The sequence below is a fragment of the Bufo bufo genome, chromosome 1, assembly GCF_905171765.1.
Source record: "Bufo bufo chromosome 1, aBufBuf1.1, whole genome shotgun sequence".
In the NCBI taxonomy this organism is placed as follows: domain Eukaryota; kingdom Metazoa; phylum Chordata; class Amphibia; order Anura; family Bufonidae; genus Bufo; species Bufo bufo.
In genome coordinates, this window is record NC_053389.1 from 491650188 (window position 1) to 491794366 (window position 144179).

Consider the following 144179-nt stretch of genomic DNA (forward strand, 5'->3'; position numbering starts at 1 on the left):
GAACACATCAAGGCTCAGGGAGCCAAGAAAGATGATTATAAGAGACTCTGGGAGTCCATATCACTAGAGATAAATATAGTGCACTATGAAGAAATCCTGTTCAGGGAACAGAAGGTTACAAGCTTGGATTAACTCATATATATATATATATATATATATATATATATATATAGTATAAGTATCTTAGAAGTGATAAGATTATCTGTTTGTGTGAGAAACTGATCGGGTGGTAAGTGTACGGTCACATCCCACTGTTATTGTTAAATTAATGTATTTTGGGTAAACTACTGGCTGGCAATAGGGATGAAAATCTGCAAGAATCTGTGAAGTTAGAATTTACAGACTGTGTACGTCAGAACTCCTTTGATGGTGAAGGGGGGGATCTGGTGAGTGAGAAAACAGAGCAGTGTCAGGAAGTTAATTGATGGCACTAGCAAGTAAGAAAGTGCCCCAGTGTCTGCAATCAGAAAGGGCTTGTGTTAAATGTTCAGAAATGAACTGGTTAAGTTTTGTTGCCCTAATGATATGTGTGTGTTTAAATAGGGACGATCCATAGCCCTAGCATTAGAAATTAGAGCAGTAAAAGATGGTCAGTTAATGGATAAGTATTGTTTGGTGCAGTATCTGTAATAGTTTGAGGAATATTTAGGACGGTTGAATATCCTGTGATGGATTGCTTTACTTCCCCTACTTTAACATTCCTAAGATAGAAAAAAAGCAGGAAAAGGGGGAGGGAATCATGTAGAATAAATGATGTTATATGTGTAACAATCCAGCTTTTAACAAAAATAATTATTATATATGTGCAAACACTAACTAAGACCACCTGGCATATAAGATGATAAGGGTTTAACAAAATTACTGTATGATTATAACATGTATATTGTCTTCTTATAAGAGTTGATTATTCACAAAGTGAAGACCAGAAGACATTGGAAAAAGCAGCACAATAGTGACAGACCATTGGCAATTCTGAGTGTATTGTGGCTATCTGTTTCCAGGAAAGCTGTGTTTGTCTGTGCTGCAAGTTTTGAAATGAAACAAAGAAATTGTGTGACTGGGTTGAAAGATACATGATTCAGTAGAATGTGAATGGGTGTGGCTTTGAGTTGTAGTGGAGTTGAAAATGTGTGAAGACTGAGAGATGTTTTTAGCAGAACTGTGTATGCAATTCAGTTTTATGTATGAGGGCGTGGTTATGAGCTGTTTGTGAAAATGAGTACATGAAAATGTGAATGTGTATGGACTACGGTATTTGTTTTCATATAATATGCGCATTGAGAATTTTATTTTATTTTTCTTGGAAGTTTTTGGTTTTTATTGGTGCCAACAGCATTGATCAAGCTGTACATTTATTTCAATACTTATTGAAGTCAATGAAAAGTTTTTATGGGCCCTTTCTGTGTTCATGTCTGTATTGTCAGATCTGTTTGTTTCAATGTTTGAAGTTACGTGTTACATGTTAAGTGTTGTGCTTAGCATCAGAGCTCTGTTCTTATGGGCAGCTGGGACTCTAATGACGGACAGAAGGAGGACCACAGAGTCCGGCTAAAAGGGGTGGACTTAGATGACTCAGAGTGGGAGGAAGGAAGTGTGAGCCTTCTATGTGAATTAATGGGGTTTTGACAAAACCTTTCAAAACTGACTCACTACCACTCAAGACTATGGACAGGGAATACATCACAGATCATTTATTTAGCATTATACTAGATTGCCCAGTCAGCTTGTTAGGGATAGATTTGTTCATTAAGCTTGACTTGCAGGTATCAGCAAAGAATCAGGGCATAAGAGTACACTCAGATCTCATTCCAAACTCTACACCAGTACCACTGATTCTTGCAAACATACAGGACCACCCAGAACTTAACAACATTAACCCTGCATTATGGTCTTCACATGAATATGACACGGGGCTCATAGATTGCACACCTTACAAAGCTACTGTGAAACCAGGTGTCATCTCAGTGTTCCAGAAACAATACCCGTTGTGAAGAGAGAAATGTGATGGACTTAGGCCAATGATAGGAAAATTCCAACAAAAGGGAATCCTGGAAGAGGTGATTTCACCCTACAGCACGCCCATAAATCTAGTGACAAAGGCAGATGGTACTACCCGCTTTGTACAGGATTTAAGGGCAATAAACAATATCATTGTGCCCATTGCTCCTATTGTCCCAGATGTCACCTCACTTCTTTCTGCAATTCCTGCAGACGCTGTATATTTCAGTGTGATAGATCTGAAGAATGCTTTCTTCTCTATCCCAGTTGATAAGGCAACCAGACTACTTTTTGCTTTTTCCTTTGACGGACGTCAACTGACCTGGTGCAGACTGCCCCAGGGATATGCTGATTCACCTGTAGTGTATAGCATAGTCCTCCAAGCCACGTTAAAACCATGGTACCCCCCCCCCCCAAGGTTCTGTGCTGCTGCAATATGTCAATGATTTGTTAATGTGTAGCATGTCAGCGGAGGCCAGCATTCAGGATGGTTTATCACTGTTAAAATGGTTGTCAGGATGTGGACACAAAGTGGCACTTAAGAAAATGCAATGGTGTAAAATGCAGGTTGAATACTTGGGCTTTGTCCCCACAAAAGGTGAAAGGAGAATCAGCGCAGAAAGAGTCCAGTCTATTGCGGGTTTGGTCCCCCCGCACACCAAGAAAGAAATGTTATCTTTTCTTGGTATGATAAACTACTGTAGACAATGGATTCCTGATTGCTCCTACTATGACAATGTTTTGAGGCAAGTCACTCTGGATGAAAATCCAGATTTGATTAAATGGTCTTCTGAAATGTACAATGCATTTGATTATCTGAAATGTTCACTCATGTTGAGTCCAGGGCTGGGCCTCCCTGACTATAATATGCCCTTCCACATGTTTGCACGCCAAAATTGTAAAACCATAGCGGGGGTACTGACACAAGAACACGGAGGCAAGTTGCGTCCTTGTGCGTTTTTCTCAAAGGTAATGCCCACCTCTGTTCAGGGGATGCCGGCATGTCTGCGTTCCCTTGCAGCCTGTGCAATGATGGTAGAATTAGCAACCACTTTCACTCTGGGACATTTAACCTTTTGCACACCACCCATGATGTTGTAGGCCTACTGAAGGGCATCCACACTCAACACAGCAGGTAGCTGAGATCATTGCACTCACTAGAGCATGTATTCTACATGCTGACAGACCTGTCACCATCTATATTGAGAGTAGGTACCCACATGGGGTAGTGTGGGACCATGGTATGATTTAGCAGAGGAGAGGATTCACGGCAGCAGATGGTAAGGATCATGTCTCATAGGGCAATGCGCTGGCAGATAAGGTGGTGAAACGAGTAGCCAAATGCAACCCCACAGGTCCGTGTAACCATTGGTAGATGCCATGTCTGGCACCTCCAACCCCTGAGATGTCACAAATGCTTACTGATCTTCAAAGGTATACCACTAAACAGGAACAGCAAGACTGGTGTTATCCAGTATTGCAGAAAAATCCTAAGACAGGATTAGTCTGCGAAGAGGGGAAGCTATGCATTCCCCAGCATAGTGCATCCATCTTCATTGCAAATTTTCACGGGGTAGGACACAACAGCATACAAACTACCCACATGTTGTTGAGCCAAAGTTTTTACATCACTGATAGCAAACAGCTAGTCACAGACTACATACACAGATGTATTACGTGCTTGAGAAACAACCCTAACAACCCACTGAAAATACCTCACCAACACCTTGACTACCCCACTACACCATTTACCCACTTGCAGGTGGATTACACGCACGTACCTAAAGCAAAAGGGAAACAAGAGTATGCATTAGTGATAGTGGACATGCTCTCAAGGTGGCCAGTAGTCTTTCCTACAAAGGCAGAAGATGCTAAAACTACAGCTAAAATCCTGACTCAGCAAAAAATCCCAAGGTGGGGCTGTCCTCTGGTTATTGAGTCAGACCAGGGACCAGCCTTCACCTCAAAACTTAACAAGGAGGTAGCCAGACTGTTACAGGTGGAATGGAAATTTCATATTCCATACCACCCACAAAGCTCAGGCATTGTGGAAAGAATAAATAGGACAGTTAAAGACAAACTCAGGAAGGCGATTGCTGGTACATTTGAAAAATGGAAACAAATCCTACCCATAATACTTGCAGAAATTAGAATGATGCCTAATAAGAAGTTAGGGATGTCACCATTTGAAATTCTAATGGGTAGGCCTTTCCCCACACCATGGGCAAAATGCCCCCTGGTAGTTTCAGGAAGGGGACTTGGACCTGATCAGAGAGGAGTATGTTACTAATCTGATCAAGGTCCTCAGTAAAACTGAAGAAAAAGTTGCTTTTAAGTCTCCTTCTCTTTCACAGGAACCAACCCATCCATTCCGGGTAGGCGACCAGGTGATGATCAAGATCTTAAAGAAGGTAAAGGAACCAGGAAGCTTCACCTATGGACCACCCAGTGAGGTAGTCGCGATCACCAGAACAGCAGTCCTCACTGAACAGTCACCTACGTGGATCCACGACACAAGGATTAAGTTGGTGAAGAAAAGAGAGGTACTAACGGAGGCAGACAGCCTTGACCCCCAACGAGATGACGCAGTCGGGAAATTCCTCGAGATGGCTGAGATGCAGTGCCCTAATAATTGCAATTTTGTGTCTCCTACTTACTGTCCCACGGCTGTGGAATAGACAGACATACCTGAAAACGGAATGCAGGGGGGAAGACAATCTGTGGAAGACAAAGGAGAACTTATGGCTGTACCTGGCCAAAACTCTGAACTTAACTGATTTCTGTCTCTGAACCACTTTATCTGCATCTAACATTTTGGAGACATGTCTGGTAGCAGTCCCCACCCCAGTAGATGTATGGACGGGGCTCCTACGTTCCCAATGGAATGACACAGATTTGGAGGATCATGATGTTAAATATGGATATGTAAATCCTTATTATGCTTGTTATAACTGTCCTACATTTGAGACTCTGCAAAGTAATATGATAGAAATAATTACAGGTCTTGTTACAGCAGCAGAAATATGTTATAATTTCACCTGTGATGAGAAACTATTGCCTCCCTGCATACAAGCAAAAATGCAGAACAAGACTAAGCCAAATATTTGCGATAGAGATCTAGGTAGCTGTAAAAAGATAGTATCAGGAAAGAATATGCAATGTAATATTACAAAAACAGTACCATCCCTAGACAAACATGTACCTCTACCAACAGGATGGGTATTGGCCTGTGGAAATACTAGTCACACATATATACTAGCCAATATTACAGAGGGACCCTGTACAATAGCTAGGTTGACATTAGCAATGATACCACTATTCTCAGCAATGCAGACACGACACACGAGAGACACTTCCCTACAGCTACCAGAAAATTGTGACTATAATGTGAATCTCCTCTCTAGATCAGAATACATGAGTTTAGGGATGTCTTTGATGGGGTACCAGGGTTGGCCATTTATAACCACAGGACAATATCAAAACTTGCCTGTTTTATGGTAAAACAAATAAATGTCACTAGTGCAATTCTGCAAGATATGCTGCTGGATATACAATCATATAAAAAGTCTATCTTGCAGAATAGGGCAACTATTGACTATTTATTGCTCCAACATGGTATAGGATGCTCAGCGTTCGCAGGGATGTGTTGTTTCAATTTATCAGACCACTCCCGTGGAATAAAAGATAAAATAGACCAACTAGAAGAGATGATAAAACATATAAAACAAGATGTTGACCAAGGATGGTGGGACTGGCTTTTTGACTGCATACCTGACTTTGGTCAAATAAGGTATGTTTTAGGAGTGGCACTCGCCGTGGTCGCTGCAATAGTGTGCCTCGGCTGTTGTCTACAGTGTGTGCCATCCCTTCTTGCCATATGTAAAAATGTGGCCGAAAGAGGGGTACACTCAACGTTCCTTTATACTCCGGTAGAAGTAGAAGAGGTAAACACAACCTCAACAAAGCCTGAGGATTATACTCCTGAAGGGTATATGGAATATCTAAAGGCTTACAAGCAAACTAAGGGAGAACAGAGAAAGAACCATATAGTATAGGATATATATATATATATATATTGTAGGAGAGTACCTGGGGTGGTGGTAAACGGGAGGTACGTGCCACCGGGGGTCCTAGCCCCGGTGGAGTAAGAGCCGGAAAAGTGCATTTTGCAGCGGTTACGCTGTTAACAGCGGATCCGGGCCGGCTCTTATTGGGAGCAGGCAGATATGCGGGCGGGTGCCTGTCTCCCCACGGTCCAGGCCAGGTTTTGCAGGGAAGGGTTAAAACCCGACCAGCACAAGGGTGTGGTGCACAGTGTGGAGCTTCTGGGTTCTCTGGCTGTGAGAGTAAGGAGTGGAGGTGAGCTGGGCTGTGTGCTGAGGCCTGTAAAGGAGTGGGCAGGGACCCGCAGCTGAATCCAGGAGGCATCCGTGTCCTGTGGCTAGAAGCAGGACCCATGGACTTACTTCACCAAGGAGAAAAGGTGACATTACTCCTGGCTTTAAATAGACTTTGCTTTATGTGACTGAAGCAGGCCTCAAGTAGCCTGCAGCAGGGAATTGCTGTGTTTGAACTATTATTTTTGCTGTGTGTGACCACCCTCCCTATGAACTGCACCATCTTTCACAAATATGCACCGTGTGAATAAACAAAGCATTGTGTTTTACACCAAGACCAGTCTGTGTTGCCTCTATACTGCACTCGCTACCACTGCCTACCAGAGCGGATCCCCACAATTGGTGGCTTCAGCGGGCAAACAGCAGTGAGGCCGAAAAATTGTGTTGTTTGGACTGTATGTCATATATTAAGCCGGCAAGTTTTTGTGGCTCCAGATAAGATGGAGGAGGCCATTAAAAACTTGGTGCAAAGTAATGAGGAGGCTACTCGGAGACATGAGGAAGCCCTGAGAGACCAGCGGCAGTTGAATAGTCTACTGGCCCAGCAACTGGCGACTATGCAGGAGTCCATGCGTGTGTTACAACAACAAACCGTCCCAAGGGGAACCGCAGTCCTACCTGCTGCCCGGGATAAGGTGCGCTCAGCGTTAAGAAAGATGGGCCCCGAGGATGATATCGAGGCGTTCCTGATGGTCTTCGAACGCACTGCGGAACAGGAAAGGTTACCTGCAGAACAGTGGGCCGAAGTAATAGCGCCATTTTTAGTGGGAGACGCACAAAAGGCCTACTTCGACCTCAGTCAGGAGGAAGCCAAGAGCTATAAGAGGCTGAAGGGGGAGGTGTTGGCTCGTCTTGGGGTTAATACCTATGTGCGTGCACATCGAGTCTACCAGTGGGCCTTCTCTGAGTCCCGGCCTGCTCGGTCCCAGGCCTATGACCTGTTACACCTAGTAAAAAAATGGCTGCAGCCTGAGACATTGAGCCCCTCGCAGATGGTGGAACGGGTGGTGGTCGATCGTTTGGTGCGGACACTGCCAAGGGCCATACAGTGCTGGGTTGGTCAGGGAGACCCCGGCAACCTGGATCAGTTAGTAAGCCTAGTCGAGAGGTATGTGGCGACCCAGGACTTGGTGCGGGACTCAACGCAGGCACGGGAATCCCGGCAGGCTCCCTCTCAGGCTAGGGATCCGGAAAAAGGGACCCAACCACAAAGGGGGGGGAAGGTTAGTCCTACTCCAGGGAAGAGAGACCAGGGAGGGACCACGGGGATTCAATGTTGGCACTGCCACGGCCTGGGACATAGGGCAGCGAACTGTCCTCAAACACCTGAACCCATGGACTGCGGGTTCGCTCGCCGGTCCTCTTTCTTTGCCCGGCCTGTATGTACCGCAGATACCTGGCCGGACGCCGATATGCCTCCTCTGTGCCAAGTCTTGGTCGATGGGCATCCGATTAATGCTTTGCTGGACTCTGGGAGCCTGGTAACCATAGTGCATGAGTCCTTAGTGTCTGAGAGACTCCCAGAGAAGCAAACCCTGTCCATTGTCTGTATCCATGGGGATCGCCGGGAGTACCCCACTGCCAGGGTTACCATTAGTGTTGAGCGCGAATATCCGTTTTGCGAATTTTTATTGCGAATATCGTAACTTCGAGAATTCGCGAACAATTAGAATATTTGCCTCTATATTCGTTAAAACGAAATTTCGTTTCCTTTTAAGCTAATAACACAATAGAAATATAATTGATTAGTCCCAATGCATTTAGAACAACTCACATATTTATAAATTCCACACAAGCTGTAAGCAAAAGCAGCTAACTAACAGTAGTTTGGATGAGCCAGCTAACCATTACACGAACAGAATTTTTTTTGCGCATTTAATGTTAGCGAATTTTCGCATAAAATATAAGAAAGTCAAAACCATATGAGTAACTGAACGCTTCTGACATGTCAAGTGAATTCTCGGCACGGTTGCTAGCCTTTGCGAAAAAAAACGTCTTTACAACATGCGATCCGCACACAAGCTTTAAGCATTAGCAATAAGCATAGTAATACTTGACTGATGAAATGACTCGAAATTTTTCTAAAAAAATGCTATATACGAAAATCAAGAATATAGCACTATATTCGAAAAATACGGAATGCCGTATTTTTCGAATATAGTGCTATATTCTTGATTTTCGTATATAGTAATATTTTCGAAAAATTTCGAGTCATTTCATCAGTCAAGGACAAGTATATGCTGCTTATTGCTATGCTAATGCATATATATTATATGCGAAAATATTAATTGCGTAAAAAAATTCTGTTCGTGTAATGGTTAGATGGCTCTTCACAACTTGGAAAGAGCCATCTAACCATTACACGAACAGAATTTTTTTTACGCATTTAATATTTTCGCATATAATATATATGCAATCAATGCATTAGCAGCATAGCAATAAGCATATACTTGACTCATGAAATAACTCGTAAATTTACGAAAATAGTGCTATATACGAAAATCCAGAATATGCCACTATATTTGAAAAATGCGGAATTCCGTAGTTTTCGAATATAGTGCTATATTCTAGATTTTCTTATATAGCACTATTTTCGAAAAATTTCGAGTCATTCCATCAGTCAAGTATTACTATGCTTATTGCTAATGCTTAAAGCTTGTGTGCGGATCGCATGTTCTAAAGACTTTTTTTTTTTCGCAAAGGCTAGGTTATGTTCCATGACTAGCAACCGTGCTGAGAATTCACTTGACAATCATGTCAAAAGCGTTCAGTTACTCATTTAATTTTAACTTTCTTATATTACATGCGAAATTTCGCTAACATTAAATGCGCAAAAAAATTCTGTTCGCGTAATGGTTAGTTACCATTACACGAACCGAATTGTTTTACGCATTTAATGTTAGCGAATTTTCGCATATAATATCCCAACCACTGTTAGCTGTTTTTTCCTTACAGCTTGTATGCGATCCGATCTACTCGCATATTGTAAATACGGTTTTTCGCCAATCCTAAATTATGTTCCATGACAAGCAATCTAGCCCAGAAGTTACTTGACATGTCCAAAACCGTTCAGGATCCTTACTCATTTAATTGTAACACTTTCAATATATTATATTGTATGCGAAAATCCGCTGCCATAACATTCGCAAAAAAATACTTTTCGTGTTATGTTTTTCCCGCCCGCCTAAACTAGTGTTATTGAGTATTTCACATATAGCCTTTATTGAGAGAATAATGGGCACCTAAATATTACCAGACATCCTATCGTGTACTTACTGATTGACCCTTGAAATACCATTTAATGTAGCCTATTTTACAACGGTTCCTGTAATGCGAAAAAAAGCGGACATTTCAAAAATTCGCATAAATCTATTCCTATAAGGCCATTCGACTATGGATTCTGCTTCTGCGAATTGTATATTATTGCGAATTATTCGTGACTGCCTATTCGCATTTTTTTTTCCTTGTTTTCCATGTGAGGTTATTGTTCACCCCTCCCTATTTTTGCTTATAGCCAATGGGAAGGCATTGTCACAGCTTAGCAACATCCCTAGCAACCAATAGGAAAGTAGTCTACCTCTCACTATATAAATCGAGGCACTCCCCGGTATCCATTTTGTGGGTTTAGTTATTGGAGAGATAGGAGCTGCTTGTTTTGTGCTGTGCTATTCTATTGATCCAGAAATTTTGAATTATTCTATCATTTAGCTAGTTAGTGTTAGGTAGTGATTAGGGAATATCTTTTAGGGTCTGAATTATTAGATAGGTTAGATTAGTTAGTTAAAAGATACAAGATACAGTTAGCTGATAGGTTTTAGTGCAGGGATCTGTGTAGGGCATTAGGTATAGGTAGTTAGGGACTTGAAAAGACCTCTAGATATAGATTAATAGTTTAGGTTAGTGTTTAGGGCTATTTAGAACAGATTTTAGGTTAGGTCAGTTAGGGATTTAGTGTAATTTTCTGTCTGTCCGTCCTTGTTTAAACTTCTGTTTGATTGCGTGTTTCTGTGTTATAGTTAATTTAAAACTTCAGTTTTGTTACATCTGTCTTGTCTTTGCGTCTGATTGTCCGCGTTTTTCTGTTTTATAGTTAGAAAAAATAAAAGTTTAGTTTTGTTTTTCGATTTGTTACATCTGTCTTGTCTTTGCGTCTGATTGTCCGCGTTTTTCTGTTTTATAGTTAGAAAAAAAAAAAAAAAAAAAAGTTTAGTTTTGTGTTTCGATTTGTTACATCTGTCTTGTCTTTGCGTCTGATTGTCCGCGTTTTTCTGTTTTATAGTTAGAAAAAAGAAAAAAAAAACAAAAAAAGTTTAGTTTTGTGTTTAGATTTGTTACATCTGTCTTGTCTTTGCGTCTGATTGTCCGCGTTTTTCTGTTTTATAGTTAGAAAAAAGAAAAAAAAAACAAAAAAAGTTTAGTTTTGTGTTTAGATTTGTTACATCTGTCTTGTCTTTGCGTCTGATTGTGTGCGTGTTTTCTGTGTTTCTTATTTTTTCATAAATAAATCAAAAAAAAATTATACTTACTCTAAATTAGTCTCGTTTTGAAGTTAGGCGTTTTATTTATTTTCCGTTTATTACTTTAATTTATTTTTATTATTTTTTTTGGTTTACATTACAAGTTAAATCTATTTTGTTTTTTGACACACGTCCCTACCACAATAAACCTTTGGCCCAATCACTTGTACGTAAATTATGAGTGCACCGGGCCGTGCAGGCAGCCGCGGTCGGGCAAATAGAGGAGTCAGTTCCGTTGCTGGACCGCCGACAGCGCGGGGCCGCTCCTCCAGTCATGTACAGGCAGGTGCCAGTGGCAGTGGTGTCCGCCTGATCCGTGATTTTTTTAATTTTAGCAGCCGTCCAAGGGCCATACTTTCCCAGGACGCCGAGACAGTGATGGCTCTGGTGGCTGACTCGAATGACACGGAGTCCTCAGCCCCAGTTCATAGCAGCAGCAGTAGCGGCAGATCTACGCCTCCTGTACTAGCAACCCCCACTCCCACAGAATTGTCCCCGCTCATGTTTGAAGACGAGGACACAGAGCTGGACATTCTGGGGGAGGCTATTCAGGAGGGTGATTTACAGTTCAGCCCTCAAGATGGGCAGTACTTTTTGGAAGGGATGGGTGATAACGAGGAGGAGGGGGCAACGTCAATAAATACGCCTTTGGAATCCCTTCCAACAGGTGCGGGTGGTTTGAGCCACACAACTCCCGCATCTAGTCAGACCCAGGCGCCAGCAAGGGGACAGCGGAGAACAGTCAGGGGCTCCATGTTAGCTGTTCCCCTCAGTCCACCACAGTTTGGCACCGGGTCTGACGTTGAAAATGAGGAGGAGGGTGATGCCGAATGGGTGCCACCTATTTTGTCAAGTACCAGCAGCACTGAAGTAGGTAGGCACCAGAGGGAAACGGTGCGGCAGGTCTCCAGGGAGCCCATTGGCAGGGGCTCTACTGTCGAGAGGATCAGGCAGCAACAGCAGCAGCATGCTCCGCCTGTGCACACTGAGGCCCAACAGGCGCAAGCCAGCACCATGCCATCGGACAGGAGGTTGGTGCGGAAGTCTCCTGTTTGGGCTTTCTTCACCCTGGCAACAGATGATGTTACTGTTGCTGTTTGTAACCTCTGCCATGCCAGGGTGAGGAGAGGGAGGTTAGTTTCTCAGCTGGGTACCACAGCCCTGAACCAGCACATGAGATTGAACCACTGGCGGGAGTGGGAACACAGTAAGAGTGGTAGTAGCAGCAACGCCAGTGTTCAGGGGACAGCAGCTCCTGCCACTGTACAGCAGCTCCCCCTCTATATTGCCACTACTGTTTCCCACCCACCAGCTTCCTCTAGTAGAGGTATTGGTACCGGCAGCCATCCCTCTGCAACCAGTGCACCCTCCTCTATCTCCTCTGCCGTCCGGCGCCAGCCAACAATTGCTGATGCTTTTGAACGTACCGTGCCCTACGCCCCAGGGGATCGACGTGTGCGTTCACTCAATGGGCTCCTGGCAAGGGTTATTGCCCAACATCTGCTTCCGTACAATCTGGTTGACAGCAACCCATTTAGGCAGATGTTGGAGCAGGCCCAACCCAAATGGCGTGTCCCCAGCCGCCATTACTTTGCCAGGACTGGTGTCCCTGCCCTGCACCAGCACCTTGTGCAGAATGTATGCCTGTCGCTGGATCATGCTGTCAGCGACAGGGTGCATCTCACAATGGATGCTTGGACCAGCAGGCATGGGCAGGGTCGCTACCTAAGTTTCACAGCCCATTGGGTTTCCCTCCGAGGCGCCGGGGAGGGAACGGCGGCATCTGAGTTTGTGGTGCCGCCCCGGGGTGTCCATGGGAGAACTACTCCTCTCCCGCAAGCCACTGTCTCCACGGCTGTTGAGCCCCCAAGCAAGCGTCCCCGTAGCTACGCAAGTGTGGGGCACGTCCGCTGCCAGGCCGTGCTCCAGCTTGTTAGCTTGGGGGAACGGAGACACACTGGACCTCATGTTCTGTCCGCACTACAGGCTCAGGTCCAGAAGTGGCTGACACCCCGAAGGCTCCAGGCAGGTATGGTTGTCTGTGACAACGGCAGCAACCTACTCGCCGCCCTTCAGGCTGGCAGTCTTACACACGTGCCCTGCATGGCACATGTCCTCAACCTTGTGGTGCAGAAATTCCTCCGCACTTACCCAGGGTTGAGTGACATTGTGCAAAGGGTACGTAGGATTGCCGGCCACTTCCGCCGATCCCCAACCGCCACCGCGTCCCTGTCCAAACTGCAGCGGGACAACAGCCTGCCCACCCACAGGCTGATTATGGACAGTGTGACGCGGTGGAACTCCACCCTCAACATGCTGGAGAGGTTGTGGGAGCAGCGACGGGCGGTGAGGGAATACCTGCTGGAGCTAGGCACTGCAGGGCCAACACACTCACTCCCCTACATCACTAATGCGGAGTGGGGGCAGATTCAGCAAGTCTGCCACGTGTTGGCCCCATTCGAGCAGGCGACAAAGATGGTTAGCAGGGAGCATGTCGGCCTCAACGATGTGCTCCCATTAGTGTTCCTGCTGGACAGGACACTAGATCGCCTGCTTGAAGCTGGGGAGAGTGCCTTGGTGGAGCATGAAGAGTCAACCATGCTCCACCTGGACCAGGCCCAGGACGAGGAGGAGGATGAATTAGTGGACATCCATGAGTCTGGGCTTGGTCAGGAGGGAGAGCCGGTGCTGGGGGCACCTATAGTCCGGGGGTGGGGCACCTCCGACCGGGAGCAGCAGCATCGGCAGCAGGAGGACCAAGAGGTCATGGTCTCTGGCAGCTCTGAAGAGTCACAGCGGGCTGTGCTCTTCCCCATGGCTGCCCACATGCTGCGATGCCTCAGGAGGGACCCCCGGATCATCAAAATAAAGGAGAGGGATGAGTTTTGGTTGGCCACCCTATTAGACCCTCGCTGCAAGGGGAAACTGGAGGAGTTTCTACCAGCCAGCCGGAGGCAGGCCCGTATTGAAAAGTTGCGGGCCTGTCTGGTCCACCGGCTGGAGGAGGCAAACCCTATGCCTCACGCTCCAGTTCTCCCCGCCCATCTCACCCAGCAGGTGTCTGGAACCACCAGCACCAGCCGAGCAGGTGACCTTGAGGGTGAGATGAGGCTGTTCTACCAGTCTGCGCGACCCAGTACCAGCAGCAGCAGCATGAGTAACCACCAGCGGCTGGCCCGCATGGTGGCAGACTACATGGGGTCCGTTGGTGCTTCCGACAGCATGAGCACCGACGACCCCATGGAGTACTGGGTTGCCAGGCTGGACACCTGCCGCGAGCTCGCTCAGTATGCGCTGGAGATACTTTCTTGCCCCCCCTCCAGCGTACTGTCTGAGCGGACTTTCAGCGCGGCAGGTGGGGTGGTCACCGACAAGAGGACCCGTCTGTCCACTGACTCTGTGGACAGACTAACATTCATAAAAATGAATGAGTCCTGGATCGGCAGTGACTTCTTGGCCCCCGCTGTCGGTTCAGGGCGCTGAAGGGTCCCTTGTTCATCCCTCTCCTTTGCTCTCCCTCCAATACGTTGTTTTTTAATTGTTTTTAATGTAAAATCCATAATTTTATCAATATTTGTTTAATTATTATCATATTAGTTATTTGGGCCTAGCTATATGTGGGCCTCATTCAATACCATTTTCAAAAAACCTATGGTGGATGATGCAACCTGTCCTGACTCCTGATCTATCCTAGTCATCTAGGGGCATTATAACACTCAATCTACTGCTGCAGCTTCATGTTCTGCTGATTTGGGCCTAGCTATATGTGGGCCTCATTCAATACCATTTTCAAAAAACCTATGGTGGATGATGCAACCTGTCCTGACTACTGATCTATCCTAGTCATCTAGGGGCATTATAACACTCAATCGACTACTGCTGCTTCATGTTCTGCTGATTTGGGCCTAGCTATATGTGGGCCTCATTCAATACCATTTTCAAAAAACCTATGGTGGATGATGCAACCTGTCCTGACTCCTGATCTATCCTAGTCATCTAGGGGCATTATAACACTCAATCTACTGCTGCAGCTTCATGTTCTGCTGATTTGGGCCTAGCTATATGTGGGCCTCATTCAATACCATTTTCAAAAAACCTATGGTGGATGATGCAACCTGTCCTGACTCCTGATCTATCCTAGTCATCTAGGGGCATTATAACACTCAATCTACTGCTGCAGCTTCATGTTCTGCTGATTTGGGCCTAGCTATATGTGGGCCTCATTCAATACCATTTTCAAAAAACCTATGGTGGATGATGCAACCTGTCCTGACTACTGATCTATCCTAGTCATCTAGGGGCATTATAACACTCAATCGACTACTGCTGCTTCATGTTCTGCTGATTTGGGCCTAGCTATATGTGGGCCTCATTCAATACCATTTTGAAAAAACCTATGGTGGATGATGCAACCTGTCCTGACTCCTGATCTATCCTAGTCATCTAGGGGCATTATAACACTCAATCTACTGCTGCTGCTTCATGTTCTGCTTGTGTGGGGCTCATTCAATACCATTTTCAAAAAACCTATGGTGGATGATGCAACCTGTCCTGACTCCTGATCTATCCTAGTCATCTAGGGGCATTATAACACTCAATCTACTGCTGCTGCTTCATGTTCTGCTTGTGTGGGGCTCATTCAATACCATTTTCAAAAAACCTATGGTGGATGATGCAACCTGTCCTGACTCCTGATCTATCCTAGTCATCTAGGGGCATTATAACACTCAATCTACTGCTGCTGCTTCATGTTCTGCTTGTGTGTGGCTCATTCAATACCATTTTCAAAAAACCTATGGTGGATGATGCAACCTGTCCTGACTACTGATCTATCCTAGTCATCTAGGGGCATTATAACACTCAATCGACTACTGCTGCTTCATGTTCTGCTGATTTGGGCCTAGCTATATGTGGGACTCATTCAATACCATTTTCAAAAAACCTATGGTGGATGATGCAACCTGTCCTGACTCCTGATCTATCCTAGTCATCTAGGGGCATTATAACACTCAATCTACTGCTGCTGCTTCATGTTCTGCTTGTGTGGGGCTCATTCAATACCATTTTCAAAAAACCTATGGTGGATGATGCAACCTGTCCTGACTCCTGATCTATCCTAGTCATCTAGGGGCATTATAACACTCAATCTACTGCTGCAGCTTCATGTTCTGCTGATTTGGGCCTAGCTATATGTGGGCCTCATTCAATACCATTTTCAAAAAACCTATGGTGGATGATGCAACCTGTCCTGACTCCTGATCTATCCTAGTCATCTAGGGGCATTATAACACTCAATCTACTGCTGCTGCTTCATGTTCTGCTTGTGTGGGGCTCATTCAATACCATTTTCAAAAAACCTATGGTGGATGATGCAACCTGTCACGACTCCTGATATATCCTAGTCATCTAGGTGGATTAAAACAATGGATCTACTGCTGCTGCTATTGAACATTTTTTGACAATACCCTCATGAAAAAACATATATAATATAGTTTTTATTTTGATATCTAAAAAATGTTCATGCTAAGGAGCTTAAAAATCGTAATCTGGAGCTATGTCAAAATTTTTTGATTTTGAATGATTCAAGATTTAACAGGTTCCCGAGTGATAGGCTCAACCAAAAAAGATGAAGATGAAGTCATTCACCCATTATGACTAGTGTCTACTGTACAAGCCTGTTGGTCCAGTGCTATATTCTGCCTTTGCTAGAGTTGTCCCAGTCTATGTTCATCATTGAGCAACATTATGTTTTTAATGAATCAGTTGAAAAGACTAAATCAACAGATCAACTGACCATGTTAGTAATACATTAATTAATGTTTTCTTCCGTGATGCCATGAACAGTCTAGAATAAGACAATAGCATCATGCATATTGTATCAAATGTGAACTATTTGTTCAGGGAGCATTAAACCTAATTTAAATCCATGTACAAACAAGTTATTTGAGACCTTTAAGACCTTATATATTTTTTTTAAATAACAGTCTACTTAAGCGTTATTTAATTCAATTATTCTGCAGAGTTATGAATCATAACTTTGGAGTCTGCATTTTACTACAGTGTTAACTGTAAAACATGAAGGTTCTTAATCGTGCGTAGGCAACCAGCATGGATCAATTTTTCTACTTTGCACTATAACAAGTCTAGAGTGTAGAATTCTCAAAACTTGTTTTGGATTGTTAATATTCATGCATGTGCTGTGTCACTTATGTATTGTCAATATTTAAAATAAGAAAAAAGTATATCAATAACACAATAAAATAAAAAGTGTTGTTTGGCTTCATTTACAAAATTAAATTATTTAACTTTATTTTATTTTCTTTGGTTTATTTTAAAAAATTGGGTTTGGGGGGCCAATGTTGTGGTTCACGATGTAGCAAGTTGTGGACCGCATGTGGCTTTCCCTTGTCAAAAGGTCTTGTGCAATAAAAATAGTACTCGACTTATTGATGAACCTAATGAAACAATTTTATTTGATTTTATTTAAGTTTATTTTTTCCCTACGGATTAAGGTTCTAACATGGTGGTGTCTGTTGTCCTGGGAGGGGTGGCCGACTTCCGTGTTGACCTATCTACATGGTTGGGTCTGACTGGCGTTAGACTCATCCGTGTGACAATCCGGTTTTGATAATGAAGCCTGAATGACACATGTATATAGGGATATTTACTTTTATCTATTTTTTTAAATATTGACAATAATGTAATGATGATTTGCACATGCTAAATATATATAGACACAGCTTTAAAAAAATTTAATTTAAAAATACGTACTATATAATGTTCCTCAACTGTTGGAGAATTCTTATACTCTGAGTCATGTAAGCACATTTTTTGGTCTGTTTGGCGGAAGCAATGCCAGGACATTTAAATTTTTTTGTAATAAGTGCACTATTACGGATACGTGCTGTTTAGTTTTTACAACATGCCTTTACCATTTTACTTATATCTACTTTTTTTTTTTTTTTTTTTGTGGGGTATACACAATTAGTTCGAAATAAGAGATTAACGGTGGATTATAAGGCCTACAACAACCATAAATGCTCATATTATCCAATTGCTTAATAATTATGTGTAGGCAACATACTCAACGATTATCAAGGACTACTGCTATTATAAATATGCGTTGAACTTCTGGGTGGGACAAAAAATGCCAATTTTATATGTACATTCCGGTTGATGTTTGTCAGTGTACTGATGAGTTTGTGTATAGTATAGGGGCCTCACTGTAAACAAATGTTTTGAAATGAATTGCAAAACTTCAATTAATAAAATAAAAACAAACACACAATATATAGATCAACAAATAAAATAATATTTTTTATAATATTTAAATAACAACAAAAAAAAAGTAAAATTGGCCTTAAGGCAAGGCCTTCAGAACATTAATAATGTTGAGTATCTCCCCAACCGCCTTGTTGTGCTGCTCCTCCACGACAGCCATTTGGTGGGAGTACTGCACCCTTAACTGGCGTAATTTGCGGCAGTGCTGCTCCCGGCACTTCCTCAACAGAGAAACATGGTCCCTCTGAAGGACTTGAACCTTCTCCTTGAGGGATTTAATTACTGTTAAAAAGAAAAAAATATATAATTAAATATATATATATATATATATATATATATATATAATATATATAGTACATTTTAAATATGTATTTATTTGTTTGACATCTCATTAAATGCAATTTAGTGAATATTGTATAAAGTTGTTCACTATTGACTATTGTAGGTGAAAAAAAATATGAAAAATATATTTTTCATTTTAAACGTCTATATAAAATAAAAAAAAATTTTTTTTTAACCTAACATTAGTCCATGAATAGTCTATGTCATTGAGGTCATAATTTACATATGATATTTGATTTGTATAATTAATTTATATTTATTGGTATAAATGATAGGGTTCTTATTATTATTATACTTTTTATAATCAATAGATTTTTGAATAATATTGCAACGACAAGATTGAAAAGTGTGAAAAAGATAAACAAATTTACGTTAATCTGTACGTCGGGAATAAGCACACCTGTTTTGTTTCTGGAGTTTTGTCTTTAATATTGATTTTTGAACGGGGTTAAAATAGTTAACATAGACATTGGGTGGGACATGTCTCATCCGTACTCCATCCTATGTTCTCATAACGGTGCTGTTAAAAAGGATTTTAAGATAAATTGTGGACAGGCCATCCCAACGCAGAACAATCTAAGAAAGGAACCAGAATGGTGACAGACAGTAGTGTGTTTCGATAGTACTGTCTTTTTACCCTGCTTGTAATGAACTGTAAGTTTGGCACTTTATGTTATCCAATATAACTAAACTAATACATGTGTGTGTGAATAAGTTTAAACAACAAAAGCACATGGTGGCAAACTCAGCCACTGTATATTGTCATTCCTGTATGTACGACGTTATTGCATATGTGTATGCCACTTAAAAGAATCAAGCGTATAGATGTTTTGTGTAATATGGTTCGTGTGGGCTGTAAAGTTCCTAGGCTGGCTGCATGAAAACCGCCAGCATTGATGCAATTGTATGTTGTTATGTGAGGGCACCCAGATAGCTATTTGTATTGTATTTGTGTATTCTGAGCGGCATTCACCTAATGATATGCACTCAGACTTCAGCTATCTTGGAATATGTTAAATGTCTGTGTTGCTGGGAGGGTGTGACATTGTGTTTTTGGGTGGGGATTCCTGTTCTGTTGTTCTCACATGTGTATTGCCGATGTCCCTTTGTCCTGAAAGATAATTGGATTACTCCTCTCCCCTCCAGGCCAGAGAGGATGAAACCATGATGCATTGTGGGGATGTGTTGTGTCTGTGTATCCTAAGTTGCTGCATATCTGTCCTGTGTAGCAGTCTTGCTTCTTGTCCACTAGGGGCGTGTCCACCAGATGGGGAGCTGCATAGGGGGGGTAGCCCTCAATAAAGAGTTCCTGTTTTATTCCTTAATGAAGTCTTGGCTCCTGTTTGGGGGATGGAATAACTACACTCTTGGGGATTGCTATATCACAATACTCCCCTGAGTATAAGCTCTTTTAAGAGCTTGCTCCTGTTTCCAGGCTCCCAGCGGAGACCTTGTGGATCGTGCTACCCCTCCACTACACACATATTTACCCTCCTTGTGTGGGGTGGTGACTACCCCGTCATCATCCTCCTCTTCCTGCTCCTCATCCTCAAAAATGTGGGGGGGCAACTCAGGTAGGGCTGCTGGTCCAGCCTCTTCCTCCACCATTGACTCCCCCTCCTGTGGTGGTGGTGGGTCATTTGATGTCCCTGAGGGTCCTGCCTGCTGCTCCTGCTCCCCCTCAGACGCCGACAGCTCCCAGGAATCCCTGCTGGCAGGCCTGTGTTTTACAGACGGAAGGCGAGCCCCTATAATTACAAATTAATACTTATGTAAAAATAAAAATCACAAATAATAAATGTACCTCACCATTACGTTACTTTTGTTTATTTCATCAACACTCAATAATGTTTGTACCTGGACAGTGCTCGTCACGGATCTTGCGGATTCTGGCCATATGTCTCCGCTTCAGGTCCGACCACTTTTTGCAAATGGCCAAGGCTTCATGTTTGCCCTCATGAACCCTCCTCATCTCCTTCCTCAGCTCCCTTACTATGGCGTGTTTTGATTTGTTAGAGCGTAGTTCATCATAACCTTGCTCTAACAGGCGCTGCGTGATTAAGAAAAGAAGCATTTTATAAAAATTATTTAATAAAACTAAGATTAAGGAACTTTAACATTAGCACAAGTGGAGTACGTCAGGCTATTCTAGGAAGTTGAACAAGCGGTCAGATCCTTCCTGCCGCTAGTTCACTTATGCCCCCAGACAGTGGCGTAGTTAGAAATGACTTGGCCCCACAGCAAAATTTTTTTAATGGGGACAACCTACCTACCACCCACAAATTTTCAAAAAGGCATTACTTTCAAGCCACCCACATAACTGTGGCTAGTAAAGATTGCTCTCTCACACCAGTCCCGGCAGCTGTTCCATCCATTTTATACACTGTCTATACTGTCACTGTATATAATTTTATTGTGTAATACTGTTGAGGGGGCCCTGAAAAAATCTTTTAGACCTCCTCCTCCTGGATCTGCCCCTTCTGGGTCAGGGCCCCCAAGCATGCCCTGTAAATACGCCACAGCGACAAGAATGACGATACGTCAACATTTACTATAATAATGGCGGCCAGGGGTGTAACTATCCGGGAAGCAGGAGAAGCGTCTGCTTTGCGGCCCTGACCCAGAAGAGGCCCATCCCACAAAGGAGGACTAAAAGATTTCGTCATGGCCCCCTCGGTAGTATTACACAATGAAATTATGTAACACAGTGACAGTATAGACAGTTAACAAAACGGATGGAACAGCTGCCGGGCCTGCAGCTACACCACTGGTGTCGAGGGAAACGTTCCAGCAGCAGCAAGTCAGCACACGGCCAGAGGCAGTCTAACTAAAAGCTCTGCATGTTGTAGTTTAATTACACGGAACCGCTCGCCGTGCGCTGCCTTGATGCCGCAGTAACTGACCACCAACATGTCATCATTATCTCAAATACCAAACCAAAAATTATTATTATTTGCGAGTCAAATACTACAATTTAACTTAACGTAACCGTATAAAATCTAATTGTGGTGAAATTGTATGTGTGTGGGGTATAAGCTATTAGATATTGTCCATCTGAGGAGAGATGTACCTGTCTAGTGACGGCATAGTTTGGGGTGTAAAGCTGGTCCGCCTCCACGTGGTGCACCCTGGGTAACGCTAAATGAACCAGCAAATATACTGTATAATGTAAAAAATTACTTCTCCTGACCAACAGGACACTTATTTGAATATTTAGACTAGCCGTCCGCACACTGCGGCCCCCCTGCAAACTGCGGCCCTCCGGCTGTGGCAAAAATAAAACTCACATCATTCCATGACAACCTACAGCTATCATCCTATAGAAGGACATAATGGGACGGGAGTTGTAGTTTTAGAACAACTGGAGGACCGCTGTTTGAATAGACTGTGTGTGTGTGTTTGTGTGTTGGGGGAGGTCAGGGGGGGGGGGGGGGGTTTGAGGGGGGGTTTGGTGGTATGCAGTGTGGGTATATTGTCTGAGGCAGGAAATTAGATGTACAATGTGCATCTGATATATATATTTGTATGCATTGCTATCCATACATAATGACACGTCGGCCACATGTATGTATGAATAGCATATAAATATATAGCAGATGCCAGTGAGATACTGCTTTGATGGCAGACCATTAAAACCATTTATGAGATCAAAAATGCTTAACTATTTATTTTAGTAATATAGATAAAATCACATTATATATAGTATGAGTAGATGTTAATGATTATCTGAAAAATATATTACTTTGGAATGTCAACAATACTTGTTTCAAACTATCATTTATATGTAATCAAAGTATGTACTATCCGAATTTTAATGCCATGCGAAAATAGTTTAAACAAATACATCCGAAAAATTCAATTCAATAAACCTACATAGGAATATTACTAAGATATGCGAAACAAGCGTGTATGCGAACAAATGTTCAATTAGATTATACTTACTATGACGATCAGCTCCTCCTCAGCTTTAGTGAACTTGCTGGCCACCATCGTAAAAACTGAGCGCATAAAGTTTTCAACCGCACAAAACTGACGCAAGTTGAATTCTGGTTTAAAACGGCGCTTACTTCCGGTTTTGAACAAATCACGCGCATGCGCAAAATGATACGAAAATGTCAGTGCCGTTTCAGCTATTTGTATGTTAACGAATATTCGATAAAATTAATGATATATCAGGTTTTAGAATATTCGTATCACTCGAAATCTATGATATATTACAATATCTATAATATTCGTAAAAAACAAAGCGGATATAAGGCATTAGTAGTTTCGAAATCTTTCTATTGAAAATGAATAATATTGCCTAGGCTATATTGCAATAACATTGTGTTCTAGTCTGATTTTATATTGCAATATAGAGAATATTCAAAACATTTATTGTATAATTTGAACAGTGAACAGTACACCACTGAACACTAAAGACATTTAGAAATTTGCGAATTCGCATAATATGCGCATATTACGCGTATATAACTATGCGCATATTATGCGCATATTATTAGCTAACGTACGAATATTCGATTTCTGAGGATAGAATACGAATATTCTAACGAATATTCGCGAAATATCGCGAAAACGAATATGGCACCTCAAGCTCATCACTAGTTACCATGTCCGTGTTGGGCAAAGAGGTGCAGCATGTCGTCGGAGTGGGACGCCAAATCCCTTATGCTGCCATACTGGGAAGGGATTTTCCTTTGTTCTGGACTCTATGGAAGAGCGATATGCCTTCCCTTAGGGACAGACGACAATCTGGCCCAGTGCCCGAGGATCCCGATGCGGGGATACCAGCCGTAGGGGTCACCACATCACCTGTAGAGTGTCATCCCGATAGGTTTCCCCTAGAGGTGTTGTCAGGCGAATCCGTGGAAACCCCGTCCATCCCGGGCCTGGAGGTATCCCGTGACACGTTCGGGACCGCCCAGCTCCAGGATCCGACATTATTGCGGGCGAGGGAAGGGGTGACAGTGGTAAATGGGGTGGCTCAGCACCCAGGGGCCGACTCGGTGTTTCCCCATTTGGCCTTTAACCAGGACCTGCTGTATAGGGTGGACAAAGTGCAGCACGAGGTAGTGGAGCAGCTGGTGGTACCCCAACCATACCGCCGTGTGGTACTGGACTTTGCCCACTCCCACGTGCTGGGAGGACATTTGGGCGTAAAAAAAAAACAAGAGCGGATTCTGCAAAGGTTCTATTGGCCCGGGGTTTATGAGGAGGTCAAAAGGTTTTGCCAATCCTGTCCAGTGTGTCAGATGACGAGCCCCCAGCCCCACTATCGCAGTCCCCTAGTACCCATGCCCATCATTGAGGTCCCCTTCGAAAGAATAGGAATGGATCTGGTAGGCCCCATAAACAAGTCGGCCAGAGGGCACCAGCATATCTTGGTGGTCTTAGACTATGCCACCAGATATCCTGAAGCGATCCCACTACGTCATACTTCAGCTAAGCTCATAGCTAAAGAACTCATGGGTATGTTCGCAAGAGTGGGTATTCCAAAAGAGATCCTGACCGACCAGGGGACACCCTTCATGTCTAAGGTGACGAGGGAGCTCTGCAAGCTTTTAGGGGTTAAACGGTTACACACGTCCGTATACCATCCTCAAACCGACGGACTAGTGGAGCGCTTTAACAAAACCCTAAAAACTATGCTTAAAAGAACCGTAGCCAAAGACGGAAAGGATTGGGACTTGTTGCTGCCGTACGTATTGTTCGCAGTGCGAGAAGTGCCCCAGGCCTCTACGGGATTCTCGCCCTTCGAGCTATTGTACGGTCGACGGCCAAGAGGGTTGCTGGACATCGCTAAAGAGGCGTGGGAGCAACAGCCCACCCCACACAAGAGTATTATAGAGCATATAGAAAAGATGCAGGACCGTATCGAGACAGTCCTACCAATCGTCCGGGAACACATGGAGGCCGCCCAACTGGCACAGAGCCGGGTATACAACCGGAGTGCCCAGGTCCGGACATTTAACCCGGGTGACCGGGTACTGGTGCTAGTCCCCACCATTGACAGTAAGTTTTTGGCACGGTGGCAAGGTCCCTACGAGGTGAAAGAGAAGGTAGGGCCAGTGAATTACAAGATATCCCAGCCAGGCCGGCGGAAGCCAGAACAGGTATATCATGTAAATTTACTGAATCCGTGGAGAGATAGGGAGTGTCTCGTTGGGGACGGCCCAAGCACTGTCTTGTCTGCGGGGAAAATCCCAGCTCCACCCGAGGTCCCGGAGGGCACCTCCGCGGTAAAGATAGCGGGTGGTCTGTCGACCAAACAAGCTCAGGAAGCCAAAGAGTTGGTGAGTCGAAATATGTTCTCTGAGCTTCCTGGATGAACTTCGGTAGTCCGACATGACATTGTCACCGAGCCCCACGTCAGGGTACGGTTAAAGCCGTATCGTGTACCGGAGGCCCGGCGACAGGCCATTTCAGAAGAAGTAAGGTCGATGTTGAGGTTAGGGGTGATTGAGGAGTCAAGGAGCGAGTGGGCCAGCCCCATAGTCCTCATCCCAAAACCTGACGGTACTCTGCGCTTCTGCAATGACTTTAGAAAGCTCAACGAAGTGTCGAAATTCGATGCCTACCCCATGCCCTGGGTAGACAAGCTCATAGAACGGCTAGGGAAAGCTCGCTATTTCTCGGTCCTCGACCTCACAAAAGGATATTGGCAGGTGCCTCTCACGGAGGCGGCAAAGGAGAAGACTGCCTTTGTCACCCCCGAGGGGTTATTTCAGTACCAAGTTTTGCCCTTTGGCCTACATGGCGCTCCAGCCACCTTCCAGCGATTGATGGACGTCATCCTACGGCCTCATCGTCCATATGCTTCCGGATATCTGGACGACATCATCGTGTTTAGCCAGGACTGGGAGAGTCACCTGCCCAAGGTACAGGCCATAGTCGATTCACTTAGAAAAGCCGGACTGACGGCCAACCCAAAAAAGTGTTCGATCGGGTTCGAAGAGGTCCGGTACCTGGGATACGTGATTGGGCGGGGAGTTGTCAAACCCCAGGTAGACAAGGTTGAGGCGATCAAGAGCTGGCCCAGACCTCTTACCACCAAGCAAGTACGTTCGTTCCTAGGGATGATAGGATATTACAGGCGCTTTATCCCCAACTTTGCCACAGTGGCGGCCCCATTGACAAGACTTTTAAAGGGGAGGAAGACGGTGATGGTCCGCTGGGATGAGCAGGCGGAAGAGGCGTTCTCCCGTTTGAAGTCGGCTCTGTGTGGGTCCCCGGTTTTGGTGACACCAGACTTCACATGGGAATTTGTCGTTCAGACGGACGCCTCTGGAGTGGGCCTAGGGGCAGTACTCTCTCAGGAAATCAGTGGGGAGGAACACCCTGTTGTCTTCCTGAGTCGCAAACTCACCCCAGCGGAAACCAGGTACAGCGTGGTAGAGAGAGAATGCCTGGCCATAAAGTGGGCCCTCGAGTCCCTTAGGTACTATCTGTTAGGGAGAAGGTTCCGTCTGGTGACCGACCATTCCCCTCTTCAGTGGATGAGCCGGGCCAAGGAGGGGAGTGCCCGGGTCACCAGATGGTTCTTATCCCTCCAGAATTTTAAGTTCAGTGTCGAACACAGGGCAGGCCGCTTACAGGGGAATGCCGATGCCCTGTCCCGGGTACACTGTTGTACGTGTGTCCAACCTCTCAGGATTGAACAGGGTGTGCAACCCTTCAGGGTTGAACAAAGGGGGGGGATATGTAGGAGAGTACCTGGGGTGGTGGTAAACGGGAGGTACGTGCCACCGGGGGTCCCGGCCCCGGTGGAGTAAGAGCCGGAAAAGTGCATTTTGCAGCGGTTACGCTGTTAGCAGCGTATCCGGGCCGGCTCTTATTGGGAGCAGGCAGATATGCGGGCGGGTGCCTGTCTCCCCACGGTCCAGGCCAGGTTTTGCAGGGAAGGGTTAAAACCCGACCAGCACAAGGGTGTGGTGCACAGTGTGGAGCTTCTGGGTTCTCTGGCTGTGAGAGTAAGGAGTGGAGGTGAGCTGGGCTGTGTGCTGAGGCCTGTAAAGGAGTGGGCAGGGACCCGCAGCTGAATCCAGGAGGGATCCGTGTCCTGTGGCTAGAAGCAGGACCCATGGACTTACTTCACCAAGGAGAAAAGGTGACATTACTCCTGGCTTTAAATAGACTTTGCTTTATGTGACTGAAGCAGGCCTCAAGTAGCCTGCAGCAGGGACTTGCTGTGTTTGAACTATTATTTTTGCTGTGTGTGACCACCCTCCCTATGAACTGCACCATCTTTCACAAATATGCACCGTGTGAATAAACAAAGCATTGTGTTTTACACCAAGACCGGTCTGTGTTGCCTCTATACTGCACTCGCTACCACTGCCTACCAGAGCAGATCCCCACAATATATATATATATATATATATATATAAGGTTCTAAGAGGGGATTGATGGGGTATAAGTAACTCCATTTTGTCTGTTTTAGCAATGTGTATTACGATTACATCTGGCCAGTGCACTGTTTCAAGATTCCCTCTTTTGTGGAATGTGAGAAACTTCCTGTGCAGTTTCAAAATACCCATACATTCCTTAGTTTGAACAGTCTAACCTTATAGGGTCATTGTCACTCAATGTATAGTAACCCATATGTGTTTATATCTGATTGGTTAATGCTGTTACTATGAGTCATCTATTATGTTAATGCAGAGCTCATGTGTATTCATGCTATAGGTTAAAACAAATGCTAACATATGATTGGATTTAAAGGAAGCTCAACCCCCCTTTATCAAGTGCTTGCAAGCAGTGAATAAACAGAGTGAATTGGAACAAGACACGTGTTTGGTGTTCAATCTGATTCACCCTCCTGGTACCAGAAAAGACTTAATTCAAGCTTACCACCGAAAGTCTTGTGTCAGGGACACAATAGGCAAAGAGTCTAAATTGCCTAACAGTGTGTCTGGGTCCTCTGCCTCGTCTTTCTCATCGTCCTCCTCTCCTATCACCTGTGTATAAAAAACATCCATTTTGCTACACATTGTTGTGCTTCAATGTCCTCCTCCTCCAGCTCAGTCCACACAGGGCTCATGTGGCCATAAGATCTAGGCGCCACGTCTCTTGTCCCCTGACCAGCCAGATTTACCAGCATCTGTTCCAGGACATGAAGCAGTGGAATGACGTTATTCATCCCATAGTCCTAGCGACTGACAAATAATGTGGCCTCCTCAAAAGGACTGAGCAAACGACAGGTGTCTTGCATGAGCTGCCACTGGCTGACATCGAAGTTACACAGGGGAGTACTCCTGTCCGCTTAGATCATCAAGAAATTGTTTATAGCCTTTCTCTGTTTGTATAATCGGTCCAACATATGGAGGGTGGAATTCCAACGGGTGGAAACATTGCATATCAGCCTTTGTTGTGGGATGCCATTCTGCCGCTGCAGCTCAAAGAGAGTGTGCTTTGCTGTGTACGAGTGGCTGAAGTGCATGCAAAGTTTCCTCGCCATTTTTAAGATGTCTTGCAGATGGGTGGAAGTCTTCAGGAACCTCTTGACAACCAGATTGAACACGTGTGCGATGTAGGGCGCATGGCTCAGCCCTCTTTGATGCAGCATCGACACCATTTTCTTCCCATTGTCGGTCACCATAAATCCAATTTTGAGTTTTCGGGGAGAAAGCCAGGATTCATTTTCTTGATGAAGGACATGGAGCAGTTCCTCCCCTGTGTGACTCTGTTCACCCAGGCAAATGAGGTGCAGAACAGTCTGACACTGCCGTGCCCTGCACATGTTGTATGCTGTAAGGGCACAGTGAATTGTCCCTGCAGTGTAGGCTGAGGACACAGTGGAGGATGAGGAGGCAGAGACGGACATTGTCGCAGGACAAACGGCGTGACAACGTGAAGGCAGAAGCGGCATTACTTGGCCAATTTGCTGGTGTGGCTGTGCAGGAACCACATTCACCCAGTGGGCCGTAAATGACATGTATTGTCCCTGACTGTAGTTATAGCTCCACACGTCGGCGCTGCCGTGCACTTTGGCAGACACCGACAGGCTCAAGGACTGGCCCACCTTCTGTTCTACATGTGTGTGCAGGGCTGGTACGGCCTTTTTTTTTTTTTAAGATTTTCTTTATTAAGTAAATCAGCATACAGGTAAATAGGGAGGATACAACCTCCAGGTGAAATAAACAATAAACAAAGACATCACAATAGAAAGCAGGTCTTAATGCAGAGTTAAATGACTTTCTAATATACACTGCTCAAAAAAATAAAGGGAACACAAAAATAACACATCCTAGATCTGAGTTAATTAAATATTCTTCTGAAATACTTTGTTCTTTATATAGTTGAATGTGCTGACAACAAAATCACACAAAAATAAAAAAATGGAAATCAAATTTTTCAACCCATGGAGGTCTGGATTTGGAGTCACACTTAAAATTAAAGTGGAAAAACACACTACAGGCTGATCCAACTTTGATGTAATGTCCTTAAAACAAGTCAAAATGAGGCTCAGTAGTGTGTGTGGCCTCCACGTGCCTGTATGACCTCCCTACAACGCCTGTGCATGCTCCTGATGAGGTGGCGGACGGTCTCCTGAGAGATCACCTCCCAGACCTGGACTAAAGCATCTGCCAACTCCTGGACAGTCTGTGGTGCAACGTGACGTTGGTGGATAGAGCGAGACATGATGTCCCAGATGTGCTCAATTGGATTCAGGTCTGGGGAACGGGCGGGCCAGTCCATAGCATCAATGCCTTCGTCTTGCAGGAACTGCTGACACACTCCAGCCACATGAGGTCTAGCATTGTCTTGCATTAGGAGGAACCCAGGGCCAACCGCACCAGCATATGGTCTCACAAGGGGTCTGAGGATCTCATCTCGGTACCTAATGGCAGTCAGGCTACCTCTGGCGAGCACATGGAGGGCTGTGCGGCCCTCCAAAGAAATGCCACCCCACACCATTACTGACCCAATGCCAAACCGGTCATTCTGGAGGATGTTGCAGGCAGCAGAACGTTCTCCACGGCGTCTCCAGACTCTGTCACGTCTGTCACATGTGCTCAGTGTGAACCTGCATTCATCTGTGAAGAGCACAGGGCGCCAATGGCGAATTTTCCAATCTTGGTGTTCTCTGGCAAATGCGAAACGTCCTGCACGGTGTTGGGCTGTAAGCACAACCCCCACCTGTGGACGTCGGGCCCTCATATCACCCTCATGGAGTCTGTTTCTGACCGTTTGAGCAGACACATGCACATTTGTGGCCTGCTGGAGGTCATTTTGCAGGGCTCTGGCAGTGCTCCTCCTGTTCCTCCTTGCACAAAGGCGGAGGTAGCGGTCCTGCTGCTGGGTTGTTGCCCTCCTACGGCCTCCTCCACGTCTCCTGATGTACTGGCCTGTCTCCTGGTAGCGCCTCCATGCTCTGGACACTACGCTGACAGACACAGCAAACCTTCTTGCCACAGCTCGCATTGATGTGCCATCCTGGATAAGCTGTACTACCTGAGCTACATGTGTGGGTTGTAGACTCCGTCTCATGCTACCACTAGAGTGAAAGCACCGCCAGCATTCAAAAGTGACCAAAACATCAGCCAGGAAGCATAGGAACTGAGAAGTGGTCTGTGGTCACCACCTGCAGAACCACTCCTTTATTGGGGGTGTCTTGCTAATTGCCTATAATTTCCACCTGTTGTCTATCCCATTTGCACAACAGCATGTGAAATTGATTGTCACTCAGTGTTGCTTCCTAAGTGGACAGTTTGATTTCACAGAAGTGTGATTGACTTGGACTTACATTGTGTTGTTTAAGTGTTCCCTTTTTTTTTTAAACAGTGTATATTGACAGCAGGGGTCAGAACAAAGATAAGGCGGGCTGGATGCAGCAAGTAATCGAAGGAGGAGGGAAAGGAACACTATAAAAGGCTTTATATAGATTGGTGGGAGGCATTCTCCCTCTAGCACTCTATCCCCAGTGAGTTCAGATGTCTAAGCCTCTAAATAGTTTCCAATCAAGCCAGAGTTTGGCGCAGCTCTGGAAACTTCTCATTTCCCAAGATGATAATTCTTCAAATCTATGGATTTGGTCCACTTTGAGGAGCCACTGCTCTAAAGAGGGGATGTCTGAGACAGCCAAAATCTCAGGATGAGGAATCTGGCAGCACAAATAAGGTGTTTGAAGAGGCCCAGATTAGAGGTCTTATGTTTAATCAGATATAGCAGGCATGGACAACCCGCGGCTCTCCAGCTGTTGTAAAACTACAACTCCCACCATGCCCTGCCATAGGCTGATAGCTGTAGGCAGTCTAGGCATGCTGGGAATTGTAGTTTTGCAACAGCTGGAGAGCCTCGGGTTGTCCATCCCTTGGTTTAAGAGCGCTATCTCCGGAGAAGGGAGGAAGTCTGCGCCACACACTTGGTTGCTTATTTGGAAAAATATATCCACCACGAGAGTACTATTGGACAGTCCCACCAAATATGCAGGTAGGAACCTATGTCATCTGAGCATCTCCAACACACGTCAGTCCTAGAATCAGAGTATAGAGAAACAATATCCGGGGTCTTGTACCATCTAGTGATGATTTTGTACCCATTTTCTTGGAGTCTCACACATCTTGACGATTTGTGTGGGGATATTAAGACCGTGTCAATTTCTTTGCAGAAAAAGGTACGTTTCAAGTCTCTCTCAGGTGAAGGGAAGAGAACCATGTATTGTGTGGACTGAAGCTATTTCCAGGCTCCCATAGTGGTTTTAATCAGGGGTTGCGTCAAGAGGCAGAGGGGGAAGGCTCTTATGGCCTAAAAGGAGCGCTCTGAAAGTAGACTTAACTAGAGATTGTTCTATCGGGACCCAGGATTTATGGGGTGGGGCCCTCAACCAATCTACCAGTCTGGAGAGGAGGATGGCTTTGCCGTATAATTCTGGGTCTGGGAGGGCTATCCCTCCTAATGTCTTAGAGCGGCAAAGGGATTTATAGGAGAGGCAAGCTTTTTTCTTGTTCCATATGAAGGAGCTGAATAATGATCTAAGAGAGGCATAGTATGAAGATGGGATTGGAATTGGAAGGACTTGTAGCAAATATGTCAGTTTGGGCAATACCAAGGATGTGAGAATATTTTTCCTACCAAACCAGGAAAGTATCGGGAGGTCGAGGTTTTTGAGGGTATCAGAGATATGTTTCAAAAGAGGGGTGTAGTTTAATGAAAAAAGTTGGGAGGGATCATTGCTTATTTTGATTCCTAGGTATGTTAGGTGGGGAAGAGACCAATTAAAGGGGGAGTTTTGTTCCAAACGGACTTTCTGGGACCTGGATATGCCAGTATGTATAATCAGTGATTTACTGTGATTGATCTTGAAGTTGGAGTACTTGCCAAATATTTCTATGTGTTGGTAGATTTTAGGGAGTGCGGTACTTGGATTGCTAACCATGATTAGTGTTGATCACGAATATTCGAATTGCGAATTTTAATTGCGAATATCAGCACTTCGAGAATTCGCAAATATTTAGAATATCGCTAAATATATTCGTAATCGCGAATATTCGATTTTCTTAAAAATACCAGTTCATTCGAATTTTTATGCGAAAATTTTATGCAAATTTTATGCGAATTTTTGCAATCAAGAAAATAATGCCTGGAAATCATGAATTCGCGAATTTTCGAATATATGGCAAATATTCGCCCAAATATTCGCGAAATATTGCAAATTCGAATGTTGCCCCTGCCGCTCATCACTAATCATGATTAGCAAGTCATCTGCAAAAGCGGCAGTCTTGTGTTCCTGGTCACCTAATTTCACTCCTTTAATTTCATTATTTCTAATCTGATTGTTTGTATGAGGGGTTGCATAATCATAACAAAGAGAAGGGGGGAAAGGGGGCAGCCTTGACGGGTACCGTTTTGTATCTGAAATGGGGATGAAATTGTGTCATTAATAGAGATTGAAGCTGAGGCATTAGAGTACATGGCATCTATCGCAGAGAGGAAGGGATCAGGGAATTTCTGAGATGACAGTACTAATTTCATGAATGACCATTTAACTCTATCAAATGCCTTCTCAGCATCAGTGCTGAGAAGAACTAGGGGCAAGGATTTCTTTTTGACGTAGTGTAAGATGTTGAGAACCCTAGCGGTATTGTCTTTTCCCTCTCTACCCCTAACAAAACCCGTCTGATCTCTATGGATCAGGGAAGGGAGAATAGAGGCCAGGCGGTTAGCCAGCATTTTGGCAAGTAATTTAAGGTCTATGTTAAGGAGAGAGATGGGTCTGTAGTTGGGGCATAATGTGAGGTCTTTACCTTCTTTTGGGATTAAAATGGTATGGGCTTTAGTCATATCAAGGGATTATTCTTCAGGGATAAATTATATATCGGGAGTAAATGTGGTATTAGAGTGTCTTGAAATGTGGAGTAATAAGATATAGGAAGACCATCTGGGCCTGGGCTTTTACCCTTTGGGGAACTGCGGATAACAGCTATAAGTTCGTCTGAGGTAAAAGGGTAGGCCAAAAGTGTCTTATCTTCTTCCGAGAGAGGAGGAAGTTGCAACCTTTCCAAAAAGGAGGAGGGAGTGGACGAGGACCCTGTTACATTATGTATATGGTGATCAGCGTCAAGATTATAAGGGGATTCGTAAAAATCCCTGAATTGTGTAGCAATTTGGTTTGAGTCATATATAGGCGATCCTGAGGGGTTTGTAAGTTTGTGTACATAATTGTTCGACTTTCTCTTTTTAACCCTGTTGTGAATTAAGATAGTACTTTGCTGATTGGGTATTCAGCAGGATTTTGAGAGAGTGTCTGTAGTTATTTAGCTCATCTAAGTGTGATTGTAGTAGGGAGATTTTATTGGTTCTCTCCAAAAGACTGATTTTCTCATGGAGATCATCAATCTGTTGGTTTCTTATTTTCTTGAGGTGAGCACCAATACTGATACATTGGCCTCTCAGGAACGATTTATGGGCATCCCATAGAGTTTGAGGGGAAACTTCAGGAGTCTCGTTTAAGTGGAAATATTCCTCTAGAGTCTTTAATATTTTGGATGTGGCCTCGGGATTACCTAGGAGTTGTTCGTTAAGACGCCATGTGACATAAGAGTGAATTTTCCTCAGTGTGGAAAGGGATAAATATGTTGGGGAGTGGTCAGAGAGGAGGATATTGCCTATGTTCGCCTCTTTGCAGTACTGGAGGTGATCCTTGGAAATGAATAAATAGTCAAGACGCTGGTAGGAACCATGAACTGATGAATAAAATGTGTAGTCCTTAGTGTCAGGGTGCAAAGTCCGCCATACATCAATAAGATGAGCCTTCCACAACTTGGAGGTCAAAGAGCAAAGGGCAGATTGGGATTGGGCAGATTTCCCAGAGGATGAGTCTAGGAGGGGGTTTATTACCAGGTTGAAATCACCACCAAGCACTAGAGTGCCCTCTTTGAAGGAGCTAACTTTATCTAGTATGTTTTTCAGCCAAGGGATTTGCCTATTGTTTGGGACATATACATTTACAAAGGTATATAGGTGTTGAAGGATCTTCCCTTTCAGCATTATATATCTTCCTTCGGGATCAATGCATTGATCTAGCAAATGGAATTGGATTTTCTTTTGCAAACCTATACTAACTCCTCTGGAGTTTGATGAGTGGGAACCGCTATGGTACCATTGTGGAAAATAGGAGTATGTGAGATTAGGATAGTGGCCTGTCTTCAGGTGTGTTTCCTGCAGAAACACCACTGTGGCTCTGTCTCTCCTCAACATCCCAAATACCTGCCTTCTTTTAGAAGGGGAGTTAAAACCTCTTACATTATAAGAGGCAATACGTAAGTAAGCCATCCGGGACATCAGGAGAGGCCGAGCCAGCTAAGGAAAATGTGCGTGAATAAAAAACCTCTGAATTTTGAGAAACATAAACCACCTTCAGTATTATGGGTAGATCTGACCTTAGGATTTCACTGCGATCCGATGCCCGCCTCATAAGACATGTTGGTGACATGATTTCCCAATGAACAATGTAACTAGAGTGAAAAAACAAATAATGTAAGCAGAATAACTGCAACCTCATCAATGGGGGAAAAATTGGGCTAAAAACCCTAAAACGATTGTATCTTTAAAGTAATGTGTAAACAGCAAAAGATCCAAAGCGAAAGACAGACTTAAAAAAAAAAGCCCGCTCCCAACTCTGGAACTTCCGGCATTCTAAAAGGACGAGTGTGCAACAGAAGGAAGAGCCAAGTGCTACTAGGCCAAAAACTGGCACAAAAGGCAAGTTGAACCTTAAACCACTCCTCTCCTGTGCACACACGTAAGAATATCCCTGAGAAGGAAGGGGGGGGAAGGAGGGGGGAGGAAGGGGGGGGGGACAACTGGGAAAGAGGTGGGGGGGAGGGAAAGAAGGAAGGGGGGAAGAACTAAAGTCCTTCAAGGAGAATACTCAGGGGAGCAGAGTATGGATCCATAACTTCTTCCTCTTCATGGGAATAACATCATCAGTTAAGCGGCTGCAAGTGGAGTGGAATTTTCAGAAAGTGTCCCTGGAGAGACGTCTTGGTGTTAAGGAGTTGGCCTTCTTCTTCTGGCGTTGGGCTTTCAGGGTACATCTAGGCTCAAATGGGTTAGGCTTGGGAACTTCTGGAAGGGAGGCGACGTCTTGAATAAAGTCCCAGTTCTCGATTTCCATACTGGGAATCTCTAGGTGTTGGAAAGCTTGCTCGAGGTCGGCGTGATTTCGTATGGTGATCCGAATCCCCTTGAAAAGGAATGAGAGACCAAATGGGAAAACCCAGCGGTATAGGATTTTGTGTTGCATGAGCCACTCCGTTAGGGGCTTGAGAGCTTTACGCTTTCTAAGGGTGATGGGTGCCAAATCTTGAAAGGAAGATTCTTTCATCTCTGAACATCACTTCTTGTGTCTTCCTGGAGCGTTCCAATATAGTTTCTTTATCTTGGAAGTTTAGGAAGCGGCATATTATGTTTCTGGGAGGCTCTGTCGGTTTTGGTTTTGGACGTAGGGCTCTGTGGGCTCTTTCTATGACTGGGGCAGGGTGATCTGGGCCCAGTAGCATCTCACATAAGGCAAGTATTGCATCAGGGAATTCGGAGGTTAAAATGGATTCTGAGAGGCCGCGGAATCTTAAGTTATTCCTCCTACTCCGGTTTTCCTGATCCTCCAGTGCGGTGTGCATTGAGTTGAGATGGCTTTGGATGGAGTGTAGGCTGTTTGAAGCAGACGATTGGAACTCCAGAATGGCGGTATGGGCTGTCTCTAGGTCTTCCACCCTACCCCCCACATGCCTGATGTCTTGACGGAGGGACGACAGTTCACTCACCAGCGGTTCCAGGGCTCTTGTCAGGGCCAACCTCAAGTATCTCCTCGATATCTGGAGTTTCTGGCGGCTTCCTATGTCTTCAGAGTCACTTTCTCCCTCTGCAACGTCATGACCCCCCTCATCAGGTTTGTTCTGTGTGACCAGCGCCATCTTGGTTTCTTTGGCAGCGTGTATGGACGCTGCTTTTTTGATAAATTTATCCATCTCGCAACGTCATGACCCCCCTCATCAGGTTCGTTCTGTGTGACCAGCGCCATCTTGGTTTCTTTGGCAGCGTGTATGGACGCTGCTTTTTTGATAAATTTATCCATCTCGCCGCTGGCCACGGCCGCAACGTCATGACCCCCCTCATCAGGTTTGTTCTGTGTGACCAGCGCCATCTTGGTTTCTTTGGCAGCCTGTATGGACGCTGCTTTTTTGATAAATTTATCCATCTCGCCGCTGGCCACGGAGGTCTTCTGGTGTTGGGGGGATTCCCCTGATCTCGGGTGACCTATTTTCACAATTTCTTCACCGGAAAAGCTAAAGCTAAAGTGAGCTGCTGTAAAGATAAATCTGAAAGACGGAGCTCTGGCACACACAGCCATTCACGTCCGGCGCTAGCTCCGCCCCCGTGGTATGGCCTTTTTGGCAAAGAAATGATGTCTTGGGACTCTTCACCTCGGCACGGCACAAGCAAAGTCCACCACTTGGAAAGGGAGGGACTGCAGCACCAGCAACTTGGGCAGGAGCACGTTCAGCTTCTGTGCCGTTGGATGAGTGCACGCATACTGTTGTCTCTTGGCAATCGCTTCTGTGATCGATTGCTGGCGGCATGACTGACGAGGAGTAGAAGGGCGAGGAACCTTGACTGCCTGAAATCGGCTGCATGCCGCTGGGTGATGCATCGGTTGCTGCGGCAGGCTGGACCACCACATCAGAGACACTGTTTTCCCAGGCCACTTTATGGTGACTCTGCATATGTAGACGCAGGGCTGTGGTGCCAACTTTGACACCCTAGCCATGCTTCACCTTCTGCCCACAGATTCTACATATGGCCATGTTTACCTCCTCCGGCGGCTTAACAAAAAACTGCCACACAGCCGAGTAGGTGATTTTACCACAAACACTACGCACTGACTGACTGCTACCGCCGCTGCCTCCGTGAACCCATGCACTGCTACTTCCCGGGCAGGTAGGCTCCTGCGAAGTGGGTGGTCTACCCTTGGTAGGTTTGGCTCCCGACCTATCACTGCTGCCACCCTGCTCACTCTTGGCCACGCTAGCGACTTGCTGGCTCCGCTGCTGCCTCACGAGCAAGCTGCCACCCTTTTCTCCCGATGATGATGAAGCCCCTTCGTCACCCGGCTCCCAAGTGCAATCAGCTACATCATCATCATCGAGTACTGTCTGCAAGTCACTGATGTCCTCCTCAACCATGTCTGAGTCAGGAGCCTCACCACTCGCAACACCAGCTCCAACGCCACTCTCCTCATCACTACTTGCCCGCCTAGTTTAGAAAGCGGCGGATGTCTCCTCCACATCTTGGCTTGCCAGTAGCTGCTGACTGTCTTCTAGTAGCTCTCTCCTCACTGTATAGTGGAGCTGAGCCCACAGAATATAATACTTCTCTGACTGAGGGAACAGAAAAGGACAAAAGCAGGTTGAGGACAGGTGATGGCACAGGGCCTGCTCCCGGGCCTTGCCAACTAAGGGTTGTGGGGGACGAACCCACTGACTCTTGAATGGGGGTGTCTGATGTCACTTGCGACGAAGTCGAAGATCGAGTCAACCATTCAAGAAACGCTGGGTTGCTAGTCAAGACACGACCGCTAGCTGACACTGGGAGCTCAGGCCTCTCGAAGTGACCCCTGCTGCCACGGCCCCTTACTCTGCTGCCAATGAGAAGGCTGCAATATATTTTTCAGAGCTTAGCAACATCCCTAGCAACAAATAGGAAAGTTGTCCACCCTTCTACTATATAAGAAACTCCCCAGTAGCCATTTTCTTCAGTTTTTTGCAGTTGTGAGAGAGAGAGAGAGAGAGAGAGAGAGAGAGAGAGCAGTGACATTACCGTGCTCTGTTGTTTGCTGAGTCATTTACATTGCTGAGTCAATTACATTAGATAGGTAGTTAGATCATTTATATAATACAGATAGTTAGAGGGAGATAGTCAGTGTAGGTTCGTTAGTGATATAGTGTAGCTGATAGCTTCGATTGCAGGGTGTTAGGTAGTGTGATTGTGTACTGTGATAGCTATTAGTGTCTTTGTCTTTGAAAAAAAAAGTATTTTGCTCTTAGTTTTTCTGTGCTGTGATAGGATTTGGTGTGCTAGTGATTTAGTGTCTTTGTTTTTCATCTTTAAAAAAATAAAAAAAAGTAATCTGCTGTCTGTTTTTCTGTGCTGTGATAGGATTTTCTTTGCTAGTGATTTAGTGTCTTTGTGTTTTGTCTTTAAAAAAAAAGTCATCTGCTGTCTGTTTTTTTGTGCTGTGATAGGATTTGCTATACTAGTGATTTACTGTCTTTGTGTTTCGTCTTTAAAAAAAAATAAGTAAAAAAATGCATCTGCTGTCTGGTTTTCTGTGCTGTGATAGTGATTTAGTGTATTTGTGTTTCGTCTTATAAAAAAAAAAAAGTCATTTGCTGTCTGTTTTTCTGAATCCCTTTTTTATTTTATTTTTGCTTCATTGTTCCAGACCCAATAAAGTCATTCCAAAGTCCCTCTTTATTTTCTTTGTATAGTTTTTTGGCAGTAAATATATATTTTTTGTGATCATGAGATGCAGGGTGGTCGCAGCAGCGTCAGCAAAAGTGCGTAGGGGACAGCAGCTCCTGCCACTGTCCTGCAGTTACCCCACCCCCTACCAACAATGCATTCCCACTCCCCCACTCCCTCTCCTGGAGGTACTGGTACCGGCAGCCAGACCTCTGCCTCCTCTGCACCCTCCTCTGTCACCTCCACTGCCATTGGGCGCCAGCCGTCGCTCGCAGAAGCATTTGAGCGCATCGCGGCCTACGCACCTGGGAACCGCCGGGTGCGTTCACTCAATGGGCTCCTGGTTATCGCCCAACATCTGCTGCCCTTCAATATTGTGGACTACAATCCATTCCGGCAGATGTTGGAGCAGGCCAAACCCAGATGGCGTGTACCCAGCAGCCATTTCTTTGCTAGGACCGGCGTCCCTGCCCTACACCAGCACATTGTGCAGAATGTTACCCTGTAACTGGATAACGCTGTAAGCGATAGGGTGCATCTCACAATGGATGCCTGGACCAGCAGACATGGGCAGGGATGCTATCTCAGCTTCACAGCCCATTGGGTGTCCCTCCGAGGTGCCGGGGAGGGATCAACAGATGTGGTGGCATCTCAGCTTGTGATGCCACTCCGGGGTGTCTGGGGGAAAACTGCTGCTCTCCCTCAAGCCACTGTCTCCACCGCTGCTGAGACCCCCAGCAAGCGTGCCTGCAGCTACACAAGTGTGGGGCACGTCTGCTGCCAGGCCATGCTCCAGCTTGCAAGCTTAGGGGAACGGAGACACACTGGACCTTATGTCTTGGCCTCCCTCCAGGCTCAGGTCCACAAGTGGCTGACACCCCAAAGGCTCCAGGCAGGTACAGTTGTGTGTGACAATGGCAGCAACCTCCTCGCCGCCCTCCATGCTGGCAGTCTCACACATGTGCCCTGCATGGCACATCTCCTCAAACTTGTTGTACAGAAGTTCCTGCGCACATACCCAGAGTTGAGCGACATAGTGCAAAGGGTACAAAGGATTGACAGCCACTTCCAACGCTCCCCAACCGCCACCGTGTCCCTTTCCAATCTGCAGCAGGACAACAGCCTGCCACCTCACAGGCTGATGTTGGACAGTGGGATACGGTGAAACTCCAACCTCCACATGCTGGAGAGGCTGTGGGAGCAGCGACAGGCGGTGAATGGAGTACCTGCTAGACCTAGGCACTCGGGGCCATCATGCCCACTCCCTGTAATCACCAATGAGGAGTGGGGGCAGATATACCAGGTCTTCCACATGTTGGCCCCCTTTAAGCAAGCAACCAAGCTGGTCAGCTGGAAGCACGTCGGCCTCAATATCGTGCTCCCCATAGTGTTCCTGCTGGACAGGACACTAGACAGCCTGCTCAATGCTGGGGAAAGTGCCTTGGTGGAGCAAGAAGATGCAACACTGCTCCACCAAGACCAGGCCCAGGATGAGGAGGAGGAGGAAGAAGTATTTTTTAGGAGGTTGTGGACGTCCAGGAGTCTGGGTCTGGTCAGCAGGAAGAGCCGATGCCAGGGGCACCATTAGTCAGGAGTGGGGTGACTCCCAGAGGCAGCAGCAGCAGTAGGACCAAGACTTTATGGACACGGGCAGCCAAGAAGAGTCACAGAAGGCTGTCCTCTTCCCCATGGTTTCCCACATGCTGCACTGCCTCCAGAGGGACCCCGGATCAGGCAAATGAAGGAGAGGGGTGATTTTTGGGTGGCCACCCTTTTAGACCCTCGCTGCAAGGGGAAACTGGAGCAGTTCCAGCCAGCCAGCCGGTGGGATGCTCGTATGCAACAACTGCGGGCCAGTCTGCTCTGCCGGCTAGAGGAGGTCAACCCTCACTCTCCAGTTCTCCCCGCTCATCTCACCCAGCAGGTGGGTGGCCCCAACAGCTCCAGCTGAGCAGGAGATCTTATGGGTGAGATGAGGCAGTTCTACCAGCCTGCGTGACCCAGTAGCGGCAGCAGCAGTCACCACCATCTGCTGGCCCGCATGGTGGCTGACTACATGGGGTCCGTTGGTGCTTCTGACAGCATGAGCACCGATGACCCCATGGAGTACTGGGTTGCCAGGTTGAACACCTGCCTTGAGCTCTCTCAGTATGTGCTGGAGGTACTTTCTTGCCCCCCCCCTCCAGTATACTATCTGAGCGGACATTCAGAGCGGCAGGTGGGGTTGTCTGTCCAAGCGGACCCATCTGTTCATAGAAATGAATGAGTCCTGTATCGGCGGTGACTTCTTGGCCACAGCTGTCGGTTCAGGGCGCTGAAGTTCAAGGCATTGCCATGTACTTGCTGATTCTGTCCTGTTCCTGCTGAGTTTGGCCGAGCTATGTGTAGGCCTTATACTCCACCATTACCTTAACTTCTGCTGCTGTCTGTCATGATCCTGATGAGTTTTCCCCTGGACTAAAAGGCCCTTACCGCAACCTTATTGGTTAAAATGACACGAAAAAATAACAATAAAAATGGCTTGATGGCTCTAAGGCAACTTTTTAAGTTGGTTATGCAGGTCCGACATCTCCCGTATCCTTTTACGGTGCAGCGCCTCCAACTTCCGCAGCTGCCCCCAGATCTCCTGCATGCCAGCATCGTGCTTATGCTGCAGCTGATACATATTTTTTATTTTTTTATTTAATCAGATAGGATAAAAAAAATATGAAAATTACTTGCAATTCAGATTAAGAGACATGGATACAGATTTATATTTCTGTGTGCACATATTTACCCTCCTGGCGAGTGCTGCAGACATCCTCCTCCTCATCATCAGGAGCTGGGGGGATGGATTCCAGCTGCTGGGAGGGTCGGCCTCTTCCTCCTCCACTTCGCCCACATCAGGTGGGGGTGGCGATTCGTGCTGCTGCTGGGAGAGTCCAACCTGCTCTCCCTTCTTCTCCTCTTTCAATCTCAGTAGGCTGAGGAGTCGGAGGGGGCATGGCCTAACCGGTTCGGGGGCATGTCCTTTTGAGCAGCTCACTCTAAGACAGCAGCACTGTGCTGTCTGAGTGTAAGCTGCAGGGAGAAAGTCACCCTCCCTCCCACCCCTGCAGCTGACAGAAGTTCATTTTTACCTTCATTTTTTCAATCCCTGTCGGCTCAAGAATGGGAGGGTGTGTGGCCTAAGCAGATTAGGGGCGTAGCTTAGCGGGACCTGGGGGTGGGGTTTTAAGTCTTTTGAGGGTGGACACATTGTGGCAGGGGGCATGTCTGGGCTCCTTTCTGCAAGAGTGACGACCCTCTGGGCACCTTACTGGCTCATTTGCATACCAAATAAACTGGATTTTTAGAGGATAAAAACATCTATTGCTGGAACAAAGGCACATCTTGAAAAAAGGTACTAAGTGCTATTAGGCCATGGCTTTACTTCAATAGCGATTATCCTGATGACAGATTTCCTTAAAGCTCTCCTACAGCAGTGAAGATAAAAGGCTGGGTTGTTATGGAAACCTGGAGTAAAACCGTGTATGTGGAGACTGGAGGACCTGCGATCTTGTATTGGCTGATAAGGGTCATGTGACCAAGGTTCTATTGGCCAATGCATTTTTTGGGGAATATCTCAGCAACGGTATATCCTAGACAGCTGAGACCTGGTCTAAAACCTTCTCGGACACCTGATGTACCTGTGTGCCAAATTTCGTGATTGTAAATGCGACGGTGCAGGTTCCTTTAGCGGACATACGCACACACACACACATATACACTCAGCTTTATATATTAGATATATACATATGTGTGTGTAACGTACGAAATCAGCCAGTTACATCATACATCTGTACCTCGCTGTGTGAAAAGGTTTAATATTCTAGGCTCAAAGTGTCACACTCTAGTCAGATAATTATTCCATACCCCCTGAGCAAAGGGTACCTGAGATTGTGACTTTGGGGTTTTCATAAGCTGTAAACCATAATAATCCAAATTATAACAAATAAAGGCTTGAAATATCTCGCTTTGCATGTAATGAGTCTATCTCATATATTAGTTTCACCTTTTAAGTTGCATTACTGAAATAAATGAACTTTGCACAATATAAAAAATTTTCGAGTTTCACCTGTATATACAATATGATTACTTAGTACTTGGTGTGAAATGTATGAAATCAGCTGGTTCCATCATACATCTGTACATCGCTGTGTGAAAAGGTTCAATATTCTAGGCTCAAAGTGTCACACTCTAGTCAGCTAATTAATCCATACCCCCTGAGAAAAGGGTACCAGAGATTGTGACTTTGGGGTTTTCATAAGTTGTAAGCCATAATCATCCAAATTATAACAAACTAGACCAGGGATGGCCAACCTGAGGCTCTCCAGCTGTTGCAAAACTACAACTCCCAGCATGCCCAGACTGCCTACAGCTAACTATTAGCCTACAGCAGAGAATTGTGGGAGTTGTAGTTTTACAACAGCTGGAGAGCCGCAGGTTGGCCATGCCTGAACTAGACATTAAGTCCCTTACAATACCGTGCGCTAGAACAGTAGTTCATAAACATTAGTAGGAACAGTCTATGTTAAATGGCAGGGGAACTTGACTACACTGACTGGTGGCTGAGACTGGTGGCTGTGGCTGGTGGCCGAGACTGGTGGCTGTGGCGGAGACTGCTGGCACTGAGTGCTGGCTGTGGCTGAGATTGCTGACTGTGGCTGGTGGCTGAGACTGCTGGCACTGACTGGTGGCTGAGACTGCAGGCACTGAATGCTGGCTGTAGCTGAGAATGCTGGCACTGACTGGTGGCTGAGACTGGTGGCTGTAGCTGAGACTGCTGGCAATGACTGGTGGCTGAGACTGCAGGCACTGAATGCTGGCTGTAGCTGAGAATGCTGGCACTGACTGGTGGCTGAGACTGGTGGCTGTAGCTGAGACTGCTGGCACTGACTGGTGGCTGAGACTGCAGGCACTGAATGCTGGCTGTAGCTGAGAATGCTGGCACTGACTGGTGGCTGAGACTGGTGGCTGTAGCTGAGACTGCTGGCAATGACTGGTGGCTGAGACCGGTGGCTGTGGCTAGTGGCCGAGACTGGTGGCTGTGGCTGAGATTTCTAGCTGTGGCTTGTGTCTGAGACTGCTGGCACATGAGTGCTGGCTGTAGCTGAGACTGCTGGCACTGACTAGTGGCTGAGACTGGTGGCTGGTAGCACTGACTGGTTGCTGAAACTGCTGGCGCTGTGACTGGTGGCTGTGAGTGTACGACTGGCACTGACTGCTGGTGCTGAGACTGCTAGTAGCGACTGGTAGGTCAGACTGCTGACAGGGGCTCCTCTCTATATGGCTGATAGTGCTGTGACTGACGAACAGAAATGGTGGCACTCCGACCTGCTTGTGGGTGGTGCAGGCAGCATGTGGAGAGTCATGTCCTGATTGGTTGGCGCGCTGGTGTGAGCGGTGCGGGGGGGGGGGGGGTGGCATGTTGTTATTATTAGGGTTATTCCTGCAGTGTAGAAATGTTTTGCTAGAGGCAGTTGTGCATTGTGTGTGTGTGTATATATATACAGTACAGACCAAAAGTTTGGACACACCTTCTCATTCAAAGAGTTTTCTTTATTTTCATGACTATGAAAATTGTAGATTCACACTGAAGGCATCAAAACTATGAATTAACACATGTGGAATTATATACATAACAAACAAGTGTGAAACAACTGAAAATATGTCATATTCTAGGTTCTTCAAAGTAGCCACCTTTTGCTTTGATTACTGCTTTGCACACTCTTGGCATTCTCTTGATGAGCTTCAAGAGGTAGTCCCCTGACATGGTTTTCACTTCACAGGTGTGCCCTGTCAGGTTTAATAAGTGGGATTTCTTGCCTTATAAATGGGGTTGGGACCATCAGTTGCGTTGAGGAGAAGTCAGGTGGATACACAGCTGATAGTCCTACTGAATAGACTGTTAGAATTTGTATTATGGCAAGAAAAAAGCAGCTAAGTAAAGAAAAACGAGTGGCCATCATTACTTTAAGAAATGAAGGTCAGTCAGTCAGCTGAAAAATTGGGAAAACTTTGAAAGTAAGGGCTATTTGACCATGAAGGAGAGTGATGGGGTGCTGCGCCAGATGACCTGGCCTCCACAGTCACCGGACCTGAACCCAATCGAGATGGTTTGGGGTGAGCTGGACCTCAGAGTGAAGGCAAAAGGGCCAACAAGTGCTAAGCATCTCTGGGAACTCCTTCAAGACTGTTGGAAGACCATTTCAGGGGACTACCTCTTGAAGCTCATCAAGAGAATGCCAAGAGTGTGCAAAGCAGTAATCAAAGCAAAAGGTGGCTACTTTGAAGAACCTAGAATATGACATATTTTCAGTTGTTTCACACTTGTTTGTTATGTATATAATTCCACATGTGTTAATTCATAGTTTTGATGCCTTCATAGTCATGAAAATAAAGAAAACTCTTTGAATGAGAGGGTGTGTCCAAACTTTTGGTCTGTACTGTATATATATATATATATATATATATATATACCGTGTATATATACCATATATATATATATATATATATATAGTGGGGATTTTCTCTGGTAGACAGGCTTGCGGACGAGGTATAGAGGCAACAACAACGTCTTTAACTTAAACAGTTCGGTGTTTATTTACACATAAGGATAAGCAAAACAAAAAGTCAGTTTCAAGGAAAACAGTCACCTTGAGTCTGGTATTTGTTCACACCATGCAGCAATGCAGAAGTCCTTGGACATAGCAGAAACCACCTGCTCTCACGCCAACAAGGTAGTAGGCCTTTATCCAGGCTCACACTCCCAGGTCATAACACAGAGACTGACAGAGCTTCACTGTCAGAGAGGAGAAAATTCCCACCACCTGACAGTGCTGCCTGTGTTTTATAGTCCAAACCAAGACCTGGCCTGGAATGTAGGGAGCAGCCACCCACCCTGCACTTTGGCTGCTCCCAGTAAGAGCCGGCCCAGATCGGCTTTACAGCCATACTAAATAGCAAACCCATGTCAGCCAGCACTAGCTGCCGCTGACACATGAAATTACCGGCTCTTACCTCACCAAGGCCAGGAATCTCAGTGACACATACGTTCCGTCAATGATGAACCCTTACGCCTTCCTACTATATATATACAATTGCAAGAAAAAGTATGTGAACCCTTTGGAATGATATGGATTTCTGCACAAATTGGTCTGAGATCTCTATCTACGCACCTTACCAGTGAAGTTTTGTGAGTACATTCTGTTCGCAAAGCGTGTTAAGTGTTGTAACATACTACACTATAGTGTTCTTCTTTGTAACAGAGTTACGAAAGGAGACACTATCAAGATTCCATACACGTGTTCACTAGCGGAGTTTTGTGAGTATAGCTCATTCACACGGTGCGATAGGTGTTTGGGGCTTATTACACCATAGTGCGTTTTTTTATCACACTACAGGTTTCCATATCATTGTTGGGATGTGAGGTGTGCATGTGGTCCTATTAGCTGAAGATCATACAAAGAGAACTGTAACACACAGAGAAAAATCTTCTCCTGCAGCGCAATCCATTTTTATATTTTCTTAATTTAGCTGACTTTTTTACCCACATTGTCTTTGGATTTGCAGCGCTCGAGGGGACAAGTATTTTAAACAGAGACTCTATTTATTTCATAAAATGTGATCTGATCTTCATCAAAGTCACAACAATAGACAATCACAGTCTGCTTAAACTAATAACACACAAATAATGAAATGTTACCATGTTTTTATTGAACACACCATGTAAACATTCACAGTGCAGGTGGTAAAAGTATGTGAACCCCTAGACTAATGACATCTCCAAGAGCTAATTGGAGTGAGGTGTCAGCCAACTCGAGTCCAATCAATGAGATGAGATTGGAGGTGTTGGTTACAGCTGCCCTGCCCTATAAAAAACACACACCAGTTCTGGGTTTGCTTTTCACAAGAAGCATTGCCTAATGTGAATGATGCCTCACACAAAAGAGCTCTCAGAAGACCTAAGATTAAGAATTGTTGACTTGCAAAAAGCTGGAAAGGGTTATAAAAGTATCTCCAAAAGCCTTGCTGTTCATCAGTCCACGGTAAGACAAATTGTCTATAAATGGAGAAAGTTCAGCACTGCTGCTACACTCCCTAGGAGTGGCCGTCCTGTAAAGATGACTACAAGAGCACAGCGCAGACTGCTCAATGAGGTGAAGAAGAATCCTAGAGTGTCAGCTAAAGACTTACAAAAGTCTCTGGCATATGCTAACATCCTTGTTAGCAAATCTACGATATGTAAAACCCTAAACAAGAATGGATTTCATGGGAGGATACAACAGAGGAAGCCACTGCTGTCCAAAAAAAAACATTGCTGAACGTTTACAGTTTGCACAAGAGCACCTGGATGTTCCACAGCAGTACTGGCAAAATATTCTGTGGACAGATGAAACCAAAGTAGAGTTCTTTGGAAGAAATACACAGCAATATGTGTGGAGAAAAAAAACGCACAGCGCACAAACATCAAAACATCATCCCAACTGTGAAGTATGGTGGGGGGGGGGGCATCATGGTTTGGAGCTGCTTTGCTGCGTTAGGGCCTGGACGGGTTGCTATGATCGAAGGAAAAATGAATTCCCAAGTTTATCAATAAATTTTGCAGGAGAACTTAAGGCCATCTGTGCACCAGCTGAAGCTCAACAAAAGATGGGTGTTGCAACAGGACAACGACCCAAAGCATAGAAGTAAATCAACAACAGAATGGCTTAAACGGAAGAAAATACGCCTTCTGGAGTGGCCCAGTCAGAGTCCTGACCTCAACCTAATTGAGATGCTGTGGCATGACCTCAAGAAAGCAATTCACGCCAGTCATCCCAAGAATATAGCTGAACTGAAACAGTTCTGTAAATAGGAATGGTCAAGAATTACTCCTGACCGTTGTGCACGTCTGATCTGCAACTACAGGAAACGTTTGGTTGAAGTTATTGCTGCCAAAGGAGGTTCAACCAGTTATTAAATCCAAGGGTCCACATATTTTTTCCACCTGCACTGTGAATGTTTACATGGTGTGTTCAATAAAAACATGGTGACACTTAATTATTTGTGTGTTATTAGTTTAAGCAGACTGATTGTCTATTGTTGTGACTTAGATGAAGATCAGATCACATTTTATGACCAATTTGTGCAGAAATCCATATCATTCCAAAGGGTTCACAAGCTTTTTCTTGCAACTGTATATATATATATATATTACTCTTTTTATGAGGCAAGGTAACCAAAAAATAGCTGTTCTGGCACAGTTTTTATTATTAGTTTTTTACAATGTTCACCTGACAGAGTAGAGAAAGTGATATGTTTATAGAACAGGTCGTAATGATGCGGCGATAACTAATAAGTCATTTTTTTTGGGGGGATTTAAACAATAAAAATTTTTTTTTTTTAAATTGGGTGCTGGGGGGCATTAACCCTTCAATTATCGGGCTGCTGCTAGGGCAGAGAAGCAGCCCGCTGGTTAGCCCCTTCCAGACAGCGGTCCCTAAGGACCGCAGCATGGAAGGGGTTAAACAGTTATTTGAAGCAGAGTGTCAGCGCCGTGTCCTGATTGGTCAGCGCGATGCTGTGGGCAGTGCGACCGCGTGTGGAGCTCTGTCTCCTGATGGGTTGCCCCGCCACGCATGCCCAGTGTAAAACTGGTGACACACACACAGAAACAGCAAAGTCACACTGCGCTTTTATTATATAAGAGAAAGGCTTGAAATATCTCGCTTTGCATGTAATGAGTCTATCTCAAATGTTAGTTTCACCTTTTAAGTTGCATTACTGAAATAAATGGACTTTACACGATATTCAATTTTTTTGAGTTTTACCTGTATATACACTGTGTATATATATATATATATATATATATATACACAGTATATATGTATATATATTTCCTGATTACTTAGTACTTGGTGTGAAATGTATGAAATCAGCTGGTTACATCATACATTTCTACCTTGCTGTGTGTATTAATATTTATTTTCACTCACGGCGAGGTAGAGATGTATGATGTAACCGGCTGATTTGCTACGTGTCACACCAGATAGTAAGTAATCATTAGTAAAAGGGCGGAAATACTTATTTGCATAACTGTATATATACATTACAGAGTGTTGGCAAGAGATACAAAAGTAATAAACGCCTTGTACCTGGGCATTTTCTGTCCCGGATCTGAGTGATCCCCCGGATGTGCCTCCACTTCAAATCTGACCAGTGCTTGATGATGGCCATCACAGTATGTTTCCCCTTGAACTCCCTCCCTAGCTCCTTCCTTATCAACTCTCATAATCGCCTGCTTCTCTTATTGGACCCGGGTCCTATCATAGCCCCGCTCCAACATGCGCTGCAGGTATTGAAAATAATGTCCTCAATAACACAGCAAAAAATAGTTCAGTCTTTAAAGGAGAACTATTAGTTTTAATGTTACTGTTATATGATCGGATTGTATTGCGATTTTATGTGTGTGGGGTCTGAGGAATCGGAAATTGGCCATCTGAGCAGAGATGTACCTGTCTAGCAGGGGTGGGCTGGGATGGGGGGCAGGGAGGCAATTGCCCCCCAGGCCGCCCTAAAGCATGTTAAAAACGTCCGCTGTGCCGTCTTTAACAAATATATATATTTTTTATTTCTCAGGGCCGCACCGCTGATCACCACAGGCGGCACGGCCCTGTATGTAATTGTGGCGGCGGTGGTGGTGGCAGGCAGTAGGAGATGAGCGCTTCCATTGTGGAAGCGATCATCTCCATATTCATCTGTATTGCCGTCCTCAGGACAGCGATACAGATGGAAGTGCTGCGGCAGGGCAGGGAGAGAGGCGTCTCCCTTCCGTGTTCTTCTGATAGGCCGCAGGCACTAATGCCTGCAGCCTATCAGAGGCCGGCTCAGACGGCCCGATGACGTCTTTATCATCGCGCCACCTGAGGCGGGCAGCACACAGCGGGGGACACAGGCCGGAAGAGGCCTGAATCACATCGCTCCTGATGGAGGTAAGTATTAGTGTTTGTTTGTTTTGTTTTTTCTTTGCTAGGGGAGCTGGAACTATGGGGGCATCTGGCATTTCTTACAGCCCCATTTTTTTTGGGGTGGCATTCTGGGGGCATTTATTTCTTGCCCATTTTGGGGGGCACTATGGGGGCATTTCTTACTGGCACATTATGGGGGGGCACCATGGGGGAGAGGAGCACTATGGGGGCTCTAAAGAGGCTTTTTCTTTATTGGCACATTATGGGGGGCACTATAGGGGAGAGTGGCACTATGGGGCATTATTTGGGGGAACTATGGGGGAGTGGAACACTATTGGGGCATCTGGTGGCACTAAGAAGGGGCATTTTTTACTGGCACATTATGGGGGAGAGGAGCACTATAGGAGCATCTGCTGGGGGCACTAAGAAGCGGCATTTTTTTACTGGCATATTATGGGGGACACTGTGGGGAAGGGGGAGAGGAGCACTATGAGGGCATTTACTGGCGCACTATATAGGGGTATTTTATACTGGCATACATTATGGGGACATTAGCTCAACTGCGGGCACTAAGCGGGGGTATTTCATGTACTGTCATATTATAGGGAGAATTATTACTACTAGGAGGTATTATGCGGAGCTTTACTACTACTGGGGGGCTATGAGGAGCATGATTACTAGTATGGGCACTATAAGGGCATTATTACTACTAAGTGTGCTCTGGCAGAGAATTATTTCTATTGGTGGGAATTTGGGGAGCACTGTTACTTTGGGGGGCACCCTGGCACAGTATCAGTTTAGCACAATTATTTTTGGGGGACATTATCTTTATACTATTAGTGTTTGGGCGCAGTTATTTTTTAGAGCACTGTATGCCAATAATTGTTGAAGGGGGCACTATCTGTGTGGTAGTAGTATTTCCAGGGGGACTGTTTCTGCAGTATAGTATTGGGGGTGGCAGGAAAGGGTGTTCAGAAGATGTGAAGATGATGGAAATGTGGAAAACTAATGTCTGTTTGTCAATCTCTGCAGAGATGGGAGATGGCTGAAAAATCATGGCGGTCTGGTCTGAATGGAGAAGATAAAGAAAGAGAACGTCTACAACAAAGGTGACATCACTGGATGTAAGAGGCGCTATGTAGGAGAGGAGATGCTCCGGCTCCTCCCCCTGCCATTTCCAGAAGTAGGATTGAGAGCTGGGTGAGGACGGCCAAGGGGGGCAGCAGGCCACGGGCGGGAGGCAGATGGTGGGGTGGAACCGCAGGCCTTGAGCAGGATCTGGGGAGGGAGGAGATCGGAGGAGCTTCCTGGCTGTAGCCTGCTGTTTATTGTATAATGTGAAGCAGGCAGTGCAGCCAGGACACGCCCTTCCCTCTTCGTATGATGTGTAGAGACAGGCCTCAACAATAGAATTTCAGCTGTACAGTGTTTGTTGGGAGTGGCCTATTATATGTAGGAAGGACTTTTAATAATGGGCGGGGCTAAAAATGGGCCACTTGACAGGTTTTGCCCCCCAGGGCTAAGGCTGCCAGCCCTCCCCTGCTGTTTAGTGAAGTGACGATACGGTATGGGGTGTAAAGCTGGTTTGCCTCCCGTGGTGCACCCTGGGTAATGCTAAATCAACCATTATATCCTGGCGGTCAGACAAAGAAAGCGTCTGCTGACCAACAGGACACAAACTCTAATCTATAGACTGTGTTTGTGTGTGTGTGTGTGTGTGTGTGTTGTATATAGTGCGTGGCAGGAAAATGGATGTGCAATGCATGTGAGAGATATTTCTTTGCTGTCCACACATGCTGTGCTGTGATGTCACAACAATACATAGTGCACCAATCAGTAATATCTACTCAGAACTGATAAAATGTGAAGTTTCATGCATTGTGAAAAAAATATGCGCTTGATTAATGCCGATTTGTGCAATCGCGAATATATTGGTGCACTCTATGTGCATATAAAGCTATTTTTGTGCCATGCATGCGAAATGTAATAAAAAACAATGCTGTAATGTAAAATTACTTACAGTGATCAGAAGTTATTCCTCACACTCACGAAAGTTGGTGCCAATCTCAGGAAACTTCTAGCAGCTTAGCAACAGTGAGCCACGCCTGTATTGGGCAGACAATATACGCAAACTACATTGTCGATTTTCGCAATCAAGAAAAATATGCCAAATTCTCGAATTTATGGCGAAAATTAAGCCATAAATTTGCGAAATATCACGAAAATGAATATTGCCTATGCCGCTCATCACTATTATACACGCCACAAAAGGCTATAACACATATAACTGCACCGCTGAACGGCAAATATATTTTTTCTTTTTCCACTTATACACACCACAAAAGGTTTTAGAACATATAACTGCACCGCTGAACGGCAAATATATATATTTTTGCCACTAATACACAACAAAAAGTGCTGTAATTCAAGCACTTCACCACACAACGGCTAATAAGCCCTTTTTCCCACTAAAACAAGCCAAAAAATGCTTTAGAACATATAACTGCACCACACAAGGGCCAATAAGACATAGACATATTTCCTTGTAATAAACCCTGTTAATGGCTGTAACAAGGTTTGCTGGAATTACAGAGCTGTATTTGGGTCCCAAGTCAGTGCAGCAAGGTGTAATAGGATTGTTCATATTACCTAGGCTGTAACCTCCCCAACTGAACTCTGTTTAACATAAATGCTGTGGAATGATTCCTCCCTATTCTATTCCTACACCTTGAATAATTTTTCCCTGCACAATTAAGTTTTTTCTAGCACTGTCCCTTGCGCCTGCTAACGTCTCTCCCTGCACTAAGTACACTAGAAAATGGCAGAATCCAAGATGGCTGAGGCTACAGTATTTATAGGGCTATGACATCACAGGGCTGGCTGGCTGCTGATTGGCTGCATCCATGGCATTATGGGTGATCCCGCCTTCCCACAGTTCCTTGCTACATGTCCTCACATGTGCAGCAGCCATTCTAGGAAAAATTTGCTTCTTTACCACGAAGCGTGAGGAAATTTGGATTTGGTGCAAATCGAATTTTTGGCAGAAAATGGGCCACTTGACAGGTTTTGCCCCCCAGGGCTAAGGCTGCCAGCCCTCCCCTGGTGAAGTGACGATACGGTATGGGGTGTAAAGCTGGTTTGCCTCCCGTGGTGCACCCTGGGTAATGCTAAATCAACCATTATATCCTGGCGGTCAGACAAAGAAAGCGTCTGCTGACCAACAGGACACAAACTCTAATCTATAGACTGTGTGTGTGTGTGTTGTATATAGTGCGTGGCAGGAAAATGGATGTGCAATGCATGTGAGAGATATTTCTTTGCTGTCCATACATACATGCTGTGCTGTGATGTCACAACAATACATAGTGCACCAATCAGTAATATCTACTCAGACCTGATAAAATGTGAAGTTTCATGTATTGTGAAAAAAATATGCGCTTGATTAATGCCGATTTTTGCAATCGCGAATATATTGGTGTACTCTATGTGCATATAAAGCTATTTTTGTGCCATGCATGCGAAATGTAATAAAAAACAATGCTGTAATGTAAAATTACTTACAATGATCAGAAGTTATTCCTCACACTCACGAAAGTTGGTGCCAACCATTTTCTCCAATCTCAGGAAACTTCTAGCAGCTTAGCAACAGTGAGCCACGCCTGTATTGCGCAGACAATATGCGCAAACTACATTGCCAATTTTCGCAATCAAGAAAAATATCGCAAATTCTCAAATTTATGGCGAATATTAAGCCATAAATTTGCGAAATATCACGAAAATGAATATTGCCTATGCCACTCATCACTATTATACACGCCACAAAAGGCTATAACACATATAACTTCTTTACCACGAAGCGTGAGGAAATTTGGATTTGGTGCAAATCGAATTTTTGGCAGAAAATGGGCCACTTGACAGGTTTTGCCCCCCAGGGCTAAGGCTGCCAGCCCTCCCCTGGTGAAGTGACGAAATTCCTGAAATTCGGATCGAATTCAACTTTGTCAACTTCGATTCACTCATCTCTAATCTCATCCTCTCTCTGTATCTTGCTGACTTTTCTAGGACATGGAGATTTTGAAGGATGATTCAGAAGAAGTAAAGCCAGAAAAAATTAGCATGGTCATCATTAAAACCTGACCCTCCTAAATGGTACAGACTGGATGGTATTGGTTAGGGCTCTGGCACTGGATTTATATAGGCTTCCATCTTATTGGTATTCAATTACATTTACAGCTGATGTAAGAATAAGTAATGTAGGAATTAATAAATAAAACTGATGTAGAATAAGTCTCCCTGCGAGGGATGAGAGTTTTATAGGGCTGTGACATCACAGGAAATGGCTATCTCCATATTGGCTGGCGGCATGACATTATGGGTGATCTTGCGTTCCTGGGCTTCTTACTTTCACTTTGTAACACATGCAGCTGCCATTTTTGGGAAAAACTGATTTGTTGCAAATTTGGATTTGTTGCAAATCGAAGTTTTCCTAAATTTCAGACTGAATTCCGCTTCGAATGCTTTACTTCTTTTCACTCAACACTACTCATAATGCTCAAAAGAGGTTACATTTCTTTTTTTATTTCAAACAATTTTTTCAGTCACATAACAAAACTCATGAAACAAAATAAAAATATTTAAGTGTCATTTGACAGTGTTTAGTACAGTAAATAGAACATGCCCTAGGTTGGAGTCATTGCATAGAGGGTTGGACATCAGATATAAGTGGCCAGCTTGTTAATTTTTTTTCTGTTTGAAGCAATCATAAAGGAGGAAATGGCTAAATACCATTTCTGCCTTTTCTTGCGGCCCTCTTCTCAGGTACGTGAATCACTGCCACATGTGCAATGGGCCAACGGGTTCAGCATCTGGGGTGTCCCTCGCCACTTAGGAGGTTTCTACGAAATATGTTCCTCTTATAGAGCAAATAAACATGACGCCAGCTGCGGTTAAGCAGCGGAAGCACAAGGCACCCTTTGTAAATGGTAATGTTGGTACCCAAAGGTAGGATTGTCAGAGTGGTGCAGGGTGACCTACAGTCTCTGTAGATGTTATGTACATGTGTCACTGTTTTCCTACCTGGATATCTGTGGATCCCAGATGTGATGTGGTTCGAAGCAGTGCAAAAGGTAGACTTGGTTGTATAGAAGTTCAACAGTTACTTTACTTTGCATAAACGATAAACCAAACAATCCACAGAACTTGTCTTGGTTCCCAATGGGTTTTAGCAGGACTTTGGTGGGCAAATACTTCTGCAGAACAAACTTCTCTCGGCTGAATCTGTGGTGCACTCACTCAGCTCTGCTATGTCCACAATATTACATAGAAGTGCTTTCCATCCTGCTTTTGTTTCAAGTCTGTCTCTCAATGTGATTCCAGGAACTTCTTGTTCTGGTTGGCCTTTATGGAGAGCTCTGTCCCTCAGGGACGAGCGTTGGCTGTTTCTCCATACAGCATGGAATTCAGGAACCAACTGGTTCTCTCTAGACCGTACTGTCTCCTCCGAGGAGAGTGTCTAAGAGAGCTGGAAAGCCAGGTTCCACCGTCTGTAAAGTAGCACTGCCACGTCTGCTGCCACCCGCTGGGGAACCAGGTTATTACATGAACAATAAAAATGCATAAGAAGAAATGCACACTACATGGAGAACCTGGAATAAAGGCATAAGATGAAATGGTTATTGCATATACAGACATAAGCAGGGTATAGAAGTGGCAATGCCACTTGGGGGAATTACATTCTCCGGCACTCAAGAGGCAAGCTGTCCTTGGCTTGTGCTTAGGAAAAGTTCCAAGGGTACCCAAGGGAAGTTAAAGTGCTGCATTAGACTATATATACAGTTACTAACTGATGTAGCGAAGGCTACCGCAAGGTCTCTGCCCGAACAAGTAGGGTGTCCAAGAACAATTTCCCTCTCAGGTATAACTAGAGAACCAAATAGGTGTGCACAAAGCGCTCATTACAGACTGACTTTTAGGTATTACGGCCGTTACGGCCGAGTAAAGCGCGGGGTGTCTTTACTCTGTTATCCCACCACTATGCAATGAAAACGCCTGCAGATAGAAGGGTGGCTTTAACCAGCGTTCCCTACCTGCAACAAGTTCTAATTATGCTTTACGCTTTGTCACCTTGATGATTGAAGCAGGTAGCTAAAACATATAGGTATCCATAAAGCGAGGCCTAAAGCCTTAGGACACACCAAACTAGGAGGAGTAACTGGTAATATTTTCATGAGGACTATTTCCTCAAAACATACAGATTAGCAGCGGGTTACCCTTACAAAGTGTTAGACCTGCTTGTGACTTTAGCACTTGGTCCTACCTGTGCAGAAATAATACATTACAATATATTACCTAAGCTATCTAGCTAACTGTCACGGCGGACGTGCACAGTATAAAAGATAACACACCAACCAGGCTCTGGACGAGAGACAGGGGAAGGGTCACCTCCTAGTTAATCCCTGACCTCTTTCCCTGCACTGCTCAGCCCATAGGCAGACCTTGAAGATAGTTGTGCTGTGTCCTCCAGCCTGGACTGACAAAACCCTGAACTCCCTGAGATGGTGAAGTGGGGAGATAGGAGCAGCCTGCTCGCACAGAACCTGGATGGGATAGATGACATCAACAACCAAACAAGAAATGACACTTATCTTCTGAGAGCAGGAAATGACAGCCAACCTTCCCTCCAAACTTCCCAGACCAAAATGATCAGTATAATCCGCTCAGAGCACTTAGCTGGAGACCATTTAAACTAATGACTCCACCCAGTGCACCTAATGAGAGGCGGATCCAGCACGGCATCAAAACAAATACTAAACTCGTGCTGCTATCCTGGCCGACCTCTGCACATCGTCAGAGTGGGGCATGACACTAACACAAGGCAAAATACAGGACCATTAGTACTTTTAAGTTCTCAGAGGCTGTCACGAGGGTATCAAGAGCCACGTCTGACTCCGTTATACCCGGGGTCAGGAGGTCGCAGCGGGTGGCTGCGCGCTCTATATCTAAAGATCACGTTGTTTCTTAGTGATTGTTTTCTGTGTTTGCCTTGCTATCCTTTTTGTCTCAATCAGGGATCCGTAGCTTTACCTCCTCAGCTGTTTCTTGTCTGCCACTCCCAACCTCCTTATATTCTCCCCTCACACTTCTCTAGTTGCCAGTTATAGAGCTTCCTGCCTGGACATCTATACTGACCCACTGGAGTTGTGAATCCTGGTTGTCGTTCCAGAGTGCTACCCTCCGGATCCCTGTTGGGCTTCTTGTTGTCTCCTGTTGTCGCCCACCTTGGATTATATGTTGAGTTTGTATTGTCTGTCCTTCCCTTGGTGTTTTCCTTTAGAGCTAGTGGTGCGGACTAGTGTTTCCACCGCCCTGTTCACTATCTAGGGCTCAGCTTAGGGAAAGCCAGGGCTTTAGGCACGTGATCGGCGTACGGGTGAGGAACCCGTCTAGGGACGTCAGGGCAGCCAGGTGCCAGCCGCTAGGTGAGTCAGGGGTCACCACCTTCCCTCTCACTTGGGCAGGGCCTTCCTTGTTCCCTCCCTCTGCGTCACGTATGTGATAGTCACGCCGACCGTGATATTATAACTGGCCTTTACTTTTTGAGAAAAATAAAATAAAAAAAAAATTTTTTGTTGTTTTTTTTTCTCTACTTAGAATCCAATATGGATCCTATTGCTGCCTTGGCAAAACAGCTTCAAGGCCTGTCTTTGGAGGTGGCAGGATTGAAGTCGTCTGTCCTCCAACAACAGCAGCAAATGCAGCTGACCGCACCCCCAGCGGTTGCTATGGGTAACCAGGTTGTTACAGAACCCAAGGTTGTTCTTCCTGACAGATTTTCTGGGGGAAGGGACAAATTTGCGACGTTCCGTGAGGCCTGCAAATTATACTTTAAGTTGCGCCCTTACTCCTCAGGTAATGAAGAACAGCGGGTTGGGATTGTCATTTCCCTGCTTCAGGGGGACCCACAATCCTGGGCGTTCTCGTTACCCCCTGGTTCCCAGGCTCTCCGGTCAGTGGAGGGATTTTTTGGGGCTTTGGGTCTCATATATGATGACCCTGACCGAGTCGCCCTGGCTGAGTCGAAGTTACGGAGACTCCTACAGGGAGATCGGTCAGCAGAGGAATATTGCTCAGAGTTCCGTAGGTGGGCTACGGATACTCAGTGGAACGACCCGGCTCTCAGGAGTCAGTTCTGCTCTGGGTTATCTGAAAGGGTTAAGGATGCACTGGCGCTGTATGAGACCCCCCTTTCCCTTGATGCTGTTATGTCCCTCTCTATCAGAATAGATAGGCGTCTTAGGGAGAGATCGAAAATTCCTGAGCAATTGGTTATCTCTCCCAAGCAACAATTAGTCTGTACTGACTTAGATGAGCCTATGCAGCTAGGCGGAACTTCTCGTCAGGTCCGTTCTCCTGAGGTTCGCCGTAGGGGGGGGGGCTTGTTTTTTCTGTGGGGGGAAGGGTCATTTCATTAATGTCTGTCCCTCCTTTCTCAAAAACAAAGGACCGTCGGAAAACTACTAACCCCAGGCTGTGCGGAGGATGTCAGCCGGGGGGTATACGTTTCCTCCAAACGAACATCTCAATTTGTGTTACCAGCGGTTATTGTTTTTGGTGTTAAGACGGAGTTCTTTTTTTCTAGACAGTGGAGCAGGGGTAAATTTTATAGATGCCCATTTTGCCCGCACTATGGGTTTGTCTCTCTGTACGCTGCAGAGACCTATTCCCGTATTCGCTATAGATTCGGCTCCTCTGTCTCAGAGAAACCTCACCCACATTGTTCATAATTTACACCTTCGGGTAGGGGACCACCATAATGAGTGTCTTTCATGTTACGTTCTGGAGGGCCTTCCCTCTCCTGTGGTATTGGGTCTTCCCTGGTTGGTAGCGCACAATCCAGTGGTGGATTGGCAGGCCAGGGAGATATTGGAGTGAGTGAGCATTGCAGAGAAAATTGCTTAAATAACAATTGCCTAATCGCCTCCATAGCTTCCCTACCTACATTTATTTCTGACTTTGAGGACGTTTTTTCTGAAAAGGGTTGTCAGAAGCTACCACCTCATCGTCCTTATGATTGCCCGGTTAACCTGATTCCCGGTGCAAAATTACCCAAGTCCAGGTTGTATAATCTTTCGGGTCCCGAGAGACAAGCCATGAAAGATTATATCTCCGAGAGTCTGGCTAAGGGACACATCAGACCCTCTTCTTCACCCGTGGCTGCAGGGTTTTTCTTTGTTAAAAAGAAAGAAGGGGGCCTGCGTCCTTGCCTAGATTTCCGTGAGCTAAACCAGATAACCATCCGAGACCCATACCCTCTTCCTGTCATTCCTGACCTTTTTAATCAGATTGCGGGTGCTAGGTGGTTCTCCAAACTTGATCTTAGGGGGGCCTACAATCTGATTCGTATCAGGGAAGGGGATGAGTGGAAGACAGCTTTTAACACCCCTGAGGGGCATTATGAAAATCTAGTTATGCCTTTCGGTCTGACCAATGCCTCGCTGTCTTCCAACATTTCGTTAATTATATTTTTAGTCATCTCATCGGCAGGTGTGTAGTCATATACCTAGATGATATCTTAATTTATTCGGCTGATCTGAAAACACATGAGGTGCATGTCAGGCAAGTACTGCAGGTCCTACGGACGAATAAATTATATGCGAAAATTGAAAAATGTGTCTTCGCCGTTCAGGAAATACAGTTCCTGGGATATCTATTATCTGCTTCAGGTTTCCGTATGGATCCTGGGAAGGTCCAGGCAATTTTTGATTGGGATCTTCCTGAGAACCTTAAAGCCCTACAACGGTTTTTGGGTTTCGCAAATTTCTATAGAAAGGTCATTAAAAATTATTCCGTGATCGTTAAACCCCTTACCGACATGACTAGGAAGGGGACTGATTTTTCTAAATGGTCTGACGCCGCTAAAAATGCATTTTCCTCTCTAAAAGAGAGGTTTACCTCGGCACCTGTTCTAATTCAACCTGATGTCTCCCAGCCTTTTATTGTTGAGGTAGATGCGTCAGAGGTGGGAGTGGGGGCTGTATTGTCTCAGGGTCCGTCTCCTGGCAAATGGCGCCCTTGCGCTTTCTTTTCCAAAAAATTATCTTCTGCAGAGAAGAACTATGATGTTGGAAATAGGGAACTGTTGGCGATTAAACTGGCGCTTGAAGAGTGGCGTCACTTCTTAGAGGGAGCAATCCACCCCGTCACGGTGATTACGGATCACAAAAACCTTCTGTACCTAGAATCGGCTAAGCGTCTCACCCCTAGACAAGCTAGGTGGTCGCTATTCTTTACCAGATTTAACTTTGTAATCACCTATCGTCCTGGGGCAAAAAATACCAAGGCAGACACGTTATCTCGTAGTTTCCCTGGAGGGGGTAATGCTAGTGATCCGGTACCTATTTTACAAAGAGGAGTGGTTGTCTCTGCTGTACACTCTGTTCTAGAGGGAAAGGTGTTAGAGGCCCAGGGGGACGCCCCGGCCTCTTGCCCCTCAGAGAAATTGTTTGTACCGTTAAACCTGCGTCTTGAATTATTAAAAGAACATCATAATTCGGCACTTGCTGGGCACCCGGGTAGTAAAGCAACCTTGGAGCTATTATCTCGTCGTTTTTGGTGGCCAAGGTTGCGTCAGGATGTAATGGATTTCGTGTCTACTTGCTCTACTTGTGCACGCGCGAAAGTCTCTCATACACGTCCAGCAGGGTCTTTATTGCCACTTTTTATCCCCAATAGGCCATGGACACATCTGTCAATGGATTTCATCACTGACTTACCGTTGTCTGCGGGTAAAACAGTTATTTTGGTAGTAGTAGACAGGTTTAGCAAAATGGTACACTTTATTGCGCTACCCGCACTTCCTAATGCTAAAACTCTTGCTCAGGTGTTTATCAGTGAAATCGTGAAGCTTCACGGGGTCCCTTCTGATGTGGTTTCGGATCGGGGAACCCAGTTTATTTCTAAGTTTTGGAAAGCTTTTTGTTCCCGTTTGGGGGTACACTTGTCCTTTTCCTCAGCTTTCCATCCTCAGTCGAATGGACAGACTGAGCGTACCAACCAAAACCTAGAAACATATTTAAGGTGTTTTGTGTCTGAAAACCAAGAGTTGTGGTCATCATATTTACCGTTAGCTGAGTTTGCCATAAATAAACATTATCAGGAGTCCACTGGCAAGTCACCATTCCTTGGTGCATACGGTTTTCATCCCCAATTTTGTACTTTCAAAGAGGGGGGGTCTTCTGGGGTTCCCGAAGAGGAAAGGTTTTCTTCATCTCTTTCATCGGTATGGCAGAAGGTGCAAGTTAACTTGAAAAAGATGAGTGGTAAATATAAATGCATGGCCGATAAGAAACGGTCGCCAGGTCCGGACCTAGGAGTTAATGACTATGTGTGGTTGTCTACTAGGAATATTAAGTTGAAGGTTCCCTCTTGGAAACTGGGCCCTAGGTTCATTGGTCCTTATAAAATAGTAGCCGTTATTAACCCTGTGGCTTTTCGCCTGGAGCTACCTCAGACTTTTAAGATCCATAACGTCTTCCATAAATCGTTACTCAAGAAGTATGTTCCACCTCTAGAACCATCACCACTGCCTCCTCCTCCTGTTATTGTGGATGGTAATCTGGAGTTTCAAATAGCCAGAATTGTTGATTCTCGTCGGGTCCGCCGCTCTCTTCAGTATCTGGTGCATTGGAGGGGTTACGGTCCCGAGGAAAGAATGTGGGTTCCAGCGTCAGAGGTAAACGCCAACAGGTTAATTCAGGCTTTCCATACCTCTCATCCGGAGAGACCTGGTCCTGAGTGTCCGGAGGCCCCTCGTGAAAGGGGGGGTACTGTCACGAGGGTATCAAGAGCCACGTCTGACTCCGTTATACCCGGGGTCAGGAGGTCGCAGCGGGTGGCTGCGCGCTCTATATCTAAAGATCACGTTGTTTCTTAGTGATTGTTTTCTGTGTTTGCCTTGCTATCCTTTGTGTCTCAATCAGGGATCCGTAGCTTCTCCTCCTCAGCTGTTTCTTGTCTGCCACTCCCAACCTCCTTATATTCTCCCCTCACACTTCTCTAGTTGCCAGTTATAGAGCTTCCTGCCTGGACATCTATACTGACCCACTGGAGTTGTGAATCCTGGTTGTCGTTCCAGAGTGCTACCCTCCGGATCCCTGTTGGGCTTCTTGTTGTCTCCTGTTGTCGCCCACCTTGGATTATATGTTGAGTTTGTATTGTCTGTCCTTCCCTTGGTGTTTTCCTTTAGAGCTAGTGGTGCGGACTAGTGTTCACCGCCCTGTTCACTATCTAGGGCTCAGCTTAGGGAAAGCCAGGGCTTTAGGCACGTGATCGGCGTACGGGTGAGGAACCCGTCTAGGGACGTCAGGGCAGCCAGGTGCCAGCCGCTAGGTGAGTCAGGGGTCACCACCTTCCCTCTCACTTGGGCAGGGCCTTCCTTGTTCCCTCCCTCTGCGTCACGTATGTGATAGTCACGCCGACCGTGATAGAGGCAGTCCGTATGAGTAATAAAGTAAAAACGCTAACTATCTGACTAGCAATATAAAGTCCAGAGTCCTTTTAGAGTGCAAAAGAGGTCACATTGTACTCGTGAAAGAGTCCATACAATGGGCTATGGTGTTTGAACGTTGCTGAAATTTTAAAACGTTAGTGGAAAACTATCACAGTAGAAATCACAAAGAGCTCAGGTATACGTTTGAGTCTATGCTGTGGGTGCCTGCTTGTAACGTTACAAAACAGGAACATCAAATGCAAAAAGTCATTTGTAATCCACAGGAGGTAGTAAAGTTATTTGTAATCCACATGGGGTATAGTTGAAGTTTGGAGTCCATGAAGTTCAGGCACAAAAAGGAAGGGTGAAAAACAAAAACAAAATATAACCACAAAGCAGGGGGCAAGTTTCTCAAGATGTGTCCATGGTTTGGTTCCTGTTGTCTCTATAACTAAACACTCATTTCATAGGATTCCCGATAACGGGCAGGTGGGATGCCTTTGTTAGTCCTTTGGGATCTCCGCAAGGACAGTTCAGAGTCTCCGGGGGTAGAAGTAGTGTCCAGGACTTGTGAAGAAGGATCGGCCACTGGGCTTGGTTCTGCAGATGCAAGGGTTGCAGGAATTGACATCATAACTCGAATTTGAGGCAGAGAGAACTATTAAAGGGGGTCTAGCATGGACGGCAACTCTGTTGGAGTCTCGGTCACTGGGGGCAATGGTGGTTCAAGTGATTTATCCACTTATCTTGGCTGTTCCTGAACAGGATCCTGCAGGCACTCGCTGAGTACCTTTATCCGCTCTCTGGATCTCAGTCATAGACTTCTGGTGAGAGCACAGCCATGACTGTGTATGGTTCATGCTCCCAGCGGCTATCCAGTTTGCTCACTGGGTGATTGTTTCTGAGCCAAACCTTGTCTCCTTATTGCAAGGGCTTAGCATGTGCATGTTGATCAAAGTCCTGTTTTTGTTTTTGTTGCACTTTCTCTGTTTTAGAGTCCGCTATTTCTCTGGCATCCTCTAAGCATTTCTGATGCTCTTTGACCCACTCAGATTGGGGAAGGAGTGGTTCAGAGTCTGGCACAGGAATGTCAAGGGCAAGGTCTGCACGTAAACGACCCTGTCTTCGAAACAGGAGTTAGTATGGGGTGTACCCAGTGGAGCAGTGAGTTGTGATGTTGTACAGGTACACTAATTCAGGCAGAAGCAAAGGCCACTCGCCTCTTTTGTGAGGTGGTACGGCCTTGAGCATATTGATCAGGGTTTGGTTCATCTTTTTGCATAGGCCATTTTCCTGTGGGTGATACGGGGTGGTCCTCAGTTTTTTGCAGTTGTACAAGGCACAAAGTTCATAGAACAATTGAGACTCAAATGCGGATCCTTGGTCAGTGAGGATCTTGTCAGGACATCCATATGGCAGAATGAAGCTTTTCGACAGCGCAGCTGCTGTAGTTTTGGCTGTTAAGTCCTTCAAGGTAAAGCCACAACTAACTTGGCGTAATGATCTATGATCGTCATAGCATAGGTGTACCTGGTTCTGCTGGGTTCCAGTTTCATGTCGTCGATGGCCACAATTTCCAGAGGACTTTTACTCACCAGTGGACGAAGGGGGGCTCGCTGATCATGTCTTTCTCTTCTGGCCACAGCACAGGTGGGACACTACCAACACCAGACTTTGATATCACTTCTCATGTTGGTACAATAGAAACGTCGCCTGATGGTAGCTTCTGTCTTTTGGGTTCCAAAGTGACCAGATCTGTTATGGTACATGTCCATTACCATCTTGGCATCTCTCCAGGGCACCACTATCTGATGAAGACGCTCATAGGTGACTGAGTCAAGTGTTCTGAGAAGTACCGTATTTTTCATCCTATAAGACGCACTTCCCCCCCAAAAAAAAGTGTGTGGGGGGGAAGAATAGCAGTGCGTCTCATGGGGCAAATGCTGCATTTTGCCGAATTTTCAATGATACGCTGTGCCGCGATGCCGCGCAGCGGGTGTATCAACTGAGAGGGAGGAGGGGCTGGGGGCCGGCATTTGCTTTTATAATGACAGCGGGGCCCGTGCAGTGACTGTATTCTACTACACGGGCCCACTCACTGTATATAATCGTATCAGTAATTGTAGGCATTGTTAATGTATAAAAATTTTGGGTAATCAGCGCCTGTATTACTTACAAGCGCTCGGTAGCAGAGAGGAGGGAAGAGGCAGGCCGGGAGGATGGGCGCTGGCAGCGTGAGTCACAATTTTTAACAATGCCTACAATTACAGATACAATTATATACAGTGAGCGGGGCCCGTGTAGTAGAATACAGTCACTGCACGGGCCCCGCTGTCATTATAAAACCAGATGCGACCCCCACCCCTTGTATTGGGGGTCATTCACACTACAGGGACACTGTTATGGAGGGGATCTGTGGATGACACATAGCATAAGATGCTATATATGTGTCATCCACAGATCCCCCCCATAACAGTGTCATCCACAGATCCCCATAACAGTGCCATCCAAAGACCCTAATAAGAGCCATCCAGAGATCCCCATAACAGTGTCACCCACAGATCCCCCATAACAGTGTCACCAACAGATCCCCCATAACAGTGTCACCAACAGATCCCCCATAACAGTGTCACCCACAGATCCCCCATAACAGTGTCACCCATAGATCCCCCATAACAGTGTCCTCAACAGATACCCCATAATAGTGTCCTTAACAGATCCCCCATAATAGTGTCATCCACAGACCACCATTAGTTCAAAACCCACCAAAAGAACACCTTTTGGTTAAATTTTTTTTTTCTTATTTCCCTCTTTAAAAATGTAGGTGCGTCTTATGGGCAGGTGCGTCTTATAGGGCAAAAAATACGGTAGATCTCTCTGTATGAAGAGCATTCTCCGTTGTCGCCATAGGCGAAGTAACTCCGAGTCAGCTCTCTGTTTCCAGATTCTCTCGGGTACTCTCCCACTTGAACAGTAATCCAATAGTTCTCCGATAACTCTACTCTCTGCTTGCAGTTGGAGGCTAAGCTCTTTCTCAACTGGAGGTGAGGGACCACTGGTCCTTGGAGCATTATTGGCTTTGGAGGCCTGATGCTCAGTGCGTAGAGCTTCCTACCGTGCAAATCGGGAGTAGAACATTGGCATTTACACATCTTCCCACTGATCGTCTTTGGAAATTAGTTCATGCTGGGAAAGTATCCTGGATAAGGCGTCAGCATTGTCATTAGCTTTGCCTGTCCGGTACTTAATGGTAAAGTCGAAGTTTGTCAGTCTAGAGGCCCATCTTTGCTCTAGAGCTCCCAGACGTGCAGTGTTCAGATGGGCCAGTGGATTATTATCGGTATAGACAGTGAAAAGTGTGGCTGCTACATAATCTTTGAACTTCTCAGTCACAGCCCAGACCGAGGCCAGGTATTCCAGTTTGAAGGAGCTATATAATTATGGTAATTCCGCTCTGGTTCTCATAAAGATCTGCTGGCATAGGCGATGACTCTTTCAGTCCCGGCTTGTGTCTGAGATAGTACGGCTCCTAAACCTTTCTTACTTGTGTCGATTTAGAGACAGAATGGTAGGCTATAGTCAGGGTAGCCCAAGACTGGTGGCTCAGTGAGTTTTTCTTTAAGCAGCTGGAAAGCGATCTCTTGATCTTCATTCCATTCTACTGGTATTTTAGCATTCTGACCGCCTTTGGGATGACCCTTCAAAAGTTCCTGGATGGGCTCCGCAATTTGAGCGAAGTGTGGGATAAATCTCCGATAGTAACTCGCAAATCCAAGGAAGCTCTTGACCTCTTTGACGGTCTTAGGAGCGGGCCAGCTTTGTACGGCCGCTATCTTATCAGGGTCCGGTTTCATGCCTGCTGCGCACACAACATATCCCAGATATTTCACTTGGGGTTTCAACAAGTGACATTTTGAAGGTATGACTTTCAATCCATGTTGAGCCAGAGTCTGGAATACATCTGCTAAATGATGTAAATGCTCTTCATAGGTCTTAGAGTAGATGATCACATAATCCAAGTACAGCAATACGGATTCAACGTTTTTGTGTCCAAGACATCTTTCCATGAGTCTCTGAAATGTTCCAGGGTAGTGATGAGCTAGCATGCTCGGCCGAACTGCTGTTCATCTCGAGCATCGCTATGCTCGGCAGATCCGAGTGCTCGGCCGAATAATTTGGGTGCTCGAATACAATTTAATACAATGGAAGTCAATGGGAGAACCCCAGGCACCCCCTGCAAGGAAGAGAAGAGGGTGCCTGGTTCATAAAAAAAGGTTAGAAATTGATGGAAACCCCATCAAAATGGTTTGGCAACAGCATTAAGAGGATATCTGGATGTGTCTTAGACTGGAGGCACAGGCCTATATCTTTCTCTAATTGGAGGATGAGTGCCAGTGGGAATAGTGTGTTTTATTAAGCTCGTTTGACCATAGTCCAAGGGGTGTTTTCTGAAGACTTGGTGGTGCTCCTTGGCTAAGTCCAACACACCTGTGAGTTGTTCGGCAGAGGTGGTGACATCTCCAATGTGTAGTTCGGCCCACCAAAGTTGTCCAGATGGATCTTTGGCTGCATCCGCTGTTTGAAGCGATTGCTGTACAGCAGCAGTAGGGGAATCCAGGACGTCTTGTAGACAGACATGATATAGACTCGCCACTGGAAAAAATTATTTTAGTTCCACAGTTTCATCACTTAGATTGACCAAGCATATGGGTACTCTTCCATGCGACACAGTGACCAGGGTCCTGGCGACTCAAACAAGAGGGTGATATTGTAATTGTAGGGGCTCCACGAGGGCCTGGAAATCCTGACCTCGCACCCAGATGCAAACTCGGCACCATATCAGGGTCTCTGCTCCAGGTGGAAGTCTAATAGGTTGAGCATCGCAGATGCGGACGCGGCAGATTTCTCCCTGTCGGTTACTGAATTTTTTTTGAGCAATTAGCACTTGGAGGGTCTGGATTATGACACGTTAAATCGCCCTGGGTGCAGTTAACAGGGTTTTCTTCAAGGCTTCTTGCATTCAGTGTAACAGTTCCCGATTACATTCATCCCAAGGACAACAGGTTCTTCATCATCATCTGGAACTTGGATCATGACTACTCCCTGGTGTAGGAGTTTGGCATCTTCGATCCGTAAGGTAGGTTCCCAATAACCTAGGACAGGTACCATTTGGCTGTTAGTAGCTCTGATGTGGATCCAGGATTTCGGGGGCGGTGTCAACTGGACTCCTTTCCGTCATATTTCGAATGCCGATCGGCGGATGGTAGCTACTTGAGATCCGGTGTCGATCAAAGCAGAAAACTTTACTCCGTTGATGCTAACTTCAATCACAGGGCGGCCTCCTACATATTTAGGCATGAAGGCTGGATTTTTGGAACCTAGTATTCTTCCTCCTGAGGGGCGGCTCTTGGCCTCAGGGGATATTTGTTTAACTGCCAGCAAGTATCTGCAGTGTGTCCATACTTCTGACAATACCGGCATGTCTGCTTTCTGGTGTGTGTCAATGCCTGGGGTTTGACAACCTACCGGTTGGCCGACGTCGGTCCTCTCGTAGACCGGGTGGAGGACAGTCTCTTGGAGTACTAGCCCCTTTCTGGGCCTTGGGTTGCTGTTCCAGTCGCTGTCGTTGTTTCCTCATCCTCTCCATATTTTCAGCTAGGAGGGCAACTTGGGCAGTCAGGGCTGCCACAGTATGTGGGACAGGTGTCTGGGCCCCACACTCTGCTATCTGGCAGTGGGCAGCGGATTGCAGTTTGGGCCAGGCCTTCCTATTTTCAGGCAGTTCAGAGTAGTGATTTTTCCTCAGGATGCCAATAGCAAGCGCCTTAAAATCTAGGAACAGGATATCCGGGTGCTGAACCGACAGCATCTTCAGCTGGCATTTGAGAGGTTTGTCAAGGACACCTTCGACAAACTGCTCCCTGAGGGTATGATCTTGCCCCTCAGCTTCATGGGTATCTAGCTGGATAACTGCCCGCAAAGCTTCTTGCAGGGATAGGGCAAAGTCTCTTAACGACTCTGTGGGCTGCTGTCGTTTCCCAAAGAAACGCATCTTCAGTTCAGAGGTGGTCCTAGTGTCAAAGGTGGTACTGAGTCGGTCTAGGATCTGCTCAGCTGTTTTTTGCTCTAGCTGGGGCCAGGACTTGACCTCCTGGAGCGCAGCTCCTTGTAAATGACCAATAAGGATTTCCACTTTCTGGGCCTGAGATATGGGATATAGCTTAAACGTAGCCAGCATTTTATCATGGAATTACCTTAGTGAATGAGATTCTCCTGCGTAACGTGGGCACCAGGGTGCTCCAAAGTAATATGGCATAGTAAGAGGCATGATGCATGTGGCTGTGGCTGCCGCAGGTGGATCTTTGCAGTCCAACTGATTGTTAGCTTCACTGTCAGACATGACTTTTTGGTATTTGCTACCAGACTAGAGAGGTAAATGTAGGCTAGATTGCAGTATATTTTAAGTGTTGCTATGGACAACTGCAGCGGAATTGGTGCATGGCTCCTTTAAGAGTCGCTGCAATTGCACAATTTTGCGGAGTATAATGCTCTGGCAGGCACACAACAGTCCCAAACAGTCTTTAATAATGTTACTTTCCGGGGGGGCGGAGCTAGCGCCTGAACTGCATGGCAGCGTTCGGCTAGAGCTCCGGCTTACAACCTGCTGTGGGGACGGCAATCTTTAGCCTGCAGAGAGAAAAAATGGTTAAATACGGCGGCCAGAAGCAAGGGGATGCTTCCCTGCAAGCTAAATCGTCTCACGCTGTGTCAGACATGACGAAATACCTGAAAAAGCAGCAAACAACAGGCCCAGCCAAAGAACCCAAGATGGCCGCGGCGTCTGGCGGTGCCGCACGAGGACACACCTCTAGTCAATCTGAAGGAGAAGATGACATAGAAGACGCGGGTGAGTCGCAAAACCTCCCGATATCACGCCGCTTTATTAAACAAGCTTTGGAAGAAGCCATGCACCCTATATATTCCAAATTGCAGGAGGTGGCACAGGATATCCAGCAAATAGGCCACAGGGTCGACTCTCTGGAGACTGTCCAGACAGCGGCGTTAGAACACAGCGCCGCAGTTACACAGTCCCTGACAGCCTGCCAAGCCCATGTCAACCAGCTATACGCTTCCCTGGAAGACCAGGAAAACCGAAGCAAGCGTAACAACCTCCGGTTCAGGGGGATCCCTGAGTCGGTGTTGGCCTCTGAAATCCCGAGCGCCATCATGAAAATAGTTGCCTCTCTGCTTGGTGACTTTGACCCGGCCATGCTCATAATTGAACGGGCTCACAGAGCCTTACGTCCGCGTCCTAAGGACACTGAACCCCCCAGGGACATCATAAGCAGATTCTTGAACTTTCAAGAAAAAGAAGCGATTCTAAAAGCGGCTAGAATTGCTCCCACGATTCTCCTGGAGGAGGCTCCCATACAAATATTTCAAGATTTATCTCCGTCAACCCTACAAAAACGGAGACTTCTCAAACCTCTCACATCACTCCTCAGAGAGAAAAAAATCCTATATAGATGGACTTTTCCATTTGGACTTTCCTTTATGCTGGCTGGAAATAGGATCATTATCTCCTCCTACTCGGATCTCTTGGAAGCCTGCAAAGCTTTGGACTCTCCTCCACTAGACATTCCAGACTGGGATAAAGCTCAAGACATCTCATCTTTGCCTCCTCTACCTGTCTTACAGCCTTGGGAAACTTCTGCTACTCCTAAGAAGCAAAGATCTAAGAAATCCAAAGATCCAACAACACCTAAGAAGACCCTCTCCTTTCAAGATGGTTCCTGAGGACCTTGTATTTACTCCAATTTTTCAGAGTGAAATTGCCTCTTATATTGTTTTACACTCATCTCTCCCATGCATCTGTTTATTGCTCCCCTCTTTCTTACTTTGCGGCCCAAATAAGCCCTCTTCTCTCTTGTCCTATTCTTATGCTTTTATCTATCCCCCTCTTCTGTCTACACCTCTTCTTTTCCACTTGCCGTCCCCACCTTGATGCAGGTTACCAGTGAATCGAAATTCACTTCTCCCCTATCCGTTACAGGTTGTTACTTGTACAACCATACTTTTTGTTATTTTTCCACTTAAAGTGGATCCAAGTTTTAGTTTTTTCCTTATTCTGTTATAATGTTGGGCTTGTCGAGATTGTCATGCTGTCTGCTCATAGTTACACTAACTGCCTTAGGATACCAATAATATGTCAGACTTAAACATAGTTTCATACAATGTGAAGGGTATGAGGTCCCACTCCAAGAGTAGCCAAATCTTCTCTCTTCTTTGGAGGGAGAGAGGCTCTGTGATATTTTTACAGGAGACCCACTTCAAGCATAACTTCAAGCATAACAAATATCCTGACTTATCCTTCTCTAGGTTTCTCGTTTGGTTTCATTGTGGAGCTAATGGGGCGGCCTCTAGGGGGGTCAGCATTGGTTTCCGCAGAGGTATCCCTTTCTCTTACATCAGTCATATCCAAGACCCTGAGGGTCGCTTTATCATTTTAAAAGGTAAAATAGGCCAAACGCTTTACACCTTTGTAAATGCTTATGTCCCCAATGCTGACCAACCTAGATGGCTTGCCGAACTTCTCTCCTTGGTGGAGCTGCACAGAGAGGGAATTCTCATTCTTGCAGGTGATCTAAATATGGCTTTTAACCCCCTGATAGATACCTCCTCGAAAAAATCTGCCCTATCTGCAAAGGCAATCCGCGCTACTCTGGCTAGACTGTATAAACTAGGGCTTACTGATGTTTGGAGATGTCTCAATCCTAACACTATTGACTATTCCTTTTTCTCCTCAGCCAACAATTCCTATAGCAGAATCGACTACATTCTGATCTCAAAGGAATATTTACAACTCTGCTCCTCTGCAAAAATTGGGTCCATGACGCTTTCAGATCACTCGCCTATCTTCTGCACACTTTGCCCCCCACAAGGTCTGGGTAAGAAAACTGGTTGTAGGTTCAATGAGTCTATTTTGAATAATGCATCACACAAAAATCGTATATCATCCCTATTAAGCGAATACTTTCTTCTAAACCAATCTCCTGATATCTCCCCTAGCATACTGTGGGACGCCCACAAAGCTTACATCAGAGGACAATTAATTAGTCTTGGCGCACATTTAAAGAAGGAATCTGAAAAGAAATTAAACTCCCTTCTCTCCAAAATCAATACTTTAGAAAAGACCCATAAAATATCCCTACTCCAAACACACTTATCTGAACTATTACTCCTAAAAACTGAGCTAAAAAACATGCTAAATGAACGCTCTGCTAAATTCTTTCTAAACTCCCAACAAAAAATCTTTGCCCATGGAGACAAAGCCACTAAATATCAAATCCAGAGGATTAAACATAGAAAAATAGCAAGCTACGTGCAAAGCATCACCTCTCCTCAAGGTTCCACATATCTGAAATCTGAAGATATTGCTGAACAATTCAGACTCTTTTATGAATCCCGTTATAACCTCCCTTCTCCTACTCTCCCTTATCCCAATTTAGACAAAAGCCAGAATATATCCCTCTTTCTCAGATCCTTAAAGCTTCCAGCCCTTTCCAAAGATCAGCATGATCTCCTTGCAGCTCCCTTTACCTTAACAGATATCCAAACAGGACTAAAATCCTCCCCTACGGGGAAATGCCCAGGTCCTGACGGACTTCCCCTATCCTACTACAGAGCGTTTTCAGATACACTACTCCCTCAACTACTTCCAATTTGTAATAACGCCCTCCTGAATACCCCAGTATCCCCTGATATGTCTAGAGCCACGATCACAATTATCCCTAAAACAGGAAAGGATCCCTCATTATGTTCCAACTATCGGCCCATATCGCTGCTCAATACAGACTTAAAATTATTGGCTAAAATGTTAGCAAACAGACTACAAACCTTTCTCCCCTCTTTGATTCACGCAGACCAAGTGGGTTTTATTAAAGGTAGAGAGGGGAAAGATAATGTTATGAAAGTGTTAAATGCTCTGTTTTTCTCCTCTCTTAAGAAAATCCCTATAGTCCTTCTAGGTACTGATGCTGAGAAAGCATTCGATAAAATAGATTGGGTTTTTATTAGCCTTACTCTTTCTAAGTTCAACATTCCGGAACAATTTTCCAACGCGATAGCAGCTATGTATCATTCTTCCTCAGCATCAGTATCAGTTAATGGCATTTTATCCCCTAGCTTCCGTATACAAAATGGTATGAGACAAGGCTGCCCCCTTTCCCCCCTCATATTTGTACTAGTAATGGAAACACTCCTACAGGCTTTGAGACAACAAAAAGACATCTTAGGACTTAGGGTTGGGGATCGGGAGGTCAAACTAGCTGCTTTTGCGGATGATCTCTTGATCCTCACAACTAACCCGAAAAAATCCCTCCCTTCTATCATATCTCTACTTGAACTATTTGGTTCTCTATCAAACTTTAAGGTTAATCCCACAAAATCACAACTCATTCATAAGGGTTTCTCCCCCTCTGAAATTAAATCCCTCAAACTCCTTTCTCCATTTGATTGGTCCACACAACTACTTACATACCTAGGGATAAAAATTTCCCCTAACACGGCTGATCTATACAAACTTAACTTTATCCCTCTCCTACACTCTATTATTGCTCAGATAGACTCATTGGACCTCCCTTTCCTTTCATGGTTTGGCAGAAAAAACCTGGTATCTGCCCTGATCTTACCCAGACTAACATATTTCATGCAGACCCTCCCTATCAAGCTTCCGAAATCTTTCTTCAATAAGTTTAATAGGGTGGTTCGTAAGTTTATCTGGAAAAACCGTAGACCTAGAATATCCTTTGACACGCTAGCTAAGCCCAAACATCTAGGTGGCATCAATCTTCCTGACCCTGAAAACTATCTGAGGGCTATACATCTAGCCAGAGTAGTGGACTGGATTAGAGCTCCTCCTCATAAGGCTTGGGTCCTAATGGAAGGATATTTCCTTCCCTCCTCTCCTAGAGCCTTGCTCCTTGCCGGAAGACCCTTTCCCCTACCTCAACATATTCAAAACCCACTGATAAGATGTACATTAGCAGTATGGGATTGGTTTCTTTCATACAACAAGATATTAACCATTCCTTCGCCGCTCCTCACTCTCAAAGATATTATTGACTTGGCTCCTTCAGATTTAAAAGAGACGTGCCACCCTCTGATTAGACGCTCAGACTTACTTATTGCTGAGATTCTAAATGCAGATGGTAAAGTTCTCCCTCTATCATCTCTCTTTGAGAATCTGAAGGATTCCTTGTCTCTTTCCTTCACACTAAATTTTCTCTCGACCGAAATCACTTCTATTCTCAATTCCTCTCCCTTGCAACAGCTTTCCTCCTGGTTCGACACTACAATTGGGTCAAAACTCCCACCACAAAGAATCATTTCATCCCTATACAAACGGTTGAAGGCTCCAGGATTTCTAGTCAAACCAGCTATAGTCGGTTCATGGGAAAGAGATCTTGTTCGCTCACTATCACCCTTAGAAATCAAATTGATGTTCTCTATACCTCACAAAACCTCTAGATGTGTCCGTATACAAGAGAATGGCTACAAGGTTATGATGAGATGGTATAAAACCCCAGAAAATATTGCTTTATACTTCCCTAACGTTTCTAACGTTTGTTGGAGATGCAAAACCTCGAAAGGTACCTTTTACCACATATGGTGGAGTTGTCATATCATCAATGATTTGTGGACTAATTTAATCAATAAATGTAATAGCATTTGCAACTCAGCTATCCCGTGTTCTCCTGACCTAGCCCTTCTTAATCTAGGATTAGGTAAGATTTGCAAAAAAGTCAGATCTCTTTTTCTTATATTATTGGCTGCAGCCAGAATTCTTATTGCGACAGCCTGGCTTTCCAGTGAAGCCCCGGCTGAAGCCGCTTGGGTCAATAAAGTTGACCAAATTTATAGATTAGAAGAACTCTCCCATTGGGAAGCACATACACGATCCGTCTTTATAGATGTATGGTCCCCATGGAAGAGTTTGAGAGGTTTCTCCTGATCCCCAGTACTCTCCTTTACCCCCCCCCCCCCTTCAACACCCCCCCTTTCACACCGGCTACCCCTTCACACCCAGAGACATATATGGATTACCTGAATAATGTAACTCTTTTCTGATAGCTAGACACATTATCTATGAGCAAAATAGCCCACATCTCTTTGCCGTGCGATCGCTCCCTGTGGACGAAGCTGGATTTTTGCACCGTTTCTTGTCTTTCCCGCTTCTGGACTGGTAGGTTAAGCTGTGTCGTCACCATTAAAGATGGCGGATTAACTCTTCAGACGCTGGCGCGCACGGTTTTGAGCCTGCCGCTCCGTAGTAAATTCAATTAAGTTACTTTTAAAGGCTTTTTATTTATATGGCACACAGTTTTGCGTTATCAGAATCCTGTTTGTGATGCCAAATGATGCAACACGCCCACGAGTTCAGCGGCTGGGGTATCCCTCGCCCCTTAGGAGGTTTCTACAAAATATGTCCCTCTTATAGAGCAAGTAAACGTGACGCAAGCTGCGGTTGAGCAGCGGAAGCACAAGGCTCCCTTTGTAAATGGTAATGTTGGTACCCAGAGGTAGGATTGTCAGAGTGGTGCAGGGTGGCCTACAGTCTTTGTAGATGTTATGTACACGTGTCACGGTTTTCCTACCTGGATATCTGTGATGCGGTCTGCAATAGGGTAGTTAAGTTGGATAGTGTAGAAATAAAGTTGAGTCCAGACTTGGTTGTATGGAAGTTCAACAGTTACTTTGCTTTGCATAAACGATAATCCAAACAATCCACAGAACTTGTCTTGGTTCCCAACAGGATTTTGGCAGGCAAATATTTCTGCAGAACAAACTTCTATTTGCTGAATCTGTGGTGTACTCACTCAGCCCTGCTATGTCAGCAATATTACATAGAAGTGCTTTCCTTCCTGCTTGTTTCTGTTGTTCTAAGTCTGTCTCTCAATGTGATTCCAGGAACTTCTTGTCCTGGTTGGCTTTTATTTAGGGCTCTGTCCCTCAGCGATGAGCGTTTGCTGTTTCTCCATACAGCATGGAGTTCAGGAACCAACTGGTTCTCTCTAGACCGTACTGTCTCCTCGAATAAGAGTGTCTAAGAGAGCTGGAAAACCAGGTTCCACCCTCTGTAAAGTAGCACTGCCAAGTCTGCTGCCACCCGCTAGGGAACAAGGATATTACATGAACAATACAAATGCATAAGAAGAAATGCACACTACTTGGAGGACCTGAAATAAAGGCACAAGATGAAATGGTTATTGCATATACAGACATAAGCAGGGTATAGAAGTAGTAATGCCACTTGGGGGTGTTACACATGCTTGCTTGTATGGGCATTATAGTACCATGAAACAGCGCTCTAAAATAAAGGTCCTTAAAGGGAATCTGTCACCATGATTCTGGACTTCTATCTGCAGTAATGCATAGGTAGTACTACACATAAGGTATCCAAACTAATACTTTTATTTTCCTACTGTCTCTGGTTCCCCCGCTGTCAACACTCAAAGCTACACTGAAACACATAGTCTGAATTATTGTACTGTCCTAACATAATGGAAAGGATTCTTGTGCGCATGCAGAGCAGTCCTGACAATGTATTTTAGCTCAGCCTTATATGCTGACAGTGGGGAAACAGGAGCAGGAGGAAAATTAAAAATAGTGATCTGTACTCTATGGCCCTGATTTATCATACCTTCACTCAAGAATTCTGGCATCAAAAAGTCACAAAATAAGGCTTTTGTGGGTTTTTTTTGCACTTATTTGCGCAAAATGTAAGCGATTGCGCAAAACTTTGTGTGACTTTTTACATTGACTTGCGCAAAATTTTGCAACTTTTTGCATTTTTACACCACTTACTCCAGTTTTGTAATATGGATGGAAAAGTGTGTGTGGTTAGCTATGTTAATGATTTTCACTCCAGATTTATCATTGCGACTTTTTTTTAAAAGTCGTAAATAAGTTACAATCTCACACAATTTATCAAACAACCTGTGACATTTGATAAATGTGGCACAAAGTATTCCAACACTGACTCAAGCAAAACTGACTTGAAATATTCTCATGATACATTCCCCACTTTATCTGTAGTACTACTCATGTATTACTGTAGATATTAGTCCAGTATCATGGAGGCAGATTGCCTTTAATGTCTGTCATAATAATGTTCATTATAATATCAAATAATTAATGAATGATCACTTGAGCTGTGTGCCACTTTTGGAGATAATTATTGACACATCTGGCACAATTTTTATACTATTTACCGTTCTTTTTTTAGACATTCCTAATCTATTTCTTGTATTCATTATAATAATTCTATACATGAACATGTTTTATTTTCCTTCAATATGAAGATAAAGAGGGTTAATTTTTCATGAAAAGCAATCAGTATTCTCTGGTAATGTTAATTAGTAGCTCTAGAGAGATCAATAATGAAAGCATGTGATGTGAATGTAGTTTGTATAATAGCAAATGAAGATTTTGCACTTCCAGTACATTCAAAGATACATTTGGTTAATAAAAAGCGTAGTGATATATGGATTGCACAAGAGTAGATGTCTTTTAATGTATCTGGATTGTGAAACTCCAAATCCGACAGGCAATGAAGATAAAAGGCCTTTATTATCTTCATCTTCATATTCTAATCATTAGTTATTTGAAGAGAAAAGCCTGAAGCCTCAGCCTCTGCTGTAAAGTTCACGGATGACCTTTTTTAACATTAGACATGGTTACTGCAATTAGTGACTTATATATATTATATAGGAGTAGTACGAGAAGACCTTGAAAATCAACAATATATAGTCGTATCCAAAAGTTTGGAGAATGACACAAATATTAGTTTTCACAAAGTTTGCTGCTAAACTGCTTTTAGATCTTTGTTTCAGTTGTTTCTGTGATGTAGTGAAATATAATTACACGCACTTCATATGTTTCAAAGGCTTTTATCAACAATTACATGACATTTATGCAAAGAGTCAGTATTTGCAGTGTTGGCACTTCTTTTTCAGGACCTCTGCAATTCGACTGGGCATGCTCTCAACTCAACTTCTGGGCCAATTCCTGACTGATAGCAACCCATTCTTTCATAATCACTTCTTGGAGTTTGTCAGAATTAGTGGGTTTTTGTTTGTCCACCCGGCTCTTGAGGATTGACCACAAATTCTCAATGGGATTAAGATCTGGGGAGTTTCCAGGCCATGGACCCAAAATGTCAACGTTTTGGTCCCAGAGCCACTTAGTTATCACTTTTGCCTTATGGCACGGTGCTCCATCGTGCTGGAAAATGCATTGTTCTTCACCAAACTGTTGTTGGATTGTTGGAAGAAGTTGCTGTTGGAGGGTGTTTTGGTACCATTCTTTATTCATGGCTATGTTTTTGGGCAAAATTGTGAGTGAGCCCACTCCCTTGGATGAGAAGCAACCCCACACATGAATGGTCTCAGGATGCTTTACTGTTGGCATGACACAGGACTGATGGTGGCACTCACCTTTTCTTCTCCGGACAAGCCTTTTTCCAGATGCCACAAACAATCGGAAAGAGGCATTATCGGAGAATATGACTTTGCCCCAGTCCTCAGCAGTCCATTCACCATACTTTCTGCAGAAGATCAATCTGTCCCTGATGTTTTTTTTGGAGAGAAGTGGCTTCTTTGCTGCCCTTCTTGACACCAGGCCATCTTCCAAAAGTCTTCGCCTCACTGTGCGTGCAGATGCGCTCACACCTGCCTGCTGCCTTTCCTGAGCAAGCTCTGCACTGGTGGCACTCCGATCCCGTAGCTGAATCCTCTTTAGGAGACGATCTTGGCGCTTGCTGGACTTTCTTGGACGCCCTGAAGCCTTCTTAACAAGAATTGAACCTCTTTCCTTGAAGTTCTTGATGATCCTATAAATTGTTGATTGAGGTGCAATCTTAGTAGCCACAATATCCTTGCCTGTGAAGCCATTTTTATGCAACGCAATGATGTCTACACGCGTTTCTTTGCAGGTCACCATGGTTAACAATGGAAGAACAATGATTTCAAGCATCACCCTCCTTTTAACATGTCAAGTCTGCCATTTTAACCCAATCAGCCTGACATAATGATCTCCAGCCTTGTGCTCGTCAACATTCTCACCTGAGTTAACAAGACGATTACTAAAATGATCTCAGCAGGTCCTTTAATGACAGCAATGAAATGCAGTGGAAAGTTTTTTTTGGGATTAAGTTAATTTTCATGGCAAAGAAGGACTATGCAATTAATCTGATCACTCTTCATAACATTCTGGAGTATATGCAAATTGCTATTATAAAAACTTAAGCAGCAACTTTTCCAATTTCCAATATTCTCAAAACTTTTTGACACGACTGTACAGTACGCCATTTGAAAACAGTTTCTTTATCGTAAATTTTAAAAATCAGTGGCCAGCCCTCATCTACTGTCTCTGTAGTGTGTGCGTGTAATACACATTCATGACATATACAGTATTCCATTCGAAAACTGTTTCTTTAGCGTATGGCACTTTTTTGATGAAAGTGCAGACGACAAAAGAGTGGTAGTTGGCAACCTGTGCCGTACCAAAATGAGCCGGGGCGTGAACATTAGCAACCTCACCACCACCAGCATGATCCGCCACATGGCATCCAAGCACCCTAATAAGTGGACCGAACATCTGGGTCCACAATCTGAGTCTGCGGGTCACACCACTGCCTTCTCTTACCCTGTGTTACGCACTGCTGGTTAATCCCCTGTCGAAGGCCCAGGCCCGGATGCCCCTTGCCCTGCACCTGGACCTTCGCCTGAACCTTCAGCAACAACATCCACTTCCCTGTCCCAGCGCAGCGTCCAAATGTCCATAACCCAGTCATTTGAATGCAAGCGCAAATACCCACCCACAAGACTTATCACTTAATGCACAACTTTCGAAATTGCTGGCCCTTGAAATGTTGCCATTTAAGCTAGTGGACACAGAGGCCTTCCGCAGCCTGATGTCGGTGGCCGTCCCTCGGTATGCAGTCCCCAGCCACCACTATTTTTTACGGTGTGCTGTGCCTGCCTTACACCAGCATATTTCCCAGAACATCACCCGTGCCCTGACCAATGCAGTTACTGGGAAGGTCCACTTAACCACGGAAACATGGACAAGTGCTGGTGGCCAGGGATGCTACATTTCCCTGACCGCACACTGGGTGAATGTTGTGGAGGCCGGGAGTGAGTCGTACCCTGGGAAGGCACAGGTGCTACCCACTCCCAGGATTGTGGGCCCTACATCCATCAGGGTCTCCGCCAGCAGCTATGTTACTGGCTCCAACCCCCACTTTTCCTCCTCCGCTGCCTCCTCCTCCACTTCCACCTCCAGCAGCAGTCAGCCATCAGTCGCTAGCTGGAAGCAGTGTAGCACTGCTGTGGGTAAGCGTCAACAGGCCATGCTGAAGTTGATCTGCTTAGGGGACAAACAGCACAACACTGCCGCAGAGCTGTGGCAGGGTATAAGGGACTAGACCCTCGCCACTCAACCTACAACCAGGCATAGTTGTGTCTGACAATGGCCGTAACTTGGTGGTGGCTTTAGAGCTCTGCAACCTGACTCACATCCCATGCCTAGCCCACATCTTAAACTTAGTGGTTCAACGGTTTATCATAACCTACCCGAATTTGCGGAGCTACTAGTGAAGGCTCGCCGCTTGTGTGCCCATTTCCGCAAGTCGTCCACAGCTTCAGCCGGTCTGTCAACGCTGCAGCAGCGCTTGCGGCTTCCAGATCACCGACTGTTGTGCCACATAAGCACGCGCTAGAACTCTACGTTCCACATGTTGGCCAGGCTTTGTGAGCAGCAGAGGGCAGTTGTGGAATACCAACTGCAACATGGTCGTCGCCTTTCGAGTCAACTGCCACTAATCACAAGCGAGGAGTGGGCATTGATGTCAGACCTCTGTGAGGTTTTAAAAAACTTTGATGAATCCACACAGATGGTTAGTGGCTATAATGCTATTATCAGCGTAACCATCCCACTGCTGCGTCAACTCAAACGATTGCTGCTCACAATTAAGGACGACACTCTGAATGTGGCAGACGAGGAAATGGGGGAGAACATTACACAGGGTGATAGCCAGACCACCCACAGTTCGTCTTCTCAATGCAAATTGGACCATGAAGAGGAGGAGGAGGAGCTGGAGACAGTTGCCTCTGCTACAGAGATGGAGAGTCATCCTGATGTCGACATCGACATCTTGCCTGTTGGTACTCTGGCACACATGGCTGACTTCATGTTAGGCTGCCTTTCCCGCAACCCTCGCGTTATACGCATTTTAGACAACACGGATTACTGGTTGTTCACCCTCTCGACCCCCGCTACAAAGAGAATTTCTCATCTCGCATTCCTGTGGTGGAGAGTTAAACGGTGCAATACCAGAAGGTACTTGTTGAGAGATTGCTCCAAAGTTTTCCATCTGATAACGCGGCCGGCAGAGTCCGTACTTCCTTAGGCAACCGAGGAAGGGAGACAAGGGGAACACACAGCAGTTCCAAAAAAGGCAGGGCAACACTCTCCAAGGCATGGGACACTTTCATGACACCCTGCCAGCAAACTCACCCTGAAGCGCGGCCTAGCGGTACAAGGAGGGAAAAGTTTTGGAAGATGGTGAAGGAATACATAGCAGACCATGTCAGCGTCTTAAATGATACATCAGTGCCTTACAACTACTGGGTGTCCAAGCTGGACACGTGGCACGAACTGGCGCTTTACGCCTTGGAGGTGCATGCCTGCCCTGCCACCAGCGTTTTGTCTGAGCGTGTATTTAGTGCTGCTGGTGGCATTATAACAGATAAGCATACAGTGGGATGCGAAAGTTTGGGCAACCTTGTTAATCGTCATGATTTTCCTGTATAAATCGTTGATTGTTACGATAAAAAAATGTCAGTTAAATATATCATATAGGAGACACACACAGTGATATTTGAGAAGTGAAATGAAGTTTATTGGATTTACAGAAAGTGTGCTATAATTGTTTAAACAAAATTAGGCAGGTGCATAAATTTGGGCACCACAAAAAAGAAATGAAATAAATATTTAGTAAATCCTCCTTTTGCAGAAATTACAGCCTCTAAACGCTTCCTGTAGGTTCCAATGAGAGTCTGGATTCTGGTTGAAGGTATTTTGGACCATTCCTCTTTACAAAACATCTTTAGTTCATTCAGGTTTGATGGCTTCCGAGCATGGACAGCTCTCTTTAAGACACACCACAGATTTTCAATTATATTCAGGTCTGGGGACTGAGATGGCCATTGCAGAACGTTGTACTTGTTCCTCTGCATAAATGCCATAGTGGATTTTGAGCAGTGTTTAGGGTCGTTGTCTTGTTGAAAGATCCAGCCCCGGCGCAGCTTCGGCTTTGTCACTGATTCCTGGACATTGGTCTCCAGAATCTGCTGATACTGAGTGGAATCCATGCGTCCCTCAACTTTGACAAGATTCCCAGTCCCTGCACTGGCCACACAGCCACACAGCCCCACAGCATGGTGGAACCACCACCATATTTTACTGTAGGTAGCAGGTGTTTTTCTTGGAATGCTGTGTTCTTTTTCCTCCATGCATAACGCCCCTTGTTATGGCCAAATCACTCAATTTTAGTTTCATCAGTCCACAGCACCTTATTCCAAAATGAAGCTGGCTTGTCCACATGTGCTTTAGCCCACCTCAAGCGGCCCTTTTTGTGCTGTGGGCGAAGAAAAGGCTTCCTCTGCATCACTCTCACATACAGCATCTCCTTGTGTAAAGTGCGCCGAATGGTTGAACGATGCACAGTGACTCCATCTGCAGCAAGATGATGTTGTAGGTCATTGGTGCTGGTCTGTGGGTTGACTCTGACTGTTCTCACCATTCGTCGCTTCTGTCTATCCGAGATTTTTCTTGGTCTGCCACTTCGAGCCTTAACTTGAACTGAGCCTGTGGTCTTCCATCTCCTCAATATGTTCCTAACTGTGGAAACAGACAGCTGAAATCTCTGAGACAGCTTTCTGTATCCTTCCCCTAAACCATGATGGTGAACAATCTTTGTCTTCAGGTCATTTGAGAGTTGTTTTAAGACCCCCATGTTGCTACTCTTCAGAGAAAATTAAAAGAGGAGGGAAACTTACAATTGACCCCCTTAAATACCCTTTCTCATAATTGGATTCACCTGTGTATGTAGGTCAGGGGTCACTGAGCTTATCAAGACAATTTGAGTTCCAATAATTAGTTCTAAAGGTTTTGGAATCAATAAAATGACAACAGTGCCCAAATTTATGCACCTGACTAATTTTGTTTAAACAATTATAGCACACTTTCTGTAAATCCAATAAACTTCATTTCACTTCTCAAATATCACAGTGTGTGTCTCCTATATGATATATTTAACTGACATTTTTTATCGTAACAACCAACGATTTATACAGGAAAATCATGACGATTAACAAGGTTGCCCAAACTTTCGCATCCCACTGTATGTCCACTGGCAATGCTGACAGGTTGACTCAGATAAAAATGAACAAGGCCTGGATTGCCCCTGACTTCTCAACTCCAACAGAGGAGAGCTGAGCTGATGATGAACATATAGACAATTTCAATCTATCATTTATAATGTACTCAATCTACTGTAGTGTATTCCCATGCACATTTTCCACCACAAAAAAAGAGCGTAATCTTGCATATAATGCTTTAGAGCATCAGCTCACCTGAAGGCAAACGCAAATAAAGTTTTAGAGCGTCAGCTCACATGAAGGCACTCGCAAATAATGTTTTAGAGCGTCAGCTGAACAACATGCACTTGAAAATAATGTTTTAGAGCATCATCTCACCTAAAGGCACTCACAAATAATGTTTTAGAGAGTCAGCTGACAAACATGCACTTTAAAATAATGTTTTAGAGCTTCAGCTGTACAGCTTGCACTCACATATAATGTTTTAGAATGTCATTTGAACAGAATGCACTCGCATTTAATGTTTTAGAGCGTCCGCTCACCTGCAGGCACTCACATATAATGTTTTAGAGCGTCAGCTCAACTGCAGGCCCTCGCATATAATGTTTTACAGGGTCAGCTTAACTTCAGGCCCTTGCATATAATTTTTTACAGAGACAGCTCAACTGCAGGCCCTTGTATATAATGTTTTATAGGGTCAGTTCAACTGCAGGCCCTCGCATATAATGTTTTACAGGGTCAGCTCAACTGCAGGCCCTCGCATATAATGTTTTACAGGGTCAGCTCAACTGCAGGCCCTTGCTTATAATGTTTTACAGGGTCAGCTCAACTGCAGGCCCTCACATATAATGTTTTACAGGGTCAGGTCACCTGCAGTTCCTCACCTAAAATTTTTTACAGGGTCAGTCAAACTGCAGGCCCTTTCATATAATGTTTTACAGGGTCAGCTCACCTGCAGGCCCTCACCTACAATCTTTAAAGGGTCAGCTCACCTTCTGATGACCACAGCGAAGTCTTGCCTGTTGGTACTCTGGCACACATGGCTGACTTCATGTTAGGATGCCTTTCCCACCACCCGCGCGTTATACGCATTTTAGACAACACGGATTACTGGCTGTTCACGCTTCTCGACCCCCGCTACAAAGAGAACTTCTCATCTCTCATTCCTCTGGTGGAGAGGACAAGCAAAATGGTGCTATACCAGAAGGTCCTTGTTGAAAAATTTCTCCAAAGTTGATAAAGCAGACATCCAAATGGATCGTTGCCGTCACTGGAACGTGTGATTGCCTGGAAGTTATCTAGAGTCAACAAAGCAGCAGCAGGCCCTCACCTACAAGTCCAGTCTCAGTAGCAAAAAGTCTGGTCAACACAATCCTCACCATGATGGCACACTGGGTGAATGTTGTGGAGGCTGGGAGCAAGTTGGCTGCTGGCACCAGACTTGCCCGCCAATAGAGCCTCGTTAACGGAAAGTGTACTCATTCCAATAACAGGGCTCCTTAGGAGTGCTGTATTGTTATTTATCGTCACTACCTCCCCGAGTCGGGAGTGGGTAATTGCCGCGCGCCTGCTGCCTTCCTTGGATTCTTGTGCTTTAATAACTTGACCCACCCTCTCTGGGTGGTTCACAATTAGAAAAAAAAAAGTGTCAAGGCAACAACAGCCAATCAGATTTCAGCCATTGACCTCCCTTGGATGTGGTATCCCTTTCTTAAGCTCCCTCTCAGGCATCGAAGCCTGATTCCCCGTTACCCGTGATCACCATGGTAGGCGCAGAATAGAACATCGAAAGTTGATAGAGCAGACATCCAAATGGATCATCGCCATTACGGGGACGTGCTATCGCCCAGAGGTTATTTAGAGTCACCAATGCGACAGCAGGCCCTCGCCACTAATGTTTTAGATCGTCATATCAGTAGGCCCTTGCTTCAAATGTTTTTGAGGGTCACCAGCAGGCCATCATTCATAATTTTTCATGGGTGTGTATGATGCCCTCCTTTATGTGTAACAAAAGGTTTTTTGGAGTGCAGGTTCCTGGTAATTTTTGGCAGCATTTTCACTTAGTGCATAGGCTTTGTGAGTGTAGGAGTCCCACTACCTGAACAATTGTACCACAATGTGATATACAGGCTGTTTCAGAGTGCCTCTTGCTTTTAATTTTTTGCAGCACTTGCACTTTATATCCAATTGAATATACTGGAAAGAATGTTTCCTAACAATTTTTCCTGTAAAATTGATTTTTGGGGGGTTTTGTGCCTATTTTTGTCAGTCTGTAAAAGTGGCGTACAACTCGGACAACATGGTTCCCAGCAGCGACCTGGGAGTCCAAGATGCATCCAGACATCGTCCCCATGCTGTTCCCAATCCATTTCGGTGGTGTTTCTGTCACTTTCTGACCTTTTCCAATGGACCAGGCACCCTCCCTTCTTCAGAGCAGGGGGTGCCTGGTTGTCTCCCATTGACTTTCATTATACTCGGGTGCTCGGCTGAACACCCGAATACTTTGGTGCTTGATCATCACTAGCGGTCACCGTTAAAGGGGCGGCCACTGTGAAAGTCACTGTTAAAGGGGAGGTCACCGTTAGAGGGGCGGCCACCATGAAAGTCACTGTTAAAGGGGCGGTCACCGTTGAAGGGGTGCCTACCGTGAAAGTCACTGTTAAAGGAGTGGTCACCGTTAAAGGGGCGGCCACCGTTAAAGTCACTGTCAAAGGGGCGGTCACCGTTAGAAGGGCGGCCACCATGAAAGTCATTGTTAAAGCGATGGTCACCATTAAAGGGGCGCCCACCGTGAAAGTCATTGTTAAAGGGGTGGTCACATTAAATAGGAAGCCATTGTGAAAGTCACTGTTGAAGGGGCGGTCACTGTTAAAGGGACGCCCACCATGAAAGTCACTGTTAAAGGTGCGGTCACCGTTAAAGGGGTGACCGGTGTGAAAGTCACTCTTAAAAGGGCAGCGACCTTGAAAGTCACTGTTAAAAGGACAGTCACCATTAGAGGGCAGGAACTGTGAAAGTCACTGTTAAAGGGGCGGTCAAAGTTAAAGGGGCGGCCACTATGAAAGTCACTGTTAAACGGGCGATCACCGTTAAAGGGGCGGCAACTGTGAAAGTCACTGTTAAAGGGGCGGTCACCATGGAACCACTGTTAAAGGGGCGCCCACCATGAAAGTCACTGTTAAAGGGGCGGTCACCATTAAAGGGACGGCCACCGTGAAAGTCACTGTTGAAGGAGCGGTCACGGTTAAATGGGCGGCCACTGTGAAAGTCACTGTTTTGTAATAGAGATGTCCCAAACTATTCGCCGGCGAACAGTTCCCGGCAAACATAGCTTGTTCGCGTTCGCCGCGGCGGGCGAACATATGCGATGGTCGGTCCGACCCCCTATACATCATCATTGAGCAAACTTTGACCCTGTACCTCACAGTCAGCAGACACATTCCAGCCAATTAGCATACCCTCCCTCCCAGACCCTCCCACCTATCAAAAAGCAAGGACAGCATCCATCTTAGATTCATTCTGAAGCTGCAGTGTCACAAATATGACTAAGTTGTAATCGCAATGCGATTAATACAGGTTATATTAATCGCATTGCGAATTCAACTTAGAGCTGGGTTCCTAATGGTTGTATTGCTAGAATATAACGAAGATTGAGAATATAGTGCTATATTCGTTATATTCGTCAATTCTAGCAATACAACCATTAGGAACTCAGATCTAAGTTGTAATCGCAATGCGATTAATACAGGTTATATTAATCGCATTGCGAATTCAACTTAGAGCTGGGTTCCTAATGGTTGTATTGCTAGAATATAACGAAGATTGAAAATATAGTGCTATATTCGTTATATTCGTCAATTCTAGCAATACAACCATTAGGAACTCAGATCTAAGTTGTAATCGCAATGTGATTAATGAAGGTTATATTAATCGCATTGCGAATTCAACTTAGAGCTGGGTTCCTAATGGTTGTATTGCTAGAATATAACGAAGATTGAAAATATAGTGCTATATTCGTTATATTCGTCAATTCTAGCAATTTAACCATTAGGAACTTAGCTCTAAGTTGAATTCGCAATGCGATTAATGCAGGTTATATTAATCGCATTGCGAATTCAACTTACCACACTCTGCGTCAACTACGTAATTTTCCATGGGAGTTTTGCCATGGATCTCCCTCCGGCATGCCACAGTCCAGGTATTAGTCCCCTTGAAACAACTTTTCCATCACTATTGTGGTCAGAAAGAATCCCTGTGGGTTTTAAAATTCGCCTGTCTATTGAAGTCTATGGCTGTTCGCCCGGTTTGCCGGTTCGCGAATATTCACGGAAGTACGCGTTCTCCGTTCGCGAACGGAAAATTTTATGTTCGCGACATCTCTATTTTGTAACATCGCCAAAAAATAAAATGTCACTCCTAAAATGATCCAAAGGTGAAGTAGACATATGGGGAATGTAAAGTAATAACTATTTTTGTAGGTATTACTACGGTATGTATTATAGAAGTAGAGAAATTGAAGCTTGGAAATTTGCAAATTTTTCCAAATTTTTGGCAAATTTGTATTTTTTTAATAAATAAAATAGATTTTTATTTACTCCATTTTACCATTGTCATGAAGTACAATATGTGATGAAAAAACAATCTCAGAATGGCCTGGATAAGTCAAAGCGTTTTAAAGTTATCACCACATAAAGTGACACTGGTCAGATTTGCAAAAAATGGCCTGGTCCTTAAGGTGAAAATGAGCCCGGTCCTTAAGTGGTTAAAGGGGCAGCCACTGTGAAAGTCATTGTTAAAGAAGCCTTCACAGATAAAGGGGTGGACACCGTGAAAGTCACTGTTAAAAGGGCGGTCACAATTAAAGCGGCGACCACTCTGAAAGTCACTGTTAAAGGGGCGGTCACAGTTAATGGGGCGCCCACTGGGAATGTCACTGTAAAAGGGGCGGTCACGTTAAAGGGGCAGTCATTGTGAAAGTCACTGTTAAAGGGGCGGTCACCGTTAAAGGGACCGCCATTGTGAAAGTCACTGTTATTTAACCACCTCAGCACCCCTAGCTTAAACCCCCTTAATGACCAGACCACTTTTTACAATTCTGCACTACACTATTTTCACGGTTTATTGCTCGGTCATACAACTTACCACCCAAATGAATTTTACCTCCTTTTCTTCTCACTAATAGAGCTTTCATTTGGTGGTATTTCATTGCTGCTGACATTTTTACTTTTTTTGTTATTAATCGAAATTGACCGAAATTTTTGCAAAAAAATGAAATTTTTCACTTTCAGTTGTAAAATTTTTCAAATAAAACTACATTTCTATATAAATTTTTCTCTAAATTTATTGTTCTACATGTCTTTGATAAAAAAAAATGCAATAAGTGTATATTTATTGGTTTGCGTTTACAAACTATGGTACAAAAATGTGAATTTCCACATTTTGAAGCAGCTCTGACTTTCTGAGCACCTGTCATGTTTCCTGAGGTTCTACAATGCCCAGACAGTAGAAACACCCCACAAATGACCCCATTTCGGAAAGTACACACCCTAAGGTATTCGCTGATGGGCATAGTGAGTTCATGGAAGTTTTCAACTTTTCCCATTTTTTTATACAAAGTTGTCATTTTAGAGAGATATTTCTCTCACCCAGCATGGGTATATGTAAAAAGACACCCCAAAACACATTTCCCAACTTCTCCTGAGTACGGCGATTCCACATGTGTGACACTTTTTTGCAGCCTAGGTGCGCAAAGGGGCCCAAATTCTAAAGAGCACCTTTAGGATTTCACAGGGCATTTTTTACGCACTTGGATTCCAAATTACTTCTCACGCTTTAGGTCCCCTAAAATGCCAGTGCAGTATAAATACCCCACAAGTGACCCCATTTTTGAAAGAAGACACCCCAAGGTATTCCGTGAGGGGCATGGTGAGTTCCTAGAATCTTTTTTTTTTGGCACAAGTTAGCGGAAAATGATATATATTTTTTTTCTTACAAAGTCTCATATTCCACTAACTTGTGACAAAAAATAAAATTTTACATGAACTCGCCATGCCCCTCACGAAATACCTTGGGGTGTCTTCTTTTCAAAATGGGGTCACTTGTGGGGTATTTATACTGCCCTGGCATTTTAGGGGCCCTAAAGCGTGAGCAGTAGTTTGAAATCCAAATGCGTAAAAAATGCCCTGTGAAATCCTAAAGGTGCTCTTTTGAATTTGGGCCCCTTTGCGCACCTAGGCTGCAAAAAAGTGTCACACATGTGGTATCGCCGTACTCAGAAGAAGGAGGGCAATGTGTTTTGGGGTTTATTTTTACATATACCCATGCTGGGTGAGAGAAATATCTCTGTAAAAGTAAACTTTTCCCATTTTCTTGTACAAAGTTGTCATTTTAGAGAGATATTTCTCTCACCCAGCATGTGTATATGTAAAAAGACACTCCAAAGCACATTGCCCAACTTCTCCTGAGTACGGCGATACCACATGTGTGAGGGGCATGGCGAGTTCATAGAAGATTTTTTTTTTTGGCACAAGTTAGCGGAATTATTTATTTTTTTTCTCACAAAGTCTCCCTTTCCGCTAACTTGGGACAAAAAGTTCAATCCTTCATGGACTCAATATGCCCCTCGGCGAATACCTTGGGGTGTCTTCTTTCCAAAATGGGGTCATTCGTGGGGTGTTTGTACTGCCCTGGCATTTGAGGGTCTCCGCAATCATTACATGTATGGCCAGCATTAGGAGTTTCTGCTATTCTCCTTATAGCATACGGGTAATGAGATATTTTTTTTTCGTTCAGCCTCTGGGCTGAAAGAAAAAATGAACGACACAGATTTCTTCATTCGCATCGATCAATGTGGATGAAAAAATCTCTGCCAAAAAATGTGCAAAAAACAAAAGGAGGGGAAAGGCGTCTGCCAGGACACAGGAGCTCCGCCCAACATCCAAACCCACTCAGCCCGTATGCCCTGGCAAACCCGATTTCTCCATTCACATCAATTGATGTGGATGAATAAATCATTGCCGGGATTTTTTATTTTTTTTATAAAAAATGTTTGCCAAAGCATATGAACACCGTCCCTCAGGTCATAAGCCTCGGCAAACGTATCTTTTTTACTGCAGAGGAGAAATCTCTTCTTGCAGCGCCGCATACACCGACTTTGTGTAATGCTTCTGTCAGAATACACATCAGTGCTGCAGCTGGTTCATCGGTTGGTCCACCTAGAAGGTAAAAAAACGAAACAAAAAAAAAAAAAAGGCTGCAACGCAATAAATTTATTAACATTAACTTTATATAACATTTGAACAGAACATTAACTTTTATAAACTTTATTGAACTTTTGGAACAGAACATTAACTTTTTTGCTTACCGGTGATTTTTTATTTAATTTTTTTTTTACCTTTATAGGACAAACCTCTCCTTCCCCATGGGTCAATGTGCAAAGCGCAAATCACCCAGAGATGTGGCGAAGTACATTATGCACTTTGTCCCAGGTGAAAGGAGAGGTTTGCAGCATCTCTGTGTGAAAGGGCCCTAAGACCTCTGTGTGTCTGTCCTGTGTCACGTAATCCATATGCTAATAGTGTACCTGTGTGTGGTGCTTCTGGAAACACTCCCCTAAAAACACTGGTGGTTGGGGCCACGGAACCTCCTGGATACAGGAGGTTCTCGATGATCTCTTCCTGAAATTTGAGGAAGGATCTTGTTCTCCCAGCCTTACTGTAGAGAACAAAACTAATATAGACAGCCAATTGAATTAAATATACAGACACCTTCTTATACCAGCGTCTGGTCCTGCGGGAAAGTAAATAAGGAGCCAACATCTGGTCATTGAAGTCCACCCCTCCCTTGAGCAAATTATATTTGTGGACAAAGAGGGGCTTTTCAATGACACTGGTTGCTCGTTCAATTTCGATTGTCGTGTCTGCGTGAATGGAGGAGAGCATGTAAACGTCACGCTTGTCTCTCCATTTCAACGCGAGCAGTTCTTCGTTACACAAGGCAGCCCTCTCCTCCCTTGCAAGACGGGTGGTAACGAGCCGTTGGGGGAAGCCCCGGCAACTAGGTCGCGCAGTGCCACAGCAGCCAATCTGTTCTAAAAACAAATTCATGAAGTGGGGCACACTTGTGTAGAAATTGTCCACATAAAGATGGTAACCCTTGCCAAATAAGGGTGACACCAAGTCCCAGACTGTCTTCCCACTGCTCCCCAGGTAGTCAGGGCAACCGACCGGCTCCAGGGTCTGGTCTTTACCCTCATAGACTCGAAATTTGTGCGTATAGCCTGTGGCCCTTTCACAGAGCTTATACAATTTGACCCCATACCGGTCGCGCTTGCTTGGGATGTATTGTTTGAAGCCAAGGCGCCTGGTAAAATGTATCAGGGACTCGTCTATGCAGATGTTTTGCTCAGGGGTATACAAATCTGCAAATTTGGTGTTAAAGTGGTCTATGAGGGGCCAAATTTTGTGGAGCCAGTCAAATGCTGGGTGGCCTCTGGGACGAGAGGTGCTGTTGTCACTAAAGTGCAGGAAACGCAGGATGTTCTCAAATCGTGTCCTGGACATGGCAGCAGAGAACATGGGCATGTGATGAATTGGGTTCATGGACCAATATGACTGCAATTCATGGGCTGCGCTGCTGGTGTATGCCACACCACGTAATCCGACAGCGCCAGCCCCACTTTGCTGCCCTTGAAGCGGATCCTGCGCAACCTGTGGTCTAGCAACATGGGGCCGGGGACGCCTGGTGGTATCAGGGACCTCAACCTCATCGTCCGAACTTTTGGTCAGACTGCCACTGCTTTGTACAGGTTCGTATTCTGACCCGCTGGATTCGTCAGATGAGGGTTCCCATTCCTCATCCGATCGGGTCAGAAGCCTGTAGGCCTCTTCAGAAGAATACCCCTTACTTGCCATTTGGTCAACTAAATTTAGGGGGTATTCCCTGAGACTACCCAAGAAAAAAAGCAAGCCTGTCTTACAAATGGGAGGCTAGCGAAGTACAGGAAGCCGCTGCGATTGATAAAAAATATCAAAACTGATTTTTTTTTATCGCCGCAGCGCTTGTGAAGTGATTGTGCAGTGATAAAAAAATATATATATTTTTGTCACTGCGGCGGGGCGGGCGTGGGTGAACGCACGTGTGGGCGACCGATCAGGCCTGATCGGGCAAACACTGCGTTTTGGGTGGAGGGCGAGCTAAGGTGACACTAATACTATTATAGATCTGACTGTGATCAGTTCTGATCACTTACAGATACTATAAAAGTACCAATGCTGATTAGCGATACGCTAATCAGCGAATCAGTGACTGTGGTGCAGTGGGCTGGGCGCTAACTGACACTAACTACCTTGTATAGTGTTTTGTGTACTTACAGTGATGTGTGATCTCTGCTGGAACCAACCGATGAAAAGGAACCAGCAGAGAGCACAGAAGCCATTTAACACATTATATTTATAAATATAATGTGTTAAATGGCTTCTGATTAGATTTTTTAAAAGTCACCAACCTGCCAGCGATGATCATTGGCTGGCAGGCTGGTGACGAACTTCTCCTCTAACTGTTCCCGGCCCGCATGCGCTGGCCGGCTGTGCTCGAAATCTCGCGTCTCGCGAGAGGACGAATTGGCGCGTCTAGGAGGAATAACCCTGCTGCCGCCAGGACGCAATCCTGCGTTCGGTGGTCCTGAGCAGGTTAATATAAAATTGCAATAAATAAATACCCGAGCAACGTCGGGTCATCAGCGAGTACAAAAATATAAATAGAACAACTTTCTTATAGTCACTATGGTTTCTTAAGCATTGTGCTTCTAAGCACAACATTCGTAAATTAACTTGCTCATGATACCAAAGGATTTATCCCAAAAATAACTATACAGGCACAAAATAGAATTTGACTACCTGGATAAAATAATCTTTTAATTATATTCCTAGTGGACAGCCTGCATTGGGAAAAAACTGACAGAATATGCACAATCTTGACAAGCTGGAGGTAACAGGGTTATCTTCAGCATGCCAAACAGAGAGCAAACAAAGTTATCAAACATATGCACTAGCATAAATGGCTTGAGTTTAGACAAGTCTATGAAATGTATGCAGCACATTGTTACTGACTAAGTTACCCTGTGTTCATACACTAAATGCACTCATTAAAAAATGATAATAAAATCCCAAAAGAAGAACACAAGAATTGCAAACAGAATAGTTTACACAGATAAATGAACTAGAAAAATAAGTATTTTTACTCGAATAAGTTTTGTGAATTTTGCATAAAAATAAACTTAATTTTCCCCACATGAATTCTTACTGTTTATATGCATATTTTGTCTGTATAAATGACTGCAATTTTCTATTCAATTTTCTGCAGAAAATTATTCATCTATCAAATTGTGTCAGCAAATTATTTGCTTTATGCTCAGTTGTCTCACTGTCCCTTTGCATGTCCCTGAAAGCTTTTTAAAGCATATAACTTAAGGTTAATAATAATAATATTTCTGTAAAAAGAATACGGTATGTTCTAATTCATATACATTTTACACATTCATTATACATTTTACACATACAGATAATACTGCCATTCTCTTTTTACTCGGTTTTAACTATTGTTTTTTATTTTAATAGAGGGAGCACAGAGGTTATTAGAATGCTCATCTGCATATTTAAAAAAAAAAAACTTCCATATAGACTAATAAACCAGCAAATATGAGTAATAGTAATTTTCTTTAAAATGTTCACTTTTATTAAACATAATTAAAAATAATGATCATTTCATGATTTTGGTAGGGTTTCAAAATATATAGCGCCATATTAAATATTCATTACACAAGCAAAAATCTAATATAAAGTTTAAGTAATTTCAGTGCTAAGTCTATCTAGTCAGGAGTAACCAACTGTACAACTACCTGTTTATTAAACCTTACTATCTGTAACATACCTTAAAATGAATAAAAAAATGGCGACTTCCCCTACATACGCATTTCGTGTCACTGCTTCTTCAGGAGGAGAGGTTTAAGTGAATGCCGGGATAAGTTTTTAAAGAGATGCTAGCCTATCAGGTACTGAAGGCTGCTACATGTGTCTCATCAATCATCACGGCCATACTGTACATGTTACAAAGTGAAAATAAGCCCAGGAATGGGGGATCACCTATAATGCCGTGCAGCCAGCCAATCAGCAGATTGCCAGTCCCTGTGATGTCATAGCCATATAAAAAGCCGGCCCGGTCTCCGCCATTTTCCAGTGAACTGAGCATAGGGACAGATGTGACAAATGTTAGGGAAAGTGATTAGTAAAAACTTTATTTGAAAAATATTCGTTTTCAACAGTTCAGGACCAGCACTGAGATAGTGTAGGGAGATAAAAGGTAGACTTTATCCACACTATAGGGAGAGCGCAGGGGCCAATTGAACAGTGCAATACTTGGATAATAGAGAAGCTATTATATTACACCTTGCTGAACTGAATGGGGTGAAAAAGCATTCTAATACTACTGTTTTTAGGTTGTTCACATTCTTTTATACATTCCGTTAATCCTTGATTTTGTAATTTGGGTGAAATAGCTGTCTGATACAACTTATTTTGGGGGGTTCACATTGTTATTTTACATAAGTAATTTCATTAATCCTTGATTCTGTAATTGATGTCAAATTGCAGCCTGATACTACTGATTTTGGGGTGTTCACGTTCTTTTATACATAAGATAATCAGTTAATCCTTTATTCTGTAATTAGGGTGAAATTGTGGACTTATACTACTGATTTTGGGTTATTCACGTTCTTTTATACATAAGTAAATCCATTCATCCTTGATTCTGTAATTGAGGTGAAATAGCAGTCTGATACTACTGAATTTGGGGTGAACAGGTTCTGTAGCAAAACCTTTATACCTGATAATAACATTGACCTGGTAGACTGAGTTTGCACTTCAGTTATTTGGTCAGTTTTGAACCTGTAACTGACCAAATAGGTAAAGTGTGAACTGATTCTAAAAGTGACAAATGTCACTTGCCTGTCATACTGACACACAGTAACTGTTTCACTACCACAGCGGACTAGCTATGCATGTTTCTGCAATGCACAATGATGTACACCGATATACACGCTTAATATACACGCTCCCTACAGCCAGGAAATTGCTGATTTATAACACGCTTCATCACAAATTAATTTGGATACAATTAATATTTTGGGGAAAATTCTGCGAATCGTCCGAATCAAATTTGTGAAAACTTCGCTCATCTCTAGACATTGTTTCAAGTACTCCATGATTATTTGGAAATACATAATAATGCTAACCATATTCTAGCAAAGTTAGGCTACTTTCACAAGCTGCGTTTTAGTGACTGTCTAAAAAACGTAACAGAGACCAAATGCAGCCAAAGTGATGCATTCTGAACGGATCCTTACCCATTCAGAATGCATTGGGGCTTAACTGATCTGTTTTGGGCCGCTTGTGAGAGATCTGAAACGGATCTCACAAGCGGATTCAGAAACGCCAGTGTGAAAGTAGCCTAAGTTGTTTTATCCCAGCTTAGTTGCATCCTTATAATTTGAACCCTTTCATAAAAGGCAGCTGTGTCATGACATTACTAGTCTGACTGTGTACATAACTGTGTAGACAGGAGATAAGTCTATGTAGATATTATCAGGTGAACTACAAGGTTACATCATTACCTATTAAATCTCTCCTAGCAGCTCTCAGACACATCCTCTTCCATCCTACTCCACTATCCACTATAGGAGTACACTGTGATTTAGGGAACAGATATTACTGATCTATAACTGGCTACCATTTGATAGGACTCAGAACAGGTACAGTGTGTAGAGGCTCTACCTCCTCTGTCTCTGGTATAAGGCTTAAAAAACTAAGCTACAACTTTAGTCCCAAAAATGTTCAATGTGGCTGAGGTTAGAATTCTGAACAGGCCAGTCAATTTCTTCCACATCAAATTGTGTAAGCCATTTCTAATAGATCTCTATTGGCATAAAGAATGCAACACACTGAGAGACATTTATAAAACTTATCAATTGTGGAGAATGCCATATTTGCACCAAATTTTGGACTTTTCACTCACCGCTATGAAATGTGGCAAGAAAAGTGGGTGGGGCTCTGTGGGAGGGGGAAAGCCACCCGCAGCCAGATAGATTTACTATAATTTATGCAACATACTGGCAGAAATGATCATTTAAATCTACGCTACCTCAAAGCTGTCATAGATTTGTATTTCTTGTGCAAACTTTATTAAGGGGCATGTGTCTGGAGCATTATGTGTCAATGGACTTTGTAACGCCAGTCTTAGTATATTTGTCCTATTATGTCTTATTATCTTCAATGGACATCTGTTGTGTTTTATTGCAATAAATAGAAACATAGAAACATAGAATGTGTCGGCAGATGAGAACCATTTGGCCCACCTAGTCTGCCCAATATACCGAATACTATGAATAGCCCCTGACCCTATCTTATATGAAGGATGGCCTTATGCCTATCCCATGCATGCTTAAACTCTTTCACTGTATTTGCAGCTACCACTTCTGCAGGAAGGCTATTCCATGCATCCACTACTCTCTCAGTAAAGTAATACTTCCTGATATTACTTTTAAACCTTTGCCCCTCTAATTTAAAATGATGACGTTGTAGCAGTTTTGAATGTTTTTTGCAAATGAATGTTTTTTTGCAACAATGGGTCTCTCATTATTTTAGGGTGTGGGGTATGAATTTATTTATGGTCTAATCTGGGGTCTGAATTTATTTATGTTTCAATATAAATCACAAATGGGTCTGAAATGTGGGGTGAAAGATATCATAGCAAGAAGCTCTGTAGGGTCTGGGCTAAATGGAAAACAAAATAGAACAGCTACAGTTGCAAGAAAAAGTATGTGAACCCTTTGGAATGATATGGATTTCTGCACAAATTGGTCATAAAATGTGATCTGATCTTCATCTAAGTCACAACAATGCACAATCACAGTCTGCTTAAACTAATAACACACAAAGAATTAAATGTTACCATGTTTTTATGGAACATACCATGTAAACATTCACAGTGCAGGTGGAAAAAATATATGAACCCTTGGATTTAATAACTGGTTGAACTTCCTTTGGCAGCAATAACTTCAACCAAACGTTTCCTGTAGTTGCAGATCAGACGTGCACAACGGTCAGGAGTAATTATTGACCATTCCTCTTTACATAACTGTTTCAGTTCAGCAATATTCTTGGGATGTCTGGTGTGAATCGCTTTCTTGAGGTCATGCCACAGCATCTCCATCGAGTTGAGGTCAGGACTCTGACTGGGCCACTCCAGAAGGCGTATTTTCTTCTGTTTAAGCCATTCTGTTGTTGATTTACTTCTATGCTTTGGATCGTCGTCCTGTTGCAACACCCATCTTCTGTTGAGCTTTAGCTGGTGGACAGATGACCTTAAGTTCTCCTGCAAAATGTCTTGATAAACTTTGGATTTAATTTTTCATTCGATAATGAATGTAACAGAAAAATTTGTGAAATTTATTAACCTGTCTACTAGGTAGAGCAGGGGTCTATCACAGCCAAAAATTGGTTAATTTCACCCGAAAATGTAACCGACAAATTAGTGATTTTTTTTAACCTGTCTACTCTTTATAGCAGTGTTACAAACCGGATTCCAAAAAAGTTGGGACACTATACAAATCGTGAATAAAAACTGAATGCAATGATGTGGAGGTGCCAACTTCTAATATTTTATTCAGAATAGAACATAAATCACGGAACAAAAATTTAAACTGAGTACCATTTTAAGGGAAAAATATGTTGAATCAGAATTTCATGGTGTCAACAAATCCCAAAAAAGTTTGGAAAAGGCCATTTTCACCACTGTGTGGCATCTCACCCTTCTTCTTACAACACTCGTCTGGGGACCGAGGAGACCAGTTTCTCAAGTTTAGAAATAGGAATGCTCTCCCATTCTTTTCTAATACAGGCCTCTAACTGTTCAATCATCTTGGGCCTTCTTTGTTGCACCTTCCTCTTTATGATGCGCCAAATGTTCTCTATAGGTGAAAGATCTGGACTGCAGACTGGTCATTTCAGTACCCGGATCCTTCTCCTACGCAGCCATGATGTTGTGATTGATGCAGAATGTGGTCTGGCATTATCTTGTTGAAAAATGCAGGGTCTTCCCTGAAAGAGATGACGTCTGGATGGGAGCATATGTTGTTCTAGAACCTGAATATATTTTTCTGCATTGATGGTGCCTTTCCAGACATGCAAGCTGCCCATGCCACACGCACTCATGCAACCCCATACCATCAGAGATGCAGGCTTCTGAACTGAGCATTGATAACAACTTGGGTTGTCCTTGTCCTCTTTGGTCCGGATTGTGTTCACTGACAATGGTTTCTGGAAGTATTCCTGAGCCCATTCTGTGATTTCCTTTACAGTAGCATTCCTGTTTGTGGTGCAGTGTCGTTTAAGGGCCCGGAGATCACGGGCATCCAGTATGGTTTTACGGCCTTGACCCTTACGCACAGAGATTGTTCAAGATTCTCTGAATCTTCGGATGATGTTATGCACAGTTGATGATGATAGATGCAAAGTCTTTGCAATTTTTCGCTGGGTAACACCTTTCTGATTTTGCTCCACTATCTTTCTGCGCAACATTGTGGGAATTGGTGATCCTCTACCCATCTTGGCTTCTGAGAGACACTGCCACTCTGAGAAGCTATTTTTATACCCAATCATGTTGCCAACTGACCTAATTAGTGTTAATTGGTCTTCCAGCTCTTCGTTATGCTCAAATTTACTTTTTCCAGCCTCTTATTGCTACTTGTCCCAACTTTTTTGGGATTTGTTGACACCGTGAAAATTGGAATTAACGTATTTTTCCTTTAAAATGATACATTTACTCGGATTAAACGTTTGATCTGTCATCTACGTTCTATTACAAATAAAATATTGACATTTGCCATCTCCACATCATTGCATTCAGTTTTTATTCACAATTTGTTTAGTGTCTCAACTTTTTTTGAATCCGGTTTGTATATTACACCCAAAAATTGGTGAATTTCACCTTGAAATGTAACAGACAAATTAGTGAATTTTTTTAACCTGTCTACTGGGTAACACAGTGGTATATCAAACCCAAAAATTTGTGAATTTCACCTGAAAATGTAACAGACAAATTTGTAAATTGTTTTTTACCTGTCTACTAGGTATAGCAGTGGTATATCACACCCAAAGATTGGTGAATTTCACCTTGAAATGTAACAGACAAATTAGTGAATTTTTTTAACCTGTCTACTAGATAACACAGTGGTATATCAAACCCAAAAATTTGTGAATTTCACCTGAAAATGTAACAGACAAATTTGTAAATTGTTTTTTACCTGCCTACTAGGTATAGCAGTGGTATATCACACCCAAAAATTGGTGAATTTCACCTTGAAATGTAACAGACAAATTATTGAATTTTTTTAACCTGTCTACTAGGTAACACAGTGGTATATCACACTCAAAATTTTTTTAATTTTACCAGAAAATGTAACAGACAAATTTGTGATTTTTTTTTTACCTGTCTACTAGGTATAGAAGTGGTATATCACACCCAAAAATTGATGAATTTCACCTGAAAATGTAACAGACAAATTAGTGAATTTTTAAACCTGTCTACTATGTATAGCAGTGGTATATCACACCCAAAAATTTGTGAATTTCACCCTAAAATGTAACAGACCAATTAGTGAAATGACATAAAATAAAATAAAATACGTACAAATAATAAAAAAAAAAAACTTGATTTATGAGGTGGAGGTCCATATGGAGTAGGAGTTTGAGGAGGTGGTGGACGTAGCGGTGTAGGTGGAAGCGGCCGTGGAGGAGGACGAGGTAGCCAACACTGGTTTTTATTTTTTTTTATTATTTTTATTAGGGTACACCCCAAAAGTGTGCATACTTACACATGCATGCAGAGTCTGTTTCTTTATTTATGAGACGGCTGACACTGTATGTATGGGTATGGGACCATTGGCATGAGACCATTTGAGACCATTTTAGTAGTTGATTGCCCTCTATATGTGGGATTATTTAAGCGATCGATTGCTATGTATATATATGTCTTCATGTGCTATGATGTATAGGTAGTTTACTCATGTGAAGACATATGGATACATATCAGTATGGTCCTTGATGGTTGCGACATTTTTAGACACATTGGATAGGATTTTGCATATGTATTTTCGGAGAATTATATTTACATTTTCTCTGTGTCTTCATGAATTTTCTGGCTGCCTCCCTCATTTTTGTGTGACTACGTTATGTCCTCCCCAGGTGCAGTCCACCTTTTTATCTGATGTATTGCGTTATGTTTAACTAATTATTTTTATGTATCATTCAATAAAGTATATTTATATTTTGCTACTATACCCGTTTTAGTCTCAGTTTATCTTTAGTTGTGTATGTTTATGTACACTTAGTGGGAACGTTATTGCAGGGTACTCTCTATCACATAGGATCACTATTTTGTGAACGCAAATCTATGTGTATTCTGTGATTGTTGTATTTTAATTATTCCGGATGAGGAGCTGGTAGAGGATGAGAAAGCGGAGTAGGAGGAGAAAGCAACAGGAGGCAAACTGAAGCGCCCTGCAGTCCTCGGTGGTGGAAGGACATGCGCCAAACTGCTATCCGCCTAAGACCCAGCCGCCACTGCATTTACCCAGTGTGATGTTATGGAGATATTACGTCCCTGACTGTGCTTACTGGTCCACGTATCTGTAGTTAGGTGGACCTTGCCACAGATGGCGTTGCGCAGTGCACACCTGATTTTGTCCCCCACTTGGTTGTGCAGGGAAGGGATGGCATGCCTGGAAAAGTAGTAGCGTCAGGGCACGATGTACTGTGGGACAGCCACCGCCATAAGGCTTTTAAAACTCTCCGTCTCCACCAGATGGAATGACAGTATTTCAAAGGACAGTAATTTTTAAATGCTGGCATTCAGGGCCAGGGATCGCAGGTGGGTAGGAGGGTACTTCCTCTTCCGCTCCAGTGTTTGGGAGATGGAGAGCTGAAAGCTCCGTGGGACATTGTGGAGATGCTTGGTGACCCAGGTGGTGGTGTTGCTGGCAGATCCTCTGTTTGCGGGGTGGCAGGTGGCACTGTCACTCCAGAGGTGGATGAAGAGGCTGAGACTGTAGCAGAAGAGAAAGCAGGAGGAGCCAGAGACCTTTTTTGGGTTTTGAGGTGTCTACTCCACTGCAGCTCGTGCTTTGCACTTAGATGCCTGGTCATGCAGGTTATGCTCAGGTTGCGTACGTTTATGCCTTGTTTCAGGCTCTGATTGCACAGTGTGCAAACCACTCGTGTTTTGTCGTCAGCACATTGTCTGATGACCTACCAAGCCAGGGAACTCCTTGGAGCTGGCTTTGGTGTGCTCGGTCCCTTGCAGTGGTGGGCAGTAGCAGGCGTACTGTCTAGGGAACTGCTGCTTCGCTTTTGCACCCTGCTCCCTCTTCCGCTGTGCTGGTGCTCTGTGCGACCACCGCCTCTTCCTCCGAACTACACAGGTCACTCGCATGACCTTGATTCCATGTGGGGTCGAGAACCTCATTGTCACTTTTGAAAGCCCCAGCAGTTGGCACCTGTGTTTCGTCATCATCCGAGACGTGCTGTGATGGTCCTCCCATGTACTCATCTTGAAACATAAGTGGTTGGGCATCGGTGCACTCAATATCTTCCACTTCTGGGGCAGGGATAGGTGGTGCATGACTTGGGGCTCAGACTGCTTGGCTGATTTGCAAGGGGGTGAGGTGAAAGACTGATGGACATCGGCTGCAGGTGCCAACTCTGATCTTTCAGCAGGAGACTGGGTGGGATACAATGTGAAAGAACTGGAGGCACTGTCAGCAACCCAATCTACTATTGCAACGAGCAGGACACTGGGTCAGTGGGCATGCCATGCAGTGGGTCAGTATATATGTGTATAAGTTTGTGACGCCAGTTGCAGCTTGCGCAGGTACTGTAGCAGGGCCCTTTAAGATGTTATGAGCACACGTACTAGGTAAGGAATGCCAGAGGGGGATAATGTCTCTGTTCAGCAGATTTGGTAGTGTCAACGGTGTCTCCTACCTTGGTACGGCTGGACTCCTGTATCCTGGCTCACATGCAACACAATAAGTGCTGTTAATAGGAGTAATGGAGGAATGATGGGATTAAACACAGATAATAGGGTCCAACTTGTTTTTACTTGGAGATATAATATGCAGCTTTTGATCCATACAATGTACAGCAATAGTCTAGAGTCCCAGCAGGTATTGGCAATATGTGGCAGGAATTTTATATATATTCTGCATCTGGTACATACGCCTATTAGAATCTGGCAGGTATCTATCTTCTGCTCTGTCTGAGGTCTGCTTGGTTTGGGTCTGACTAGCTGGTGAGGTATTTATCTTCTCTTTAGTTTGGGGATCTTTACTTACAGGACTGCTCGCAGGGTATGATGGTGGCTTCCTGGAGATCTAATAGTTCTGTAGATGGCTGCTTCCTTGGTCTACCAGCTGAGGTAAGGAACTCAGGCTGGGAAGGTTGATCTGGGGCCTCAGCCGAGGCTTGGATCCTTGGTTGGGGTCCCTGTTTCTGGGAGCTCCTATCAACACAGCCTACCCCAACAGGGGGTGGCTTGTACACTGCCTAGAACTTTCTTTCCTCCCCCTGAAGTAGGATGTGGGAACATTCCACTCCTCCTCAGATAGGGGGGAGCTAGCCTGGAATGGTCTATTCCAGTCTAGGTCTATTAACTAGCTATGGTCTAGTTACATATTGCTGCCACCTGCTGGTGTACATGGAAATTACAGCAAATACATAGAATACAAATGCAATGTCAGATTACACAGTATTAACACATTTACATTTCAACATCATATGACAGGGTGACAGAGTTTTAGTGACATACTCTGGGATGTTACATACCCCGTTACTTTAAGATAAGCCGTCCTCTGCGCATGGTAGGTGGTTGAGGAGTAAGCTCTGGGTACCCAATAAATACAACGTGCTGCGTGAATATACACATAATGATATACAAAGACAAAACACACAACGGTTTCCTCGAGGTTCCTGCCCGCTAGCATAAGGTGTCCAACACACAGTTTCCTTATTTTGGTATAACCAGATAACCTATAACTGCACTAAGCAAACATCACTGACTGACTTTGTATGTTCTGGCCCTGAACATAAAAGAAAGCATGGGGGTGTCTTTACTCCGTAATCCCACCATTGTGTAATGCAAAGCCCGCAAATAGAAGGGTGGCTTTATCCTGTATTCCCTTCCCTGCATCATAGCCTGAAGAAATTTGGCTTATAGCACGATCACTATGATGTCTATGAGGAAGCTAGAATATATGGCTCTAAGGCTTGAGGCGCCTTACCTTAGGCAAAAAGGCTCAGAAGGGGAGGTATTTATCATCTCCATGTCTTCTGGCAAGTCACAGGAGGAGGGTCTTTAATCCTGTGCGCTCCTGGAAATGAGACACCTCCGGATGGGAACAATCCGGAACATTTAACAAGCAGGAAGGAGCAGCCTAGGGCTTCTAACGATTCCCGAAGCAGCAGGGGTACCTGTGTAACTAGACCTGTCAGGACTTACCACTTGGTCCTACCCTGGGTACCTATGGGTATATATCCCCGGGTGTAGGCCATTAGTATTCAACGTCCCTCTGATGAGAGTCCGTATGAAGGGGGGAGAGAACAAGAGCTGTAAAAAGGCACACTTCAAGTAAGTTGCTACATTTTGGTTAAGTGCAATGGTTAAGTGCAATCATTTCAAACAGTGCATAAATTCACATTGTGGCATCTGGAAGGATAATACACACGATGGGCAGGATACTTAAAATGTTACATAACAGTAAACAGGTTACAATGACATAAATTATTAAATAGCATGACAATTATATGCAAGCTTTTATGTTGCAAACATTTTATAAAAGTAGTGCAAATTTTATAAGTGCAAGGATAGGCTCAACAATAACTTGAGTCCTTATTCCTGGAAGTGCTTCAAGTAGAATCCTCTGGAAATTGATAAAAGTTCTTTGCAATCCACAGGGCAAAAGAGTTAATTGTAATCCAAAGGGTTAAAATGTCATATAATAGCAGCAACAGGCTATCAAGTAACCTGAGAAAGGGGATAAAACGGTTAACTTGGAAGTGAGGGGTTAAGTGCTGATGGGGGGAGTCCTAACTGGCATGACCATCTGGATGAGGACAAACAATGGCAACCTGGAACAAAAAGGTTAAAAGCACACAACAATGCCAAACAGGTCCTCACCCGTCAGGTAGCAGTCCACGGAGTGGCTCCCAGAACAATGTATTTTGTTGATTCTTACAAGTAGGTGTCCAGCTCCTCATCACTACTGGAGCTGCTAAAATGCATAAGAGGTTGCTCTAGCCTCTGCTGGTAGCTGAGGGTAGTGTTAGTAGTGGTGCGCCACTGCCCTCTACCGGTTGCTGTAGGGGTTGGCTGTGCAGACAGCCTGGAAAACGTTGCTATGGCTTGCTGCAGACCGGAATCCACACCCGGTGCAGGAATTGGCAGAACCTCTGGCTGCATTGGTGCAGGGAGAGCTGGAGCAGCTTGCTGGGGCTGCTTCCAGGGCAGCATGTAGGGGGGCATAAAGCATGGCTGGACCTTGGGGTTAAAGGTCAGGACGCTGTTATTGATCTGTCCTACCCTCAAGGTTGGTGGTGGCGACAGGTCTGGGATGAGGGGCGCAGGTGCAGGTTGGGGCTTCTCTATGAAAAGCAGGCGGCCATCCGGGGCTTCCTGTAGACAACGGGTCCTGCCCGCAGAGCCTGGATCCTCCTGCCAGTTCTCTGGGGTAATGGCAGGGGAAAGTGGCTTGTCCAGGAGTGTGACTCCGGCGGCAAAAAGTCCTTGCATGGACCGCATGAGGGTAAATTCTATTTGGTCTCCAGAGTACAGGTTATGCCGGGCCTGGGGCAAGTAGTGCCTCTTCACGGACCTTCGGCCCACAAACAGCTCTGTGCCGGAGTGGCTATCTTGGACAAATCCGACACCACGTTCCACAGAGAACCACAGGACGGTTACGGTTCTTCTGGTGAGCTTGGGGTCTCCGGCCTGGGGGTTATCTATGACTTGCTTCACCCATTCTTCAACCGCGGATTTGTATTCCCATGCGGTTTGGGCAAAAGCAGTGATCTCGTGTGGCAGTTCAGGGTTAAGGCTGCGTAGCTTCTCATAGCTGGGCGGCGGAGTGGAATCTCCAGCCGCCTCCGCCGCACCAGTTGGCGGTAGTGGCATGGTAGGCCTAAGGTTGATGGCCGGTGCTGGGGTTTCGGGACTTGGCGTATGGATGGGGACGGACCTGGCCGGGGCCTCAGGGAGCGCGGCAGCTCCTACCTGTGGTTGCGGCCGGGTGGCTGGTTCCGGTGTCCTCTGCATGCCATCTGGAGAGATCATCTTCATCTGTGCTGCAGACGAGTTGTGAGTTGTCGACTGGGGTAGCGACATCAGCGACGTCCTCCGCGGGAGCAGGCACGACGTCCACCTCCATCTTCATAGGTGCGTCGCCTTCTGCTGGAGCACTTGACAGAGCGGAAGGATCCACAGCCTCCGGGAACTTGATCAGATCAGAGTTCTTGGCAGAGGAGCCTGGACTTCAACAGCGGTCTCCTCCGGAATGCTGGGCAAGGTGAGTGGTGCTTCGGTCTTGGCCTGGGAGGAATCCACAGCCTCCAGCATGGTAGCAAATACCGAGGGCCCACCTGTGTGCACGATCTGGGAAACATGGATCTCCGGTGGATGCTCCTCATAGAAGGCCTCTCCACAAATCGCCATCTGGTTCCACCGAGGCTGGGGAAACGCCATCTTGGCCTCTTCTTCCTTCTGGCAAATAGCAGGTTCTAAGGGTGCAGCCCAGGGGGTGGAGACTTTATCACTTCGGTCCAAAATAGAAAGTTCATGGTGGGCAGTCTTGATTTTTCGCGCCCCTGAAGGGGCGTATTCGACATATTTGCGCCTTTCTTGAGGGGGTGTCGCTAGATTTTCCCACTTCTGGGGGGCGTAGACAGCATTTTTGCGCTCCTGGGAGGGCGTTCCTTTGTTCCTTTGTCTTTGGGCATGAAGACAAGGCGCCATTTTAAACGAATAAGGCAAATTTCCACAATGCCGAATTAACTATTCGAATGCTGTAGCGCACGGTCAGCGCTTTCTTGGCACAGCAATACAAGTAAGAAAGTCACTTTTTTAGCGATCTTTGCACAATCTTCAGCCCTGCTAATACTGTGAAACATGCGGTTTTAAGTTCGTTTTTAGTGCACAATTAGATGCGGTTCTGTTGTTAGGGATGGACACACAATACAATCCGATCCTGTTCGTGACGCCACTTGATGCAACGAGCAGGACACTGGGTCAGTGGGCATGCCATGCAGTGGGTCAGTATATATGTGTATAAGTTTGTGACGCCAGTTGCAGCTTGTGCAGGTACTGTAGCAGGGCCCTTTAAAATGTTATGAGCACACGTACTAGGTAAGGAATGCCAGAGGGGGATAATGTCTCTGTACAGTAGATTTGGTAGTGTCAACGGTGTCTCCTACCTTGGTACGGCTGGACTCCTGTATCCTGGCTCACATGCAACACAATGAGTGCTGTTAATAGGAGTAATGGAGGAATGATGAGATTAAACACAGATAATAGGGTCCAACTTGTTTTTACTTGGAGATATGATATGCAGCTTTTGATCCATACAATGTACAGCAATAGTCTAGAGTCCCAGCAGGTATTGGCAATATGTGGCAGGAATTTTATATATATTCTGCATCTGGTACATACGCCTATTAGAATCTGGCAGGTATCTATCTTCTGCTATGTCTGAGGTCTGCTTGGTTTGGGTCTGACTAGCTGGTGAGGTATTTATCTTCTCTTTAGTTTGGGGATCTTTACTTACAGGACTGCTCGCAGGGTATGATGGTAGCTTCCTGGAGATCTGATAGTTCTGTAGATGGCTGCGTCCTTGGTCTACCAGCTGAGGTAAGGAACTCAGGCTGGGAAGGTTGATCTGGGGCTTCAGCCGAGGCTTGGATCCTTGGTTGGGGTCCCTGTTTCTAGGAGCTCCTATCAACACAGCCTACCCCAACAGGGAGTGGCTGGTACACTGCCTAGAACTTTCTTTCCTCCCCCTGAAGTAGGATGTGGGAACACTCCACTCCTCCTCAGATAGGGGGGAGCTAGCCTGGAATGGTCTATTCCAGTCTAGGTCTATTAACTAGCTATGGTCTACTTACATATTGCTGCCCCCTGCTGGTGTACATGGAAATTACAGCAAATACATAGAATACAAATGCTATGTCAGATTACACAGGATATTAAGACATTTATATTTTAACATCATATGGCAGGGTGACAGAGTTTTAGTGACATACTCTGGGATGTTACACTATTGCCTGTACTTGCCAGGCCTCACCATTCATAGAGCCGCATTAGGCCCGACCAAATACCGCTGCAGGTTCTGTCGCCTACTATCACCTGAGGAAGGGGTTTTACTTGTGCGTGTAGCTGGCACAGATCGACCACATCCTCTCCCTGCAACAGGAGCTTCACCAGCAGCACAACGACCGGGGCTATGTCCCTTATTTGACGCTCTCCTCATATTTCTAAAATTTAGGATCTTGCCCAAAATGGGTGTTTTTTTTTTTTATAACAGAATAGAACAACAGTATCTAACGCATGTATCTCACATTGACAGATGCAGCAAAGGCTGCAAAATTAAGATTTTTGCCTAAAATGAGTGTTTTTTTTAATACCAGAATAGCACAGCAGTATCTAAAGTGTGTATCTCACACTGACAGATGCAGACAAGGCCGCAATTAAGTATTTTGCCCTAAATGGGTGTTTTTTAAAACCCAGAAAATTATAGCTGTATTTCTACCTTAAATTGCACACTGACTAATGCGGCAGAAGCCCCAGATGGAGGGTATTGCAAAAAAATTGGTGTTTTTTAAAACCCAGAAAATGATTGAAGTATTTCAAGCTTGTTTTAACAATAACTGATGCAGCAAAAGCTGCAATATTAAGTTCTTCGCCCAAAAAGGGTGTTTTTAAAAAAAAACTGTATATGACAGCAGTATATAACGCTTGCATTTCACACTGACAGATGCAGCAAGGGCTGTAAAATTGAGTATTTTGCCCATAAGGGTGTCTTTTAAAACCCAGAAAATTTGAGCTGTTTTTCTAGCTTAAATTGCACACTGACTAATGAGGCAGAGGCCCCAGATGCATGGTATTGCCAAAAATGGGTGTTTTTTAAAACCCGGAAAATTATTGAAGTATTTCAAGCTTGTTTTAACAATAACAGATGCAGCAAAGGCTGCAATATTAAGTACGGTACTTTGCCCAAAAAGGATGTTTTTTTAATATCAGAATATGACAGCAGTATATAACGCTTGAATTTCACATGTACAGATGCAGACAAGGCCGCAAATTGAGTATTTTGCCCAAAATGGGTGTTTTTTTAATACCAGAATAGCACAGCAGTATCTAAAGCGTGTATCTCACACTGACACATGCAGACAAGGCCGCAAATTAAGTATTTTGCCCTAAATTGGTGTTTTTTAAAACCCAGAAAATTAGAGCTGTTTTTCTAGCTTAAATTGAACACTGACTAATGAGGCAGAGGCCCCAGATGGAGGGTATTGCCAAAAATGGGTGTTTTTTAAAACCCGTAAAATTATTGAAGTATTTCAAGCTTGTTTTTAACAATCACAGATGCAGCAAAGGCTGCAATATTAAGTACTTTGCCAAAAATGTGTTTTTTTTTTAATAACAGAATATGACAGCAGTATGTAAAGCGTTTATCTCACACTGACAGATGTAGCAAGGGCTGTAAAATTGAGTATTTTGCCCAAAAAGGGTGTTCTTTAAAACCCAGAAAATTATTGCTGTATTTCTAGCTTAAATTGCACACTGACAAAAGCTGCAAAGGCACCAGATGTAGGATATTGCCAAAAATTGGTGTTTTTTTAAACCCAGATTATTATTGCAGTATTTCAAGTTTGGATTTGAATGTCACAAAAGCACATATGCTGTGCTGGTACACTGAACTTGCATAAAATGGTCGCCGCAGCCCACCGAACTAACAGACGGATAAAAGTTATTTTTCTCTGTCACAGGGCTCAGGGCAGGGTAAAAAGATTGTGCACTGCACCCACAAAACTAAACCTATGTAGATCGCTGAGTTAACAACCACTTCAGATTAACGATTCTTTCCTATTCTCTCCCTCACAGCAACAGCATCCTATCCCTACACTAAGTACAGCAGAGTGACGTGCAGCGCTACGTGACTCCAGCTTATATAGAGGCAGGGTCACATGCTGCACTGGCCAATCACAGCCATTAGTAGGCATGGCTGTGATGGCTTCTAAGGGCACAGAGTTAAATGCTTGTTGATTGGCTGCTCTGCAGCCTTTCAAAAAGCACCAATAAATCGCCGAACACCGAACACTTTTACTGAAATGTTCGGGTTCGGTTCCGGGGTCCAAAAATCCTAAAGTTCGGTACGAACCCGAACTTTAAAGTTCAGGTTCGCTCAACCGTATTGATGTCATCTGTGTGTTTTCCTCATCCATGCAGCCGAGCCGCAAATTATAGAACATGTCCTATTCTTTTCTGTTTTGCGGCCAAGAATATATATATTTATTTTTTTCACGAGAATAGACCCTAACTTTGAGATATAGCTAAATAAGGGGAAAAATTTTCCATTTATGAATAAAATGGTCACAATTTACTAGTCAGTATATTGAATACATTGTTGAGAATTTTAACTTGCAGTAAAGTTTTTGAATAATGCAAATCAAACAGAATAACGAGATATAGTATTTCATATGTGAAGAATCTAAATTCAGGAACATGACAATTTTGCACAATGCCGTTCACATTCAGAAATGCTTTCCTGATATTGCTACAGTATTTATTTCATGTCTGCAAGTGGTTTCAAAAGCTGTTTTCTCACCAATTTGAACCTTTGTAGCATAACAGATTGAAAGACAGCAAACATCCTCTTCTTAGTACATTTCTGTGTTCTATTTTAATGGCTTTTCCAGTCTGAGTCAATGTAATTGGAATTGGAGTCATTACCTGGTGGAAGGACAGTGATTTTCAGAACAATGTCAAAATTGTACACAAGTTTCCTACACTGTTTAGCTGTCAGGAGACCAGTATGAAGCAGTCTGAGTTTCCACAAATATGTCAGCGCTAGACATTTAGAGATTTTTGTATTTAGACTTTTTTATTTCTCCACATATTGTGGCATCATTAGATCTTACATATTATATATATACTGTATATATATATATATATATATATATATAATATATATATATTATATATATATATATATATATATATATATTATAATTTATACATTTTTGGGAATATAAATCATTTAACATATACAGTGGGATGCGAAAGTTTGGGCAACCTTGTTAATCGTCATGATTTTCCTGTATAAATCGTTGGTTGTTACGATAAAAAATGTCAGTTAAATATATCATATAGGAGACACACACAGTGATATTTGAGAAGTGAAATGAAGTTTATTGGATTTACAGAAAGTTTGCTATAATTGTTTAAACAAAATTAGGCAGGTGCATAAATTTGGGCACTGTTGTCATTTTATTGATTCCAAAACCTTTAGAACTAATTATTGGAACTCAAATTGGCTTGGTATTAGAAAGAGTATTTAAGGGGGTCAATTGTAAGTTTCCCTCCTCTTTTAATTTTCTTTGAAGAGTAGCAACATGGGGGTCTCAAAACAACTCTCAAATGACCTGAAGACAAAGATTGTTCACCATCATGGTTTAGGGGAAGGATACAGAAAGCTGTCTCAGAGATTTCAGCTGTCTGTTTCCACAGTTAGGAACATATTGAGGAAATGGAAGACCACAGGCTCAGTTCAAGTTAAGGCTCGAAGTGGCAGACCAATAAAAATCTCGGATAGACAGATGCGACAAATGGTGAGAACAGTCAGAGTCAACCCACAGACCAGCACCAAAGACCTACAACATCATCTTGCTGCAGATGGAGTCACTGTGCATCGTTCAACCATTCGGCGCACTTTACACAAGGAGATGCTGTATGCGAGAGTGATGCAGAGGAAGCCTTTTCTCCGCCCACAGCACAAAAAGTGTCGCCTTGAGGTGGGCTAAAGCACATTTGGACAAGCCAGTTTCATTTTGGAATAAGGTGCTGTGGACTGATGAAACTAAAATTGCGTTATTTGGCCATAACAAGGGGCGTTATGCATAGAGGAAAAAGAACACAGCATTCCAAGAAAAACACCTGCTACCTACAGTAAAATATGGTGTTGGTTCCATCATGCTGTGGGGCTGTGTGGCCAGTGCAGGGACTGGGAATCTTGTCAAAGTTGAGGGACACATGGATTCCACTCAGTATCAGCAGATTCTGGAGACCAATGTCCAGGAATCAGTGACAAAGCTGAAGCTGCACCGGGGCTGGATCTTTCAACAAGACAACGACCCTAAACACTGCTTAAAATCCACTAAGGCATTTATGCAGAGGAACAAGTACAACATTCTGGAATGGCCATCTCAGTACCCAGACCTGAATATAATTGAAAATCTGTGGTGTGACTTAAAGAGAGCTGTCAATGCTCGGAAGCCATCAAACCTGAATGAACTAAAGATGTTTTGTAAAGAGGAATGGTCCAAAATACCTTCAACCAGAATCCAGACTCTCATTGGAACCTACAGGAAGCGTTTAGAGGCTGTAATTTCTGCAAAAGGAGGATATACTAAATATTGATTTAATTTCTTTTTCGTGGTGCCCAAATTTATGCACCTGCCTAATTTTGTTTAAACAATTATAGCACACTTTCTGTAAATCCAATAAACTTCATTTCACTTCTCAAATATCACAGTGTTTTTCTCCTATATATATTTAACTGACATTTTTTATCGTAACAACCAACGATTTATACAGGAAAATCATGACGATTAACAAGGTTGCCCAAACTTTCGCATCCCACAGTAACTATGACTACCATCCCCATATATTACTATCCATGCATAGAGAGGAAATTAATAGATCTGGTGCAAATTCTGTTTCACAGGGAACTTTGCTCGTTCACGGTTCACCGAACAGGCGAACATATGGCGATGTCTGCCGGTGCCATATTCTTTTGCATTGTGTCAAACGTTGACCCATGACACATCCATCAAGTGAGACAGGACAGCCAATTGAGACGTTTCAGCACATGGACACACCCCCTACCCTATAAATAATCCCGATCTGGCTGCCATTTTACATTCAGTCTTTTGCCAGTGTAGGGAGAGGTTGCTGTGTAGAGCAGGGACAGACTGTTAGAGACACCAAACGCTAGCTAATTGTCATGATAGGTAGGTAAGCGGGGAAATAACCAAACACAGGAAAACAAACAGAACAAATGACTAGGCCCAAAAGCTAGGGAGAAAGGGGTCACCTCTTAGCGATCCCTAAAAGTTTTCCCAAAACTGCTGTGCCCATGTGCATACCCTAATGGTGGATATGCACATGATCTCGTGCCTAAACCTATACACCCTGGGCAAACCCTAAGCTGTAGGGAAAAGGGAAGAGACAACCTGCTTCTTCAAACCCGGAGGAAGCAAGCGTCTCCCTAGAGGCCTAGATGAAAGACACAATGGGAAATAACAGAGAGGACTTATCTTGAATCTGGTCAGCCAACTCCTCGCTCAGATCATTCTTCCTCCCACCATGGAGAGGCCTGCCAAACGAGTGATCCCACACTCGGATATTCCCAGGAGCTCTTTTCAGCTCCACTATAAGATTTGGCCCTCACGGCCAGCATGCTTAAAGAGGGACCTGAGATATTGTGCCCTGATTCCCAACCTCTTGAGCCTTCACAGTCTCAAGAAGATGACGGTGGTGAACGTCAATCATTAGTTCACGAGGTGGATGACAATGAGACACAGTTGACAATCACTGAGGTTGTGGTTAGGTCAAGACAGGAGGATGATCAGAGTGAGGAAGTGGAAGAGTGAGGAACTGACCCAACATGGAAAGGTGAAAAGCCGAGCGAGGACAGCAGTACAAAGGGGAAGTGATCCGCAGCACCGCTGTCATGGTCTTACCTGCTTGCTGCTCTCCTTCGTTTGACATGTGCTGGCGGCCATCTTGGGTCCTGGGTTTCTTGTAGCCTTCCACCCTGCGGCTCCTCCTTCCCCTGGGAGGAGCTGGATGCCTAGCTCATATATATAGGAGGTCTGTGGCTTCAGTTCCTTGCTTGGTCCTCTTGTGTTCACATGCTTCTAAGACTGCTGCTGCTTCTGGTTCCTGATCCTGGCTTCGTCTGACTACCCTGCTGGTTCCTGATCCTGGCTTCGTCTGACTACCCTGCTGGTTCCTGATCCTGGCTTCGTCTGACTACCCTGCTGGTTCCTGATCCTGGCTTCGTCTGACTACCCTGCTGGTTCCTGATCCTGGCTTCGTCTGACTACCCTTCTGGTTCCTGACCTCTGGCTTCGCAAAGACTCTGCTCGGTTTCACCATCCGTTTGGACTTTTTCTTTACAGCTTTATTTTCAATAAAGCCTTCTATTTTCACTTATCTCTTGTTGTACGTCTGGTTCATGGTTCCGTGACATTAGGACCAAGCCATGAATTCTGACGGTACAGGGCCATCCTCGCTACCCACGCTGGTTGCCAGACTTGATCAGCAGGATCACCTGTTGGGTCGGTTCGCTGTGGCGTTGCAAACCCTGCTTGAACGCACGGCTCATTTCGCTCCCGTTGCCGATGGGTCGGTTGTCGCTCCTGGGCTCGCTCCTACTGCCGCTCCGGTTGTTGCGCCAGAGTCTACCCCGACACCTGTTGTTGCGCCTGCGGTGTTTCGGGGTATGACCGGTTCTGCCCCTCTTCCACAGCGCTTTGGGGGAGAGCCAACTCAGTGCCGAGGTTTCCTTAACCAGGTGGGCATTTATTTCGAGTTGCTGCCACATGCCTTTCCTACTGAGAGATCAAAGGTGGGCTTCTTGATCTCGCTGCTCTCGGACAAGGCCTTGGCCTGGGCCAGCCCTTTATGGGAGAACAACAATCCGGTGGTTGCCGAGTTTTCCGGTTTTGTTGCTTCTCTTCGGAAGGTATTCGATGTGCCGGCTCGTGCTGCCTCTGCTGCGAAGCTCCTTATGTCCATCAGACAGGGTTCACGATCCGTAGCTGAATACGCCATTGAGTTTCGTACCCTGGCAGCAGAGGTGGGCTGGAATAATGAGGCTCTGGTCGCTGCTTTCTCTCATGGTCTCTCGGATGCCTTGAAGGATGAGGTTGCAGCTAAGGACCTACCAGTTGAGCTCGAGTCTCTTATTTCTTTCCTGATTTTGATTGACACCAGACTCAGGGAGAGACCTTCCTTTAAGGAGAACCTGCGGAGGTCTTCTAACAGATTGGTGCCTACGTTTGCTGTCCCACCCGTGCCTCCCTCTCCTCCCACGCCTCCTGGGGATGACTTGTCTGGGGGTGAACCCATGCAGCTGGGGTTTGCTCGCCTGTCCGAGGGGGAGAGGGCACTCCGGAGACGCGAGGGCCGATGCATGTACTGTGGTCTCGGTGGGCATTTTCGGTTGGCATGTCCGAAACGTCCGGGAAACGCTCGTACCCTGAGATCCTGTCGGGGGCAGATCTTGGGTGGAGTCTCCTCGTCCCCGGTTTCCCGTGTTGACAAACCACTGATCACTGTTGTCCTCTCCTGGGTCGGGGGCTCGGTGACGACCCAGGCGTTGGTGGACTCTGGTGCTGGTGGTTTGTTCATTGATAGTGTGTTCGCTGCCGCCAATTCCATTCCTCTGCAGGCTCGAGGTTCCCCACTGGCTCTTGAGGCGATAGACGGCAGACCCCTTCTGCCGCCACACGTGACTCATGAGACCCTTCCAGTGGGGATAGCCATTGGTGCCGTTCACAGAGAGTCGGTCTGCCTCCAGGTTATTTCGTCTCCACACTACTCGGTGGTCTTGGGGTACCCCTGGCTCCAGAAGCATAATCCGACTTTCGATTGGAGATCGGTCGAGATCCTCTCGTGGTCACCGCAGTGTGGGGCTAGTTGCATCCATGGGTCTGTCAAGTTGCTGTGTACTTCCTCGGACTCTCTGTTGCCTCCTGAATACGAGGAGTACCGGGATGTATTCGATAAGATGCGCGCGGTTGCCCTACCTCCGCACCGCCCATACGATTGTGCCATAGAGTTACAATCTGGTGCCGTTCCTCCTCGTGGCAAAGTCTATCCACTGTCGGTAGCGGAGAATGAGGCCATGGAGGAGTACGTGAGGGAGGCGCTTTCACGCGGACACATTCGCAAATCTTCGTCCCCGGCAGGGGCTGGATTTTTCTTTGTGAAAAAGAAGGGCGGTGAGTTGAGGCCTTGCATCGATTACAGGGGTCTCAATCGCATCACGATCAAGAACGCTTACCCGATACCCTTGATTTCCGAGCTGTTCGATCGCCTTAAAGGGGCCACGGTCTTTACCAAACTCGACCTGAGGGCGGCATATAACCTGGTAAGGATCAAGGCGGGCGATGAGTGGAAGACCGCGTTTAACACCAGGACCGGTCATTACGAATCCTTGGTTATGCCCTTTGGGTTGTGCAATGCGCCCGCAGTCTTTCAGGAATTCATCAACGATGTTTTCCGTGACCTGTTGCAGCAGTGTGTGGTGGTCTATTTGGATGACATCTTGGTATATTCTGAATCCATGGAGGCCCACATTCTGGATGTCAGACGAGTGTTGCAACGGTTACGAGAGAACAAGCTGTTCGGTAAGCTTGAGAAATGCGAATTTCACCGATCCCAGGTAACCTTCTTAGGTTACATCATTTCCGCTGAGGGGTTCTCCATGGATCCTGAGAAGGTTTCGGCTGTCTTACAGTGGCCCCAGCCCAGTGGTCTTCGTTCCCTGCAGCGCTTTTTGGGCTTCGCCAATTATTATCGGAAGTTCATCAGGGACTTTTCCATGCTGGCCAAGCCTCTCACGGATCTGACCAGGAAGGGCAGTAATTCCCAGGTCTGGCCGCTCGAGGCCATCCGAGCTTTTGAGGCCCTAAAGTCCGCCTTTGTGTCGGCTCCGATTCTGTCGCATCCCAACCCTGGGTTGCCCTTTGTCCTCGAGGTGGACGCGTCTGAGACGGGAGTAGGCGCCCTTCTGTCTCAGCGTAGAACACCAGAGGGTCCTCTGCTTCCTTGTGGGTTTTACTCCCGGAAACTGTCTTCCGCGGAGTGCAACTATCAGATTGGTGACAGGGAGTTATTGGCCATCGTGCAGGCCCTTAAAGAATGGAGGCACTTGCTCGAGGGTTCGGTGGTTCCGGTTCTCATCCTGACGGACCACAAGAATCTGACCTACCTTTCTGAGGCCAAGAGATTGACACCACGTCAGGCCAGATGGGCTCTGTTCTTGTCACGTTTTAATTACGTGGTCTCCTACCTACCCGGTTCCAAGAACATCAGGGCGGATGCCTTATCACGGCAGTACTCCGAGCTGTCCAGGGAGGAGTCGATTCCGACTTCGGTCATACCTCCGAATCAGATCCTGGCCGCCATTCGCACCAGCCTGACCTCTCCCCTGGGTGAGCAGATTTTGGCGGCTCAATCTGGTGCTCCCTCTGGGAGACCCAACGGCAGATGTTTTGTGCCTGAGGAGTTGCGCACTCGGTTGTTGCGAACCTACCATAACTCCAAGACCGCGGGGCATCCTGGAAAGAATCAGCTGTCCTGGGCTGTTTCACGTCTGTTCTGGTGGCCTTCCCTACGTTCCGACATCGCCGCATATGTAGCGGCATGCTCCGTTTGTGCCCAGAGTAAGTCCCCTCGGCACCTTCCGTTGGGCCTTCTGCAACCCATAGCCACCGGGGAGCGCCCATGGTCACACCTGGGGATGGATTTCATTGTGGACCTCCCTGCATCCCGAGGCCATACGGTCATTCTCATGATTGTGGATCGGTTTTCCAAAATGTGCCACTGTGTTCCTCTCAAGAAGTTACCCTCTGCACAAGAGTTGGCCACGATTTTTGCCAGGGAGGTCTTCCGGTTGCACGGTTTGCCTAAGGAGATTGTGTCGGATCGGGGGAGTCAGTTTGTGTCCAGGTTCTGGCGCGCCTTTTGCTCCCAGTTGGGGATTCATCTCTCCTTCTCCTCGGCCTACCACCCTCAGTCCAATGGGGCCGCAGAACGATCCAATCAGGCCTTGGAGCAATTCCTTCGTTGCTATGTCTCCGATCACCAAGACAATTGGGTTGACCTCCTGCCTTGGGCTGAGTTTGCCAGGAACACGGCGGTGAACTCTTCCTCTGGGACGTCTCCCTTCATGGCCAATTATGGGTTCCAACCTGCCGTGTTACCGGAGGTATTCTCTCCCCAGGATATTCCGGCTGTGGAGGATCACCTTTCCGTCCTACGTGCTTCTTGGGTACAGATCCAGAAGTCCCTTGAGGTCTCTGCGCAGCGCCAGAGATTCCAGGCTGATCGCAGACGTGCGCCTGCTCCTTCCTACCAGGTCGGAGACCGTGTATGGTTGTCCACCCGCAACCTCAACCTTCGAGTGCCCACTCCCAAGCTGGCGCCTCGCTTTGTTGGTCCCTTCCGAGTGCTTCGCAGGGTAAACCCGGTAGCCTATGCCCTTGCGCTTCCTCCTGGCATGCGGATCTCCAACGTGTTTCATGTCTCCCTGTTGAAGCCACTGGTGTGTAATCGTTTCACTTCCTCGGTTCCTCGGCCTCGTCCGGTCCAAGTGGGCAATCGTGAGGAATATGAGGTGAGCAATATCCTGGACTCACGCCTGGTCCGCGGTCGGTTGCAGTTTTTGGTCCATTGGCGTGGTTATGGTCCAGAGGAGCGTTCCTGGGTTCCCTCCGCAGATGTCCATGCTCCTGCCTTGCTCCGAGCCTTCCACGCACGCTTCCCTCAGAAACCGTTTTGTGCTCCGCGGAGGAGGGGCCCTTGAGGGGGAGGTACTGTCATGGTCTTACCTGCTTGCTGCTCTCCTTCGTTTGACATGTGCTGGCGGCCATCTTGGGTCCTGGGTTTCTTGTAGCCTTCCACCCTGCGGCTCCTCCTTCCCCTGGGAGGAGCTGGATGCCTAGCTCATATATATAGGAGGTCTGTGGCTTCAGTTCCTTGCTTGGTCCTCTTGTGTTCACATGCTTCTAAGACTGCTGCTGCTTCTGGTTCCTGATCCTGGCTTCGTCTGACTACCCTGCTGGTTCCTGATCCTGGCTTCGTCTGACTACCCTGCTGGTTCCTGATCCTGGCTTCGTCTGACTACCCTGCTGGTTCCTGATCCTGGCTTCGTCTGACTACCCTGCTGGTTCCTGATCCTGGCTTCGTCTGACTACCCTTCTGGTTCCTGACCTCTGGCTTCGCAAAGACTCTGCTCGGTTTCACCATCCGTTTGGACTTTTTCTTTACAGCTTTATTTTCAATAAAGCCTTCTATTTTCACTTATCTCTTGTTGTACGTCTGGTTCATGGTTCCGTGACAACCGCAACAGGCTAGAAGAAGCAGTGGGGTTGCAAAAGGGAGAAGTCGGCCCACACCAAACATGCCCGCAACTGTTACACCGATCACCCACATGCGTAAATCAACCTTAGCAAGGGGTAGGTGTTCCGCAGTATGGTACTTTTTTGAGGAAAGTGCAGAGGACAAAAGAGTGGTAGTTTGCAACCTGTGCGGTTGTAAAGGGGGAATATTAATCACCAATATTTATGCAAATATTGATAATTAATATTCATAAATGGGAGGAGCCATCTATTGATGACTCCGCCCATTTATGCCTTTATATAATAATAACACACAATACCTTTGCTATACTTTACACTGATCACTATACTAGCTGCATGCGCCTTACTAACTCGCTAACGCTAACAAGTACACGCTACACAAAAGGGTACAAATATAACAGTATTTATTACACCACACAATACACTAACAATACACTACGCACGCAGTACACTACAATACACTACGCACGCAGTACACTACAATACAGCACTAAATATACAGTCCTAAACTACACTACACGTTCCCAATTCCACCCATCAACTAACTAGACAATTCACACATACAAGTAATATTAACATTGCAATAATACATTCATACACACAAATATCAGTAACCCATCCGCCTGACTAATCACTGTCCCTACGGGGTACGACGAGGGTTACCGGTGGTCTTACAGGGGTGTAAGCTGACCACAAATACAAAGGGTTAACAATGGGGATAATAACAGAACTGTACAGCAATGCAAGGGTAAATACCCTGCAAGGGTACATTGAGGGGGGGTGTGTGGCAGGGTTTGAGCAGGGGCTACCACCAGGGGTTAATCAGGGTAGGGGCAAGGGTCAGATCATGGGCCAGGGTGTACAGTAGGCAGGGACCAGGGTCCATCAGGGGTTCAAATAGGGCCACAGGATCAGGGGTACAACAGGGGAATACAATAAGGCAAGGGTTTGGGGAATCACAGGATCAGGGGTACAAACAAGGATACAATAAGGCAAGGGTTTGGGGGATCAGGGTGTCCAGTAATAGATACAGTGGGGGTAACCACAAATACAATCAGGGGAACCAGTGGCACAGGATCAGGGGTACAAACAAGGATACAATAAGGCAAGGGTTAGGGGGGATCAGGGTGTCCAGTAACACGGCAAGGGTAAATCAGGGCCCAGGGTCACATCACATCGAGGACACAAATATACTTAGGCCTTATCCAGGTGGTCATCATGGAGCTCCTCTCTCCTATGCGTCTCTGAATCTAGTCTGGTTGCAAGAGAGCGCACATCTGGCCGGTTCGGGGTTTTATAGCCCAAAAGCAACCCCCTCCTCCTTCCTCAGGCATGTGACATCATAGTGTGCCTTAGTCCCCCCTCCTAGTCCCAAAAATGCTGGGAGTAATGGGCATGGCCATGGGGCAGAGGTGTGGAAAAACAGGTTCTCTGATTAGAAGGTCCCCTCACAAACGGTGCCAAAGCGTCTGATTGCTTTGGGCCTGAACAAAAGGGGACTAGATGCTAATCAGCTGTTATCCTACAGGCTATTACAACTCTGTTGATAACAGTTGGAATTGCATATATGCATATATATATCCACAGATGCTTGGGGGCTCATCTATAAACACATACAAAACTGGGGGTATGAATGGGCAGCAATAAGCCCACATACATACTGTCATGCTGACATAAGTGTATATACATAGACACGTGTGCAAATACATACACACATATCTATATATACACACACCCTCGCATATATCTGGGGCATACAGGGGACATATATAAGGGGGCACATATATATACTAATATAAGGGGGATTATAAGGGGGCACAGCTTCCAGGGACCACATATTTCCCACAGGGGCCACCATGAGCCCCTGGGGATCACCATGGGCATCACCCCATGATGCGGTGGTTAATGTATGCATATATATATACCATACATGCCCGCACGTGTTTGCAGGCATGCATGGATATATATGCACACGTCTCAACCGTTCCTCAACAATCCCCCTGTTGTCGGAATATAATACGACAATATAATGGGGGAACGGGTTGAGATATGTTTGCCCCCCTTCAACCCCATCTTTGGTGGAAGTTCAGGAAGAACTGTAGTGCACACTGATCTTTAGGTACTTAGACATCCCCAATCCAGCTTCCTCCGACCTGCCCTTCTGTCTTCTTCTTGACATCTTTAGGATACCACACACCCACAGTCTCTTGGTTAGCTGGTCTTTCTTTAACAGTCTTAGTGTCGGCCACCCCCACTTTGGAGTGACCACACCCCCACAGTCTCTCGGTAATTCTGCCGATCTTCAGGTATCTTCGTCCCCCCCCCAATTCTGGAGTGGGTTCACCCTTACAGTCTTTAACTGGCCTTTCTTTAACAGTCTCTTGGTGTCGGCCACCCCCACTTTGGAGTGACCACACCCCCACAGTCTCTCGGTAATTCTGCCGATCTTCAGGTATCTTCATCCCCCCCAATTCTGGAGCGGGTTCACCCTTACAGTCTTTACCTTTCTATAACAGTCTCTTGGTGTCGGCCACCCCCACTTTGGATTGACCACACCCCCACAGTCTCTCGGTAATTCTGCCGATCTTCAGGTATCTTCGCCCCCCCCAATTCTGGAGCGGGTTCACCCATACAGTCTTTGTCCCAACTTTCTTCTATCCAACGTCTGTTTCCATCTTGATGGGTGCGGTTCTCCCGTGGACAGATTAATAGGTCTTTACAAGGCAGGTCAGACTCTCAAGCGGCGATGTCACAGTACCTAAATTCTACTGCGGAGAACACCTCCGCCACACTACACCTCCAGCCCTTCCCTTAAGAACCTCACCGTTCCAGGGTTCAAGGTGGCAAATGAATGATGTCTGTCCCTATCGTGACCTAACCTTATCCCCATTCACACAAAATACAGGTCACATCCCTCCCAACACCCCCAAAATCATTATATGTATGTGTACCCATAGAGACTCATGCAACCTGGCATATCTCTACACCTCTAAAGACACAGGTAGGTCGCAGACCCCTGTGTCAATGGGAAACGACTATAGGATGCAAATGTGTACAGCCGAATATAGGCTGTCACACATTTGTACCTAGAGTGTCTATGGGTACACCATCGAACAACAAACACAATCAATCAATAAATACAATGTGCTATGGGGTTTCGGGGTAGTACAAGTTATACGTCCCGAACCCTCATAGGAAACAAAGTGTGTCCATACAATATTTGGCTACAGGAACAATGTTTGAGTTATGTCCTGAGCCTCCTCCTCCGGATAGTTCTGTAAAGTTCTGTCTGGTTCTGGTGTATTTTGTCAATAAGTCCCTTGACCCTCCGATGACGATGACCAGAACCAGAAGAAGTTTCACTGGGTGAAACAAGTGAATAAGTTCTTCCACCCGAACGTCTCCCAAGTCTTCCTCCAGAGCTTTAAATAATGCTCCCGCTGGATTGTGGCACTGTCTTCATTTCTATAACACCTCTAGGTAGAGGTCGCTTTGTTGCCAAAATCCAGTGGGATCCTCTGGAGCCTCACAAAAGTGTCAGGGGGAATAGCTGGCCTCTTCTGTGGCATCTCCTGAGTTTTTCTTCCGTTCCATATAAAATCACACCTATGGCAGAAGAAAACACCAGGCGCTCCCAGGGGAATTTCTCCCCTAACAGTGCAATTAATGTGAAAATTTCCAGCACCAATACCTTTGACCCATGGGTAGAGAAAGGTATTGGGCTGCCCTTTGTCTCACAGGACTCCTCATTATCCCAACACTGGTGTCTGAACACCCTACCTTCAGAGGATTGAGTCCTCTGCTGCACATCCCTCTGCACCAACAGATAAGGATGGCCACCCTACTAGGTTAGGATAACTGGAGTTCTGTGGACAAAGCAACATCTTGTTATTGATGGCACCGCATCCCCGTCCACTCGTGTGCACCCAGGCTGATTTCCCCCTGTGATCCCGTCCTGTGGAGGCCTGCAGAACCAATGGCATAGTCATGCCCCGGCTCCCCAGGACCCCACAACACAAGAACACAGTCCACACTCTGCTGCCAAACACTCTGCGTCCAATCCCTATCAGAGCTGTGCTACCTGACCGGACTAGAATTAAGTGCGCAGCACAACATTACACCAATGTTGTCTGTCCGCCCCAGTCCCCAGCGCAGCACAGCCCTACCGAAAACCTTGAGTACAACAGCGCTATCCGTATCGATCTGAGACCCTGGCTGCCCAGAATAATATCACATCATCCTTTGTGTAGGATTTCCCGTGTGATATTATCTGCTCGCGAACCTATATGTTCTCGATCCACAGTATAACACTGTTCCACTGCAAGGGGACACAGAATGAAACAGACAGCAGATGAGACTTACAACACTACATAAATCAGCATGGTAGAACACATCCGCAGACAAGGACTACCACCATCAACATCAAGAAAAACTTACAAACAGATAACAAAAACACACAACATGGACATACACAGGGAACAAACTGTGTAACAAATAGTACAGGGGTGTCAAATGTTGCCTAGCCTAGCTTGGCCACTCTGACCCCTCAGCAGCTGGTGATGCTGCCGAGAGGTAACCCCGTTATGGCCAGGCTGACTAGACCCCACTGCACAATTTGTTACCTGGCTGATACTGTTGGACACATTGCAATTACTTGCACAAGGGCAATTCCTTGCAATGTGTCCTTTGTTCCCACACCTGAAACACGTGACTTGGTTTCCTGTCCTGTGTGTTATGTTCCCATCTGTTTCGCAGTGTCTCGCTATGTGACCTAGGCCACCACATGCAAAACATCTGATGTTTGCTCTGCATGGCCCAGGTCCATCTACACTGCATCCGTGCTCCCTTCTCCTGAATTGTTCCATCCTCAGGGACGCACTCTTCACCACAGTTGTTTTTCCCAAAGTCAGGGAAAAATCTCTGTTAGTCTGGACCGGCTTGACCTGATGATCAGACCGGTCACAGACTACTCTCCCCCCTTGTGGCCCTGCACAGGGCAACGTTTTGGGAGATTCCGACCCTGGCTTTACGGAAAAAGAAAGGGCCGGCACCAACTTGGTGATAACCTGTTGCATGCCAGACATTAGCTGAGACCTTACAGCAACCTGAGCCTTCAATTTGGCTACCGTCACGTCAGTAGAGGCAGTCCGCTCCTTGAAGGCATTGACTTCAGTATAAGACTGAGTCAACTTAGCCTCAATTTCCTCCTTCTGCCTCTGCAGCCCTACCAACTGTGACTCGATCCTAGCCACCTGCGCATCTCGGTCAACAGTAGACTGCACATTCTCTGCCAGCTGTGCCCGCAATGCCGAAACCTGGTCCGAATTACTAGCACAGCATTGGCAGTGAATGGCCGGAGGAATTGTCTCCGTTGACTGAGACACCAGCGCCACTTCCTTTGGCTTACAGATGCTAGCCTCAAACGTATGAACGAGTTTGGCTAGCATCCGAAGCCGTTTAGTGGCCTTGTTCAAAACCGTCCGTTTGTTAACACAAAGCTTGTCGTAACTACAAGCCTGTGCTAACAAATCGGACCACAGCATTTCTGCTGACTTGTATGTAGTGGGGAGGATGGGGTTAAATGTGCTGTGTTTGCTCAAGTGTTGCAGTGTGGGGAAGTCCATACTCACCGTTTGATGAGTGTCCATCTTCTCCTTGGCGCCGTATCTCGCAGCTGCTTGGAAGAAGTCCATTTTCCCGGATCGCCTCTTCCCGACCAGCCTGACTTGTACGCCGCTCCCCCGAAGATGGATCTCCTTCAGTGATGTGTCTTCTCCCTTGCAATCACTTGAGCGATGCTTGTTGGTGCTGTACTTTTCCGTGTCTTCTTCTCTTACCCCAGCGACGGTGACCGTGTAAAGCAAATACAAAAGTATTAATTCACAGAACAATTATAGATTCTCTGCAAAAGATTTTGTTTTAATTCTGGTACTCTAAGGGAAGTATCGCTTCTCCTGTACGAATTATCGGGTCCTAGACGCTCAGACACTCCGCTGACCGCGTCTCTCCTGCCCGCTAATTCACAGTACTAGCGACCCTCAACCTTAAGACCAAAAATAAGCGCAAAATCCATGCAGTGGGCCTGGCTCGCCAATGTAAAGGGGGAATATTAATCACCAATATTTATGCAAATATCGATAATTAATATTCATAAATGGGAGGAGCCATCTATTGATGACTCCGCACATTTATGCCTTTATATAATAATAACACACAATACCTTTGCTATACTTTACACTGATCACTATACTAGCTGCATGCGCCTTACTAACTCGCTAACGCTAACAAGTACACGCTACACAAAAGGGTACAAATATAACAGTATTTATTACACCACACAATACACTAACAATACACTACGCACGCAGTACACTACAATACACTACGCACGCAGTACACTACAATACAGCACTAAATATACAGTCCTAAACTACACTACACGTTCCCAATTCCACCCATCAACTAACTAGACAATTCACACATACAAGTAATATTAACATTGCAATAATACATTCATACACACAAATATCAGTAACCCATCCGCCTGACTAATCACTGTCCCTACGGGGTACGACGAGGGTTACCGGTGGTCTTACAGGGGTGTAAGCTGACCACAAATACAAAGGGTTAACAATGGGGATAATAACAGAACTGTACAGCAATGCAAGGGTAAATACCCTGCAAGGGTACATTGAGGGGGGGTGTGTGGCAGGGTTTGAGCAGGGGCTACCACCAGGGGTTAATCAGGGTAGGGGCAAGGGTCAGATCATGGGCCAGGGTGTACAGTAGGCAGGGACCAGGGTCCATCAGGGGTTCAAATAGGGCCACAGGATCAGGGGTACAACAGGGGAATACAATAAGGCAAGGGTTTGGGGGATCACAGGATCAGGGGTACAAACAAGGATACAATAAGGCAAGGGTTTGGGGGATCAGGGTGTCCAGTAATAGATACAGTGGGGGTAACCACAAATACAATCAGGGGAACCAGTGGCACAGGATCAGGGGTACAAACAAGGATACAATAAGGCAAGGGTTAGGGGGGATCAGGGTGTCCAGTAACACGGCAAGGGTAAATCAGGGCCCAGGGTCACATCACATCGAGGACACAAATATACTTAGGCCTTATCCAGGTGGTCATCATGGAGCTCCTCTCTCCTATGCGTCTCTGAATCTAGTCTGGTTGCAAGAGAGCGCACCTCTGGCCGGTTCGGGGTTTTATAGCCCAAAAGCAACCCCCTCCTCCTTCCTCAGGCATGTGACATCATAGTGTGCCTTAGTCCCCCCCTCCTAGTCCCAAAAATGCTGGGAGTAATGGGCATGGCCATGGGGCAGAGGTGTGGAAAAACAGGTTCTCTGATTAGTAGGTCCCCTCACAAACGGTGCCAAAGCGTCTGATTGCTTTGGGCCTGAACAAAAGGGGACTAGATGCTAATCAGCTGTTATCCTACAGGCTATAACAACTCTGTTGATAACAGTTGGAATTGCATATATGCATATATATATCCACAGATGCTTGGGGGCTCATCTATAAACACATACAAAACTGGGGGTATGAATGGGCAGCAATAAGCCCACATACATACTGTCATGCTGACATAAGTGTATATACATAGACACGTGTGCAAATACATACACACATATCTATATATACACACACCCTCGCATATATCTGGGGCATACAGGGGACATATATAAGGGGGCACATATATATACTAATATAAGGGGGATTATAAGGGGGCACAGCTTCCAGGGACCACATATTTCCCACAGGGGCCACCATAAGCCCCTGGGGATCACCATGGGCATCACCCCATGATGCGGTGGTTAATGTATGCATATATATACCATACATGCCCGCACGTGTTTGCAGGCATGCATGGATATATATGCACACGTCTCAAACGTTCCTCAACAGCGGTACCAAAATGAGCCAAGGTATGAACACTAGCAACCTCACCACCACCAGCATGATCCGCCACATGGCATCCAAGCACCCTACTAAGTGGGCCGAACGCCTGGGTCCACAATCTGGGTCTGCGGGTCACACCACTGCCTCCTCTTCCCCTGTGTTACGTGCTGTCCATTTACCTGCTTAGGGGACAAACAGCACACCACCGCAGAGCTTTGGCAGGGTATAAGGGACCAGACCGAGCTGTGGCTCTCTCCACTTAACCTACAACCAGGCATGGTGGTGTCTGACAATGGCCGTAACTTGGCGGCGGCTTTGGAGCTCGGCAACCTGACACAGATCCCATGCCTAGCCCACGTCTTAAACTTAGTGGTTCAGCGGTTTATCAAAACATACCCTAAATTGCTAGAGCTACTACTGAAGGCGCGCCGTGTGTCCATTTCCGCAAGTCGTCCACAGCTTCAGCCGGCCTGTCAACGCTGCAGCAGCGCTTGTGGCTTCCAGCTCAACGACTGTTGTGCGACGTGAGCACGCGCTGGAACTATACGTTCTATATGTTGGCCAGGCTTTGTGAGCAGCAAAGGGCAGTTGTGGAATACCAGCTGCAACATGGTCGTCGCCTTTAAAGTCAAATGCCACTATTCACAAGTGAGGAATGGGCATTGATGTCAGACCTCTGTGAGGTTTTAAAAAACTTTGATCAATCACACAGATGGTTAGTGGAGATAACGCTATTATCAGTGTAACCATCCCACTGCTGTGTCTACTCAAACAATCGCTGCTCACAAGTAAGGACGACGCTCTGAATGTGGCAGACAAGAAACTGGGGGAGGACATCTCACAGGGTGATACCCAGACAACCCACAGTTTGTCTTCTCAGCACGAATTGGACCGTGAAGAGAAGGAGGAGGAGGAGGAGATGGAGACTGTTGCCTCTGCTACTGAGGCAAGTACCCATGGAACTTTAATTCTATCTGTTCAGTGTGGATGGGCCGAAGAGGAGGAGGAGGAGGAGGAGGAGGAGGAAGAGGAGATGGAGAGTCATCCTGATGTCGACATCTTGCCTGTTGGTACTCTGGCACACATGGCTGAATTCATGTTAGGCTGCCTTACCCGCGACCCTCGCGTTATATGCATTTTAGATAACACGGATTACTGGGTGTTCACCCTTCTCGACCCCCACTACAAAGAAAACTTCTCATCTCTCATTCCAATGGTGGAGAGGACGAGTAAAATGGTGCAATACCAGAAGGTACTTGTTGAGAGATTGCTCTGGAATTTTCCTTCTGACAACGCTGGCGGCAGAGTCCGTCTTTCCTTAGGCAACCGGGAAAGGGAGACAATGGGAACACACAGCAATTCCAACAAAGGCAGGGCAACACTCTCCAAGGCATGGAAAATGGTGAAGGAATACATAGCAGACTGTGTCAGCGTCCTAAATGATCCCTCAGTGCCTTACAACTACTTGGTGTCCAAGCTGGACACGTGGCACGAACTTGCGCTCTATGCCTTGGAGGTGTTGGCCTGCCCTGCCGCCAGCATTTTGTCTGAGCGTGTATTTAGTGCTGCTGGTGGCATCATAACAGATAAGCGTATCCGCTTGTCCACCGGCAATGCTGACAGGTTGACTCAGATAAAAATGAACAAGGCCTGGATTGCCCCTGACTTCTCAACTCCACCAGAGGAACGCTGAGCTAATGAGGAACAAAAACGCAATTTAAATGTATGCTTTGACATGTACTCAATCAACAAGATTCTGATACACCATTTTCACCTCCAAAAAAGTGTATATGTTTGAATCTTGCTTACTCATCCTCCTCCTCCTTTTCCATACAGTATATATGCCCTCAGTGCAATGTTTCATAAGCTCTGCTCAGCTGTAGGCACTCACCTCCAATGTTTCATATGGTGTGCTCAGCTGTAGGCCCTCACTATAATGTTTTATAAGGTTTGCTCACCTTCAGGCCCTCACTGCCAATGTTTCATACGGTCTGTTCAGCTGAAGGCCCTCATTATGAGTGCTCAGCTGTAGGCCCTCACTACAATGTTTTATTGGGTTTGCTTACCTTTAGGCCCTCACCTCCAATGTTTCATATGGTCTGCTCAGCTGTAGGCCCTCACTATAATGTTTTATAGGGTTCGCTCACCTGTAGGCCCTCACTACAATGTTTTATGGGGTTTCCTCACCTTCAGGCCCTTACCGCGAATGTTTCATATGGTCTGCCCAGCTGTAGGCCCTCATCTCCAATGTTTCATACATCTGCTTAGCTGTAAGACCTCACTACAATGTTTTATGGGGTTTGCTCACCTGTAGGCCCTCAATACAATGTTTTATACAGTCTGCTCACCTTCAGGCCCTCCCTGCTATTGTTTCATACGGTCTGCTCAGCTGTAGGCCCTCACATCCAAAGTTTTATACGGTCTGCTCAGCTGTAGGCCCTCACTACAATGTTTTATGGGGTTTGCTTAGCTTCAGGCCCTCACCTCTAATGTTTCATATGGTCTGCTCACCTGTAGGCCCTCACCTCCAATGTTTCATACGTCTGCTCAGCTGTAAGACCTCACTACAATGTTTTATGGGGTTTGCTCACCTGTAGGCCCTCAATGCAATGTTTTATGGGGTTTGCTCACCTTCAGGCCCTCCCCGCTATTGTTTCATACGGTCTGCTCAGCTGTATGCCCTCACATCAAAAGTTTCATATGGTCTGCTCAGCTGTAGGCCCTCACTACATTGTTTTATGGGGTTCGCTCACCTGTAGGCCTTTAATACAATGTTTTATGGGGATTCCTCACCTTCACACCCTCACCGCCAATGATTCATACGATCTGCTCAACTGTAGGCCCTCACCTCTAATGTTTCATATGGTCTGCTCAGCTGTAGGCCCTCACCTCCAATGTTTCATACGGTCTGCTCAGCTGTAGGCCCTCACTACAATGTTTTATGGGGTTCGCTCACCTGTAGGCTCTCACTACAATGTTTTATGGGCTTCGCTCACCTGTAGGCCTTCACTACAATGTTTTATGGGGTTTGCTAACCTTCAGGCGCTTTCCGCCAATGTTTCATACGGTCTGCTCACCTGTACGCCCTCACTACAATGTTTTATGGAGTTCGCTAACATTCAGGAACCTCACGTCCAATGTTTCATACAGTCTGCTCAGCTGTAAGCCCGCATCGTCAATGATTCAGACCCTCACCGCCAATTTTTTATATGGTCTGTTCAGCTGTATGCCCTCACCTCCAAAGTTTCATACAGTCTGCTCAGCTGTAGGACCTCACTACAATGTTTTATGGGGTTTGCTTACCTTCAGGCCCTCACCTCCAATGTTTCATACGGTCTGCTCAGCTGTAGGCCCTCACTACAATATTTTATGGGGTTCGCTCACCTGTAGGCCCTCATTACAATGTTTTATGGGGTTCGCTCACCTTCAGGAACCTCACGTCCAATGTTTTATACGGTCTGCTCAGCTGTAGGCCATCAATGTTTTATGGGGTTCGCTCACCTGTAGGCCCTCACTACAATGTTTTATGGGGTTTGCTCGCCTTCAGTCCCTCACAGCCAATGTTTTATACTGTATGCTCAGCTGTAGGCCCTCACCTCCAATGATTCATATGGTATGCTCAGCTGTAGGCCCTCACCTCTAATGTTTCATATGGTCTGTTCATCTGTAGGCCCTCACCTCCAATGTTTCATACGGTCTGCTCAGCTATAGGCCCTCACTACAATGTTTTATGGGGTTCCAGGGATCTCAAATCTCCTGGAGGTTCAGGGAGTCTCCCGCTATTAGATAGCGGCTCCCTGACACCAGCATGTGAGACAATATATCCTGAAAGGTTTATCTCAGTCAGATAGCAGAGCAGAGAGATAAGAGAAGTGACAGGACAGAGTTTAGATTACAGGTAGAATTAACCCTATAGGGTCAAATTGGCTTCTCAAGGAGATATATATGTTAAAGGCATCCCTTCCTCTGTCTCATTCAGTAGCTATATAACTATTGAGAGAGATGTATTTTTTTAATAATACATTTACAAATTTAACCCTCCATTTTAATTATATTATTTACCCAAGTGTTAAATTCACACCCCCTGGATGCTTTAATCATATACATAAATATGATAATTGGGGCAGGGTAATGAGCCCAGTCCTCCACACCATAGAGCAAAGTGTGCAGATACTGCATATGTTTGGAAAATGTAATAAAAAGTTTGTGAAAGAAAAAAAAAAGAAAACCTCCCTGAAATGAGAAGTGCACCTCCCTGAAATGAGTTTTTGCAGGTTGGGATGTCTGGGGTTCACTCACCTGTAGGCCCTCACTACAGTGTTTTATATGGTTTGCTCGCCTTCAGTCCCTCACAGCCAATGTTTCTTACTGTCTGCTCAGCTGTAGGCCCTCACCTCCAATGTTTCATATGGTCTGCTCAGCTGTAGGCTCTCACTACAATTCTTTATGGGGTTTGCTTACCTTCAGGCCCTCACCTCCAATGTTTTATACGGTCTGCTCAGCTGTAGGCCCTCACTACAATGTTTTATGGGGTTCGCTCACCTTCAGGAACCTCAAATCCAATGTTTTATAGGGTCTGCTCAGCTGTAGGTCCTCACCTCCAATGTTTCATACGGTCTGTTCAGCTGTAGGTTCTCACTACAATGCTTTATGGGGTTTGCTCACCTTCAAGCCCTCACCGCCAATGTTTCATAAGGTCTGTTCAGCTGTAGGCCCTCACCTCCAATGTTTCATACAGTCTGCTCAGCTGTAGGCCCTCACTACAATGTTTTTGGGGGTTTGCTTAACTTCAGGCCCTCACCTCCAATGTTTTATACGGTCTGCTCAGCTGTAGGCCCTTACTACAATGTTTTATGGGGTTCGCTCACCTGTAGGCCCTAACTACAATGTTTTATGGGGTTCGCTCAGCTTTAGGAACCTCACGTCCAATGTTTTATACGGTCTGCTCAGCTGTAGCCCCTCACCTCCAATGATTCATACGGTCTGCTCAGCTGTAGGCCATCACTACAATGTTTTATGGGGTTTCCTCACCTTCACACCCTCACCGCCAATGATTCATACGGTCTGTTCAGCTGTAGGCCGTCACCTCTAATGTTTCATATGGTCTGCTCAGCTGTAGTCCCTCACCTCCAATGTTTCATACGGTCTGCTGAGCTGTAGACCCTCACTACAAGGTTTTATGGGGTTCGCTCACCTGTAGGCCCTCACTACAGTGTTTTATGGGGTTTGCTCGACTTCAGGCCCTCACAGCCAATGTTTCCTACGGTCTGCTCAGCTGTAGGCCCTCAGCTCCAATGTTTAATATGGTCTGCTCAGCTATAGGCTCTCACTACAATGTTTTATGGGGTTTGCTTACCTGTAGGCTCTCACCTCCAATGTTTTATACGGTCTGCTCAGTAGTAGGCCCTCAGTACAATGTTTTATGGGATTTGCTTACCTTCAGGTCCTCACCTCCAATGTTTCATACGGTCTGCTCAGCTGTAGGCCCTCATTACAATGTTTTATGGGGTTCGCTCACCTCTAGGAACCTCACATCCAATGTTTCATACGGTCTGTTCAGCTGAAGGCCTTCACCTCCAATGTATCATATGGTCTGTTCAGCTGTAGGCCCTCACTACAATGTTTTACGGGTTTGCTCACCTTCAGGCCCTCACTGCCAAAGTTTCATAAGGTCTGTTCAGCTGTAGGCCCTCACCTCCAATGTTTCATACAGTCTGCTCAGCTGTAGGCCCTCACTACAATGTTTTATGGGGTTTGCTCAGCTGTAGGCCCTCACTACAATGTTTTATGGGGTTCGCTCACATGTAGGCCCTCACTACAATGTTTTATGGGGTTCGCTCACCTTTAGGAACCTCACTTCCAATGTATTATACGGTCTGCTCAGCTGTAGGCCCTCACCTCCAATGTGTCATACAGTATGCTCAGCTGTAGGCCCTCACTACAATGTTTTATGGGGTTCGCTCACCTTCAGGCCCTCACTGCCAATGTTTCATACTGTCTGCTTAGCTGAAGGCCCTCACCTCCAATGTTTCATACGATCTGCTCAGCTGTAGGCTCTCACCTCCAATGTTTCATACGGTCTGCTCAGCTGTAGGCCATCACTACAATGTTTTATGGGGTTCGCTCACCTGTAGGCCCTCACTACAATGTTTTATGGGGTTTCCTCACCTTCACGCCCTCACCGCCAATGATTCATACTGTCTGCTCAGCTGTAGGCCCTCACCTCTAATGTTTCATATGGTCTGCTCATTTGTAGGCCCTCACCTCTAATGTTTCATACGGTCTGCTTAGCTATAGGCCCTCACTACAGTGTTTTATGGGGTTTGCTCGCCGTCAGTCCCTCACAGCCAATGTTTCATACCAAGAACACAATTTTATTATGGGGACACCCGGACAGCTCCCAGTCTTTTATTGCCTTCCTAAGGTACATAAGGATATGGAGAGCCCTCCGGGCCGCCCCATAGTATCAGGTATAGGCTCCCTGACATCTAATCTTTCGAGATATATAGACAATTGGTTACAACCCCTGGTAAAAACCACACCGTCCTATCTAAGAGATACAACACAAATTATTGACATATTAGAAGGACTTACTGTTGAATCAGACTGGATCATGGCTACACTTGATATCCAGTCGCTCTATACGGTAATAAACCATGAACAAGGGATAGATGCCATTAGTAGACAACTACAGGAAGATAGCACAATGAAGTTGGAACAAATAGAATATATACTAGAAGGAATCAGACATATTTTACAGCACAACTACTTTTATTTTGAGAAGGATTTTTATCTACAGACTAGAGGGACTGCCATGGGCACCAGGTTCGCCCCCAGCTATGCAAACCTGTTCCTAGCCCAATGGGAGCAGGCTGCGATTGACCCATACCGTGGGGGCGACCTGGTGCTCTGGCAGCGATATATAGACGACGTGATCTTAATCTGGAAAGGAAAGGAAGAAGTCTTACGTTCGTTTATATCTACACTGAATGTCAATGATTTTAATTTAGTATTCACTACCAAAATTGGGTTAGAGGGTACAGAGTTTCTGGATTTGCTAATAACTAAGAGGGGCAACAAATATATATGCAAGACATACCAAAAACCTTTAGCTAGAAATTCTTTTATCCTACATTCCAGCTGTCATCTACCAAATTGGTTATTAAACGTTCCATTCGGAGAGTTCCGGCGATTGAAACGGAACTGTACCGAAGACTCCCAATTTGAAATAGAAGCACTGGCTATGAGGAATAACTTCATTACTAAGCAATACCCAAGTGCGATACTAGAAGACGCATTGGAGAATGTGAGGAAAATATCTAGAAGCAGTCTACTGATAGATAAACCTCCACAAGAATCACAACAAGAATTCCAATTCCGTATAATACTTCCTTACACTGCACAATATAGGAGAATCAAAGAGATAGTCAAAAAACATTGGCACCATTTATTGCAAGACAAAATTTTGAGCACACTCATTCCAGTGAGACCACAGATTACCTTCACAAGGGCACCGAATCTGGGAATAAAAAATCCCCAAAAACTGGAAATTGGATGAGCCTAAAGGGGTTTTACAGATGCGGCCAATGTGCCGGCTGTAAAGTTACAAAAGCCCCAAAAAGTATTAAAAAGATTGACTCGACCCAAAACAGTTTTTCATGGGAGATTAAACACTTTCTGACTTGTAATACAACTAGCGTGATATATCTTGTCCAGTGCCCTTGCTCCAGGCAGTATATTGGAAGAACCAAGAGAACCTTGAAAGTGAGGATATCTGAACACGTTTCTAATATTAGAAAAGGATATCTGAAACACTCACTTTCAAAGCACTTCAAGGAAGCTCATAATCAAGACCCTAGGGGATTGACATTCATGGCCCTGGAGAAAATAGATACACAATGGAGAGGGGGGAAACATGTGGAGAGAATGTCCCGGGCAGAATCCCGACGTATATATGACTTTGGTAGCTTGATCTCAGAAGGCCTAAACGCCGAACTCGAAATTTTCGGTTTCCTATAGACCCCGGGCTGTGTGCCTCTCGTCCAATGGGGGATCACATGTCTGGCCGTTTATCGGCGCTGTGACCCCCCCTTGGAGAGAGGCCCACATACCCATGACTACATCAATAAATGACAGAAGATATAAATGGGAAAACTTCTATAATACTATATTCGTTGAACAATCCAGGAACTGTGTCCCCTCCCACACATGAGGTTGTTCCTCATTGATGATTACTGTTTTAGGCATTGTCTTATTATCCTTCTGAGACTTTTTTATTTATTTTAACATATTTATGTTGTGGTTATATGTATGCATAAGACCGCAGGAATATTGATTTAGTAACTAAATGAAGATGGCAATATATACATACATATTCATATATATATATTTTAGTGTTTTATATGTTTTTATGACATTTGTTGCCAATAGCAATGTCATAGAAGTATCTCCTTTATTATATAACATCATTATAATAAAAAGGAGAGAATATAGGAAAAAATGCACATGTTTTATAAAAACCGCACGAAAAACGCACTGATGCCGCAAGTAGCCAAAACCGGATTCTGATCCAGATTTTTGATGATACCGAGTGGACTATAAAAGGAAGTGACACTACAATGGGGGTAGAGCCACTGAGGAAGGCAAGAGACGTCCCCAAAACGCGTCTGGCGTAGTTCACCCCCACAAAGAAGGATCCGGAGTCACTAAGAAAGTTTGCAAACTTTTCGAATGCTGGAGCACTCCACAGAACTTCGACTCGAAATTACTCCGAGGAAAAACAGGACTGAACAAACTGACAGGCAAATCCCGCGAGACAACCATCACGTGGTACGGTAGTCTCGAGCGAGGACGCCAAACAGCGTGAGAAGAAGCTGGCGCAGTGTGGTGAGTAGCGGCAAGAGAAAGAAACTTTCCAGTCACCGGCCCCGAATTAGAAGGGTAAGAGAAACGGTCCCGTTTACTCCTCACCTGCAGCCGTATACTAACATTTCGGTGTACTAACACTAGTTGGAACTCTATAAATTCTCCTTGAATTGATATTACCATCTGGCCACAGTGCCGACTCCGGAACATTTTTTATCCCAAAATAGGGGATCATCCCAAGGAGGTTGCAATCATATATCATAGAGTGACTGTTCCAAAGGATTTCCTTGCAGATCCAACTAGGGCAGGGATGGCCAACCTGAGGCTCTCCAGATGTTGCAAAACTACAACTCCCAGCCTGCCCAGAATGCCAACAGCTATCAGCCTACAGCAGGGCATGGTGGGAATTGTAGTTTTACAACAGCTGGAGAGCCTCAGGTTGGCCATGCCTGAACTAGGGGGTACATTCATTTTTCTTCTAAGAGATAACTGCAATACTTTTTGATCTTGATAGTGATCGTTTACAGTGTGTATTCATCCTGCGGTTTTTATATTCACATTTATATTCCCACATATTTTAATTGATTGTATCTTTTACGTTTTTTTTATTATGCATGTTATGCTGGTTTTAATCTAATAATTAAATAAATTGCCACTTTTCAATAGTATCACATATTTGAGTGCCAGCCTTATACTTTTTTACTAATGTTTCATGCTGTCTGCTCAGCTGTAGGCCCTCACTTCCAATGTTTCATATGGTCTGCTCAGCTGTAGGCTCTCACTACAATTCTTTTTGGGGTTTGCTTACCTTCAGGCCCTCACCTCCAATGTTTCATATGGTCTGCTCAGCTGTAGGCCCTCACTACAATGTTTTATGGGGTTCGCTCACCTTCAGGAATCTCAAATCTAATGTTTTAAAGGGTCTGCTCAGCTGTAGGTCCTCACCTCCAATGTTTCATACGGTCTGTTCAGCTGTAGGTTTTCACTACAATGCTTTATGGGGTTTGCTCACCTTCAGGCCCTCACCGCCAATGTTTCATAAGGTCTGTTAAGCTGTAGGTCCTCACCTCCAATGTTTCATACGGTCTGTTCAGCTGTAGGCCCTCACTACAATGTTTTATGGGGTTTGCTTACCTTCAGGCCCTCACCTCCAATGTTTTATACGGTCTGCTCAGCTGTAGGCCCTCACTACAATGTTTTATGGGGTTCGCTCACCTTTAGGAACCTCACGTCTAATGTTTTATACGGTCTGCTCAGCTGTAGGCCCTAACCTCCAATGTTTCATACAATCTGCTTAGCTGTAGGCCCTCACTCCAATGTTTTATAGGGTTTGCTCACTTTTAGGCCCTCACTGCCAACGTTTCATACTGTCTGCTCAACTGAAGGCCCTCACCTCCGATGTTTCTTACGGTCTGCTCAGCTATAGGCCCTCACCTCCAATGTTTCATACGTTCTGCTCAGCTGTAGGCCCTCACTACAATGTTTTATAAGGTTTTCTCACCTTTAGGCCCTCACCGCCAATGTTTAATACGGTCTGTTCAGTTGTAGGCCCTCACCTCTAATGTTTCATTAGGTCTGCTCAGCTGTAGGCCCTCACTACAATGTTTTATGGGGTTTCCTCACATTCAGGCCCTCACCGCCAATGTTTCATACTGTCTGCTCAGCTGTAGGCCCTCACTACAATGCTTTATGGGGTTGGCTTACCTTCATGCCGTCACCTCCAATGTTTCATAAGGTCTGCTCAGCTGTAGGCCCTCACCGCCAATGTTGTATAGGGTTTGCTCACCTGTAGGCCCTCACTACAATGTTTTATGGGGTTTCCTCACCTTCAGGCCCTCACCGCCAATGTTTCATACTGTCTGCTCAGCTGTAGGCCCTCACTACAATGTTTTATCGGGTTCGCTCACCTTCAGGAACCTCAAATCCAATGTTTTATAGGGTCTGCTCAGCTGTAGGTCCTCACCTCCAATGTTTCATACGGTCTGTTCAGCTGTAGGTTCTCACTACAATGCTTTATGGGGTTTGCTCACCTTCAGGCCCACACCGCCAATGTTTCATAAGGTCTGTTCAGCTGTAGGCCCTCACCTCCAATGTTTCATACAGTCTGCTCAGCTGTAGGCCCTCACTACAATGTTTTATGGGGTTCGCTCACCTGTAGGCCCTAACTACAATGTTTTAAGGGGTTCGCTCACCTTTAGGAACCTCACGTCTAATGTTTTATATGGTCTGCTCAGCTGTAGGCCCTCACTACAATGTTTTATGGGGTTTGCTTACCTTCAGGCCCTCACCTCCAATGTTTTATACGGTCTGCTCAGCTGTAGGCCCTCACTACAATGTTTTATGGGGTTCGCTCACCTGTAGGCCCTAACTACAATGTTTTAAGTGGTTCGCTCACCTTTAGGAACCTCACGTCTAATGTTTTATACGGTCTGCTCAGCTGTAGGCCCTCACCTCCAATGTTTCATACAATCTGCTTAGCTGTAGGACCTCACTACAATGTTTTATGGGGTTCGCTCACCTGTAGGCCCTCACTACAATGTTTTATAGGGTTTGCTCACTTTTAGGCCCTCACTGCCAACGTTTCATACTGTCTGCTCAACTGAAGGCCCTCACCTCCAATGTTTCTTACGGTCTGCTCAGCTGTAGGCCCTCACCTCCACGTTTCATACGGTCTGCTCAGCTGTAGGCCCTCACTACAATGTTTTATAAGGTTTTCTCACCTTTAGGCCCTCACCGCCAATGTTTAATACGGTCTGTTCAGTTGTAGGCCCTCACCTCTAATAATTCATACAGTCTGTTCAGCTCTAGACCCTCACTATAATGTTTTATGGGATTTGCTTACCTTCAGGCCCTCACCTCCAATGTTTCATAAGGTCTGCTCAGCTGTAGGCCCTCACTACAAAGTTTTATGGGGTTTGCTCACCTGTAGGCCCTCACTACAATGTTTTATGGGGTTTCCTCACCTTCAGGCCCTCACCGCCAATGTTTCATACTGTCTGCTCAGCTGTAGGCCCCCACTACAATGTTTTATGGTGTTCGCTCACCTTCAAAAACCTCAAATCCAATGTTTTATAGGGTCTGCTCAGCTGTAGGTCCTCACCTCCAATGTTTCATACGGTCTGTTCAACTGTAGGCCCTCACTACAATGTTTTATGTGGTTTGCTTACCTTCAGGCCCTCACCTCCAATATTTTATACGGTCTGCTCAGCTGTAGGCCCTCACTACAATGTTTTATGGGTTTCGCTCACCTTTAGGCCCTCACTACAATGTTTTATGGGGTTCGCTCACCTTTAGGAACCTCACGTCCAATGTATTATACGGTCTGCTCAGATGTAGGCCTTAACCTCCAATGTTTCATACAGTCTGCTCAGCTGTAATCCCTCACTACAATGTTTTTTGGGGTTCGCTTACCTTCAGGCCCTCACTGCCAATGTTTCATACTGTCTGCTCAGCTGAAGGCCCTCACCTCGAATGTTTCATACGTTCTGCTCAGCTGTAGGCCATCACTACAATGTTTTATGGGGTTCGCTTACCTGTAGGCCCTCACTACAATGTTTTTTGGGGTTTTCTCACCGTCACGCCCTCACCGCCAATGATTCAGACGGTCTGCTCAGCTGTAGGCCCTCACCTCTAATGTTTCATATGGTTTGCTAATCTGTAGGCCCTCACCTCCAATGTTTCATACGGTCAGCTCAGATATAGGCCCTCACTACAATGTTTTATGGGGTTCACTCACCTGTAGGCCCTCACTACAGTGTTTTATGGGGTTTGCTCGCCTTCAAGCCCTCACAGCCAATGTTTCATACTGTGTGCTCAGCTGTAGGCCCTCACCTCCAATGTTTCATATGGTCTGCTCAGCTGTAGGCTCTCACTACAATTCTTTATGGGGTTTGCTTACCTTCAGGCCCTCACCTCCAATGTTTTATACGGTCTGCTCAGCTGTAGGCCCTCACTACAATGTTTTATGGGGTTTCCTCACATTCAGGCCCTCACCGCCAATGTTTCATACTGTCTGCTTAGCTGTAGGCCCTCACTACAATGCTTTATGGGGTTGGCTTACCTTCAGGCCCTCACTGCCAATGTTTCATACTGTCTGCTCAGCTGAAGGCCCTCACCTCGAATGTTTCATACGTTCTGCTCAGCTGTAGGCCATCACTACAATGTTTTATGGGGTTCGCTTACCTGTAGGCCCTCACTACAATATTTTTTGGGGTTTTCTCACCTTCACGCCCTCACCGTTAATGATTCAGACGGTCTGCTCAGCTGTAGGCCCTCACCTCTAATGTTTCATATGGTTTGCTCATCTGTAGGCCCTCACCTCCAATGTTTCATACGGTCTGCTCAGATATAGGCCCTCACTACAATGTTTTATGGGGTTTACTCACCTGTAGGCCCTCACTACAGTGTTTTATGGGGTTTGCTCGCCTTCAAGCCCTCACAGCCAATGTTTCATACTGTGTGCTCAGCTGTAGGCCCTCACCTCCAATGTTTCATATGGTCTGCTCAGCTGTAGGCTCTCACTACAATTCTTTATGGGGTTTGCTTACCTTCAGGCCCTTACCTCCAATGTTTTATACGGTCTGCTCAGATGTAGGCCCTCACTACAATGTTATATGGGATTTGCTTACCTTCAGGCCCTCGCCCCTCACCTCCAATGTTTCATACGGTCTGCTCAGCTGTAGGCCCTCACTACAATGTTTTATGGGGTTCGCTCACCTTCAGGAACCTCAAATCCAATGTTTTATACGGTCTGCTCAGCTGTAGGCCCTCCCCTCCAATGTCTCATATGGTCTGTTCAGCTGTAGGTTCTCACTACAATGTTTTATGGGGTTTGCTCACCTTCAGGCCCTCACCGCCAATGTTTCATAAGGTCTGTTCAGCTGTAGGCCCTCACCTTTAATGTTTCATACAGTCTATTCAGCTGTAGGCCCTCACTACAACATTTTATGGGGTTTGCTTACCTTTAGGCCCTCACCTCCAATGTTTTATATGGTGTGCTCTGCTGTAGGCCCTCACTACAATGTTTTATGGGGTTCGCTCACCATTTGAAACCTCACGTCCAATGTTTTATACGGTTTGCTCAGTTGTAGGCCCTCACCTCCAATCTTTCATACAATCTGCTCAGCTGTAGGCCCTCACTACAATGTTTTATGGGGTTCGCTCACCGGTAGGCCCTCACTACAATGTTTTATAGGGTTTGCTCACCTTTAGGCCCTCACTGCCAATGTTTCATACTGTCTGCTCAGCTGAAGGCCCTCACCTCCAATGTTTTATACAGTCTGCTCAGCTGTAGGCCCTCACCTCCAATGTTTCATACGGTCTGCTCAGCTGTAGGCCCTCACTACAATGTTTTATAAGGTTTTCTCACCTTTAGGCCCTCACCGCCAATGTTTAATATTTTCTGTTCAGTTGTAGGCCCTCACCTCTAATGTTTCATACAGTCTGCTCAGCTGTAGGCCCTCACTACAATGTTTTATGGGATTTGCTTACCTTCAGGCCCTCACCTCCATTGTTTCATACGGTCTGCTCAGCTGCAGGCCCTCACTACAATCTTTTATGGGGTTCGGTCAGCTGTTGGCCCTCACTACAATGTTTTTTAGGGGGTTTGCTCACCTTCAGGCCCTTACCGCCAAATTTTTATTTGGTCTGATCAGCTGTAGGCCCTCTCACCCAATGTTTCATAAGGTCTGCTCAGCTGTAGGCCCTCAATGTTTTATGGGGATTGCTTACCTTCATGTCCCCACCTCCAATGTTTCATATGGTCTGCTCACCTGTAGGCCCTCACTACAATGTTTTATGGGGTTTACTTACCTTCAGGAACCTCACTACAATGTTTCATACGGTCTGCTCAGCTGTAGGCCCTCACCTCCAATATTTAATACAGTCTGCTCAGCTGTAGGCCCTCACTACAATGTTTTATGTTTGTTGCTCACCTTCAGGCCCTCACCGCCAATGTTTCATACTGTCTGCTCAGCTGTAGGCCCTCACTTCCAATGTTTCAAATGGTCTGCACAGCTGTAGGCCCTCAAATCCAATGTTTCATACGGTCTGCTCAACTGTAGGCCCTCACTTCTAATGTTTCATACGGTCTGATCACCTGTCGGCCCTCACCTCCAATATTTCATACGGTCTGCTCAGCTGTAGGCCCTCACTTCCAATGTTTCATACATCTGCTTAGCTGTAAGACCTCACTACAATGTTTTATGGGGTTCGCTCACCCTCAGGCCCTCACTACAATGTTTTATATGGTTTGCTCACCTGTAGGCCCTCACTTCAGTGTTTTATGTGTATTTCTTAGCTGTAGGCCCTCACGTCCAATGTTTCATAAAGTCTTCTTACCTGTAGGCCCTTACTACAATGATTTATGGGGTTCGCTCATCTTCAGGAACCTCACGTCCAATGTTTCATACCGTCTGCTTAGCTGTAGGCCCGCACTACACTGTTTTATCGGGTTTGCTTAACATCAGGCCCTCAACTCTAATGTTTCATCTGGTCTCCTCAGCTGTAGGCCCTCACTACAATGTTTTATAAGGTTTGCTCTCCATAAGGGCCGAACTACAATGTTTTATGGGGTTTGCTCACCTGTAAGCCCTCACCTTCAATGTTTCATACGGTCTGCTCAGCTGCAGGCCCTCACCTCCAATGTTTCATACTGTCTGCTCAGCTGTAGGCCCTCACCTGCAATGTTTCATACGGTCTGCTCAGCTTTAGCCCCTCACTACAATGTTTTATAAGGTTTTCTCAACTTTAGGCCCTCACCGCCAATGTTTAATACGGTCTGTTCAGCTGTAGGCCCTCACTACAATGTTTTATGGGATATGCTTACCTTCAGGCCCTCACCTCCATTGTTTTACACGGTCTGCTCAGCTGTAGGCCCTCACTACAATCTTTTATGGTGTTCGCTCAGCTGTAGGCCCTCACTACAATGTTTTAGGGGGTTTGCTCACCTTCAGGCCCTTACCGCAAATTTTTCATACGGCCTGATCAGCTGTAGGCCCTCACATCCAATGTTTCATAAGGTTTGTTTAGCTGTAGGCCCTCACTCCAATGTTTTATAGGGTTTGCTCACTTTTAGGCCCTCACTGCCAACGTTTCATACTGTCTGCTCAACTGAAGGCCCTCACCTCAGATGTTTCTTACGGTATGCTCAGCTATAGGCCCTCACCTCCAATGTTTCATACGTTCTGCTCAGCTGTAGGCCCTCACTACAATGTTTTATAAGGTTTTCTCACCTTTAGGACCTCACCGCCAATGTTTAATACGGTCTGTTCAGTTGTAGGCCCTCACCTCTAATGTTTCATACAGTCTGCTCAGCTGTAGGCCCTCACTACAATGTTTTATAAGGTTTGCTTACCTTCAGGCCGTCACCTCCAATGTTTCATAAGGTCTGCTCAGCTGTAGGCCCTCACTACAATGTTTTATGGGGTTTCCTCACATTCAGGCCCTCACCGCCAATGTTTCATACTGTCTGCTCAGCTGTAGGCCCTCACTACAATGCTTTATGGGGTTGGCTTACCTTCAGGCCCTCACTGCCAATGTTTCATACTGTCTGCTCAGCTGAAGGCCCTCACCTCGAATGTTTCATACGTTCTGCTCAGCTGTAGGCCATCACTACAATGTTTTATGGGGTTCGCTTACCTGTAGGCCCTCACTACAATGTTTTTTGGGGTTTTCTCACCTTCACGCCCTCACCGTTAATGATTCAGACGGTCTGCTCAGCTGTAGGCCCTCACCTCTAATGTTTCATATGGTTTGCTCATCTGTAGGCCCTCACCTCCAATGTTTCATACGGTCTGCTCAGATATAGGCCCTCACTACAATGTTTTATGGGGTTCACTCACCTGTAGGCCCTCACTACAGTGTTTTATGGGGTTTGCTCGCCTTCAAGCCCTCACAGCCAATGTTTCATACTGTGTGCTCAGCTGTAGGCCCTCACCTCCAATGTTTCATATGGTCTGCTCAGCTGTAGGCTCTCACTACAATTCTTTATGGCGTTTGCTTACCTTCAGGCCCTCACCTCCAATGTTTTATACGGTCTGCTCAGATGTAGGCCCTCACTACAATGTTATATGGGATTTGCTTGCCTTCAGGCCCTCGCCCCTCACCTCCAATGTTTCATACGGTCTGCTCAGCTGTAGGCCCTCACTACAATGTTTTATGGGGTTCGCTCACCTTCAGGAACCTCAAATCCAATGTTTTATACGGTCTGCTCAGCTGTAGGCCCTCCCCTCCAATGTCTCATACGGTCTGTTCAGCTGTAGGTTCTCACTACAATGTTTTATAGGGTTTGCTCACCTTCAGGCCCTCACCGCCAATGTTTCATAAGGTCTGTTCAGCTGTAGGCCCTCACCTTTAATGTTTCATACAGTCTATTCAGCTGTAGGCCCTCACTACAACATTTTATCGGGTTTGCTTACCTTTAGGCCCTCACCTCCAATGTTTTATAGGGTGTGCTCTGCTGTAGGCCCTCACTACAATGTTTTATGGGGTTCGCTCACCATTTGAAACCTCACGTCCAATGTTTTATACGGTTTGCTCAGTTGTAGGCCCTCACCTCCAATCTTTCATACAATCTGCTCAGCTGTAGGCCCTCACTACAATGTTTTATGGGGTTCGCTCACCGGTAGGCCCTCACTACAATGTTTTATAGGGTTTGCTCACCTTTAGGACCTCACTGCCAATGTTTCATACTGTCTGCTCAGCTGAAGGCCCTCACCTCCAATGTTTTATACAGTCTGCTCAGCTGTAGGCCTTCCCCTCCAATGTCTCATACGGTCTGTTCAGCTGTAGGTTCTCACTACAATGTTTTATGGGGTTTGCTCACCTTTAGGCCCTCACCGCCAATGTTTCTTAAGGTCTGTTCAGCTGTAGGCCCTCACCTTTAATGTTTCATACAGTCTATTCAGCTGTAGGCCCTCACTACAACATTTTATGGGGTTTGCTTACCTTTAGGCCCTCACCTCCAATGTTTTATAGGGTGTGCTCTGCTGTAGGCCCTCACTACAATGTTTTATGGGGTTCGCTCACCATTTGAAACCTCACGTCCAATGTTTTATACGGTTTGCTCAGTTGTAGGCCCTCACCTCCAATCTTTCATACAATCTGCTCAGCTGTAGGCCCTCACTACAATGTTTTATAGGGTTCGCTCACCGGTAGGCCCTCACTACAATGTTTTATAGGGTTTGCTCACCTTTAGGCCCTCACTGCCAATGTTTCATACTGTCTGCTCAGCTGAAGGCCCTCACCTCCAATGTTTTATACAGTCTGCTCAGCTGTAGGCCCTCACCTCCAATGTTTCATACGGTCTGCTCAGCTGTAGGCCCTCACTACAATGTTTTATAAAGTTTTCTCACCTTTAGGCCCTCACCGCCAATGTTTAATATTTTCTGTTCAGTTGTAGGCCCTCACCTCTAATGTTTCATACAGTCTGCTCAGCTGTAGGCCCTCAATACAATGTTTTATGGGATATGCTT